The sequence below is a fragment of the Perissodus microlepis genome, chromosome 11 (genome assembly GCF_051167445.1).
Source record: "Perissodus microlepis isolate ML-2025 ecotype Zambia chromosome 11, ASM5116744v1, whole genome shotgun sequence".
NCBI classification, from domain to species: domain Eukaryota; kingdom Metazoa; phylum Chordata; class Actinopteri; order Cichliformes; family Cichlidae; genus Perissodus; species Perissodus microlepis.
Window position 1 is genome coordinate 18,091,183 of NC_140471.1, and position 108,340 is coordinate 18,199,522.

At 40.7% G+C, this 108,340-nt stretch overlaps 9 protein-coding genes across 13 annotated transcripts; 5 read left to right on the forward strand and 4 right to left on the reverse strand.

Moving 5' to 3' along the window:
- Positions 1–8,145: 8,145 nt before the first annotated feature.
- On the forward strand, positions 8,146–9,794 carry LOC146377532 (chemerin-like receptor 1). Its single transcript, XM_084942626.1, has 2 exons — positions 8,146–8,155; positions 8,256–9,794. The coding sequence occupies exons 1-2, from the start codon at positions 8,146–8,148 to the stop codon at positions 9,329–9,331; spliced, it is 1,086 nt and encodes a 361-aa protein (XP_084798752.1). The 3' UTR covers positions 9,332–9,794.
- A 25,253-nt stretch (positions 9,795–35,047) lies between these two features.
- LOC146377533 (C3a anaphylatoxin chemotactic receptor-like) lies at positions 35,048–36,177 on the forward strand. The gene has a single exon (XM_084944787.1). It carries the CDS (start codon positions 35,083–35,085, stop codon positions 36,175–36,177), a length of 1,095 nt encoding a protein of 364 aa, XP_084800913.1. The 5' UTR covers positions 35,048–35,082.
- A 5,039-nt stretch (positions 36,178–41,216) lies between these two features.
- lin37 (lin-37 DREAM MuvB core complex component) lies at positions 41,217–46,135 on the reverse strand. Of its 2 annotated transcripts, none has more exons than XM_084943694.1 (9): positions 45,718–46,135; positions 45,428–45,503; positions 45,290–45,340; positions 45,116–45,145; positions 44,808–44,893; positions 44,518–44,678; positions 43,121–43,252; positions 42,917–42,987; positions 41,217–41,543 (listed from the first exon to the last, which is right to left on the reverse strand). In XM_084943694.1, the coding sequence occupies exons 1-9, from the start codon at positions 45,749–45,751 to the stop codon at positions 41,456–41,458; spliced, it is 729 nt and encodes a 242-aa protein (XP_084799820.1). In that variant the 5' UTR covers positions 45,752–46,135; the 3' UTR covers positions 41,217–41,455. The 2 variants fall into 2 exon arrangements, with proteins under 2 accessions (XP_084799820.1, XP_084799819.1); XM_084943693.1 differs by having other exon boundaries at positions 45,290–45,343.
- Position 46,136: 1 nt separating this feature from the next.
- proser3 (proline and serine rich 3) lies at positions 46,137–50,825 on the forward strand. The gene is made up of 14 exons (XM_084943692.1): positions 46,137–46,325; positions 46,653–46,669; positions 46,746–46,854; positions 46,953–47,224; positions 47,395–47,543; positions 47,639–47,742; positions 48,216–48,301; positions 48,370–48,503; positions 48,601–48,830; positions 48,907–49,409; positions 49,509–49,653; positions 50,061–50,232; positions 50,483–50,564; positions 50,744–50,825. The coding sequence occupies exons 1-14, from the start codon at positions 46,206–46,208 to the stop codon at positions 50,793–50,795; spliced, it is 2,175 nt and encodes a 724-aa protein (XP_084799818.1). The 5' UTR covers positions 46,137–46,205; the 3' UTR covers positions 50,796–50,825.
- Positions 50,826–51,258: 433 nt separating this feature from the next.
- On the reverse strand, positions 51,259–54,097 carry hspb6 (heat shock protein family B (small) member 6). 2 transcript variants are annotated; one of them, XM_084943696.1, is made up of 4 exons: positions 52,654–54,097; positions 52,400–52,557; positions 51,500–51,622; positions 51,259–51,414 (listed from the first exon to the last, which is right to left on the reverse strand). In XM_084943696.1, exons 2-4 carry the CDS (start codon positions 52,553–52,555, stop codon positions 51,259–51,261), a joined length of 435 nt encoding a protein of 144 aa, XP_084799822.1. In that variant the 5' UTR covers positions 52,556–52,557; positions 52,654–54,097. The 2 variants fall into 2 exon arrangements, with proteins under 2 accessions (XP_084799822.1, XP_084799821.1); XM_084943695.1 differs by having other exon boundaries at positions 51,259–51,417.
- A 113-nt stretch (positions 54,098–54,210) lies between these two features.
- On the reverse strand, positions 54,211–56,369 carry psenen (presenilin enhancer, gamma-secretase subunit). Its single transcript, XM_084943698.1, has 4 exons — positions 56,251–56,369; positions 55,812–55,889; positions 55,506–55,610; positions 54,211–54,784 (listed from the first exon to the last, which is right to left on the reverse strand). Exons 2-4 carry the CDS (start codon positions 55,870–55,872, stop codon positions 54,645–54,647), a joined length of 306 nt encoding a protein of 101 aa, XP_084799824.1. The 5' UTR covers positions 55,873–55,889; positions 56,251–56,369; the 3' UTR covers positions 54,211–54,644.
- A 1,535-nt stretch (positions 56,370–57,904) lies between these two features.
- kmt2bb (lysine (K)-specific methyltransferase 2Bb) lies at positions 57,905–85,443 on the forward strand. 2 transcript variants are annotated; one of them, XM_084942848.1, is made up of 36 exons: positions 57,905–58,288; positions 59,668–59,746; positions 59,907–63,482; positions 63,586–63,767; positions 63,946–64,065; positions 64,255–64,441; positions 64,771–65,002; positions 65,098–65,165; positions 65,242–65,487; positions 65,656–65,762; positions 66,049–66,192; positions 66,728–66,841; positions 67,015–67,161; positions 67,239–67,331; positions 67,409–67,526; positions 67,613–67,726; positions 67,931–68,115; positions 69,127–69,228; positions 72,891–73,001; positions 73,134–73,210; positions 74,671–74,885; positions 74,971–75,074; positions 75,203–75,340; positions 75,485–75,643; positions 75,771–75,888; positions 75,995–76,073; positions 76,181–76,341; positions 76,449–76,607; positions 76,704–79,737; positions 80,519–80,619; positions 80,786–80,920; positions 81,024–81,276; positions 81,801–81,908; positions 82,135–82,218; positions 84,578–84,707; positions 84,826–85,443. In XM_084942848.1, the coding sequence occupies exons 1-36, from the start codon at positions 57,959–57,961 to the stop codon at positions 85,099–85,101; spliced, it is 11,586 nt and encodes a 3,861-aa protein (XP_084798974.1). In that variant the 5' UTR covers positions 57,905–57,958; the 3' UTR covers positions 85,102–85,443. The 2 variants fall into 2 exon arrangements, with proteins under 2 accessions (XP_084798974.1, XP_084798975.1); XM_084942849.1 differs by having other exon boundaries at positions 57,905–58,264.
- Positions 85,444–87,419: 1,976 nt separating this feature from the next.
- Positions 87,420–90,181, reverse strand: igflr1 (IGF-like family receptor 1). Its single transcript, XM_084942850.1, has 7 exons — positions 89,997–90,181; positions 89,703–89,907; positions 89,452–89,479; positions 88,917–88,992; positions 88,745–88,825; positions 88,407–88,499; positions 87,420–88,231 (listed from the first exon to the last, which is right to left on the reverse strand). Exons 1-7 carry the CDS (start codon positions 90,097–90,099, stop codon positions 87,906–87,908), a joined length of 912 nt encoding a protein of 303 aa, XP_084798976.1. The 5' UTR covers positions 90,100–90,181; the 3' UTR covers positions 87,420–87,905.
- A 947-nt stretch (positions 90,182–91,128) lies between these two features.
- kcnj20 (potassium inwardly rectifying channel subfamily J member 20) lies at positions 91,129–104,920 on the forward strand. Of its 2 annotated transcripts, XM_084944118.1 has the most exons (4): positions 94,808–95,088; positions 95,886–96,000; positions 97,701–98,937; positions 101,726–104,920. In XM_084944118.1, the coding sequence occupies exons 2-4, from the start codon at positions 95,980–95,982 to the stop codon at positions 102,088–102,090; spliced, it is 1,623 nt and encodes a 540-aa protein (XP_084800244.1). In that variant the 5' UTR covers positions 94,808–95,088; positions 95,886–95,979; the 3' UTR covers positions 102,091–104,920. The 2 variants fall into 2 exon arrangements, with proteins under 2 accessions (XP_084800243.1, XP_084800244.1); XM_084944117.1 differs by lacking the exons at positions 94,808–95,088; positions 95,886–96,000 and adding an exon at positions 91,129–91,865.
- Positions 104,921–108,340: the final 3,420 nt, after the last annotated feature.

Genomic DNA, 108,340 nt, shown 5'->3' on the forward strand with positions numbered 1-108,340 from the left:
GCGCTATCTCAGCGTGGCCATTGTCAAACAAAGTTTGCATAAAGTCTGTAAACTGACCTTTTACCTGAGGGCGTTTGTTCAGCATGTGGCGTACCGATGTAAGGCGTTGCATAGCCTGCCGCTTATTGTTCGGCAGGCGTGGCCTGGGTGAACGAAAAGGTAGTGGCGCGACCCAACTGTTAGCACTGTCCTGGTAGACTTCCTTATCCATTATCTGTAAAAAGGCCCTTTCCTCCTGTGAGTAGCCGAGGCTCACGTCCAAACTTGTTTGTTTGAAAACTGTTTCTCCAATCGAAGAGTGCTTTCTTCGCATTGGGGTGTTGACCTTGTTGTAGCCTTGCGAGTTGAAACTTTCCTTTACCTGAATGGCATTTTTGCATGGAAGGAAGTGACTTGGACGACCATTGTCTAAGATGTTCGTTTTGAAAATGTTAGCATGCACAGGTTTGTGAGCTCCACCCAGGCAAACGTTGCCAATGATCACCCATCCAAGAGCTAGCTTCTGTGCAAATGGCGCGTTTGGAGGTCCATTGCGCTGGTCGAGAACTTTGTGTGCTTGAATAACGTCCCTTCCAATGAGCAGCAGGATCTGAGCGCTCTGGTCGAGAGCCGGGATTTCAGTTGCGATTTCCTGAAGGTGGGTGTGGTTTCGAGCAGCTTCAGCTGTGGGAATCTCACTGCGATTGTCGGGTAGCATATCACACTCGATAAGTGTCTGGAGCTCAAGACGTGACGTGCAATCCGCCGATTCCACAATGAAGTTAAAAGCTCTCCTCCCTGTCACTTCCTCCAATCCAGCACAGGTTCTCAATTTATATGGAAAGGAGTTCCTGGTGACGCCAAATGTGTCAAAAACCGATGATTTTGCGAGTGACCTGTTGCTTTGGTCATCTAGGATGGCATAGGCCTTAAGTTTCTTTTCAGGTGAGTTCTTTGGGTAAATGAACACAAGGCAGATCTTGGCACATGAGTGACTTTCAAATTCACTTCCACAGACTTGTGTGCATGTCGCGATAGCTGTGGGCCGTGCCGCATTGCACTCCCCGCCGTCAACTGTTACGGGCTCTGCAATAGTAGCTGTCGCAGTAGTCGTTGGTGCCAGTCCCGGATGAAGAGCTGTAATGTGTAATTTTGAATCACATTCTGTACAATGTATTTCTGACTTACATGTCTTTGCCTGGTGGTTTGTAGAAGCACAGCATTTGAAGCATATCATGTTTTTCTTGAGATAGGCCTTTCGCTCCTCCAGTGGCATTTCCCTGAATGCTCTGCATTTTTTGAGAGCATGAGGTCTTTTGTGGATAGGACATTCCTTATTTAGGTCCTCAATGTTTGTAGGAGTTGATTTCGGCTCCGTACTGACAGCTTCAGTTCTGATGACTGAGATAGGTTCTCTTTTAGCGTGTTTTTTGTAAAGTTTATTCGTCTTTGAAAGGGCAGGAGGAGGCGGCACAGACTGCCTAAAGCTGGGGTCGTTGCGCATTTTTGCTTCTCTACTGATGAAGGCCACAAATGCAGAGAATGGTGGAAATGACACACAATGGTCCTCTTTGTATTTAGAACCATAGTTCATCCATTTTTCTTGCATAGCATAGGGGAGTTTTTCCACCACTGGATTAATGCCTCTCGCTGTATCGAGGTAGAGTAGACCTGGAATGTAACCTTCACTCTTTGCGGCATCTATCTCTAGGAGCAGGTCCTGTAGTTCTCTCAACAGTTGTGGATCTTTGTATGAGATTTTTGGGAAACGGTCCAATCTGTCGAGCAGTGCGTTCTCTATAGCTTCGGGGGAGCCGTAGCACTCATTTAATCTTTCCCACACCTTAGCAAGTCCTTCAGAGGGATTGTTAATATGCACAGCTCTTAAACGATATGCATATTGCACTGATTCTGTGCCGAGCCATTTAATCAGCAAATCCAGTTCCTCACTGGCCGTTAGGTTTAAGTCACAAATTGCATTCTCAAACGAAGATTTCCATCCCCAGTAATCTCCTGCCTTGTCACTGAACCTTCAGAGGCCACCGGTGAGTAAGTCGCGTCTTGCAAGAAACCTGGCTATGTCAGAAATGTTTCCTTGTTGCATGCTCACCTTATGTTCAAATCTCGGTGAAGTACCTGGTGACGTTTTCTGCATTAATTTCGGAGACTGGGAAACATTTTCTCCTTTGTCAGTACTCAGAGGTTGAAGGACATATTCCTTTAAGGTGTCCGACCTGGTTGGCTCTTGTTTTGGCGTGAGGAATGTGACATTTGGTGCAGGCATTGAATTATACTCGGTATGGCCAATTGGGCTTGTGCTGTCTTTGATGATGAGCTGGTCTTTCACATAGTTAAAGGTGCGTTCCAAAGTGTCAACCCTTTGAGGTACACGCACGTGTTCTTCTTCAAGATCATTGACTGCTGTTTCAAAAACTATTGCTTCGGCGTGTGCCGCTTCCGCATCACGTTCTTGTTGGAGGGCTTGTAATGTGGCCTCTAGACATGTTTCCTCTACTTTAAGCTCTGCTTTCTTAACTTGCATTTCGATTTCCTTTTTAGCATATTCAGCTCTTTTGCGTGCTGCTTCAGCTTTGGCTCGAGCGTTTAGGGCGGCCATACTGGCAGATGACCTACTTGTACCTTTTGACCCATATGATTTCTCTGAACGGACAGATGATGCTTTATCTTGTCTTGCTTCAGACATGGTTGATGTAGCTGAGTTGACGTAACATCCAAAGGTTGTCTTGTAGAAGGACGCTTTTTCACTATTCTGCCCTCACTGCTACACTGGATACAGTTATGCAGATAGATAAACTCCTCGACAACTGACAGGTGTATCGTCCCTTTTATTGACGCTGCCTTCAATTATCAACAGAGTGAAACTACAAACAGAAGAAATAAGCAATATTCAGTGTATATATTCACACGATAATGCAAATCAGTTGACTAAACTAGCTAACATTGGATAAGAAAGTAAATCTGAATACAGTACACCTTTAACCATAAAAGTCCAAAAATAATAGCAAATATAGTTGCATTAACTCTTGTTCAACTTAAATACTCACAAGCGATGCTTTCTGTAAAACAACGAAGAGGATGGATGCAGATGTTTATCCGAACAACATGCTGAGTCAGTCTTTTCTCAAAGTGTGCTGCATTACTAACTCTACAGCTAATAACAAACAAATCTTGGCATGAAAGAACTGTAGTGACTCTTGCTGGTGGGAAGAAGAACTACACCAGCACACTTTACATTTTATAACTATTTTACTGCACTATTTAATGTATGACCTTGTCAGGGGTACTTCTTCATATGCTAAAGTAGGCTGTCCTAATTTGTGGTAAGTAAACATTAGCTTTTGTGTTCTCATTCTGAAAGGATACTTTTTCACACTGACAGGTGACTGGTCAGTGTCCTCTCGGTCACTGCATTAAGTCTCAAGTTGGGGCGTGTGTTCTGTGTCTTTATTGTTCTCTTGTGTCTCTGTATCCTCTTCATGTTGGTTGCTCTAGTATCACTGTTCCACTCTCTGGATTGAACTCTGACGCCTCTGTCCACCATGGCTGTTTAAAATGTTCCCCCTGTTCTGTCGGAGGTCCTCTGATTCCTCTCTATTCATCCTCATCCTCTGAACTGTGCTCTTGCTTATGTTCCTGTTGTTTTTCTGTTTTTGCTTTCTCAGTTCTGCATGTCAGTTGAATTTTTCCACTGGCAAGAAGTCACACGACTGCAGGAGGTTCCTGTGGACAACCCTGATATGCCCCTTGACATTTTCTGGCTTGATTTCATATACTGGGCTATCCTTATGTTTCCTTTGTGTCACCCAAAACACCTAGCCCTCCCAGAATGATCTCAATTTCCCTGGTCCTCTATCTTCTCACTGAAATTTCAGACCAGTAATCTGCACTATGGGTATAGCTCCGTACCAAGCGTTTTGCTGCCATAGAAAATTTTCCCTGATCAACTTTCCTTATAGGCTGTTGCTGAGGCCAGTTTGTAACCATTCTTCATGCAAGCCTTCCACTTCTCAGTATAGTCTTGATGGGAAGGGCTTTGGGCTTTAGCTGTGAGACCAAAAACCATGTGAATGGGGAGTCTGGTGTTTCGCCAAAACAAGAGGAAGTAAGCAGTAACTTGTAAGCACCAACAGTAAGCAACCTGGCCTCGCTGCGCATACAGTTATAAGCATGGACCGCCTTTACCACGGATGCTTTCCAATCTGCTTTTGCTCCATCTGCGAGGTTGCAAAGCATGGCCAGCAGTATTCTACTAAATCTTTCTACCTGGCCATTTCCCCAGGGGTGGTATACTGTGGTTCTGGATCCCTTAACTCAACTGTATTCTTCCAGCTTGGCAAAGAGTTTGTTTACAAACTCTCTTTCCTGGTCCTGATGGAGCCGTATTGGAAACCAAAATTCAAGATGAAATCTCCAAATATTTTTTCTACAGCTGTTTTGGCACTTTTATTTCTGCAGGGGTTAGTCTGAGCAAATCACGTAAAGTGGTCCATTGCCACGAGGATATATTCATACCCTCCCTTACATTTCTCTAGATGCAATAAACAAATGGAGACCATCTCAAACACTGTACGTTGTAGTGATGTTGATCAGGGGAGTTCTGGTTGGCTTGTTGGGCCACTTGTTTTTTAAACAGCTACACACCTATGTTGTGTAGTGTTCCACGTGCTTCTGCATGTCAGGCCAATAAAAGCTCAAACACACTTGTGTTATGTAGCATTAGGACAACAAAACACACCAGCAAGCCCATCTGTGAATGGTTAAAAAAAAGAAAATGAAGGTTTTCGAGTGGCCTAGTCAATGTCTGGACTTAGATACGATCGAGATGTTTTGGCATAGTCAGTCATGCTCAGAAATACTTATAGTTCTTGGTGTCAAGGACTTCACAGCCAGTTATTACTTTTTTACACAGGACTAGGTTGGTTTATTTGGTTTATTTCCCCCTTAAAAATTAAAATCATAAAAAATGATTTCCTCACATTGTCTTTATGTAATATTAAAATTTGTTTAACGATCTGAAATATGTGTGGCAAATGTGCAAATGTTAAGACATCAAAAATACTTTTTAACAGCACTGAAGATAATCAATCACGGATCCTACTTAAGGTGTGGGTGGGCAGTCATTCATCGCTGGAACGTTGATTTACATAGTTAGTGAAACCCTGGCTCTTAAAGTCAGTTCTCTTCTCAGGTGTCCTCCGAGTAATCTCCCAGTAATCTTAGTCTTCCGTGTGTGCAGGTTGCGGCTCCCCTCATTGTCGCATCCTGGAGTGTAAGAGAGCGTGTAGGAGAGGAAGGTGCTGGGGAATAGAATTGTGACGTCATTGTTACACTTCTGGGAGTTGCAGTAGAGATCAATGTTTGTCAATGTTGTCAGTTTATTGGAGATTATGTATCGGAATTTCAGGAGCAGGACCACGCCTCCAAACACGCTCCTTCCGGCTGTCATCTATATAGGTTCCCCTAGTTCTGCAAGCTGATCATTCTCGTTTACGTGCCCCACCCTCCCTCCCTCATTGTTCTCTATTCTTTAACTTCTTCGCTTCTATTTAGTACATGGGGATCTGCCAGGCCTGGGAGCCATCGCAAGTCCCCTTCAAGGCCTTCCCCAAACTGCAGCTCAATTCATGTCAAAGCCATTCACCTTTACCTACTAAAACGCTGTCAAACCTAAAATGAGGACGTGGGCCCAGCTAGTGAATTGTAGTTTCGTAGTTAAGTGAAACATTTATTCTTTCAGGTTTAAAGTTGATCGTGAATTCGATGTTGTAAAGTACATTTCAAGTGTGCTGCAGAGGTTCACATGACGTTATGGACTTTGGTCACAAGGTGGCAGAATTCAGAAAGGTGATGGTTAAGCCAGAAAGATTTTGATACATTACATTGCCAAAAGTATTCTCTGTAAACCCCTAACTCGAGTGACATCACATTCTTCAAACTATAAGGTTTAATATGAAGCAGGTCCACCCTACAAATCTTCATGGAAAGCTATCCACAAGGTTTAGGAGTGTGTTTATGGGAAGTTTTGGCCATTCTTCCAGAAGCACATTTATTAGGATGAGAAATCCTGGCTCACACCAAACTTTACACTTGCTGCAATGCAATCAGACAAGTAGCATTTACCTGGGAACCACCAAACCCAGATTTGTCAGTGGAATTTCCAAATGGAGAGGTGTGATTGGTCACTCCAGAGAACAAGTTGTTACGGTCCCTGTGCCTCGCTGGTCGACTCTCCATTAGGCAACATAGTTGTTTCTGTTTTTTACTCTCTCCCTCCTTCCTCTCCCCCTCTCGCTCTCTGTCTTTCGCCGCAGCGATGCTCATTACGGGCTCCCGCTGCTGGCCCACACACCTGCTCTCATCACCACACCGGTCGCTGATCCCAGCTGATTGCTATTTAAGATAGCGGATCTGCGCTAGTCTTCGCTGAATCGTTGAGCTATCGGCGTCAGTCAAACCTGCGAATCTGCAAATCTGAACCTGTGTATCTGTGCGTGTTGTGACTATCCTGCTAACCGGACCTTTTGTGTGTGTAGATCTTTTCTGGAACCTGATTACGGACTACGAGAGGAGTGGCAGTGGAGAAGGAGTTGGAGTTTTGTACAGAAAGTGTGGAGCACCTCTTCCCAACCCCTGTATCCCCACGGACCCCTTTCCCCTGCACATCGTGTATATTCACTTGGTGTTGTGTTCACTGTAAATAAACGCACTATCTTTCGCCTAAGGAAAACCTGGCCTGTGTCTGAGTCCCTTTAAGAAACCTTATCACAAGTCTTCACTGCTTTAGAATCTAGTGCCAGCCTACTTTACCGCACTGCATCTAATGCTTTCCATTGTGCTTGGTGATCTAAGGCCTGGAAGCAGCTGCTCAGCCATGGAAATTCCATGAAGCTCTCTATGTGCTGTTTTTGAGCTCACCTGGAGCCCATGTGAAGTTTCAAGGTCTGCAGCAACTGATTCTGCAGAAAGTGACTTCTACACACCAATTGCCTGAGCATACACTGACCCCACTGTGTGATTTTCCGTTGCCTACAACTTTATGGCTGAGTTGCTGTTGTCGCTTAAACTTTATTATAATACTACAAACAGCTGACTCTGGAATGTTTAGTAATGAGGAAATTTCATGACTGAACTTGTTAGTAGTTTGTAGCATTCTAGTCTGGTACCACACTGGAATTCCCTGAGCTCCTGAAAGCTACGCTTTCTTTCACAAATGTTTGCTGAAGCAGTCTGCATGGCTACCTGCTTGATTATATACACTGTTGCCATGAAAGTGATCGAAACACCTAAATTCAATGATTTGGATGGGTGAGTGAACACTTTTAGAGAAATAGCATTGATGCATCTTGTCTGTTTCACTTCCACCTTTCTATGAAGCTGTTTGCATTTATCTTGGGTGAAGCTTGAGATGCATAGAGAATAATGATGTCATAATGCTGTGTAAAGTTCTTGGTAAATGTGTATTTGCTTAGGTGAACACTTTTAAGGAGTCACCCGTCCTATTATTTAATTATTGACCTGTTGGTGCTTTTGTCCTATACTTGCTTAGTGCCTATAGGCCACCATCAAAGGCAGGCAGATGCTTGGAGCCCAATGCCAGACTTTGACATTTAACAATAGTTATCTTAGCTAGTACCTTAGTGTGTCTTGCTAGGCACACCAGAGTCTGTTGTTACTGAGTCGGGTGCACCAAACTGGGGGTCAGAGTGGGAAAAGCAGCAGTTGACTGCACTGTCTTGACTTGTTAGTACACATGACTGTTTAAGTTGATCAGTCAGAGACTTCGCACGTTCACACTTCTAATTTCACACCTCTAGTTTCACACGTCTAAAAGGTGTTTCCAGCAAAAGGAAAACATTAATAAAATATATGTAACTACAAATAATTTCTCAGTGAAATATGATAATACTCTTAGTGAAATAAATACTGCTCTTCTAAGACTTGTTCAACCTTTCAGTTTAATCATGGAAATATTAAATAATATCCAGCAAATATATCACTCAGCCTTTCCTGCTGCATGAGCATATTCTGAGGTGTTTCTGTTCTCTTTTGCATAAACTGAGAGGGAGGAGTAATGGCAGCAAATAAAAGCAGCAAAAGACAGAGACGAGTGTAGATTAAAGACAGACTCTCTCAGCTAAAAGGAACATGGGGTCTGGTGAGAAACTTTCGACATACATTAGCATTTCTTTTAAACTATGTCGGCTAAAAGATAATATGAACTTTTGATAAACTGAATAAAGTGGTTTTTGTTTTAGGTAACATCAGTTCGGCTGCAAATCCATCACATGGAGTGGAATCAGCTTTGAGACACATACAAACAGCCTCTATTGTCATCTACTGTGTGATATTTATAGTTGGAACTCTGGGCAATGCTCTAGTTATCTATGTGACGGGCTTCAAAATGAAGAAAACAGTAGAAACAGTTTGGTTTCTCAACCTGGCCATAGCTGACTTCCTCTTCACAGCCTTCCTGATTTCCTCGATCATTTCTCTCTCTCAGACTCACCGATGGCCTTTTGGACAATTCATGTGCAAGCTCAACAGCTTTGTGAGCATAGTCAACATGTTTGCCAGCATTTTTACTCCGACAGCTATGAGTGCTGATCGTTGTTTGTCCATCTGGGTGGTGGTGTGGGCACACAACAAGCGCACAGTCTGCAAAGCTCGGCTCATATGTGTTGGTATCTGGGTGATTGCTGCGGTCTGCAGCACTCCTTATGCAACTTTTCGCACTGTTGTGGAATACAATGGGGCACATTACTGTGGTTATTCTATGACACATGAACAGCAATGGAGTCTCCACATTTTTCGCTTTCTTATGGGCTTTGTGATCCCATTCCTGGTCATATTTGTGTCTTATGTGGCCATAGGCATACGTGCAATGCGCATGTCAAGAACAAGGAGACGCAGATCTCGCCGAATCATTTTCTCAATCATTTTTGCATTCTTCATCTGCTGGTTGCCCTTCCATGTTTGCAGTTTTATAGAAATAAAGGCTGTGACTAACCCAGACCTCAGGAACATTGTTAGAATCATGGGTCCTCTGACTGTGAGTCTGGCTTTTCTGAACAGCTGCCTGAACCCCATCCTTTATGTTTTCATGTGTGACGAATTCATGAAGAAGCTTCGGCAGTCCGTATGTTTTGTACTTGAGAGTGCTCTGGCAGAGGACCACATGTCGTTCTTGTCCACTCGCTCCATGTCAACCTTTTCAAATACTGCCCAAAAGTCAGAAGCTGCTGCAACTTCAAACAGGACTGACACGGCCGATTTGAAATCCTTCACAGAAAGCAAAGTGATCGTCACTGAGGAGACACCGAGCACTGAATAAGATTTCAACATCAGGCAATTTCAACTGAAAAAAAAAATTTTTTAATTGTTCGTGTCAAATTGACTGACACAGTGCACTCATGCATAGATATTAAAAAGTGTGTGTTAAATTGTTACTTTGTTATAAATTGTTCTTACTGTTGCAGGGAGTATCTCGCTGTGCTCCCTCCAAGTGTAAGAAAGAAATGTTCCGACTTTTCTGATTAGTCACACTACAGAAACCCTTTGTGGCTTTGCTTCAGCTTAAAGTTGTGATTATTGATTTACTGATTAAAACAACCAATGTTACATGAAATGTGTTTTTTAAGGGTTTTCAAGATTACATTTGGTACGATTTCTATTTGTGTACATAACTTTTTCATCTTCGAGCTTGTTAAACCATGTTTATTAGTATCTGCATCTATTACACTGTCAGAGACTCAACATTTATTGGTCTCTATGTATTTTTAACCTGTGAATAAAAACATGCCGATTAAATGCTTTTGTCTGTCTTCATGACAAACCTGACACACACACTGCGTCACCGCTGATCTAACAGGATGTCACAGTGTTCTACATTTGACTTGGAACACACTATGTAAATAACTATGAAGTGCAGGAAATGAACCACAGATTCACTCAGCTAGTTCTAGGTATCTTGCTGCACGCATATACTGTTCAGGCCTTTCTCACTCTGGGACTCAATATCAGAGCAGTAGTAATTACACTATTCACTCTAAATGTTTTTGCTAAAAAAGTTGCTAAAAGTTTGCCTTTCATGAGGATAGATATTGAACTGTAAAAGCCATAGTAAATATCAGTAATGTTTGGTTTTCACTAAGGATCTCCAGAGGTAAGCAAGGTTATTTGCCAAGTCAGCATCATCAAAACTTTCTATGATTTATATCCAGTAGATTCTGCAGAACTGTAAAATTATACAATATATTGATATATATTATACTGATATATTTATCACTTTGCCTACACTACACTGCACTTAACATACATTTCTGAACTGGTCTTCATCATTTGTGTCCTTTCTTCTACTAGCTGCAATTCTAGCAGTATAAAAGGAAGTAAGAAGAAGGAGTGTAAAAACATTTTATACATGTTATAAATCACTCACATCAATCATACACACATTCCTGTGACAATGTAATGCACAGTTCTTCAGTGGTTTTAATGAGGTGTGGCTTTTGATGGATCTTTCAGTCCAGTCCTTGTGTAATTCAGCATTCCTCAGCTATTTTTCCCTGTTTCCCTACCTTAAAAGTGGCTTTTTGACAGCCACCTTTCCACAGAGACCGTTTCCGATGAGCCTTCATCATGAGCAATAGATGGATCAGCTGAAGGGCCAGATGCATGTCTAATGTTTTGTGTCAATTTTATGCTTGTTTTTTCTCCTAACTCTTAAGGACATGACTTTCAGATACTTTTTGTAGTACTGAAAGAGTGTGTTGTGGATAGGCGTAGCTTTGGGTCACGTGGTGTCGGTAATAGTAATAGTGATTGCTATATCACCTGTTCACGTCCCGAGGGAATTTTTGTGAATGAGTGGGTGATGGGGGAAGTCGACTTTTGCTGACCGCTCAAGCTTAGAATGTTTATTTGATCACTGTTTTTCTACGGATTTTAAGGATTTGATAACAAATAAAGGAGTTTTAACCTGGAACTTTGACTTACGTTTTAAACAGCGGGCGCGTCAACATTATTCCCCTATTCAGCTGCTCGGCGACTCAAAGGCTTGACAGTCGCCAATAGAGAGTACTACACTATTTGACTGCAAATAGTCTGTAGGCCTGCTACTTCTTCTTCTTTTCTACATTTGCCCGGTTCCTCATTTTTTAAGCACACAAAAATGCAATTTTATGAATGTCAAACTGTGTCATCATTGACATTTTTTCACAGAGCCAACAAAAGAAATGAAAACAAATTATGTTTTTGTGAGTCTGCTAATAACAAATTGCAAACTGAAAGGAACAATTTAAAATGAGTCCGTTGCTAAGTTGTCTGTTATGTGTTGACACAACACTCATTCATTCCTTGAGCTAGATGCATTTTTATACTTATCATATCTTACTTACTATCTTACTATCTTACTCATATGTCAGTGTTAAATGGCTTTAAAAAAATCCTCTGAAAATGATCAGCTACAAGGACTGAACTGAAAGTGAATGAAAAAGCAGCTGATGTCAAAAGAAAAACCTTCAGGAAGGCTGAAGAACTATTGCTCAAGATCCCTTGATCAACTGCAAAACATAGCAAAACATTACAAGAAAATCAGATTCCTTGGAAGAAAAATACAAGAAGCACTTCAAGAACACACCCTTCCGCCAACGCAGTTCACTCTCTGGGCAGCATTTACTTTTAAGGAAATAGTGCTGTAATTTTTAAATATTTGTTTTTGTTTTCTTTGTTCTTTTTAAACATAGCCTACTTTACAAAGTTTGTAGCGGAGTAAAAGAAAAGAATAGAAGTTTGATCTTAATTGACCTTGACAAAAAAGTCAAAAGTCCAGTAAAACGTGAGATTTAGTACCTTATCTCCATCTAAAACCAACAATTAGACTTTGTCCTCTGTCTGAGTCTGAGACCAGTACACCAAGCACCAATTATCTAATCTTTACAAGTCCTGCTATGATCAAGGAGACATCCTGGGCTTTCTATTGGTACTATGGAGGCATGTGACACACGACACAGGAGCTCTAGTTTTACACTCCAACTTTATTCACCTCCAAACATGAACTGAGCATATTGTGCCCAAACACAGCAGAACCCTTCCTCCCAGCTTGGGTGTGAGTGGAACCCTCTAGTGGGTTGTCACACATGCCCCCCTCCGAACACCCAAACAACAGTCCACTAGTCCAGGACCCGGGGCTTAATCGTCCAGAATGGCTGAAACGGGAAGTCCAAGAACTGGCTGTGGGTTCACCAGGCCGGGAAAGACAGGCCAAACCCTCCGCCGGCCACACGAGTGCCAGCGGGCACGGAGCAATCTAAGAAGGAGGGTCAGAGTCCAATGTTCCGGCAGCAGGTGGGTGGCCGCGGCGGGGGGCCCAGGCCGGCACCACAGGAGCATCCTGCAGAACGTGTGCAGGCTGAACACTGAAACTACCTCCTGCCAGCCCCCAAAATCCAAAAAAAAATAATTGGGACCTGGTGCAATAACCTGAAACGGGCCGTCATAAAGCGGACGCAAGGGGGGTTGATGGGGATCATGCCAAACAAAAACAAAAGGAGAAGATTCCAACAAAAACATCTGGTAGGCATTGGTGCACGAGACCAGGGACAGAAAAGGGGGCTCCAGGGGGGCGGAGTGCCGGCACCGAGACATCAAAACACGGGTGGGGGCTCTCAGGCAAAAATTCCCCGGGGACGCGGAGGGGTTGCCCAAGGACCAGTTCAGCGGGAGAAACCCCGAGGTCCTCCTTAACCGGGCTGCACAACCCCAACAAAACCCGAGGCAGACGGTCGACCCAGTTACCACTCGTTAAGGAAGCATAGAGTGCGACCTTGAGCGAACGGTGAAACCGCTCGCACATCCCGTTAGCCTGCGGGTGGTATACCATGCCATGGACCTTGACCCCCGGGCCGTCAGCCATGGCGGACCAAAGTTCCAACATGAACTGAGGGCCTCTGTCCGAGGTAATGTCAGCGGGGGGACCAAAACAGGAAACCCACGTGGACACGAACGCCCTGGCCACCACCTCAGCTGTTGTGGAAGCCAGGGGAACCGCCTCCGGCCACCTGGTGGTGCGATCCACCACAGTCAAAAGGTGTGTGAAACCCTGCGACTATGGGAGCAGTCCGACCAAATCGGCGTGCACATGTTCGAAACGCCTACCAGGAATGCGGAAAGGTTTCAGGGGCGCCTGAGTGTGCCTGTGGACCTTCGAGCATTGGCACGGAATGCATGCAGCAGCCCAACTCTTTACCGCTTTCCGCAGGCCCGGCCAAACAAACTTGTCGCTGACCAGCTTGACCGAAGCGCGGACGCCCGGGTGAGAGAGAGCATGGATGGAGTCGAAAACACGACAGCGCCACGAAAGGGGAACAATGGGGCGCAGGCGACCTGTAGACACATCGCACAGCATACGTGGACCACCATCCCACACTGGCATGTCTTCCAGCATGGGGACAGTCTGCGAGGACCGAAGGGCGAGGACGTCCCGGTCGGCACTCTGCTCTGCAACCATGGCGGCGTAGTCGACACCGACATACACTGGCGAGATCAGCGCGCGGGACAGGCAATCAGCGACCTGGTTGGATTTATCAGCCACGTGCTGAATGTCCATGGTAAACTCTGATATTGCCAAAAACTAGCGCTGCTGGCGCGCGCTCCAAGGATCAGAAACCTTGGACATGGCAAAAGTCAGAGGGTTATGGTCAACATATGTGGTAAAATTGTGGCCCTCGAGGAAAAATCGAAAATAATAATAATAATAATAATGGATTGGATTTATATAGCGCTTTTCAAGGCACCCAAAGCGCTTTACAATTCCACTATTCATTCACTCTCGCATTCACACACTGGCAGAGGCAAGCTACGGTTGTAGCCACAGCTGCCCTGGGGCAGACTGACAGAAGCGAGGCTGCCATATCGCGCCATCGGCCCCTCTGGCCAACACCAGTAGGCGGTAGGGTAAAGTGTCTTGCCCAAGGACACAACGACCAGGACAGAGAGCCCAGGGATCGAACCGGTGACCTTCCGGTTACAAATATGCTTCCCAACCCCCTGAGCCACGGTCACCCATACGAAAATGTCGCGTCACGAGATGCAGAGCCAGCAACTCTCTGTCAAAAACACTGTACTTGCGCTCCGCATCACGGAGCGTGCTACTGAAAAAGGCAAGGGGCTGCCAGACGCTGGAGACGCGTTGTTCCAACACGGCGCCCACTGCTACATCCGACGCATCGGTGGTCAATGCGATCTCCGCTGACAGGAACGGATGGGCAAGCAGAGCAGTGTCGGCCAACGCCAACTTTACCACGGAAAACACACGGAGGCAGTCAGGGGACCAGTCAACGGGGTCTTTTGCCGTTTTACCTTTTAAAGCAGCATAGAGCGGTTGTAACAGGTGAGCAGACCAGGGAAGGAAAAGATTATAAAAATTCACCATTCCAAGGAACTCCTGCAACGCTTTAACCGAGGCGAGATGCGGAAAAGCTGCGTCGGCCTGGACCCTGTCCGGCAACGGGACCACACCGTCAGCGGCGATGCGGTGCCCCAGGAAATCCAGGACCAAACTGGCACTTCGATGGGTTGATGATCAGGCCGTGCTCTGCGAAACGCTGGAAAACCTGGCGCAGATGAGATTCATGCTTGCCCACCGAGCTGCTGGCCACCAATATGTCGTCCAGGTAGACGAAAAGTAGCCCACGCAAAACAGTCCATAAGTCACTGAAAGGTCTGGGCGGCACTTTTCAACCCAAACAGCATGCACAGAAACTCAAAAAAAACCAAAGGGGGTGATGAGGGAGGTATTTGGAACATCCTCAGCACGCACCGGCACTAGGTGATATCCCCACACCAAATCGATTTTGGAAAAGATCGTGGTACCTGCGAGAAGGGCGGAAAAATCCTGGATGTGGGGAATCGGGTAACGCTCATTCTCTGTAATGTTATTTAAATCCCAAAAATCCCCACACGGTCGCCACCGCCCATCTGGCTTGGGAACCATGTGAAGTGGAGAGGCCCAGGCGCTGTTCGAGCGCTGCACAATGCCCAGGCGCTCCATGGCCGCGAACTCCTCCCGAACGACGGACAGTTGTCGAGGCGATGCGCATGGGCGAACACCGGGGGTCCAACCGTGGGGATATAATGCTCAACCCCGTTGTTTTGCTGCCGCACTGGAGAAATTAGGAGTTGACAGAGACGGAAACTCTAACAGCAAACGCTGAAACACATCTCCGGAGGCCACTAAATTGGCCTGGATGAGGGGGCCGGCGGCCCGGGAAAAACGACAGAGCATCAATCAAACATCTGTGGGTAACATCGACTAACAGCCCATGGGCACAAAGGAAATCGGCGCCTAAGATAGGCACAGAGCTGGTAGCAACAACAAAGTTCCACTGGAATTCCCTGCCGTGGAAACTAACAGTCACTAACCTTTCTCCATAAGTTGCAATAGGAGAACCGTTAGCCGCAATCAGCCGCGGGCTGTGGCCTGCCGCTAAATGGCGCTCTGGCGCCAAAACGCTGATGGTAGAAACAAAAATCTTTCCCGCGGTGCCGCGGCACAGCAGTTCTTGCCGTCACCATCAGCTTGTCTGCTCCAGAGAAGGCTGGTTGGGGTATCGCCGGATCTACGGCTGGGGCGTGCACTATAATGGACGGGAGCACTCGTCGTTTGTGTGTCTCCCTCCTCAGTCTGGCTCTCACCCCACTCTTCTTTAATCCCCTCCTGGTTACCTTGTTATTGTGAGTTTTTCGATTTCTGTGTCCATGGAGTATTATTTTGGGAAAGTAGTCCGTGGAAGCGGAGTAGGAAAGCCGGAGGCCGGGCTGCAGCTGCAGCCGCAGCTGGATGAGGGAGTCCCTGGTGTAGGTGAGCCTTGGGGTCATGTCGAGTGTCAAAACAAGTCAGATAAATCACAAAAATGAGGAAAAGGAAAAGAATACAAATATACTGAGTAGACAGCAAAAAACAACAATGAACAGAGCATTAAAGTTAGAAAAGAACACAAAACTGCTCAGCTGACTGGCCGGTCGACTGCACGAGCAGCGACCCGGAACCGGAAACCGTCGCACTGTCGCAGTCTGACAGTGAGGGCCTGAATGCTCCGGTACCTCTTGTCAGAAGGCAGTAGGGTTAAGACTGTGTGTGAAGGGTGTGTGGGGTCCTCCACAATGCTGGTGGCATTACTGATGCAGGATGCTGTGATAGGTGTCTGTGATGGAGGGAAGAGAGACTCCAATGATCTTCTGAGCTGTTCTGACTATCCGTTGTTGGGTAATAGGAGTAAAGATTAACGGCACCCTCTCAGATAGATTGCCTAAGCCCTTCTCTTTTTGTTCTGTTCACTAGGCCTTTAGCGCAAGAAGTCAGACAAAACAATGACCTTAAAGGAACTAGAATAGCACCACAAGAACATAAAACAGGATTATTCATTGATGATATCATCACATACATCCAAAATCTGGACTCAGCAGTTCCTAAATGTTTTACAGTCCTCGCTGAATTTGGTCAGAAGTATACTTAACATTACAACAACACAGGTACACGTCAATTACGCTCCAAACAGATCACTTGAACTAAAGTATAAACTAAAGTGGGATATAGAAACTATAAAATATTTAGGAGTCATGATTGCAAAAGACTTGAACAAGACTTGGCAAACTACTCCACTATTAACTCTTTAAAGCCGGTCAGAGCGGGCACGCTCCGTTTTGCGTAACTATTTTTAAATCCCTGTACAACCGGAACCACGTAAGCTAGCGCAATAAATTTTTTTGCACATGGAGGAGGAGGAGTTGTACTACATCTTATGCCATCAGCTTGTCCTAGGTCACGGTTTCCTTCCACATATAGCTTTGCAAAAATTGCATAAAAACCACTTGCAGGAACAAAAACATAATATTCCAGAAACACACTTTGCCGGTCTGATCAACTGTTCATAACACTTCCTACATTGAAATAGACATCAGCGCGAACAATCGCATGTCCGCCATTACCTGCCCAAAACCGGAAGTGATGTCATTTTCGCGGAAAATGTAGTTTTTTACTTGTAGGCCTTAAAAGCCTATACTGGTGTTTTTAAAAGTTATGTTTGACTTTATGCTTCTCTGAATAGTTGCTGGGATGCTTAGAACTCAAATTACACTGTTGGAAATAGTTTATTTTGATGCACATGCTGTTTTCTTTGCAAATTTGCATTATAGGATTGTTTTTCGTTTTTTCTGCAGTATATAAAAATTGGTGTATCTCAAAAATAAAACTATGAAGACACCCAAAATAAATTTCCTGTGGTGGGAAACTATTTTTTGCAACTTTTTTGTATTTAAAGTTTTGAGGGATAAACCTCTTAAATTTCTCTAATTAGAAATATATGTAAAAAAAACAAAAACAATTTTCAATTTTTCTGTAGTTTATTGCACTTTTTTGCAATTTATGTGGTTACTATGGATTTAATGCATAAATATTATTAAAATTTGGGCTATAACAGTTGTATTGATGTATAGCAACTTGAAATGCTCCCAAAAATGGCACTACAGCATGTAAAAATATAAAGTAAGCTCTGGCGAACTTGGTTCTATGGTAGGTCTTAAAGGGTTAACAGTAACTTAAATAGCGAGTTATCCAAGTGGTTGACAATAAATCTGGATTAGAGTTCAAGAATCGAAGTGATTAATATGATGTTACAACCTGATGTGAGTAGGAAGTGGGAGGCCACACACGGGTTTAAATGCTGTAAGATATTTTAATGAAATAACATAAAGAAACCCAAAAAAAGATTAAATGATACACAGACATGACTGCATGCACCATATTAGGATAAAACCCAAGGGAGCCTAACAAGACACAGAAGGAGTGCATACAGGTTGGGTCAGAATTTTATAATACACTGGGGACTGGCCTTCTCAGGTGTGCTGCATCTGAAATTGGGTCAGCTCCACCTACTACATACCTGAAAGAGACAGGCAATGAAAAAACAAGGCCAATCCACTGGCTATTACAATGAATCTATTTTTCTCTCTACCAATCCGAATCCCAGACTCATAGTTCATGGGCTGGGGCAGGCAAATATCAAGGTTCTTATGGGCAGGCAGGAGGCCAAGGGTCAAATTCAAATTACTGCAGTTAGAGAAGGAGGGGGGAGAATTTTCTCTACCGAGTTTAAAATAATATTTTTATCCTGCCCAAATGAGAAACACTGTGTGTTGGTGCTCTTCAGACAATGCTGCTAAATGGAAGGAGGTAGAGTTGACCCAGGGTAGAGTCCCACCTCAAGCCAGATTGAGAGAGAAACAGCTCAGAACCCAAGATGAGGATAACATCACCGTAGCAGAAACACTAGCAGTATGCATAGAGATATTAAGGAGATGGAAATTGGAGGAAGACCACCCTCTTCTGCTGTGGCCTTCAGGCATCAGCCTCTTCAGATCAGGATAAACTGACCAGACATTCACCAGGTGGACTGACAGAGGCCTAACAGCAAGAGGCATTTTGACCAACAGAAATAATTTTGAGACATTTGAAAAAGTTTAAAAAAAAAAGAAAAAAAAGAATTTAAAATAGAAAATAAAGACGTGTATTTTCAGTTAAGACACTTCACTGACACACAGGTGAAACCACAGTTATCAGCTGCCAGTAGTGTGGTAACTAGACAGATATCACCTAAAACTGTTCCTAAACTTTACTCTTTTCTACAAAAATGCAATGAGAACAATTCACACAGTATAAAACTCAAATGGGAAAGAAAAATGCAAAGGGAAATCCCAGAGAGTGGCATCAGATGTCGAAACACAGTTCAAACAGTGGGGAAGAGGGTGTGTGGCCTCCCACTAGCTTAAGAAACTGGAGAGGATTTGGATGGAAAACTCTAATACGAAACTTTACTACACCTTATATTAAAAGAAAACAATTTAGAACACAACATCCTTGCTGGAGAGATTAATGTCAATCGTCTACATGTCTTGTCGCCATTTGTTAAAATACAACCATTCTGGTTAGAAGTTAATGGAATCATTGAAGTACTTCTGAAATACAAAGTTCCCACTAATCTACAAACATTTAACCCATTCACTCAGTGAAGCAAAATGACAAATAAAAACAGGAAAACACAGAGGCCAATGTAAGTTGAAGACAAACTCTCTCAGCTAAAAGGAACATGGGGCCTTTTGAGATACCTTAAAACATCATGTTAAAGGTGATAGTATTTCTTAAAAGACTAAATAAAGTCATTTTGTTTTTAGGTTAACATCACTTCACCTGCAAATCCATCACCTGGACTGGAAGCAGTTTTGAGACACATACAAACAGCCTCCATTGTCATCTGCTGTGTGATATTAACAGACATGAGCAGTAACGTTATAAATTACAGTAACACGTAATCCGATTACTTTTTTCAAGTAATGAGTAAAGGGATTACTATTACAAAAAGGTAATTAGATTACTGTTACTTTCCTGTAAGCACGCAGTGTTACTGCGTTACTAAAACCGTGATTTTTTATGTGAGAGTGTCTCATGACAATGACGTAATCGAGTGCGATGTTCGTGGCGACAGCTGTGTGCAGATCAACAATGGATAATATATCGAGTACGGGAGAGAGTAAGAGCATGCAGCGTTTAAAGTGTGGAAGTACTGACCTTAATTTGAGTTTGATTCCGTAAAAAGGGACAAAAACATTAGCGTCCGCTGTACACTGCATGGGAAGAAAACTTTTTACAGCGAAAAAAAAACCCCTAAATTTCCAAGCAAGCACCGAGTACGCTACCACAGAATGGGAAATTCACAGAGAAACTCCAGGATCCTTCCAGTGACCGCTGTGGCAAACATCCGCCTGCCCCACTTCTGCTATACAGGTGAAAATAGAGCAACAGGACGGCTGAGTCTTTAATTTTATTTATTTTCTACTGTGTTTTACTTGCATCTATTTGAAAATAGGTTTAAATGTTAAACAAATTTCTTCCAGTCAGAGAATGTTGCATATAATTTAATTTTTGCTTGATGCATAAAGTTAAAAGATTAAAACTGATAAAACTAGTTTTATAAAGAGACTTTTTCATTTGATTACACTTTATATGATGGATCATGCAGAAAAAGTAGAATTGGGCTGAAAGATCTATTGCTTTATTACCTATACAGGTTGTAAATCATGTTTTTTAAAAGTAACTAAGTAATGGGATTACTTTTTGGGGGAAGTAATCAGTAATGAGTTAATGATTACTTTTTCATGTAACTTCACCAACACTGGATATTAAAATAGAAAATAAAGACTTGTTCTGCTATTTTCAGTTAAGACACTTCTATGACACACAGGTGAAACCACAGTTATCAGCTGCCAGTAGTGTGGTGGGGGAAATGATACTGACATCTATTAGACAGATACTACCTAAAACTGTTCGACACTGTTTTATGTTTTCCTACAAAAATGCAATGAGAACAATTTGCACTGTATAAAACTCAAATGGGAAAGAGAGATGCAAAGGAAAATCCCAGAGAGTGATTGGCATTTGATGTCCATAATACAGTAAAGCTCCACTAACTCAAGAAGCTGGAGAGGATTTGAATGGAAAACTGTAATACAAAACTTGACTACACCTTATATTGAAAGGAAAATAATTCAGAACACAAAAACCGTGGAGTCTGGACCCAGGATCAGGATCAACATCAGGCCTCATAAATGCGCTTCTGAAAGAATGATCAACAATTCCCATAAATACACTTCTAAACCTTGTGGATAGCTTTCCCAGAAAAGTTGAAGGGTGGGCCAACTTCATATTGGAGGTAAACAGGCAAATACTTTTGGCAATAAAGCGTATCAAAATCTTTGTGGCTTCACCATCAACTTTCTCAATTTTCAAGTCCATAACTTCATGTGAGCCTCTACAGCACAGTTGTAAAATATTTTACAACATCAAATTCACAACCAACTTTAAACCAAACATCATGAGAGAATAAATGTTTCACTTAACTGGGAAAGTACATTATAAAACAAAGTTGTGTTTTTGCCACATGGATTCATATGCATCTTCTTTAATACAGGATTGCAGTGGATTCCACTCCGTTTCCCAATTAACCAGTACAAGGTTGCCACTGCAGTGTGTCATAAGACACTTATAGTATGTCCTATAACAATACAAGAAATGTTCCATAAATCTTCTCTCGTTTGTTTTCTTCAGTCCATCATGCCTGTGAATTTATGTCCAAATTGTAAATTTGCATAAAAAATTGTTTAGTTTTGTTCACACCTCATCGTCGGTGTGATTTGTTTTAACCGTAACCCTATTTTATATGGTTTTATTTGTTAAAGATTAACAAACTATGAGCATTAACTTGGACATTACACTTCACTTTTTCTAATGTGCCATTAGACAACCCCTCACTACCTTCGATAGACTGTTCTGCCTCTATTCAGTCCTGATCCATGCATGTCAGCATGTACTACCTGCAAAATGGGATTAACCAAATTATCACTTATAGCTAATCTACAAACACATGCAGAATATGCAGCACATTCATGAGTACTTCCATACAGAATCAATATTTTACTGGATGTTACTATTTGTACTGACAGTTAATAGTGGCAGCCTCACAGAGTGCTGGGGTTTGGTACTTTGATAAACTGAGTTTATAATTAGCAAGTGCAGGTTTGTGGTTTTTCACGTCCATCTGATAAGTAAGCGAGTAGGAAAGTGTCTCTAAGGAGGTGTGAAGCCTGGGTACTTTCCAGCAGAAGAAAAATGTATTCAACAATAAATAATTGCTAAGGGAAATACATAACCTAAGTGGAACTACAATAAAGACTACTCCTCTAACACAGGAGATAATGGGACACATTACTGTGTATATTCACACATGAACAAAAATGGAGTCTCCACATTTTTCGCTTTCTTATGGGCTTTGTGATCCCATTCCTGGTCATATTTGTGTATTATGTGGCCATAGGCATACGTACAATGCACATGTCAAAAACAAGAAAACAGGGATCTCGGGATTCATTTTCTCCATCATTTTTGCATTCTTCATCTGCTGGTTGCCCTTCCATGTTGCAGTTTTATAGAAATAAAACCCTTTGTGGTTTTGCTTCAGCTTAAAGTTGTGATTATTGATTTACTGATTAAAACAACCAATGTTACATGAAATGTGTTTTTTAAGGGTTTTCAAGATTACATTTGGTAAGATTTCTATTTGTGTACATAACTTTTTCATCTTTGAGCTTGTTAAACCATGTTTATTAGTATCTGCATCTATTACACTGTCAGAGACTCAACATTTATTGATCTCTATGTATTTTTAACCTGTGAATAAAAACATGCCGATCAAATGCTTTTGCCTGTCTTCATGACAAACCTGACGTACACACTGCTTCACCGCTGATCTAAAAAGATGTCAGTGTTCTATATCTGACTTGGAACACACTAAGTAAATCAGACTACACACAAACTACAAAACATCTCTTTTAAAAGCAAATAGGAAAATAGATAACGGAAAAATCTCCTCAGCACATTGAAATGCAGCAAATGAACCACAGAGTCCCTCAGCTAGTTCTAGCTATCTTGCTGCAAACATATACTGTGCATGCCTTTCTAACTCTGGGACTTGTTGTTGTTTCAGTATCACAACAGCCAGCAGAGTACCTACTACACTATTCACCCTATAACGGAAAGCTAAAAAGATTTAAATATTTTTTGCTAAAAGCGTTTGCCTTTCATGAGGATGATATTAAGGACAGACATAGACAGAAGGACTAACTGCCTCACATGTCCATGCTTTAGGAATCCGAGAACAGAAAGAAAGCATCTTCCTACTGTCAGGGGATGATGTGGAGGAAGGACAGACATCAGAACATAAGATTTTAGGCATTATAATATCTGGAAGGCAAATTATTCAGACGAATTTACACACAAACACAGACATACATACACACACACACACACACTCGTCTGGTTTGCTATCCTTGTGGGGATATCCCATTAAAATAATGCTTCCCCTAGCCGCTTACTCTAACCCTAACCATCAAAAATTAATGGCTAACCCTTACCCCAAACCTAACCAGAACCCAACTGTAACCCTGACACTAAAACCACATTTTGACTGTCAAAAATGCCTTCAACTTCATGAGGACATGGATTTTGGTCCCCACGAGGGCTCTTGGTCCCACCAGTATAGTAAATTTCAGATTTTGGTCCCCATCAAGATAGTAAGAACCCGTACACACACACACACACACACCAGCTTAGAGTTTGATTTCATGTCAGAGCTTGTGTAGCCACTAGGTAGCAAAAGCTCAACACTGCCCCTAGCATCCTGGAGCACTTCTGTCATGTTTTGGAGTTTCTACGTGTTTTGGAGGTTTCACATGCTTCGAAGTTTGTACGTGTTTTGGAGTTTGTACATGCTTTGTCTCTAGGGGCCACCATAAATATACTTTTGTTTATTCACTCCACATAAAATGTAATAAATAAATCATATAATACAAAGACCAACTATTTACATTTCAACTTTTAAGTATTTAAATTTTCAGCGTTTTCTTTTTAAACAAATTTTAAGTGAAACAACACAAAGCACTGCAAACCACAACACAATTAAATCTAAATTAAAACATGCAAAACAAAAAGAAGATGCACATTCACTGTCATATGGGCCTGCATGAGTAAACTTTCTGAATCCTTTATCATCCGCAACTGAAAATAGTTGTGGATGATTACTATACCTTTCTAATGTGACGTTGTTGTCCCCAGCTCTCATTCTTTGTCTTTCCCTCCCGCTCTCTTCCTGTGCTACTGCGAGTGTAACTACCGCCCCTCCCCCCTCTGCCCATCGCAAGCACAAGGCTCGCATGCGGAGTGAAGCGGGAAAAAAGTGCACGAGAGAGGGTGAGAGAAAGAAAAAGCACGTTGTTCACTTCAAAGAGTCGGCTCTAACAGCCATTTTGTTCGCAATCGACACATCACTAACGAGTAGTCCTCTGATTACATGCAACAGAAAACAGGTTACCCGGTTTTACAAAATAAAAAAAATAAAAAAATCTGCACTACCCAGAGGGAGATGGTTATTTCTGAAGGTACCATTAAAACTGGTAACATTTTTCAATGAGAACTTTCCTAATCAGAATGTAACAAGGCTGCAAATCATTGATCTCTATGTCATTTTAGTAACTCTCCTGTCTTGATATGATCAGCCCTACAATTCAGAACCAATTCAGATCAGGGGCTGCTAGGCTTGATCTCTTTTCTTTTATGTTCTCAGCAACTTAATGCATTTTTGACACTTATATACACCATCAGTGTAATTTTTTTTAAAACCGTAAACATATGTTTTTGTTTGCTTAAGCCATCTTAAGCCTTAAGTTAACCGTGAGCCTTAACTTGCACAAAATGGCAGATGTAACAATGATACAAATTACTAAGCTGGTTTTTATTATGGTCTTTGGGTCCAGTGTTTTGAGTTTCGTCTGATTTCATCATTTCCTCGTTTGTTTCTTTATATTTATATTCCCAGATTTCGGTTTCCTATCCATCCTGTATTGTCCCTATGAATTCTTGTCTCCCTTATGTTCCCGTGTCTGGTCTGTTGCCATTTTTGTGTTGTATATAATATCCCTTTGTATCAAGTTAGTTGTAATTTCTCTGTGGTTATCCCTTTGTTCTTGATATCCTCATTTTTCACTCCATGTTTAGTGTTTATAAACTTAAAATAGTATTCCTAGTTTCAGTGATTCTGGGTTATGTACTAGTTTAAGTTGTTTGTATTCTGTCCCTTGTTTTAGTCATCGAGCTTTGCCTCTGTTCCCCAGGTGTTTCTTTTCCCCTCATTATCTTGTGACTATGTATTGTCTGAGTCTCCCTCTGTTCATTGTTTGCTCCTAACAAAGAAAAAAACATGATTATATATTTCCCACCTCTTCATCCATGAGTACTTCCATACAGCATTGATATTTATCAGATGTTTCTGTTTGTATTGACATTTCATTGTAGCAGCCTCACCGTGTACTGCTGACGAAGCCTCTAAAGAAAGTTAACTGGTAAGCAATTAGTGTTGATTTGTTGTTTTTCATGTATATCTTATAAGTCAGAGACTGACAAAGAGTCTCTGAGAAGGTGTGGAAGTGGGCACTTTCCAGGAAAAGAAAATGTACATAGACACGAGGGGCTATTCTAGGATCAGAGTTTTGGGGGTGCTGAGCACCCAGAGAGCTGCCCATCCAGGCAAGGTAAACTTTAGTCGTCATGATGAGACGTCTTTCCTGTCTCTGTCAGTCCCTGCATCCTTAAATGTCTCCAGTTGTCCCGAGTTCCCTCTGACTGTCTCCTTGGTGCATTTAAACCCCTGTTCCTCCCTGTCCTCATCGTCTGTTGTCTTCATCTCCATTATCACTCATCATAATTGTACCCTCTCTGTGCAAGTCTGCAAATTTCTTTATTAAATCATAAGATTCTTAAATTCACCAAGTCTCTCTGTCCCTGGGTCCTCGTCACAAAACATGACATCACTGTTTTGTACATTTTAACACAATTGAATCCCCACATTTGTGAAAGAAAAGCAAAACACTTTTTTGAAAAGTTTGTAACAAAACCATCAAATCTGATAAAGGTTATTTAAATGCTGCCAAAGAAGAATGGATTTGAATTTTAAAAAATACATATCCTAACCTTGATTACTGCGGGAGAATAATGAATGATGCTCACAGTGAGTAAAAAGTAAACTGAGTGCATTTTTTGGACAGAGATTCACTTTTAATGTGTATGTATAATATAATACAGATACATAAAAATACACTCCAAAAACAGAAGAGTCCTTGAAATGTACAAAATATTATTAAAAAATTAGAAAAATTGAGACACCTTGGCCTATGGTACAATGTATACAATGTACAATGGAGCTGACTCAAGACACTAAAAGACCTTTCACAGCTACAGCTGCTAGCTTTCAGTGTGGGGAAGATCTGATTATCCAGAAGATTGTACAATGTTAACATATCTGGAATGGCACCAGCCTCACTCTTGAGCTTCAAAAAGTTTTTGGCAACCGTGACTTCCTCTGACTGAAGCTCAATATGGTAATGCAGTGCCAGGGCTGACAACCCAGTTTGTTTTGCAGATTCTGTACAGCAGCTTTAATATAGGGAGAACACAACTTCCAGATTGTATGAGTAAAATTAGTTGGGTTTTTTCTTTTCCAGTTTAACAGTTTCTGTTTTGCCTGTGTCCCGAATTCGAAAATGTTGAGCAACAGAACAAACCAACAGAGGCCCAGGAGAGTGCAATCAGACAAGGAGTTTATTAAACACACGCAGGAGGAGAAGTATACAGCATCACACCAGCAAAACGTCAGCTAAATGAATTTCAGGCCTTTGGCCTGGCAGGTTTCTGGATTATATGTGTTTGTAAGCGTGTATGTGTCTATCCTTCTATGCTCCAAGTCACCCACAATATATCGACTGAGACATCGCGCTCATCGAAGCTTGAAACTTTCAATAGACTGAGACTGAGCATCAACTCTGAATAAAGCACAGACATGCAATGTGTGTATAAACTGACTAGGGCTGCACCTGTAAGAAAAAGGTTAATAGCAGTAAGTTTCATAAACATCTTTAATGCAATATCAATGCTGTAAGGTATATTATTAATGCAATGTTAATAATGCAGGTTATATTGTTGCAGTAAAATAATTTCTGTATCTCCACACCTGTTAGTACTCCCTGTCTGTTTTCTTACCTGGTTCTTCCTGATCTTGTACTTTCTCCTCATGTTCCCCTCTTTCCTCTCTCCCTCTTTGGACTGACAATCATACACAAATAGATTGTATTCAATTAGATTGAAAAATATATATATATTATTAAGAGCACTAATAAAAAAGTCCTCTCTCAGTGTACTTTCAACCAAAGGGCAAATAACCAAAGCACATGAACATCTAATAAAGGATATAAATATTGAAACACTGATCCAACATTATCCTTTATTGATGGATCATTTGATCTTACACTTTTACCTGAATGTGGCTCCTGTTTTTGAAAAAACTTCCTCATATCCAATATGAACCTGGCTGTCTCTCTGTACACACACACACACAACAGGAGTTATAAGGTTAATGCACATCCAGTCAGTTAGCTAGTTAGTGCCTTGGGTTCAATATGCACATATGATAAAATAACCAGTTTCTCTCATTACATTTCAAACATTACATTTCAAACAGGTAACAGCAGCAGGCTACGGATAATGTTAAGTTTTAGATTTTAAATAGGCTGTATAAATTTCAATGGGAGCAACAGGACGGTCAAATATCGCTGAATTTACTACAGAGTAGGACGGATTGTAGGGTAGCAAACATAGTCGGGAAACACGTTTTCAACACAGCAGGTTACCTGGTGTAATGTTTTTCAGCTAAAAACAAACATGGTCTGACTCCTACCTAAGTATATAAAGAGTAACTGAAGGTTAAATGCAGCTAATATGTCCTGTTTTAAGCCAGGCATAAGTGCCTGACTTAAAACTATACTTTTGTTGTTAAAATGTTCCATCTTAATTAAGTACTGTATGCTTTTTATATTTTTAGTAGTGTGTCACACAAACAGCAAATATTGTCAAAAAAAGTAAGAAATCTTTGGGGGTGCTTTGATTCTTTTTGGGGGTGCTGAAGCTGAAGCACCCCCAAAAATGGGCTAAAATCGCCCCTGATAAACACAAATAATATTCTTTATTTTTACTACTTTCTACATTGTAGATACATACTGAAGACTTCAAATATATGAGGCAAGATATATGAAATTATGTAGCAAAGAAAAAACAGATAAAGAGCTCTAAATATGTTTTATATTTTAGATTCCTCAAAGCAGCCTCCCTTTGCTTTGTTGACAGCGCTGCAAACCCTTGACTTTCACTCAATGAGCTTCATGATGTAGTCACCTGAAATGGTTTTCACTTCACAGGTGTATCTTGTCAGGTTTCATTTGTGGAATCTTTCGCCTTCTTAATGCAGTCGGGACCATCAGTTGTGAGAATAAAGAAAAGCAAGTAAATGAGAAGGTGTGTCCAAACTTTTGACTGGTAGTGTATAACATGTTTATTATCCCCAGCATCCATTTCACAGCCGAAGACTGAACATTTATTGATCTTTATGCATTTTTAAAGCTGTGAATAAAAACATGCCACATTTGTCCGTCTGCATTACACACCTGACTTACACCCTGTTGATCTAACAGAATATCACAACGCTATATACTATAGACTTGTTCCATTTGCACAATGGAACACACTATGTAAATCTGACTACATCACACATCACATCTCTTTGAAATTAAAAGCAAAAAGGAAAATAACTCCTTGAAAAATGTCCCTCACCACATTAACTCCTTAGCATTATTTGTAGGTTATTAAAGTATGGAGAGCAGGAAATGAACCACAGAGTCCCTCAGCTGGTTCTAGTTATCTTGCTTCTTGCTTCATATGCAGTAAGAAACATGGGTTTAAATAGCTCTAAATAACATTATCATCATATTTGCCTTCAGATCAATCTACTGATCTTAAGGTAGAGGTCAAGGATCAAATGTCATGTGATATATTGATAGATTTTCATTTCATCTCAGACAGTACTGTCACAAAGCTCCTTGCTTGTCAGTTATGTGCATGTAGCCTTTACATTACTGCCATCTTGTGGCTGACAGCTGCACTTTCAATCTGCAGCTCTCTTTTTTTAAGGCCGTGCCACAATGGCTGGAGCTGGGTGAACGGAGAGGACAGCAGCTTCTGGTAGTTTGTGCATGCACATTGTGGATAAACAGCTGACCCTTGATGGTAACTGACAGGCAAGCTGGCTCTGCTTTCACTGCTCTGAGACCAGCTGGAAATTGTGCTTCGTGTGGAAACACAGTTAGCATTAATAAGTAAAAAAAAAATGTAATTCATGTACCATTTAACAGATGAGTTTTCTCTTGCTAACCACGATTGCCAACATTTTAGATGTAGAGAAGATGGAGCGTGAAAAAGTTTCTAAAACTTCTACTACATTAACAAGGAAAGGGGTGATGATGATGAAGAGGGGTCGACAGCTTGGAGCATGTTCAGTCTGTTAAAACAGACACAGAGAAGACTCAGCAGAAGTTTCAGATTAGCCTGTTGAGCCTTTTATCGTTTTGTTATAATCATTTTTAATATGCTTTTTGAAAAATCATGATGTAGGCCTGTGTTTATGAGCTCATTAACCTTTTTTTCCAGAGGTAAGTGACCTTAAACAGAAAGGCCACTACAAGCATATGATTTATAAAGTATGCTTGATGTCAATCACAATATAAAGTATTTTTTACTTTTGATATTTTATGCACAGTTTTCCAGTACAACAGTTATTACTGCTTCTTGTTTTTTGGTTGGGTTTTTTTTGTTGTTTTTTTGAGGAATAGTTTGAAAAATGTATCCATCCCATTGTCAGTTTCAGCTAATACAAAATAATTTTTGGTAATATAGTTGATGTTTATTTAACTATAGAAGTCATAATATTTTACAAGTATTCAGCCAGGAATAAGTGCAGAATGGCGAAGAGGTCCATGTAGAATGCAGACAGGCAGCGTAAATGTTTTGTTTTTGCATATATAGACAATGTACACCACACTTGTAAGAGTCATAGTTTCTAAGTTATAGCACTTTTTTTGGTCAGTTTTTAACCAATAAATCATTAAACTGACGTTGAAGATCTTGGTGGCTGTAAGCCAATTTCAGTGGATTACATACTGACAGAATGATGGCATGCACGCAGCGCAGATTTGGCAGGTCCCGGTTCAGGTAGCCCAATTTAGTCTCACATTCAACGTGATGTTACTAAAGACAAAAACTACAATAACTCCTGGACCTGGGATATAGAGTATGTTTGGGGAGTGTGATTGTGTGTACAGTGTCTGTTTCTGTCTGTCTCCACGTCGGGTGAGTGCTGAATGTTTGCTTATGTGTATATGGGGGTGGGAATGCACGTTTGTGCCTGCGTGCGCCTGTTCGTCTGTGTCTATATGTCAGGTCGGGTCTTAGACTCCACCTCTCTGGGAACATCTCCGGCTCTCCGAGGTATGGAGACCTATCTCCCCTCACCACACTCCCTGCTGGTGGCTGATGCCCTCAGACGTCGGTGCGTTGGTGGTTCTTGGTGTCTGGGGCTGGGAGCTCATGTATGTACCGGCTCACTCCTGTTGGCGGCTTGGCGGGGCCTGGTGCCTGTGGCCCGGCTGGGCCCCTTCTGGGGGGTGGGGCACCCTCATGCCTCTGGGCCTGGGGCTCGGTCCTCTCTGGCATAGCTGGCTGCCAGCAGAGCCCACAGACATGTCACTGCAACCCCCTCTGGCCTCTGCTCCGTGGCTGCTGGGTGACCCCTCGTCTGGGGCTTTCCTCAGCTCTTCCCAGGAGGGTGGCACAATTGCCCCTTTGGTGGTCCTCCTTGGGTCCTCATACTCTGGGTCCTCTGGATGTCTGGGGTCTGGATCTCCCCCATACCTGCTTCATGCCCTGGGGGACGGGGCTATGGCTCCCCACACTCCCTAGCAGATTGTTACATGGAGAAACCTTTTGAATACAAGCGTGCTGATCCACACAGGTGTGCACACAGGTGTACACACAGGTGTTCACAGACACAAACTACACCTTTCTTGGCAAAGCACATTGTGCGCTCTCTATCTTGCGTGCTGCACAATAACATTTAATATTTAGTATCTATTGTTAAAAACAGGGCATAATGACTGGATTTCTTGCAGTAGTGTCGAAAAGGACACTAGTTTGTTTTACAATCACTTATATCATATTGATACACATGTGAGGACATGGCAGGCCTCTAGTACAAGTGTCAAATGCAGTGTATTAGCACCAGGAGCTAAAAAAAAATCTTGATAAATTATGCACTTTTCAGGAAACTAGGATATCAGGAAACTATAGAATAGAATAGAATAGAATAAACCTTTATTATCCCATGAATGAGAAATTTGGGTGTTACACAGCTCTTATAGCAAGAGGAATATAGACATAAAGTGGTCCTATAAACATAAGCAACCGAAGTTCTTTTGCCTAAATAAAATTGTACAGAGATATGTATAAAATTTATATTCATAAAGTTATATTCATATTTACCAGTTACTTTACACAGCAATCTTACTTCACCACCATCTGCAGCTTTACCCAAAGCAAACACAAGCTCTTATACTTATAGCAAACATGAAGTTAACATAGAGTGGTGTGCACATGTCAAAATCTTGGCAGAGTACCCACTCTCTTTTACAGTGCTGCCACCTTGTGAGCAAAGTCTAAAACTTCAGGTGAACTTCTACAGTACACTTGAAATGTACATTAAAACATCAAATTCAGTTCAGATCAAGTACATTTTCAGGGTAAACAACAATACAACACAAAGCTCTGTTTATCAGTAATGTCATTACCACAAATGATATACATTTATGTATCAGAGTACAGGACTGGTTTATGTGTGGTTTACCCTCAACTCCCATTCAGGCCATCTTTGATCCCTACTGCAACTCCCAGAAGTGTAACAGTGTCGTCATACTTCTAAAGCTGTCCTCCTCAGCACAGGTATACTGTGCTTCATCTGTTTGTCTACTCTTATCCAACAGCAGCATCCACTGAACCAAATGTGTGGTCACTGGCTGGAGCTGGACTGAACAAACCTGTGACTTTATTTCCAAAGTTAAATTTGCACAAATATTTGCACAGTTTTGCCTACACAAATGTAAAAAAAAAAACAACAACCCCAAAACCAAAAAAACCAACACTTCTACATAACCAGAATATCTCCCACAGAAAAATGGGGGGGTGGGGACATCATTTTCCATTAGGCTCATTAATTTTGCGTCCTAGCAAGCCCTCGCTATGTAAAACAAACTGATGCACCCCTGCTCAGTCCTGATCCATCATCAGTGTGTCCTACCTGCAACACTGGATTAACCACACTATTGCTTATAATGTGCAATGTGCAAACAAATACAAAGTCTCCAACACATGCATGCAAGAAGGAATACTGTGCTTTATGGCACAGCTAAGGAGGAGCCTAACAAAAACACGTGGTTACATATTTATCATCTCTCAATGTATGTTATATGTATGATAAACAGCACACTAAAACTAACAATCTATATACAGCTGTCTTGGTTTGTTGTTTTTCATATCCAGTGTCTGTGAGGATTTTTGAAAGTGGGCAAAGTGTACCACACTGTGCTGAAGCTTTGGGTTGTAATTATTGATTTCTTGACTACAACAATCAATGTGACAAATAATGTGATTTAAAAAAAAAAAAAAAACTTTTAGGTTTTTAGCCGATAATTTTTTTATTTGCAAATGTAACTTTTCATCCTCAAGCTTTTTAAACCATGTTTATTAGTACTGGAATCCACTACACTGCCTTTATACAGATTTTAACCTGTGAATAAAACATGCTGATTAAGTGCCCCTTGAGCTCACTGCAAGACCCCTCCCATGCAGCTGAGCCCGATGCTTTTCCCAGCAGTTGGTAGGTCACCAGGTAATTTTGCCTCTAGCCCTAAAAAAATTATAATTGTCTTTGAGTTTCTATCCTAGGGCTGCCTCAAGGGGGGGTCCGGGTTTCCCATTCCAAGTGACGTTACACAACTCCAATTTTCCATTTCATCATTTTAGTATGGTCACTGCTGGGACCAATTTGCAATTGGAACTCATACCAAAGCCTATTGCCCAAGGGAAATACAGCTCCTGTGGCTTACAACTAATGTGCAAACAAATCTGTAGCATCTGTACTACATCACAGCAAACGGGGATCCTAACATTGAAACAAAAATGCACAATTACCTTTGGGTTACTTTTGTCAAATGTGTTCATCTGAAGAACGCATTCTTCAGAACAACATGCATTCTGCTAATGCTGTACTTTAAAGTTTGTTAGCCCTGAAGTACCTGCCATCAGGCAAGGCAGTAAAATGCTGCCCTTGAGGACCTGCCTGGGGCTACAGACAGCTGTCAGGTCCTGGTGGACTGTCATTGCTGTGCTTTAAAGTTTGTCAGCCCTCAAGGACCTGTCAGTGGTCTGGTGCCCCAAGCATTTGCCTGCCTCGCCTGATGGTGAGCAGTGTGTCTGATGGCAGCCTCTAGCCCACACATCAAATATAGGCTATTAACATCAACAGCTCAAAGAGAAGAGTAATCAAGACATGCATCATCTTGTTATAATATGGAATGGTAACTTTAAATTGTGTACATGAGCAAATTTCAGCAAATTACATATACATTTAGTAACTACTACACAGCAACCATCCTCATTCTCCATTAATCTCTAGTTGGACACAAAGCAAACACAAAGCAAACACAAACCCAACCTACAACAAAGATAAAACTAAAACAATACCTGTCAACATCTTCGTGGAGTAATCACTGCCTTTTACAATTTTGCCACCTTCTGGTCAAAGTCCCTAACTTCAGGTGAACCCCTACAGCACTCTGGAAATGTACCTCACAACAACCAATTCACTGCCAACCTTAAAGCAAACAGAATAAATCTTTCACATTACTCAGAAATTAAACTATAAAATTATGTGTTTGCCCTCTGGATGCTTATGCATCTTCTTTATTGCAGGATGGCAGTTGATACAGACTATTGTAAGTCACTTATAGTGTCCCATAACAATACACCTTCTTTGTTTTCTTCAGTCCACTGTGGGATCCTGGAAGAATATGATCACCCCTACAATGAAGAGTCAATTCAGATAAAGTATATTTTCAGGTTTAGCAACAACACCAGACGAATTAAAGCTCTCTTAAAATGCGAGCCCTTGTCTGAATGTATTTACTACCCACCAGCTACCTGTCCACCTTCTTTATTGCAGAATGGGAGTATTTTATGTACGGTTTATTACCACATCTTTATTCAGGCCATGACTGTGTGTCACTTGTTTGCCTGCTGTCGTCTATCAGTATTTTCTCTGGTATTTCCTCATCAGTGGATGAGGCTAGACTAAACTGCAGGTACATTTACATGAACATTTGCACAGTTTTGCTTACACAAATGAAATGCTAAAAATAATCATAATAAAATAAATAAATGTAAAAAAAAACATAATATGCCATCAGACTCTTCCCACTTCATTCTTGGTCCTGTGATGGAATTTTCTGTTAATAAAGTCTGCAATGTGATCAGCTGTGGCCAAGCTTTTTGAATTATTGCATGCAGGAGAGCTGACACAAATCAAACATCACAGTTCTACAGTCACGACAGCTCTGTCTTTGGGACATTGCAGCTCGTCTTTTATACCTTCACACACACAACTCCTGTACCTTAGAGTTTCTTTCCCACCCGCGTTGCTGCTGGGCAGAGAGCCACTCCCACTATCTTTCTCCAAGAAGCACCTGGCGCTGGCCTCCCTGGGAATTTTCATATAGTCAGCAGATAACATAGTTGAGCATGCTACATCATGTCATATTGACCTTCAAATAAAGGCTATGCAAAACTCTACGGTGAATTTCAAACCACCTAAATCCGAATGTTAGAATAAACTAGAATTTTTTTTCATCACAGTCCCAGCAAGCTGATCCATGCTGATCCATAAGTGAGTCCTACCTGCAAAACTGGATAAACGAAACTACTGCTTATCACTAATGTGCAAACACATGTAAAATCTGCAGCAAATGCATGCAAGAAGGATTACTGTATTTTAGAGCACAGCTAATAGGGATCCTATAAAAGACAAAAACACATGATTACAAGTTTCCCACCTTCCACAGAGCATTGATATTTCACCTGATGCTTCTATCTGTTTTGATATCTCGTGTTGAAATCCTCAAAGAGTTACTAAATGAAAATGTAACATAGACACAATGCACTGCAATAAATGCTACTCTTTTAAGGTTTGGCCAACCTTTTTAGTGTAATTCGAAAAATGGGTAGAGGTGTGGTGGAGAAACATAAAGGTGTTTCTGTTCTCTGGTGCATAATCTGAGGGGGAGGAGTAACAAGAGCAAATAAAAGCAGCAAAAGATCGAGTTCAACATTGAATAAAGACAGACTCTCTCAGCTAAAAGGAACATGGGGAATGGTGAGATCGTTTAAACACATATTAGCATTTCTTTTAAATGTCATCAGGTGAAAGGTGATATGATTTCATGAACTTTTTTGTTTTGTTTTTAGGTAACATCAGTTCAGCTGCAAATCAATCCTCTGGGCTGGAAGCAGCTTCCAGACACATACAAACAGCCTCTATTGTCATCTACTGTGTGATATTTATAGTTGGCACTCTGGGCAATGGTTTGGTTATCTACGTGACGGGCTTCAAAATGCAGAAAACAGTCGAGACAGTTTGGTTTCTCAACCTGGCCATAGCTGACTTTCTCTTCACAGCCTTCCTGATTTTCTCGATCATTTCTCTCTCTCAGAGTCACCAGTGGCCTTTTGGACAATTCATGTGCAAGCTCAACACCTTTGTGAGTGTAGTCAACATGTTTGCCAGCATCTTTACTCTGATGGTGATGAGTTTGGATCGTTATTTGTCCATCTGGATGGTGGTGTGGGCACACAACAAGCGCACAGTCTGCAAAGCTCAGCTCATATGTGTTGGTATCTGGGTGATTGCTGCGGTCTGCAGCACTCCTTATGCCACTTTTCGCACTGTTTCAGAAAGCAATGGGAGTCATTATTGTCACTATAATTTTACAAGCAAGGAATCAACATGGAGTCTATATACTCTTCGCTTTCTTATGGGTTTTGTGATCCCATTCCTGGTAATACTTGTGTCTTATGTGGCCATAGGCATCCGTGCAATGCGCATACCGAGAACAAGGCGACAGAGATCTTGTCGAATCATTTTCGCCATCATTTTTACATTCTTCATCTGCTGGTTGCCCTTCCACGTTTTCAACTTTATAGATACATCTAACCCAGATCTCAGGAACATTGTTACAATCGTGGGTCCTCTGACTGTAAGTCTGGCTTTTCTGAACAGCTGCCTGAACCCCATCCTCTATGTTTTCATGTGTGAAGAATTCATGAAGAAGCTTCAGCAGTCAATATGTTTTGTACTTGAGAGTGCTCTGGCAGAGGACCACATATCATTTTTGTCCACTCACTCCATGTCATTAACCTTGTTAAAGACTTTCCAAAAGTCAGACGCTGCAGCAACTTCAAACAGGACGGACACGGCCGATTTGAAATCCTTCACAGAAAGCAAAGTGATCACAGAGGAGACACCGAACACTGAATAAGATTTCAACATCAGCCAATGTAAACTGAAATACATTATTTTTTAAGCAAATCAAACTGAGTTAAATAGTGCACTCATGCACAGAACTGTGTTAATGTGTTAATACGTTACTTCCTGTTAAAGCACAGATTTACTTTTAACTGCTCTTACTATTGCAGGGAGTACTCTCACTGTACTCTCTTCAAGTGTAAGAAAGAAAAGTTACTATCTTAGTATCAGAAAAACTATGTGGAAGTGCTGCAGCTTTGGGTTGTAATTATTAATTTATTGATTAAAAAACCAATGTGACTTTTACGTGAATTTTTTTAGACTTTCAAGATTACATTTAATAAGTTTTCTATTTGTGTACATAACTTTTTCATGTTTGAGCTTATTAGGCCATGTTTATTAGTATCAGCATCCATTACCAGTGTTGGGAAGGTTACTTTTAAAAATTTATTAAACTATTGATTACAGAATACATGCCCCAGAATGTAATTTGTAACGTATTCTGTTAAGTTACTCAATGAGACTATAACACATCCTGAATATTTTGGATTGCTTAATACATTATCATGCTTTTTACAACTACATGAATGCACTATTGCTGTGTGATTTATTAATATTACTGAAGGCTACTCGTCATACCAATACCAACTAGACTTTTAAATAATATAATATAATATAATATAATATAATATAATATAATATAATATAATAAACATATTAATTTATATAATTAATTAATATAAAATGAGCAACAGTAGGGTGGGCGTCAGGTAAGACTGCACTTCATGCAGTGATCTCATATAGAAAACTATTTCTGTATCAGATATGTTTTCTTTTTGTCTGCTTTCAGAACTGCACGAGATTATTTGCAGCTACCAGGTTGTTAAAGTTATCCATCAAGTCTAACAGTCTGCAGTCTATTATGAACTAAAGCCAACTAATAATGTTAGCTCGGTGCCGAGTAGCCTTCAGTAATAGTAATAAATCACACAGCAATACTACATCGAAGATACTGAGGTGGCTCATAACCAGGTGGCTACCACAACTAAAACAAGGTAGTTGCAGTAGACTAATGTTAGTTTTGTTTTTGTTTTTTTAAATAACTTGCTTCCAGATGTTTCTTTAAGTTGGAGTCTTTTGACCCTGAGAGCAGCTTGGTAGCTGGCAAACAGAGTTTGCATTGAACGGTCAGATTTCGCCCATCCCTTTCTTCTTTAAATGTAAAATTGTGTCAGAATTTCCTAGTAGGGAATGCATTCCTGCCCGTGCACTGCTGGCTTTGTTGTGCTGGCTCCGGGTCCATTGTGTTACGGACTCCAGCAACATTAACAGGACGCTTACATTAGAGCATCTTATTGCATGTTTGTTTGGGTTTCTAACAAAGCGTGAAATTACCAAAATTACAGAGGGGATAGGCTAACATATGAAACAAGAAAAGACCGCTGTGTAATCAATTTATTTCAACAAAGTAACTGTATTCTAATTATAATCTTATAATCTTTTTAAACGGTAACTGTAGCGGAATACAGTTACTCATATTTTTTTATTTAAATATGTAACGCTGGTACATGTATTCTGTTACTTCCCAACACTTTCCATTAAACTGTAATAATAGATTTATTAACACTTACTGCACTTTTTTAACACTGTAAATAAAAAGATACTCGTCAGTTTGATTACCACTCTAAGACTAAGAGATAAAAAACATTGAAATGTTTTTGCTAAAAAAAGAGTTTTAAAGAGCATTTGCCTAACACGAGAATCAATACTGAACTGTAACACACAGAGGCAGGGTACACCGTTGGTATATGGCCAGTCTTTCACAGGGCTAACACAAACAGCCAACCATTTGCACTCACATTCACACCTATGGGCAATTTAGAGCCACCAATTAACATAACCCTACTAATTGCATGTATTTTTACTTTGGGATGAACTTTTTCGGTCTGAGAACATAGATAGTTTTCTCCAATGTAAAAATATTCAAATTTGGAAGAATGGTGTACATCAGAGTTCTTTTGTCACTTAACCTGTTTTCAAATTAAATAAGTGTAAACTTTATTCATACTTTTGTATTTCCCTGTTTGTTTCTCACTTCCTGTTTATATTTATAGTTATTAGTCTCCTGCATTCTGAATTTAGCTGTACTTCCCTCCTCTCTGTTTCCTTGATTGTCCACAGCTGTGACTTCTTACCCTTACTTTTCCACATCCCTAGGTGCACTCCAATTGTCCATTTTGTTTCGGAAGGTTCCTAACTGAGAGACATGACCCAGAGGTATCTGTGTGGCGACTTCACTAAGAGCTGTTCCAAATACTCCAAATAGAAAGGAAAGGAGCTTCATCGCTCCCTTGATTGCTTCCTTTAGCATGGGATACACTGGACCATCCTTTAAGAAAGGAGAAGAATGTGTACAATATAATCCACAAGCATAAACTAAGCTTGACAAATGTGTGCAGTGATGTGTGTGTAACTTTTGAAGACTCACAAGCACATGATCCAGTCCACACACAAATATGAATAAATATATAATCCTTGTAGAACACCTGGTAGAACAGAACTTAGTGTGGAAGAAGTAGTTGATAAAGATGGAAAAAAAAATTTAAAAAGTGAAAAGGTATTGGTAAAAATGCAAACAAGAAAACAAAATTAGAAGTAGATGAAGAAAAATGTGTCCGATTATGCGAAGTTAACTGTTCGGGATGCACCAACAACAGTAGTACTAGAAGCCCTCACTGTCTTTTCATCAATCTAATTAAAATTGGAAAATTTTAATTTTAATCTATCAGAATCAGAGTACTTTATTAATCCCAGAGGAATCACTGGTCACAGTTGCTCCAAGTCAGTAAGAACAGTAACTAAAGTAAATTAAATAACACACTATATTACAAAGTTACAAAATACAATCATGATGGGCTGCCTAGACCAAAAATGCCCCAGCCCTGAATAGACCAATGTGCACATTCTAACTACTGTATTTCACAATGCTGCCACCTTGTGACCAAAGTCATAAGTGATCTCAAGAACCGACAATGCCCAGAGCCTTTAGCATCCCGAGAGGAATCTCAATCCAAACCTTGCACCTTGCCACTGGGGAGCTTCTCAGTAACCTCTGCCCTCTTCATAGAGGATATTTTGATTGGGAATTGGAGTTCCTCAAAGTTATCTTTCCACAGTCTTTGTCAGCAACTGTCCTTCCTGACCATACATGACCTTAATAAAGGTCATAATTTTTTCTTGTGGTATTAACCCAACAGTTTTTCAGAATCTCCTTGAGGTAAGCTGAAAGTCCTCCTGACCTACTCACACAAGTTTTTACTTCTGTTAATTCAGAAACCACAGCCCTTTTGGCCCTTCACTACCCATCTGCTGCTTCAGAAGATCCAAGGGTCAACCAGGCCTAGAAATCCTCCTTCTTTACCCTGACCAGTGTAAACCACTACCTAGCAGTACATCTCATCCTTAGGTTGCCAACACAACAGACACCAATAACTTTATAAATACAACCTCTGCTTGCTGGCTCTGTAATAGAGGTCTTAAACATGGAGTGAAAAACCCTATGGACTGGGGCATCTGCCAGACACGTCTAAATTTCCCCCATTTAGGTTTTCCAGGTCTGCCCAGACAGCCTTCACCATCATGTAATCCAGTTCACCATTGCTAGTCCCATTACCCAAGTATCCACAAGACAAGGCCTCAGATGACAGAACTATAAAGTCAATCATTGACCTTTGGCCTAAAGGGGCACTGACACCAAGCACACTTATAAGCAACCTTGTGCTTGAACCTGGTTAACTGGTTAACCTGCTTAACACATAATAATAAAGCACCAAACTGATTCAGAACAAACACGCTATTCTTCCCATTCACCCCTCTCAGGTGTCCCTGTAATTGTGCTTGTGAGTGCCAAAGTCTTGCAAAAGAACTGTAGCTGGCAAGATATTCTGAACTAAGATATTCTGAACTATAGATGTGAGATATAGATGTGATATTATTTGTCCTTAAAAGTAAAAATAAAAAATAATGAATTGGCAGGTGTAAATAGGCTATTTGCAGAAGATGAACAGTCATGTCTTTAAAAAACTGGTGGAAAACATCGAGCAAAGACCTGACACAGGACCTGAGAGATGTATTGGACCCTTCAGTTGATCCATCTACTGTTCACTGAAACTTCATCAGAAATGGTCTCAGTGTAAGGGTAGCTGTCAGAAGCCGTCCTTAAGGAAGGGAAGTAGGGATAAAAGGCAGAGGTATGCCAAATTAGACAAGAACTAGACTGAAAAGCAACAACAGTGACAACAGGTCTTACGAAGTAAAGAATCCAAATTTGAACATTTTATGTTCAAATGGTCGTCAATATTCATGGAGGGGGCCTAGAGTCTCACAACAGTGTTTCTAGCCACTCAGCATAGAAAACACAGTGGAGGCCCCGCCATGGTTTGGTGCTGCATTACCACCAGTAGCCGTGACGATCTTGTTAAAACTGAAACATGAACGCAGAAATGTGCCATGAAATTTTGACCCGCCTTGCAATATCACCTGGAAAGCATGCAATTCTCATAACTTTATTTTTCATCATGATAAAAGTATCAGTAAAAGTATACCTGGATAGAAAAAAAACTGTTGGCATTGGAACTGGCCTCACCAGAACTCAGATCTCAGCAATATTGAAGCAATGTGGGATCATCTTGACAGACAACAGATGAAAAAGACAGCTAACATCCCAAGTAGAGCTTTGAATGTTCTTCAAGAAGCCTGGAGAACTACACCTGGAGACTACTTAAAGAAATGACAAGAAAGCTTGCCTAAGAGAGTCCAAAATATAAAGATATAAAAAGTGGCTCAAGAATTTTGCACAGTTGTGTATTTTACTCTATACAAAATGACATGCAAATTTTAAGACATGAGCAGGTTTTGGTACTTCATCAATGACTATTATAAGTGTGACGTGAATACAAATTAAAGAATGAGTCATGACATATACCTCATTACCTGCAGGATGCTCGTTAACACATGCCAAGATTAAAGAAGTAAAATTAAAAGTGGAAGAGATTTATATTAAAGCACTTTAATACACATTTCATTAATCTTGAGATTTTACAAGTCATTGTGTCTGGAAAGTACTACTGATGAAACAGTTAGACGTATACACTAGATTTTTACAAATTAATAATTTAAAAAATGTACGCGCTTTTCTATGAGTCAGACTGTGTAGAAACAGGTGTATTCAAGCACTGACTGCTTCTTTCCAACAAAGTCCTCTCTGTACTGTAGAGCTACAGAGTAGCCAGTCAGTGATCATAGAGCTCCTTCATTTCCTTAAGGACCTTTATGCTCTCACTGTATCTTAATTGATTCTTGTTGGAGCACTCCTTCCATCTATGGAAAAAAAGAAAAGAAAAAAGAAATAGTTCAATTGTGCACCTTTTACCTTTTCCTTGAAATAAACTGAAATTATATTATTTTCCTTCTTAAAAGATTCATAAAAACTTTCATACATGATGCTTGCTACATAACAAAATCTGATTTTGAACATTTCTAACTGAAAATTCATACACAGTTTTCATCCAGCAATAACAATATTAGAAGGAGGAGGAATGGTAGTTCAGAGGTGGGCTAAATGTTCAATTTTTATGAGCCAGCCTTTTGAAGTAATTTTCATACAACTGCTCAACTGTGATCGCTCCTTTTGTCCAGCTGTTTCCAAATGAAACAGGCACATACTAAATTTTACTGTTTAGTCTCCCTTCTTAATTCAATAAAGTTATTAAACAGCAGGTGGCACTCATGGAGGATCAAACTTTGCAAAGCTATATTTTGGGTCCCATGACAAAGATTACTTCATACCCACAAGACGACAGCTCGTCAATCACCAAAGACACTGAACAGAGTAAACACTGGCAGATGAACTTTAAGTCTGAGCATTATTGAAGGTCATATTTTTTACATTTCAATATCCATGGCTCAGTTTATTGTAAAACCTGTGCCCTTGTTTTATCTTTTCTTTCTTTCTTTTGACTTTCTAGAGTCACTGAACATGCTGACTGGCTGACTTTGCACAAGCTGTGAAATCAAACTGTGAAAGGTGCAATGACTAACTTCACAAATCCACCTGTTTGAGCCCAAATCTGATCAGATAACATATAGGTGTCTTTCAGGAATACTTAAAATCCTTTATATTAAAAAAATGCATAGAATAACTACACCGTCTGTCATTGACAAATGTTGTTTTTGTGAGGCAGTTTTACTTCTCAGGCACATTGGTTGTGCCTGAGAAGTACACACACACAGCTCTGTGCTGAGCTGACACCTTGACATAACAAGGAAAAAATTGTTTTTTGTTTAAAAAAAATTCTATTTATGTTTATGTTTAGACGATTAAATATTAATTTATTATTTTAAACATGTATTACATCATCTTATAATTTGGATTTCAACAGTTAGTCAAAACAGCTCATAGCCTCATTTATTCATTTCTTTGTTAGCTCTATTCAGCCTGTTGCTGTCCTCTTGTGGTAAATCACACTGTAAAAACTTTTCATTATCCATTAAAAGATTTGACGTTTGCCTTCACTCATTTGTACCTGGTCATTAGTGTTACACCCCTTTCTCCCTAAAGAGTTGGTGAAATTAATAACATCTGAATAATTACGTCCAGAGGTGAAGCCTTGAACAAAGTTAGTTGTTTACAGTGTGTGACTAAATCATTTCAAACCAAGAACATATTATTTTTTGTCATAAGAAAAACGTACTTTTGCCTTATCTTTTTCCAACGCTCCATGTGGTCACATATGAGAGAACCTGACACAGCAACATCTGTCAACTATGAAAAGAGAGGTAGTTAAAATTCATGGTTTTGTCTTACTACCTGAAGACCTTCATGTATGAACAGATCTGTAAAATTAAACAATCACAATGCAATAACAACTTTGGTGAAAGGCATATTATACAAGAACCTTGGTAACAGTTGGTTTTTCAGTAGGTGGGATCCTGAGATTGATGGGTTCACCAGAGGAGTTGACTGGACAGGCGGCCGGAGGAGGAAGTCGGTACACATTCTGACCTTTACCGTTGATTGTGTCTGTAACCTAGGGCAAAAAAAAAAAAAAAAAAAAAAGATTACTGCTAAACGCGTATTTCCAATAACAATACTTATTGATAACATGCCATTTTGTTTTTGGGGAGGCATTGACTAAAACAAAAGTACGAGTACACAATCAGATTCAATCAGGTTTCAAATACATTTTATGCACCACTTCCTCTCACAAACAACCTCACTCAAAAATATTGTCACCGTAGGGATCATCCATTAAAAACAGTTTCATTATGTCTTATTCAGATAACGTTGATTAAAACGTGTAACAAGTCAGTTACATTTGCACTAAGGAAAACAAAAGGAGACAATAGTTTGGCACACAGCGTATTGCAGTTACTTTGAAAACAATTTAATTACATTAGACCTTGTGAAATATTAATAATAATCAAATTATGAGACTGCAAAAGAGATAAGACCCTTTAACAGTAGATGTGGCATGACCTGTGCTAACCGCTAACTAGAGCGAAGGACCCCAAATTTGTGTTGCACTGGTTGCTGCGCCCTGCTTGTGTGTCATCTTTTGCGGCCGCTCTACGTATACTAGATGCGTCTGCTCCTTTTCATTTCAAAACATGTATGTCTCTGACTTCATATCGTCTGCAAGATGTTTAATTAAAATTAAAAAAATGTGCTCATTCATAAAGAACAAAGCTTTGTAACTATCCTACTAGTGAAGAGTGTGTCGTTTCCTCAACACTGCTTTTTCTGCTTAGGCCCCCAGAGTCGTTGAAATGAATTACTTACTCAAAGGCTCTATAGATCCCTATATATGCACATAAACCTCTGCCAAAAAATTCACAGAACTCAGATACGCACAGAATGTTTCCCTTCATTATTTGGTTAAACTTAGAGCAGCTGTAGGCATCGTTTCTATTGGTCACGTGAAGGTAAGTCACAACACGCAGTGGTCAAAGTTCAACTTGTTTGAACTGTTTGAACCTCGCTGGCACGCTTGGGCTGTGCTTTGCTCAGCACTTTGGTTGGCACAGCGGTGCAACGTTAATGTGTGGCGCAAGCAATAGAAATGAATGGGGTTAAGAGCGCAGGGCTGCGCGTGCCACATCCTATGTGAAAGGGCCCTTAGACTCTACCCTGCAGAGTTCCACATTAGCAAAATTTAAAAGACCTCATTTTAAGTTACCGTAGATGTAAGAGATAAGTTTAAATTTAAATCAATGTGCCCCTGTGTTTTTTTGTGCATTTGTTGGTTGTACATTTGAATAAAACCTCCAGCATCTTAGCCATTTATGACCCCACCTCTTCCTCTACCATGCTCTGTGGGGAGCTGGGGGAAGCAGCTGGTTCTCGAACGGAAGGATTATTCCTCATCCATGCACGGCAGATAGGATACAGTGGGGTGGCGGTGTTGAACTGAGCCAGATCTACACTGCGGTCAAACAACTTAATAACATAAGCATCTAGTAAAGGGAGAAGAAGAGAAAAATTAATTAAAAGTAAGAAAATGGTCACAAGTGCAACAGACAAGATGGTTACACAGTAACCAAGGTACATCAAAGAAAAATTCCAATCATTTTTCATTCATTTACTTTGTTTATGCTGATTGCTTTCTGGAATGCTCTCATCCATCTCTTTTCGCTTCTTTCTCCGGTGCTGTGGAAATCGAGCTGACGGTCTGCAAAAGAAATGTTTTTTTAAGTAATATATTTTTGGAGCTTAAAAGAGATTCAAAGTAATTTCTCATGTCTAAATATGCCCTGTTTTGAATGCCCTGGTATTTCTTTGTGAAGCACTTTGTGATCTTTGTTTTGGAAGGTGCTATATAAATAAAATTTTACTTACTAAATAGAAAAAAAGTTACTGACAAGTCAAGTTTAATTAAAACATAAATACTTGCCTTTTTCCAGCCGATGTTGGCGATAAATCCCTAGAGACAACAGGTGGAATATGCATAAATTGCAATTAAAAAATAAATGTTTAAATAAAATCATTGAATCAGCACACCCAATTGTAAAATATTATATTAGCAGATCATTAAAAACTAAATAAAACCAAAATCACTGGTCCATACTTGTTCAAAGAGTCTGCTGACAATTTTCCTGGATCACCTTCATTTTGTTCCCTGCTGAAAACATCTTTATATTAGTTTTGTTATTAAGAATAAATCGATTCTGTAATAATTATATGCTAAACAATTAATTTTGATAACCTTTCATTTTCACTCTTCTCTACCAGTCCCTTTAAGACAGCATCTAATTTGCTGCGTGCACCAGCCCCGTCTAAGTCTGCAAAAGTAATAATGAAATAATTAATGACAACAACAATACTCACTTTAGGTGACACTCGCCACCTGTATTACTTAGCTTTTAAGAATCCTGTATAATCCGAACCACTCAAGCTTACAAGCGAATGTACTCCAAAACAATCACAAGAATGTATACCACACAAAAATTTGGAAAATCTGAAACGTTTTCAGGAAATATTGAGAGCTGCTGGTACCTGGCCTTTCCGTCTTGATCTTGACGTGTTGCATTGTGTCCGCCTTTCTATAAACACCCCGTGGGAACTGGCAGACTTTTAAAACCACACTTTTGCTGTTTCGATTCTTTAGATTTACAATAAATTATGTTTGATTCCTTGCTAACGGCGCCGTTAGCCAAACTAGCTGTGTAGTACCGTTTACAACCAGTTAGCTGCATTAGCCGTAACCACTGGTTAACAGTTAAGCTATATAACGTTATTTACGTTTAGCTATTAAAACCATTAAGGAAATAACGGTTATCCCTATCGACTTCCATATAGTTAATAGAAAGATACAGCACAATAGTCGTTTATGATTTATACCAAGGTTTGTGGAGTAATGGCCAAACTACTGTTGCTAACTTAGCTTATTTTTGACAAACGCATACCCTTACTAGACTTTCCTCTTCCGCGCGCTGCCAATTTCCTATTAGCTGATTGGTGCCTGTGCAAACCGGGCCGCCTATATGATTGGTCAAATGTTATATCAATCATTTTTAATTCGTTCCCTATTGGCTGTATGTCGTGTAGTAAATAACGTTCGGGATACACAACAAAAGCTCTCTTCCACTTTCATCGAGAATGTGGTGGGTTTGTAAAATAAACGCGAAGTTACTATGTTTTTAGTCAGAACGTTAAATTTGAATGATAAATAGATGTTCATAGAGCCTAACGGAGAAGCGTAATTTATATTCTTAAAGGGAATTTCTGGCATTTGAAGTAACTTTGTGTGTAGACAAGTAAACTCGGAAGAGTTTAGTAATGGGGGCATCGTCTTTTTGTTAGCTAAGTAACCCACTCAGATTAACACGTCAGTCCAGATATGATTTGGGGTTCACGAGGTAAACCAAGCCCACATTGAAACTGTGTGTGCTTTCTTGTGGTCGTTGTTGTCTCATCGGTCACCTCCAAAGGTTGCTATGAATTCCAGGTGAGGATCTAATGACACATTTTGTAGCACCCTAAACAGAAGAAGTTATAGTTAGTAATATGTGTTCTTCTTACAGTGGACCTGTGCTCACAAAGCAGAATCCCTTCCCACCAGCACCGAAAGTGAGGACGGCACACTACCACCCATCCAGCAACCAACCCCTTTCAAAGAAAGAGAAAAAAACTGTATGTTTTATTTTCAAAAACACTTAATATACTGCAAGAAAAACAGATTCTCATTGTGATATATATATATATATATATCCTTTTTGTTCTTCTTGCAGACACTAAGTCCTGTACGTTTAAACCAGCGATCCAGAACAAAGTTACATAATCTAAACCGAGAGAGCCAGCAGCTGTCTAAGAAGCATGACCGTTTTTCCTCCATTGATGGACAACCTGTTCTTAAAGAGTCCCAGGCCTCCACTGTCTTTGAATTCTCTTCTGATAGAAATACTGCCTCATCTGACATGGACGAACCCAAACAATCTGGAAAAATGGGGAATTCCAGTGTTTCCCAAGTTCAAGGATGCCAGGAGGATTCTTTGCTGGCAAAGTATGTTTTAATGCCTTCTGTAATTTTCTTAAACAGAACTAAAAAATAGTTTCACAGTGACAACGGGACAATTTTTCATGATTAGATGACAATGTCATAGTGACCTGGATTATTTTTATTTCATTTTGCATGTGACTTCTTGTAACTAAATCTGACCTTTGCTTTGTCAGATATGTAGAGCGTTTTCGCCATGGTCGGCCACAGAGTCGAGAGGAGCGCCATCAGGTGGCTTCTGCCAGTGGAGAAGAGCAGACACCTTTTTGGTGGATGTCACATTCATCTCTCAGCAGTTCAACACCAACTAAAACAACAGACGAAGGTGCACTATATTTACGGTCATTGGTGTATTTTATTCCCCATTACCAGCTGCTAAATTCTGTCGAATCTTTCTGTGTACTGCATTTCTCTGAAAAGATGTTATCCAACTTCTGAAAGAGGGCCAGGATGCTGCTCTTTATGATACATCTGCACAGCGTGACCATAACAGATCCCCTTCTCCCTACAGAGGATCCAATAGTGTGAGTTGTATTTATAAGCTAAGAAAAAATAAGCCATAATTTATCAATTTTTGTAGCAAATCTGCTTCTGTTTCTTGAAAAAAAAAGGCACCACCAGTTATTCAGTTTTTATTGTTTGTGTATGCCGTCACAGTGGATTATAGGGTTTACATTGTCCCTTGATTTACACCACACATGTCCAAAGTGCCTGGGATTCTGATTGTCTGCAGAAGCAACACTTTATTCCGACTAAGTTTGCATATAAACATTTCCATTTCAGCACCACACTCCATTTGGAAGTCTATGTGTTTATTAAATGCCTGGGAAGTCACCGTTTATGCAACCAGATTTGACACGTTGTTCAGCCTGCTAAGAACAAATGCATCACCCTTTTAATTAAAATCTTGCAAACGTGTTTATTTATTTATTTGGGAGGATTTATTTACACGGTATTGCAAGTCTTTATATGAAAAAACATGTTTTTTGTTTCCCAGCTTTTGTCCGACACATCCCACGGTGAATTTGATGACAGGGAGATCCTGCACCTTCAAGAAAAGGCCAGCAGACTTCTTCTGAGGGGGTATGAAAACTGTTGAGCAATATTAAAGATAAATGGCTTCAGTTGTAGTAACTTTTTTTTTCTAACAGTGAATGTTCTGTGAGTGATGGATCTGTCCCTGTCAGCTCAGAGGGGCTGGGATGCTCAGATTTCTCCTCTCCCATCAGTATAGATGAGCCAGTGAAGCAACCCTTGATTCCCAGTTTATTCAAAAATACTACTGGTAGGGGAAGAGTGTGGACTAGAATACCTTTTGTTATTTATAGACAGATTCTGTTTTGCGTGCTGCTGTGTTTTAAACTGTGTGTTAACATTTACAGCAAAGGCCAGCTCAGACTCAGCTCATGGTGTGTCCTTCCAAAAATCTGTCATGCCTTCTTTGGTGCCTCCTACCCGTCCAGAGGAAGACATATTGTTCCAGTGGCGTTTAAGGAGGAAAATGGAGCAAGCCAGAGAGAGGCCCCTGTCTTTGCAAGCCTCCAGTCCTCATGCATTTGGTTGGCAGTCCACGAGGTTAAGCTATCCCTCCATCAGTGAACAAGCTTACAAGGTTGGAATCAAACTGTTTGTTACATTATCCATATTCTTTGCACAAATTTACAGAATAACATTAATTTGCTCTTCAGGAACAGCAGGGTACCCAACCCCCTCAATTCTCACAAAGAGATACTCATTCACACATCACTGCTGCCCAGCCAGAAACCACTGAGGCCCAGAGGTTCTGTCCCCCAGCTCCAGGCCCTTCGCTATTCCCCACCATCAATGTTTCTGGTTCAGTCCCTCAGCCGCAGAGCATTGCCCATGTTCCTTCCCACATGCATTTTCTCTGTGACGTCTTGCCATGTCCCATCCAGTCATCTCATGCCAAAGTGCACCAGAGCATTTCACAAAGGTTAGACGAGTCACAAACCAAAGTTCTTCACAAAAAGACCCAAGTCCCTGAAAGCCTTGGAGAATTAACTCTTTGTGAACGCGTGTCACTCACTCTACCTGCGCCATCTGAGAGAGAGTGGCCTGATCACCAAAAAATGTCTGAGAAGAACAAGAAAAAGAAAATGGGGATGAAGCAATCAGAGGTAAATGGGAAGGAAGAAGCAGCACTCGCTAGACAGCAAAAGAAATCAGCAAGGTGAATTACTGAAACATAGGCACTGTTTAAAAGTCTTAGTGATAAAAAATATGTGTTTGATACCGTTAACATTTTGTGGGATTTATTCTTCACAAACAGGAATTCATTACATCAAAAGCTTCCCAAAAAGGTCACATCATGTAAAGAGCAGCAGCAACCAGAGAGAAGACAGGAGCTTCCCAGTGAAAGCTGTGCTGGTGATCATGAACCACCACCATCTCCTATCCGCAATGCATTAGGACAGGTAAACATGCAAATGTGCAGTTTTATTTCTTTATTTGAAGCCACAGAGGCTGTGTGCATATTTGGTCTTTTCTGTTTTTTCTCTTCTCCCACATTTGTGACATCTCTGCAGTATATTTGATAAAGTGAAAGAAAGCTGTATGTTTGTTCTCAGACTTTGGCAATTTATGATTGTTTACAAATCTTAATTAATCATTTTTAAAGGCCATCGACAGATCTGGTCTTTAGAAGTCTGCATGTGAAATATTTAAATAAAATAAACACAAGTTTTTATTGAATATAATTACAGGTCTACCTTCACTATGCATGTCCACACATCTTTTTTAGATGCCAAACTAGTCATAAGGTTCAGTGTGATCAAGGTAATTAATATGCATTAACTGGGGTGTTTTCATTTGACCTTAACAGGTAGTTTCAGAGGTACTGTTTCCTACGGTGGATTCCTCTTCTCCAAAAAAGATTCCTGTTTCATCTGATTCTCCTTCCTGCACCGTCTCTGCACCTTCACCACCGCCAATTCCTCCAAGCAATGCACTGAACTCTATGGAGGTCATTTCACAGCTGCTGCAAGAGGCCGAAGGTAAGCTTATGGTGGCAAAAGGCACCAGTCTTTAGCCCGTAAACAGCTGCGGTGATTACATAAATAGATGCTTTTTCCCATATTTTAACGTTTTAGTTCAAAAATCCTACAACTTTTTTTTGTTGGTGTATTTTTTTGTGTTATGGGAATTAACATAGAAAAAAACCTGTTATCTCAATCCTTTTTTTAAGCATAAGCTTATAATATTGTAGTATCTGTCCTCTCACTCAGATTAAACTTTTTGTTTTAGATTCGGATGAAAAAGAGTTTGGAGATGATCCTTTGTTACAAGTTCTTCGCAAACAGAGAAAATGGGTGAAGGAGCAGATCAGGTAAAACTGAATTAGATTATCACCATTACTGTAATGATTAGAATCCTTTCCTGTTTATATTTCTAGCATTAATTTTTTCTTATAATCTATTGGAATCAATTGACAGTCATGTAAATAGAGTCGATTGCCAGAAAAAGAATGATTTTTGTTGTTGTTGTTTTGTTTGTTTTTTTTGTTAGTGAGGTGGACTCCATCTTAAATGAATTCGTGGAAGAGCAACAAGTTACTTGAAGAACATCAAGAGACAGTTTGTGTAGTCACATTTATTTATTTTTTTATTTTATAAAGAAATAAAGTTAATTTATATTTTTGAGGACATTTTTCTACAATAAAGGTTGGAGATGTGTCTCGGTGGATTATTATTCACAACACTGTGCATGTACAAAAGTTGCACACAAAAAGCAGGAGTTGGAAATGCTAACAGAGAATATTTACAAAGTAGAGTGGTTACTTGAAACATTATGTAACATTGAGTACTAGCAGAGCAGTATATACAAACCTTGGAGTGCAGGGAACATTAGAACCGTGCCAGGAACAGAGCAGATGTGTGTTTTGGCACATACCAAGTTCTGCTGGGAGTGCAGGAGCTTGAAGTTATTGCCGTTTTTGTCAGTGTGACCATAAAGGCTTCCGCTGATTTATTTTTGTGTACGGTAAGGATGGCAGAGGTTTTAGTGTCATCTGTTAATGCAATTTAAGTAAGAGGTGTGTAGCTCTGAGTGTGCAGCATAGGTGCAGATATGATCAGGATCCCATCTGGAGAGACTGCCGACTCCAAAGCCATGGTGTCCACTCCTTTTGGAATGCGGTAGCGACGGTTAAACTGCCGTGTTGTAAATCCAGGACCGTCCTTCTAACATAAAAGAGATGAAAAGTGAGATGTGTAGCACAAAAATGGAGAAAAAATATATATCCATGTACCTCAGCATACCAACCTTTCTCTCTTCATGCTTTCCTTGCACTTCTACAAAGTCTCCTATGACTTTCACGATCAGGTCCTCTGGGTTGAAATGTTTCACATCTACTTGAACTGTAAATCCGCTGTCATCACAGGTCACCTAACAACAGGAGTCAACACTTCTGCATGATTAAACAAGACATAAAGTTCCTTACAGCAGCCTGCACTCAGTAGATATCCTTAACCATATTTCAGTGTGGGGAAACTGAAAACAGCTTTTCAATAAGATGTGGATCTGACTGAAAGCTCAGAAAAATGTAAAGGAGTCCTTTTTTTTCCCTTTTACTTTAAGCCAGGGGTTGTCAAACATGTGCAGGGGCCAGAATTGGCCTGACAAAGACTCCAGTCTGATCCGCTGAACTTCTTTTGAAAATGTGGAGGGGATACTTTTTTGTGTACTTTTACCTGTATTTTTGGTGGTTTAACAGCTTTTACTCCTGATAAATGCCTCCCCCATGGCCATTATTTCTGCACTAAAGTATTAAAAATAAATAAATCTATGAATAAGCAAAAAGTGTTACTATTACAGGACAGTCTGTGCAATGAGCAACCAGGACTCTTTCTGTAATTTTACACATTAAATTTTTACAATTTAAGAGCCTTGATGACAGATGTCTTACATTTACTACAGCAGGATTTCTTTATCAGATGTATTGTTTAAATTCTTTTTTTTTTTTTCTTATACTAAGATAAATCAGGGATATCTGCTGGTTAAACCTCTTTACATTGACAGAAAGGGGAGTTTCAAAGGTTTTACAACACAGCCTGACCTTAAGTGGGTATGTGGTTCACAGTGTAAAATGAGTTAAAATGAGAACCATGGACAATTTATACTAACATATGCTAGTATAAAATGTAAATAAATTAAGTGACCTACCTCTGCAGAGCTGGCATTATCAGTCTCTGGAATGATTAATTTTGGGGACCAATTATATTGTCCATAAGTCCCGTTGAGCCGTGGAATAAGAGGTGGTAAAACCTTCTCCCAGGGGATACCACCAGCTGGCATAGTGGGTGGCAGGATGAAGTCCATTTCTAGTAAGCACAAAGTTTGAAAAATCAAGAGCCGACTAAACAGCAGTTAAGCCTACAGCACCTGAGGCTACAAGACATAAAGCACTGAGCAGTTACCTTTGCTTAAATTCTCTGCACAACGAGTGGAAAGAAGAGCTCTAGTTACAGCGCTTGTGTTCTCTGTGCTTCTCTCCTCTCTCGCCTCTTGGCTCCTGGATGAGACTGACTTGTTGCGTGCTGCTTGTTTTATAGTGGAGTTGCATAATAAGTTGGGAATTCATCCTGGGACACCTTGCTTCTGTTATGTTCTGGACTGCGTACCCTTGGGTGTTCCGGCATGGTCACAGATAAATGTGTAGGCCTATTATTTTGAGAGTGACACAGCTGTTGCAGGCTTATTGTTAATTAACGTTGTTATTGGCCATTATCAAAGTTACAGCATGCAGCCTTTTTACACGGTCAGTGGCACCAACGCGGACTATTCATGTGTAATTATCAAAGCTGTTAAGAGCTGTATGCCTAAGGTTGGTTGTCAAGGAAGGTTTGTCCAAAAATAAATTCAAAAGACGACGTTAACCCTTGTTGGTTGACACCAGACGGACAGTGACAGCAGGGGCGTGCTAAACACATGCTACAGCACGTGTACTACCAGTAAACCACTGTCGTTCCCCATAGTTATGAGGTTTTTTAGACCTTTAGCAATGTAAACATCATAAAATACATTTAGATTGCATATTACTCAAGTTTTGGCTTATTTTTATTGACTGCCAGTAAAATTTTAGATTTCACTGTAAAATTTTAGTTTTAACTTAACTTTTAGCTCTACATAGTCAGTTCCCCAGTATATCTCTGACCTGTTGAAAGCTTGTTCTTCTTCCCAAACACTTAGGTCTTCAGGTCAGAGGTTGCTGTAGGTCACATGTACTAGTTTCAAAATTCGTGGTGATCGGGCTTTGCAGGCAGTGGCACAGAGGTTGTGGGATTCTCTTCCACCATCTGTACAGACTCCACTGACTCTTTTAAAAAGCAGCTGAAGACATTTCTATACAGACAATCTTTTAATGAACTTGTTGCTTTATGTTTTCATATTTTTTTTTTTTACATTATTATGTTATTTTTATTTCTGTTTTTTTAATGTGAAACAATTTTTATCTGTGAAAAGTGCTGAATAAATACATTTTACCTACTTACTAGTTCTTTTCAACCACTTCAGTCCTAATACATCTGATTTAATGAGTCAGTTTTATAAATGGACTGCCTGCTTTACTTAGTGTACCCTCTGTGTTAATGCTTTTTGTTTTTAGTGCAGTTCAGTGAAGCCAACTGTTATATATGGTTGCCACGTTTCCCCCTGTTAGCAGTGTCATTTAAGCTTGGACTGTGACTAAAATTGGCTCTCAATGTTATGACTCATAAAGGATGACAGGGAAGTGGAGACATTTGGAGGGCTTAACTTATTGGATTTCACAACAGGCGCCAGTGGTCGTCTGGGCTTTGGGAGATTTGGCATATGTAACAATGAGAGGTATATACATTCTATAAGGAGACAAAACAGTTCACTGATCACATATGACAAAAAAACAAAACGCAACTATACAGGTTTGTGCATTTAGTGGTATAACAATATTCTAACAACTTCCAAATTCAACTGAGTAAGATTGTAACTTGGCAGCATTGTGGACACTTTTTATTTATTCACACAGAAGTAAAAATAGTGCACAATCATACCATACCACAATAAACAGTTCAAAGACAAAAAAACAAAAACATTAGTGAGTTGTTCATTATCTTATCATTACAAAATTTCCATGATCATAAACATTGCCTATTTCAAAAGATGAATTACCCTTCTCTAAAGCCAAATAACTTACTCAAATGTCTTGGTGAGCACAGAAATGGTTTTGGGTCCTACACTGTTTATCTTGTGAAGATAGGTAACATTTATTCTTCCATTTAGTTGGATTTAGTTGACCAGAAACCAGGAAAACAACTGCCAAAAATCATTCACTGTTGTTCAGGGAGAAAATTTTTTTGGCCCATTACAGTGGATCATTAGTTTTACTGAAAAGACTAATCAGTTGAAATGAGAAAAAAAAAAAAAAACAACCTCAAGGGATACCTAGGGGAATGGTAAAGGAGAGGTAATCTCCCACCTCCCCCCACTCTGCTCTGAAGTGCTGGTATATGGTGATCCACGTGGTGAGCACTGCTACCCATAACAGTAACCCTAGCGCCGAACGCTTCACATCTAGACGGACAGACAGAAAAACAAGCAATAAAATTAGTTACTGTCCAACAGTGGTCAAAACAACACAGTACAGTATCAGGTTGGCTGCTTAAAGCATTGCTTTAAAAACAAACAATACGTACATGGTTATAGGGCAGTGTTTTTTAAAAAAAAAGTGGATAAAATCTTTCTCAAGTTCTTATCAGAAAATTAAAATTTAAGCCCAAATTATTCTATACAAGGCCACATTATCATAAGAATTATATTTGTATAATTTCCCCTCGTGGGACTAATAAAGGTATATCAATTCAATTCAATATAGCAAAAGTACTTACTATATTATTAAAAACTAATTTCTTTTTAAAATCCTTTTTTCCCCTTTTAGGTAAAAGATCATGTATATTGATGAATATAACTTCTGTAAAAAAAACAACCAGATCTAAAAAGTTACTTGGTCAACTTTTCCTACAAAAACAAACTATTTCATTTTCTCAAGCATTATGAAAAGTGCAGTATTACCCAAAAGTCTTTAAATAGGATGAAGACACACTTTGTAATGTGCAAGCATGTAAAATGAACATGGAATTCACACTGACAACCTTTGTCAATATCATATGTCATGACTGAATGTTTATTGAGGAAACAAATTGAATCCTACAAGAGTGACATCCAAAGAACAGCTACTGAGAAAAAACTACAAGACTGAATACTGAATACATTTTTAAAAGGTTCTGAAACTCACATGCTTTTATCTGTAGCTGTTCAGTGTAGGCTGGCTTTAAGAAGGCCTCCCGAAAAAACCAAACAACATTGACAAGCCACAGGAAGGGGAGAAACGCAAAGCCACCTGGAGAAATAAATAAAAATATTAGACAGAAATAATAATTTACTAACCACTGAAATATTTTTAGGCGAATTAGTTCAAAATTTTGCCTTAACTGAAAAAAAAGACTCACAGCCAGTGGAACTATCCTAGAATAAACAAAACAGGAATAGGAGGTACAACTGTATAAAAAAGGAACATGAGGATTAATATTAATACTCTCACCTAGATAATATTTTCGGCAAAGGCTGAGCTTCTCCTCATTGGGCAGTCGCTCCAGGTTCATAGTGATATTGTACGTTCCTGCACACAGAAAGAAAACAAAACAGATTACAGTGCTGGACTAGCTCTGTCCAGCATCCTTTATTTTGACAAATAAAGCGATGCTTGTTATACAGACATTTAAAACACGCTCTTCCGCTGATTCTGAGACGATAATAAATCCGCTTTTTATTGCTTGACCGCTGAGCTAGTTCCTCAGATGACTGAAAAATTCACCTCAGGCTAAAGTTAGCAATCGTTAGCTTAGCAACGTAACATAAAGGCGTCACAAAATCGCTTGCTGTAAGTGTCCAGACTAACTCTCCAGATTGGGTAAATGTCGTTATATAGTGTTTCCAAAATAATGAATATCGTACATTAAGGTAATAATGTAATATCTTACCTTGTCGTTTCACAGCCAAAAGTTAAAGAAAAACAAAACAATCAACACTTCCTCCTCCTTCTTCTTCAGAAGCGCTAGCTTCTTCTTCTTCGAAGGCTAACGCCAAGACTGAGGTGTTTCAGCGCCACCTACTAGGCTGTGCATCAGATTGCAGATTCTACAATCACAGAATTTGAGACTGCTCCCATCCCACAAAGAACCTGTAGACCGTAAAAAAACATTTTCTACGGTCACTGGTACCGATAGAAACACCTTCCATTATTATTATTATTATTAATATTTCTCTACATTTTGTTTACTAGTCCCGTGTCCCTTTAAAAAAAAAATCAACAACTCAGAGTACTGCAGTGCCACTATTAGTACCCCTTGCAGTAAACTGGGAAATGAACAGGCGCTCAATTCAAGAGTATCTGTTCCAGTGTATCCTTCTCTTGACATTTTCCAATTTGCCCTGCATTATGTTTTCTTTATTCTGAGCACTGTTGGTGCTTTTGCTCCCATTTTAAAAAGTGCCACCTCTACACTGTCCTGTTTAAGTGACTAGTTTAGCCCCAGTGTCTGCCATTTCAGAAAAATAACACTGACAATCCTTTTCTTCAAAATATAAGTATAAAATTGAAATAGAAAAAGGGAGAAAGTATAAGATATTAAGAAGAGAAAATAGATACTCAAATACAAATTTATCACAGAAACAAAATTGGGCTGATGTCAAAATAAGTAAAAAATGATCAAATAATGCAATTCATTTTACAGCCTTCTTATCATTTGCAAGTTTTAACAACTTACTCAAGAGTTTAATTTCATTCAGCTCTCTGTTTGTGCATGGGTTGGATGTAAAATACCTACTTTTGGGAATAGTAATACAAAATAAAAAACAAAAAATATAGCCCTGATAACGGAACTAACCAACCTTTAACCTTTTTTAAAACTCTGATGTTACCTGAATATTTGCATAATATATATTATTATTATTATATTATTATATCATATTCCTTACCCTGATCAACCAGGTCCTCTTATATATGGCATGATCTGCAACTCCGTTAATTAATTCCTAATTAACAATAAATAAACTAAGTGAATGAAGGTTTAAACACCTTCATCGTTAGCCTTTCATTATCGCAATAAGGATTCATACTGCCACCTAGTGTTTGACTATGTGTATAGTCAAGAATACTGGTAGATGTAACGCATTTAATTATCAAAACATTCATTTGAGTTATGCAGCCTTAACGCAGTTCTCCTTCAATTAAATTTCATTTCAGTGCTACCTTTGTCAATACTGTTAAATGAAGCGATTAAAAAAGACGGTCACTGCTCTAATAAATGAACACGAAACTCACAATATTGTGCTAAGTTGCCATCTCTGCTTTGAAGATGATCTTGAACGCTGTTAGGTTCCATTTAATTATCCCAATTGTCTTGAAACGCAAAAAGACACAACATTTGACCATTTTTTGAGATTTAATTATTTTTTATGTTTTAATAGTATATACAGCTAAGCAACCTTTAAATTTTAAACCATAGCCAGTTGTGTCAAATAACAATTTGACGTACAACCGCACATGTACACGTCACTTTCCCCTCGCTAAGTGGGAAAATAAACTCAATTTCCCGTGCAGCACTGCGGCTCCCCCCTCCCATCTCGCGCCTTCCCTCTTGTCTCTCCTCGAGCTGCTAGCCGTCGGTGTGTGTTGTTGTTGAAGCAATGATGGCGGCAGCGGGATGCGGATCAGCAACCGCGGCTGCCGTAGGAGGCCAAGGTGGAACCGCTACGGCCAGAGGTCGTTTTCCCGGTCGGCCTTGGTCATCACGCAGTCGTTTGCGCTCTGAGAAGCGTTGGCAACTCGGGCGATCGGGCTTAGAAGCTGATGATGTGACTAACGGAGGGCCAAGGCCCGCAAACCTGGTTCTATCGTTAAACGAAGACCAGTCTCACTTGCGCTTGCTTGGAATACAGGAAAGCCACAAGATCCTTGGCCAGGCTGGATACAGCTCTAGTGGGAGTGAAGAGGTGAGGTCCCACACCCACCCAGGAGTTAGTATCTTTATTTCATCTTCTCACATTTTGTGTGATCGTTAATGCACCAGAAAGAGAGCAAGGCACAACAGTGTGACTGCTTAGTACCATGGAGAAATGTCAACATCCTTCAGGCTAGCGTTAACTTTAGCTTCAAGCTTGCTAAGCTAAAACTGTATGCTAAGTGTTAGCACAGTGGAGCTCTCCATTACATTTAATGAACAGTCGTAACACAAAATAAGCACTTCAGCCAAAGCAGCAAAGCTGTTCAAGTCACCGCAGCACTGTTGCTTAATTTGCTCCTAGACATTTTAAATATTTAAAGGGTCATAGCATGCATAACTGCAAGAGTTTTAATTGTTAAAAAACACATTATGCGGGAACGCGAGTTTGTAATCAGGAGTCTCAGTTATTTCATGTATGGCCCACTCGTTATAGGGCCAGAGTAGCAGCTAGCTAGCTAATAGTGAACACAAAGAAGGGGAAGGATAGCGCCTCCGTACCCCGCACAGTGGCTAACTGCTAACACGCTGCATAGACTCGGGCAGAGTAGTCTGCTTAGCTAACGTTACTTTAAATAAGACCGCACATACGTCGGAGCTTATTTGTACCACATAGATAACTTTCACAAATTAGGTTGAATGCTTTATGGAGGGCTGGGTTTGCTAACCGCTAGCTAATGTCACCAAACACGTCAGGTTTAAATGGTGGTGCAGAAGTGTGCCAAAGTCAAATGCAACCTTGTTGGAATCGAAAGCGTTCAAACTCACCTCATAAAGTTTAAGTAAAATGCCAGCTCATAAGAGTGGCGCTGTTTTATGAGTTAAGATCCCAGTTGTGGGTATGGGGATGTACAGTTCAAACAGAATAGTAATTATAGCAAGATTTACCAGCAGTTTTTTTTTTTCGTAGCTGCTCATTTGACATTTATATTAAACCTGTTGACGTATCTTGTTGCATTAGGTAGTAAACGGTCTATATTATGTAATAACATTATAGGAAGTTTTCCTACTCAGCCACATGTTTTTTTTCTTTTTGTTGTTGCTGTTACTAATGCACAACGTATTTATGATATCTGTATAACAACCCATGATGAATGACAGTAGTTGGTTTCAACCTTTACTTAGAAAGAGCAAAACAGTCATGTACTATTGATGAGTTTCATTTTAAAAAGTCAGACTTGTTTGCTATATTGTTAGAATAGCCCTTGTTCAGATATGCTATGATCCACATATATTGATTTGTTAATGTGTTACGTGTTAAAAGCATGTGCATGCAAAGGATTTTTTTTCTGCACTGAGACCTAAAACTTTAGTTATTGTTTATCCTGATGGTTTAACAGTTTCCAGAAAAGTGCAAAGTGGCTTCAAGTGTTAATAACGGTTTTATTTTTCAAGGGGGATGATTTCAAAGGATTTGAAGCTGAGACAAAAGGTTCCAAGGGACCCATACTGTCTCAACAAAATTCTTCCAAAGGTAAAGAGCAAGCTGTTATTTAATCTCATGAAATATTTGGTGTTATTTGTAAATGACCCACAAGTTAGGAAATGAATTAAGCACGAAATGCAATATAATATATTTTTTCTATATAGTTTTGTCAGACGATTTTATACCATTTAATACCTTTGTTTTGCAGGTGATGCTGCCAACACAAAATCGAAACGTCAAAGTGAGAAGCTACCGCTTAAAACGCCAGCAGTGAAGGCAGCTGCACCACCTGACCCGATAAAAAATGTAAAGTCTTCGGAGCAAATGCACGACGTGTCCCTCGAAGCAAAACCAGCAAAAGATAGCAAGAAAGGTTCGAAAGGAAAAAGCACCCTGGATCGACAGCCTGCCAAGAGCAGAGCTTCATCAGCAGCACCGAGGATTACTATAAAGTTGGTGGCCAAAAAGAAAATCAAAACTGTAAAGGAGCCTCAGAAAAAATCTGCAAAGAAGTTTAAGATGAAAGGAGATCAGGATGAGCCTAAAACCAAGGACATTGAGGGTGACCAGATTTTAAGTGCTCATGTCAAATTAAAAGCTGAACCACAAGAGGATGAACATGGCACAGAAGATAAAGGAGGGGGGACGGTACCTGTGAGAAGGCGTGGGAGATCTGCTTTAAAAACAACAGAGCCTGTATGCCAGACTAGCGCCAAAGTTGTGGTTAGTGACCAAAAATCAAAAGAGAAAGAATCTGTTGATCAACCTGATTCTGTAAAAGAGAGCGGGACTGTAGAGCCAAAATCACATGCAAAGAAATTAAAGCATAAGGAAACTGCTGCTGGCCAGGGTCCTGATGTTAATCAACTAGTGACTCGTAGGAGCAATAGAGTCACAAACCCACTGTCTAAAAGAGCCACGGTGAGCGCACCTGCAGCAGAAAGTTTGAGTACAAGTGATGCTGTTGTAGCAGCGTCCAAGTCAGAAGCTTCGCGGACAGCAGAGGCCAAACCATTAGCGGGAAGTAACAGACGAAGGCAAAGCAGGAGGCTGAATAAAAACGATACAGTGCCAGAAAACCAAGGTCTGTCATTGTCAGAGACTGATAACTCAGCTGTGCAACCCAGTGACAGTTTGCCTTTGAAAAATGAGGACACGAGGGTCCCAAGCTTAAAGTTAATAAAGATCAGAAACCCTAAATATGATGCACAGTCTGCGGGGAAGAATACGTCTCGAAAGAAAAAACGAAGAAAATTTATCTGGACTTTGACGTTAGTAAAGGGAGGAAGTCAGACGCCACGCGCTGAAAACACTTTCACAGTAACACCTAATGTTGTAAGTGAGGTTGATCAGCCCGCTCTTTGTGATACCAGTGTCAGAGAAAATTTAAAGGGAATTGATGATGAATCCAAACTTGATGACACAGTTCCACAGGAGAGCGAAAGCACTGAGAAAAATGAGAGTAATCAGAAGGATTCCCAAAACAACACCGAGGAGCCGTTGGAGGAAAAGACCTCTTTACAAGTTGAAGTTGCAGTGGAACACACGGCTGAAGCATCTCCACAAGAAATCACTAAAACGGACTGTGGGAAAGTTGTCCCCCCTCTTCAAATTAAAAAGGTCTCCTCTCCTGGCAAACATAAAAGTTCAAAGCCTTCTTTTTTAATTCAGCAGGTCAGCCCTGTGGCTGAAAAGATGTTGGAAAGAGAGGAGAAAGAGGATGTTTTAATAGATCAGAATGAAACTAATGAGGATAAATCAGCATGTCTGGATGTTGATGTCACACCAACAAGGAGGCTAAGGAGGAGAACATCAAGCCTTGATTCGTCACCAACAAAGTCTGTCAGTCAGAAGCCGGTGAACACTCCAAAACGAAAGCTTAGAGCAAGTGTTCAGGATGAAGATGCCCCACAGGTTCATGTTGAAGATTCTTCTCAGGTTTCAACTGAAGATTCCAGTTCACAAGTTCTTCCCGAAAACCCTTGTCTCGATTTGACTGAGGAGCCATCGCAAACGACCTTTGTAAACTCCTCTGAAATTGTTGACAAGGATACCTCAAATATTGCTGAAGACCCCTCACAGTTGCCAGGTGACGCTTCCCCACCAAAGGTGGAGAATGAGGTAGAACCACAGATTAATGAGGCCGAACCACAGTTTAGTGAGGCCAAACCATTGCCTGTGCCTTCCAAGCCTAGAAGATGTAGGAATAACAAACTAGGGAAAAAGAAGTCTGTTCCCAGGAAGAAGGCTGTCGTTTCCTCTGAAACTGCTGTCAACACAGAGCCTGTTACAGTTGACACTACTAACACAGAGCCTGTTCAAGAGGAAGACACTCAGCCTTTAGTAACAGAGGTAAGCCAGCCGGAAACAAAAGATTGCCCTCCGCCAGAGACCAAACAGGACCCTGTGTCAGTGGAGGAAGAGCAGATACAGCCATCAGTAAAGGAAGAAATGGACATTCAGTCAATTGAAAGTCAGCAATCTTTGTCACTGGAATGTCAAACGAGTGATCTAAATGCATCAATGGCATCTCAGAAAAAAGGAAAAAAGAAACGTAAAAACTTGATTGGTCAGCGCCAGAAACACAGACACAGGAGCAAAGATGGAAAATTTGCCCCACTCAAATTACCTGAAAGTGAACAAACTGAAGAGGGAGATGGTGACATTTCTACCCCACTGGCAGCTAACGCACCATCCCCAAGCTCCAAACTTATTGGGGTACATAAAAAATACAAAAAGAAGCAGTCAAGTCTTCAGTTTATTGGCTCTAAGAGACCAAAACCTAAAGTCATTTCCAAGCTGATAGAGACAGGACTTGACAAAGATAGTTTGAAGCAGGAGGAAACAGACACATTAGTTGATGGGGGGCAGGCAGATGTTGCAGAGGCTCAGCGCAGTAAGTCAAAGTTCATAAAAAACATTAAGCACTTCATAATGCCTGTGGTAAGTGCCAGATCCTCTCGGGTGATCAAGACCCCGCAGAGGTTTATGGATGATGCAGGAATGTCTGTACTGCCTCGGAGAAACTCCCCAAAAAAGGGTTTACAACTGGGCTTGCAAATACGTCCAGGAAAGAGGCGAGATGACGGGGCAGACAGAGCAATATCTCCAATCCTGCCTATTGACGAGGAGGACATATTGAGTGAAGCTCAACTGGACGTCGATCTGTTTTCAGCTCAGGACCTTGATGAAAGTATTGATCTCGCCGATAGCCTGTTTTCTGAGAGAAAAAGTGTCAAAAATGATAAGAACAGGTCCCTTCTAAAGAACTCTAGTTTTAAGTGGCATCTTCCAGAAAAGTCAGGCAAGGAAGTGAATACACTGGACAAAACTCCAGAAAACAAAGGTGAGGATCTGTTTTCACTGACACCAGTTGATAAGCCTACAGAACTATCTACTGACCTCCTTGATGTTCAGAAAAAGAAAAGCTGCCCTAAGTTCACTAAGCAAACGACTCACCTCAAGATATATCAGAGGCTGAAGAAGCCACAACTGGGACTTAAAAGCAAAAACCCAACAGAGCCCGATGGTGCGAGCAAACCACTCCAGCCTCCTGTTGATTTAGCAGAAGGACTTGATGATGAAGCCATGAGCATTAGTCTTAGGCAACGGGATACGAGCTTAGAGAAAGACAAGTCCAAGCTTAAGATCGAAGACCTAGATACGCCTGGAGTAGTGAGAAAAGTTTCTGTCTGTGTTAGGACTACTAACCCAAAGTCACTCACATTGCAACATGGCCAAGTGGAAGATATAGTTTCAAAAGACACTGCCCAGCCTCACTCAGGTAACACCATACTAATGTTAAGCAACTTTCGATTCATCACTTACACAATCGTGCAAACAAGACTATACCATAGACCTGAAAATGGCTTGTATTGCTTCCACAGGAGAGTTGCAGTCAGTACAGAACTCAGGCAGATGTGGGGGCATTTTTCTTGGGTCTGTGGAGAAGGGAGTACCACAAAGAGCACGACTCACTGGTGCAAATAAAAGAATGTTCAATCTCCTCAGGAAAGCCAAGGTTCAGCTTATTAAAATTGACCAGCAGAAACAGCTTAAGTCGTCTGGGGTAAGGTCACCGTCACCACAAGCGTGTTTTCAATTCATTGTATACATTGACTGTTTGTTAGTAGCTTAACCTGGCTTAATAACATATCATAGAGGAAGAACACATCATATAAAGACAGTAGTTTTGAGTGATACGTTATGTATCAGTGTTTTTTTTTCTTTTCAAATTAACCTTGCAGCTGTTATCTGGCCCGGCTGGAGCCAGGTCTCAAGATATGACCTCTAAAAGACAAAGGAGGAAGCAGAGGGTGCAGCTTCATTCTAACGTTCCAGTCAAGACAGAACCGCCTCAAGTACAAGTAAGCGTGGAAATCAATAGGCTCGAGGGGAGCGAGCATTGATCTCACTAAAAATCTTGTTTCTGTCTGTGGTTGTACCAAGCGGATAAAAAAAACCCTTGTGTTGAGCTGAAATTGAACAATAATATAAACGGGGAAGCTCATCCCGTGTAAACTAAAGCCTCATGACATTTTTATTTCCTTCCTCAGCCGCAGGTCATCTCCCCACTGTGCCAGGAGTTCCGTAGAGCAGGAGGTCCACGTATCAAGCACGTGTGCCGTGCTGCATCCGTGGTCCTCGGGCAGCCACGTGCCATGGTACCAGATGATATTCCCAGACTTAGTGCCTTGCCACTGCATGAAAGATCTGGCATTTCCCCATCAGCGGTCACTAAAGGTAGATATGACCAATGACATTACACTGCTTGTCTGAACAGTTCCTATAAACAAATTTGTTTCCTAACTCAAACATAAGTAACGCTATCTAACTTCCAGCAATCAGTTGTACAACTGATTCGTTTTTATTTGATATTCACTGTAACCAGACTTTTCTTGATCATTTATATATTTAGTGCCTCATCATTGCATCTTTACTATTTTTATCTATACCGCTGCTGTTTGATGTGGCTGAGAATGCATTTGGGAAAGAGAACAAGAGCTGCTGTTCAGATAATCGTGCATGAAAGGCATTATTTTCTCATTCTTATTGCATTTTTGTTCTTGCAGATGTTGGTTCTCCATCTGAATCTGACAGTCCTGGGCTGTCAGATCCAAAGGTCACCAAGGTCAAGAAACCATCAAATTTTGTAAAGCGGAAAGGACTTGGACCGTTTGGGTACCGATCTAGAAGGTGTGGCGTATGCAAAGGCTGCAATCACGAAGATGATTGTGGCAAGTGCATTAACTGCCTGGACAAACCCAAGTTCGGTGGTCCCAATACCAAGCGGCAGTGTTGTGTGTAAGTTACGTTTGGTAGTTTTTGTGGCGCGTAGGACAATGTGGTGAATTCTGATTTATTCTAAAAATTCGTATTTATTTTATTTTAATCACAAGGTATAAGAGATGTGACCAAATTGAGGAGAGGAAAGCACGCAGATTAAGTGGGAGAACAGCACCCAAAGGTAATTTTTCTCCTTCTGTGCACACTTCATGTTGCAGTAGTTCTTACATATCAGTGTCACCACTGTTTTCTTTTAGGTTCCTCTAAGCGAAGGCGATCCTCTCTCAGTGGGGGTCATTCAAGTAACGACGAAGGGAATGACTCACCGTCTGGTCTCCAGAGTGACGGCCACAGTCCATCATTGAGAAAGCAGCCAAAGCGTGTTGTTAAACCCCGTGTCTATTTTGACCTGGTGGATTACGACTCAGATCTAGATGATAAAGCTCTCTCGAGCTCTGCCTCACCAGCAAGGAGAAGAGGTGTCGGACCCCGTTTCAGTCAAGGTAAATTAATACTCAGCGACTGCTTGACACAGTCTAGTTGCTTTATCTTTTTTTTTGTTTTTTAAGAATAGCAAGTAGCTGTGTAGTCATTTAAGTTTGGATATTGTGTACTATTACGATTACAAAGCCTGTAATAAAGTTAATTGTTTTTTCCATGATGTTCTCAAGACTTTGTGTCGCTGGAAGGATTCTTGGGAGACATATCAGATGATGAGGTCAGGCATCGAAAGTCCAGTTCTCACCGTGTGCCGTCAGCTCGACGTAAACCTGAGAAGGTGGGTACTTCTGGATTTAATTGGTGCTTAAACTGTACTTAACTTATATAATGGAAATTTGTGGCAATTGTATAGAAGTATATTGATGTTTGGCCAACAAGGACAAAAAATGTCCAGCTCTGGCACGCTGTGCTTAACATCACACTCGTTACTGTTACTCACCAAACAAACCAGACGTTTCTGCACAAACTGTCTCAGGATTTTCTTACATTTCCTTTCTTTTGCTAATGTAATGCAGTGAATTTTAGCAATCAGCAATTTAATTAGCTATTATGCATGTCTGTAGGTTGCGGTGGTCTCTCAGGGTCTCCAGTCTCAGGGTCCTTTGGAGCAGACTCCTCCCAGTGTCCTGGCTGCATTGGCCCATGGATTTGAGCAGCGAACTGTTGAATCTTCTAAACCTACTCACAAAATCAGGGTTGATTTTAAGGTAGGGTTTTTTTGTTTGTTTTGTCTTTGTTTCATATATTCCTAAATTCCAGAGTTGTATTCCCTGTCGGAAAGTAATAACTAGAGTTATGTATTTGGAGACATACTTGGTTTCTTATTTGCCTTCCTCAAATATTATTTACTCCACATAAGATGTACACACAGCTAACACCTGTAATAATTTAAAATGCATTTCATGTTTTCACGTTAGTATAATGTTTTGCCCAGCAGAGGTCGGTGTTAATCTAAATTCCCACATGTGCAGTGTTCCATACATCATTCATTAGAGTTTTGTTCCTTCTGATCTGTCGAATTATGTTTTTAATCTATGAATGAAAGTTTTACATGTGTGAAAATGCAAATTACAACTTGCATTAAATTTAATACACAAAGTTAATCCACAGTTCAATCAACAACATAGTGTAAATATCTATATGGGCATCGATTAATGGAAAGAGTAGGGTAATAATAACTACTGTGAAAATCTTTAATTTTTTTAATTTATTTATCTTTTTAAATTTTTGTCTCATTTTCAGGAGGACTGTGCTTTGGAGAATGTCTGGAATATGGGTGGATTAAGTATACTGACCTCTGCGCCTCCCATGCCACCCTATGTCTGCTTCCTTTGTGCCAGTAAAGGGCAACACGAGGTAACTGATGATTTCTACTCAATTTTAATTTAAATATTCAGTCTCCTGCTTACCACCTTGTATTTTCAAAAAGTTTAGATAAACATTAAACACTACATGATTCAGATATCAAAGTGTCCTTTTTTGTTATTTACATGTTCTCTTTTTTTCTTCCTCTGACCCTCATTTTACAGATGCTGTATTGCCAAGTGTGCTGTGAACCTTTCCACAAGTTTTGCCTTGAGCCAGCGGAGCGCCCCTCAGAGGAGAACAAAGAAAACTGGTGCTGCAGACGCTGCAAGTTTTGCCATGTGTGCGGAAGGAAAAACAGGCTCTCAAAGGTTAAAACATTTTATTTGTCTTGTTTAGCTTTCTTATTGGTATGTACTTAATCTGTTTGCTTCCATGTCTTCCTCAGCCTTTATTAGAGTGTGAACGATGCCAGAACTGCTATCATGCCTCCTGTTTGGGACCAAACTACCCAAAACAAAACAAGAAGAGGAAAGCCTGGGTAGGTTACTCAAAAAAACACAATTGTAGGGATATTTACTACAACCTGCCGATTTCTCATAGTAATATTTTGTGCAGGTGTGTATGACATGCACTAGGTGCAAAAGTTGTGGCGTCACACCAGGGAAGAGTTGGGACACTGAGTGGAACCATGACAAAGGACTATGTCCAGATTGTTCAAAACTCTATGACCAGGGTGAGGTGACAGTTTAACCTTAACAATAAGTTTATCATTTGGTGAATTTTCAGCTTCTTTAACTTGTCTGAATGTCTCTTTTTTAGGTAACTACTGTCCAATCTGCTTCAAGTGTTATGAGGACAATGACTATGATAGTCAGATGATGCAGTGTGGCACCTGCAACCATTGGGTTCATGCCAAGTGTGAGGATCTAACAGGTGATTTTTATTATTGACTCTGTAAACATTGATGGTATACAGTTTTGAAGCTTCTTAATACTGGAACAGCATTATCAAACTTAAATGTTATCTGCTACTGTCAGCTGAGCATGAATATTTTTCTTAGATTGCATTTGTGAATTTTGATTATGAGTGGATTTCTCTGCCTCCATCCAAAATATCTCTCCTGTAAAATAATTTCAGATGAGCTGTATGAGATCCTGTCCAGCCTGCCAGAGAGTGTAGTGTATTCATGTCGACCATGTAGTGTGACCCAACCCAGTGCCTGGAGAGAGCTTCTCTACATTGAGCTCAGGGCTGGGGTGGAGAAGGTGCTAGCATGCTTGCTTTCGTCCACCCTCACCCAGCACCTTGTTACCTGCTCACAGGTAGGAGACTTTGCTTCTATTTTTATTAGTGATGCACTGATTGACTTGCCGGGGACTGGAATCGGATGATTTTCAGTGTTCTCAACACCAACCGGTGACCAGCCGTTCAGCCTGATATATGTGCAGTTATGAGCTGGTCCATTTCATGCATGCACAACATGCACAAGTACTCATGCACCCACTCACAGCCATATGTTAACATGTTGTGAGTGAAGTTTGCTAAAGTAACCTGCAAGGGAAAGCACTACGAAAACTTTTGCCGAAAACTTAATCAGATGCTTAACTCAAACTTATCCAGCTGAACATGGACATTTTTACAGAAGCTAACAAAAGAAAAGTGGTAAAGATAACCAAAGCTTAAAGAAGCCTTGGCATGAGCAAAAAAGCAAAAACGCAAAAATCAAAGCAGTTACAGGAAAACTTATGGAGACAAGTGAAAAAGAAAAAAGAATCAATGTCCTGTTATCTGTTGAAGTTCTACACATACTGGAAAATGATGCAAGTCCCTGACTCGTTTTTTTTGTTTTGTTTTTTTGTTATATGAATCTGCTGCACTTGCTTTTGTTTGCTAAAGGTAAGGTGAAATATGTCAGTTAAAGGTGGGTGCACAGCAACACGTTTTCATGTATGTGTTCCTCTTTACAGCAGTAGAGCACTTTATTTTCAGTTGTTAAAGTGAGAGAAGTTCCTGTAACTTACTGCATCTTGGGATAAATTGTGAAGTTTAATAAGTTTATTTTTTATTATGAACATAAAATACATGATTCTTGTTTGTATATGCTGTCAATTGTAGTTCTTAGAAAGAAAATCATAACCAGGAAAAATTGGTATAGGCTGGTCACACATTGCAGTCGGTTCATCTCTAATTTTTATGACTCAAATGTTGGTTTTTATGCTAGATATCATTGAATATAGCTAACAAAATGTTTCCGTTTACTGTATTATTATTATTTTATTTTAGTAAACCACTCAAATTGCATGATGTTTAATTTTCTTCGACTTCTGTTGTAGTGTGAAAGATCGGTCGACCCTGACAGTGGCATAGAAGGAAAGCCAGCCTGTGACCTCCGAGCTGTAGGAAAGAAGTTTGACAAAGGCCTTTATACTACACTGGTGAGTACATGGCCCCTTATTTAATGTCACATAATCAGTTCAAGTAGATTAACTGGTATAAAACTTTGTGCTCCCATTTAAACATTAGGTCTGTACCATCATAGTAAAAATGATGATCATGATCGTTCAGTTTTTATTGCAAATTGTAAACCGAACATTGCTTTCACATTTTCATATATGTACGAAAATATAAGTCAAAATAAAATCGGTCTTACTTATTCTCCTTATGTTTTTCACTCCCTTCTTTATACCTGTATGATGTATGCAAATAAAACAGTGCAGGTTTTGCCACTTTTGATAAAGAATTGCTCGAGCTCGACCTGTGTTTGTCTAATATGTTGACCATTTTCATGAAGCCTTCGTTACTCGCCTCATCTGGTTTGCACATAACTTTTTCCAAATAGAATCCGATTGGCTGGTGATTTCAGTGCACCCCTGTGAGCTACATGAACTGACTCCCTGTACAGGCGTATTTTTCTGGACGTGCGAGTTGATGCTAGACGATTCACATTAGCAACCATTGCATTTTTTAGCCTTCATGTATTCAAACAGCAGCTTGTGAGTTTGTGGTGTATTCTCAGGCGGTTGAATAAATTAGTTGTGTTTTTCTTTACAGTGCAGATGCACTGCACTCTGATTTCTTCATGGTTAACATAACTTATGCTAAGTCTTTCCCTGCTGCTGTGCATAGTTCAGTATTTCGAGTCATTGTTATATCTGTCTTTGAGTGTAGTTTCACATGGTCAGACTAGCACAGGAAACTTCAAACTTGGTGGGGGAAACAGCTGTGTTTGGCACATGGTCACGTGCTGATTTAAGAAACGCTTCATTTCTTAGGTGACGGTTTCCTCGTGGCTGCGTGCAGCGGGGCTAAGGGAAGGTCTGTGCTGACGGACGTGGGTTACTGACCTGGTAGCCTGGGTGGGTCTGGGACGGGCGTGGGGTTCTGGGGGTGCTCCGTCTCTGGGCTGGGCCCCTGGCTGGGCCTTGGGGGCTTGGGTCCTGGTTGGTGTGTTGCCGGGGTTGTGGGTGTAAGGGGGCACAGCCCTGGCGCAGGGTGCCGCCAGTGCATCGAGCCACCTGGGGGGCTCTTCAACTGTTCGGGGAGGCTGTTACATCTTGCAGGAGGTCTCCTCTCTTCAGGAACTCACTCTGCAGGAGGGGGAGATACAGGAGAGGTGGAGGAAGATCTATGCCTGGGCGTCTATTGTCTTGTGTAGTCTGGAAGATGAGTGGATGACGGGGTGGGTGCCAGTTTCTTTGTGGTGGGGTCGGGTGGGCTGTCCCGGTCTCTTTGGGGCCAGGCGGCGCTGCCGAACTGGGCCCCGGTCCAGATGGGCCTGGGCCCCCTTTCCCTGGCGGGTTGCAGAGTATGGGGGTGCCTACTGGGGTCAGCGGGGGAGCTGGCCCCAGGGAGGGGTCACTTGCCCCTCCCTTCCTTCCCTCCCCATCTCCAGCTGCCTCCCTCTTCCCGCTCCACCACAATCACCCACACATGCAGGGCCTTGGGGTAAAGGTGTGTCACCAGGGTGCAGGGGAGGCATCCCCCCCCCCCCTCTGTCCCCTTCTGGCTGCCTGTGCCTCAATTTTATCCCACAACTTAGACATTCACATTACTCACACTCTCATAACACATACATATAGGATCTTGGGGGTGGGCACGCTACATGGAATCCAAAGGACCATCAGGGTGTACACCTCACCCCTGGCGTCGTTGCCCACCTCTCAATTTTAAATACATGTAGACATTGAGGGCTATCAGGAGGGGCTATGCGCTTACCTGGTGCTCTCTGGCAGGTAGCTCCATGCCCTCCTGGGTTTTAAATGCACCTTAGAACACACATGCATCAACACTACATATGAGCGGGCGGAGGGAGGTTCAGAGTCTTCACACACCCCCGTTCTCTGGAGCCTGCTGGAGCGGGGGGGGGCTAGGAGGAGGAGTTGGCCGTCCGACTGGGGTCTGGAATGTGGGGCCTCCCTGCTGCTGCCGAGTCGTGGCGGTCTGCTTCTCTCCACCCCAGGGAAAAGGGTAACACCACCTGGGTCTGGGTGCAGTTCCCCCCTCCAGGGGCAAGGGTACCTAGACTCGGTTCGTAGAGTACGCTTGGGGAGTGTGATTGTGTGTACAGTGTCTCTTTGTGTCTGTCTCCACGTTGGGTGAGTGTTGAGTAATTGCATACGAGAGCATGAGGGTGGGAATGGATGTTTGTATCTGTGTGTGCCTGTATGTCTGTGTCTATATGTCAGGTTGGGTATCAGACGCCACCTCTCTGGGGACATCTCAGGCCCTCCAAGGTATGGAGGCCTATCTCCCCCCACCACTCCCCCTGCCAGTGGCAGACGCCCTCAGACATCGGTGCGTTGGTGGTTCTTTGTGTCCGGGGGTGGGCGTCCAGGTACACACCGGCTCACTCCTTGGTGGCTGCTTGTCGGGGTCTGGAGCCTGGGGCTCGCTCGGGCCCCTTCGGGGGTGGGGTGCTCTCGGCCTGGGGCTCGGTCACTCTGGCACAGCTGGCTGCCGGCGGAGCTCACGGGCACGTCACTGCAACCCCCCCTGGCTTCTGCTCCGCGGGGCTCTCCTCAGCTCTTTCTGGGATAGTGGAGCGGCTGCCCCTCTGTTGGTCTTCCTTGGTCTCTTGTGTTCTGAGGGCCTCTGGATGTCTGGAGTTTTGATCTCCTCCATACCTGCTTCATGCCCTTGAGGACGGGGCTGTGGCTCCCCACACCCTCTAGCAGATCATTACATGAAGGAACCTTTTAATACAAGCGCGTTCATGCTCACAGGTGTACACACGGGTGCTCACACACACAAACTACACCCTTTTTGGCTCCTATCTCAAAGCACACTGTGCGCTGTCGATCTTACGTGCTGCACAATAATGTTTAATATTTAGTATTTACTGTTATATTCCCATATATCATCGTGATGTTGTTTATTATGTTGCTCTTTTTTTTCTTCTGCTTGTTTTCTCTTTTTTCTTTCTCAACATGTGATCCAGGTGATTGATATATGTATTTTTTGTCTGCTTATTTTGTTGGTTTTTGCTTTTTGCCCTTTATCCCCGTCCCTCTTCCCCGCTGTTTTTCTTTCCCTCTTTCTTTCTCCCCTTTCTTTTCCCCAGTCAAATCTGTCCCGTATTTAGCAAGTGAAAATAAAATAAAAGAAACAATAAAAGGTGAATCAAATAGATTATTACGGCAAGGCTGGGATGGTCCATTTGGTAAAGTAAATCTGTTGGGCATCTTTCTTCGCCTTTAGACAATAATTCTGATGGCAAAAGAGCCAAACGGGACAGGCAAAAAAAAAAAAGAAGTTTTATTCTGTAATACTGGACTTATTTTTCTACGAAGGATTGAACTTTGAGGGTGTTTAAACAAGAGAGATAAGTGTAAAATGTTCAAGCCTGTCAGAGAAAAGTGTATAAAGTGTGTAGTCACGGCGTTTAAAGCCATAAAACATCTGTAATAATTGTAAAAAATAAAGTTGACTACTTTGTGGATTTCACATATCGGTTATGGTTATTTTTAGAACGTAACTACCGCGATAAACGAGGGACCACTGTAGTTACGTTCTTTGTGTTGGAAATGCAGCTGACCTATCAGCACAAGATTGAACATCTCAAGGACACCAAAATATTTTTCTTTCTTTTTTTAAATAGAAAATGTTCCATGAGGATGTGGTCCAGGTGGTGCGAAAGAGGCTAGAGCAAGAGGAAGATCTTCCAGAGGAGCGGAGACCTACTGCCTTGGCACGATCCTACTACTTAAAGGTGCTGTATGGCTGAAAACACATAAAGTCTCCTGAAGTTATGCAGAATTGGCTTTAAGCATGATTTATCTTTTTGTTTGTTTGTTTTCAGTTTTATAACATTTATAATTATTGAGTGATTTTTCTCTTTTAGCTGCTCGAGGAGGTATTTAATTGGTTCAACAGCCAAGACCCAAAGGTGTGGGATCCTTGTACCAAAGACTTGCCAGTGTGAGTATTACATTTTTAACATTTTATAAGTTTAAGAAATACTCCATTAAAGTTATGTACCTAGATAGTGTTGAAGTACGCCGATTTCACTGATTATTTTAATGGTAGTGATCAGGCGGAGACTCTTACTTCCAAAATCAGATGTCTTTTTATTTGCGCTTTACAATAAAATACAGATGCATCCGGAGACCTAGCCTACTTCCGCTACGTCTAGCGAGGTCTGGCTCACAACTGGAAATCAACACAATCTTATGGGTTCGGTGTCCCGCCCATTGTACCGTCCCCTTCAGCTGTCCTGCCTCCGGTCTTCCCCACCTCAGCACTACAAACAAAATCCTAAATTTACACGTAGCTCTCTAGTCTTCTCTACCTACAGTGAAAATATAAAAACACGAGTCCATAATCACATTTCCCTCAAGCACCCCTTTTCACAGTAGATACAACAGAAATGAGCACATCTGTGTAAAACATCACCTAACTATAAAATTAGCTAAAGTCATGTCTCCTTACAGTAAAATAAAAAACAAACATTTTAGATTTACTATTAGAAGTGAAGCCTGTATTAGAAGTACAGGCTTCACTGTAGATTAGATATTATTAATCCCTCGGATGGGTTCCTCCGGGAAATTCAGTTTCCGGTAGCACTGCACCAACAGAAGTTGCAGAATATGAGCAGAAATATACCATATATACACATATAAATACAGAGACATATATAAATACAGAGTATATAATAGGGATAAATAGGAATAGGAATACCAGGGAATTGCACATTTCAACTATTGTGAATAGGAATGTCGGAATATCCTACAACCACTGAGGGTTTTTTTAACCAAGATTGAAATCTTTAATTTATTTTTTAATCAATATGTCCACCTTTCTTTGATGGCATACTTTGTCAGCATCTTCACTGCTAGTGTTGCACAGCAGAAAGACAATCTGTCTTTGGTCAGAAAATATGTCTCTTAGGTTCTCTTGGCTAGAGATGGTGCATTTTTCTTTCTTTCTTCATAAAATGATCCAAAGGTCTTCTATTAGATTCATGTCAAGTGATCGGATCATAGTCTTTCAGTTCTTTTACATGTATGTCCAACCCTGTGAAATGTCTGGTGTTCATTTAATAACTGTCTGGAAATCACAGGTCTGCTTAATTTTGTTTCAATGACAATAGGTTTTCTAACTTCATCGCCAGAGTATTTGCTTTAGTTTCTAATTTTGAGGCTTTATTATTAGTTTAAGCCTGCAGTTATTGAGATACAAGACATTATATAGAACTGTAAATATTTTAAGTGTTAAATATTATATAGAACTGTAAATATTTTAAGTGTTAAATATTTTTATCAAGTAGGTAAATTTATGTGGGTTTCTTCACTTCTGATGTGTGCTGTATAATGAAAAGGGAAAGCACCATTCTGTTTTTGTGCTGCTTCAATTTTTGAACTTCTGAACTCTCTCTTCAGGGGGATGTTGTCCCAGGCTGTTCATCCTCCTACAACAGAGCATGTTTATGCTCAGTGGCAGGAGAGAGAGGATCTTTCATCTAGAACTCCACTGGGACTCCTGCAGGAAGACAATGGACAAAGCTTGGATATAAAGGAAGAAGAGGCTCTTTCTCCAATGTCTAGGGAATCATCAAGCCTGAACCATTTTAAAAGCAGCAGACTCAAATTCAAAGGTGACGTATTTAGTTTATGAGAAAATGTTCTTTTTTTTCTGTTTTTTCTCTTCCACTAAATATTTACTTTTGTGTGTTTACTTAGGAAAAAGAGGTCGGCTTTCAAAAGCTGATCTAGACACTGGATGGTCTAAAGATGATGAGAGACAGTGCTCTTTGTGTCAAAAATATGGAGACCTCAAATCGAATGTAAATAATTCCCAAAACATTAAAATTGAGTGGTTCACAGAAGAATGCAAACCCAATTCACTTATTTTTGTAAATTCTCCCTTCTCTTTGATTAATTTCATGTTGGATTGTGTTGTTTCCTTTCTCAGGAAGCAGGCAGGTTACTGTATTTGGGCCAGAATGAATGGGCTCATGTCAACTGCTGCCTGTGGTCTGCAGAAGTTTTTGAAGAGGACAATGGCTCTCTGCTGCATGTACACAGCGCTGTCACAAGGGGGCGTTTGATGGTTAGTTGTTATCACCCTGATAAACTGAAAATTGCTTAAAATCTGTAGAGTTGAACCAGATCAGTCTTTGTCTTTTTATTGTAATTACGTTAACCCAAACTTTATTCTTCACTCTTCACTGTCATTAACCCCAATCGTCTTCAGCGATGTGAACGTTGCAATCAGTCGGGTGCCACTGTGGGCTGCTGTCTGACATCTTGTCAAAGCAACTACCACTTCATGTGCGCCCGCTCCCGTCAGTGTGTCTTCCAGGATGATAAAAAGGTCTACTGCTATAAACACCGACATCTCATCAGTGGCAGGGTAAATTCTCCTCTCCCACCTCGCCTCTTTCAGGATTTAAACAAGTTTGAAGTACATTTAAAAAAATAAAAAGAATATTTTTATGAATTTAAACCCTAGTTTTAGTTATGTACCTTTTGTTTTACAGATGATAACTGGTCAGGAATTTGAAGTAAACCGCAGAGTGTATGTTGATTTTGAGGGGATCAGTCTCCGCAGAAAGTTCTTGACTGGGTTGGAGCCAGACCTTATCAACGTGATGATCGGTAAGCTGTTTTGTTTTAGTTGATTGCTTGTTTGGGCCCTTAAAGGCGTTCATTAGAATCGGCTTTTGTTAAACTCAGAATTGGTCTCCACATTGTTACGGCACAGGTTCCCTGCAGATTGAAAATCTAGGTGTGCTGACAGAACTTTCAGCGAACAAAGGAAAATTGTTTCCTGTTGGTTTTCAGTGAGTTGTATATTCTGCTTTTAACATGAATTATACTTGATAACACTTGATTATATAAAGAAATTATATTTGCAACATTTGAATGAATTTCCCTCTTCCATAATAAGGTGTTCTCGGTGGTATTGGAGTACGGTTAACCCATTGCGGCGGTGCAAATACACATGTACAGTCCGAGAGGTCCGGCCAATTGTCCCAGAGAAGCCAGTTGAGGAGATGCCAAACCAGGGAGATAATCACACCATTGCTCACAGCCCCCGTCCAATACCTGGTGTGTTGATTTGTTTGTTTGTTTTGGGGGTTTTCTTTACTTCTGAAAACTAGATTGCCTTAACAAGTGATTCGCTGTATTCATAAATCATTTCTATCACTCTTCAGTATCAAAAGCTCAAGACACTTATATATCAGAGTGCCACCCCACAATGGAGGAAACCTCGATTCCAGGTATCCACCCAAAGTCAGATCACGGTGCAAGGCCAAAGATTCCCCAACCCAGGAGACCAGCTGGAGGAATGTCAAGACCTCTGCCTTCCCCAGGTATGATAGAAATTGTAACCTGTTCTTATTTAGAAACATAATAAATAAGCCATCACAGAATGTAAATATAACTGATTATTTCTGTTTTCCTCTTAGGAGTAGCCCAGCCCCACCACATACTGACCATTAGTGATCTAGAAGAGACTCGAGGAGTTCGTCGCCACGGCCCACACTCACAGACAACAGGTCTGCGCAGTCACAGGTCCCCCCCTCCTCTGGGTCCTGTAACTGGACCAGTCACTCTCCGCACTGGAAAAAATTCCCTCCCTACCTCCCCCTTGTTCCCACTTGGTGCAACAGACAGCCTGATAAATTCTACGTCATCCCGCCCAGTTGGAAGTAGAGGTTCTTCCTCTGTACGATCCTCTGGGAATACAGCCCACTGTAACTCGTTATTCTTTCCCCAGTCTCCCTGGCAGGAAGGTGCTGGAAATTTTCCCTCTCAAAGTCTACCCTTCTCTTCACCTGTACAACATTTACCCAGAAGTCGACTGTCGTTTGATCTAAGCCAGTCGGACTCAGTCGAGGTGCCACACAACTTCTTAGCTTCACCAGAGCCAGAGGATGTCTCTCCAGCAAATGGTACATCACCCCAGGAGGACTTGGACCAACAGAAAGATGAAGAAGAGTTTCCCTACAGTTCATTCCACAAGGACCCCAACTTGAGTCTGGGCCAAGAGATGCGGACAGAACTTGAAATTGAAGAAACCCTCTTAAATGAGGGGGTGGCAATGAATTGTGGGGAGCAAATAGTGGTGGAAGGTGATGATCAAGAGGAATTTTGGGGAGCAGCCCAAGAAGTACAGAAGAAGAAGACCCTTGTTGCCAGTTTGCCACGGTCTGCAGCCTCAGCCAGGGATGACCTGGGTAACACATCCTCAGATGAAGATATGGAGCACTATTTTGACTTCTCTCGCACAATAGTTAGCTGCCCAGGATCAAAAGATCACTCGAAGTCTCCATCCTCGCCTTCCTCTCGACCTATGGCTCAACTGGATGGGGTAGATGACGGCACAGAGAGTGATGCAAGTATAGCAACCAGTGATGATGCTCAAAAAGTTAACAGTCAAACTCAGATACAAGCCAAAAAACTAAATGATAAAAATCTTCCTGACTTTGAAACCGCTAGCAGCACACAACCTTCCAAAGCATCATCTGATGATAAGCGAACGGATTCTTCTCCAGTCACGATTTCAGAAGCCACGAAAGATCCCACTGATGGTTCAACCCAAGATGCACCTAAATCTTTTGATACCAGTCAAAGCTCCGAAACCCCTTTAGTAAACCAAGAGCCCATGCTTTCTTCTCCAGTTGATAATATTCTGCCTAACCTAACTACAAATGTGCCTGAAATTCCATATTCAGAGGGGTTATTGACAGGTTCCAGTTCAGGGTTGTCCTCTGAAACACCTCTTCTTCTTGAGAGATGTGACACTAACCCACAGTTCACCGAAATGCTTCCCGTGCTGCAAGACACACCACTTGAGACCCCCGAACCTTGTAAAGCCCTGAACTCATCACCTGACTGCAGCAGGTTTATATCACCAGCTGAGGGGGCTAGTGTGTTGATGAATGACTTAACATCTACTGCAACAGAGGCCCCAGTAGCAGGTTCTGCTGATAACAGTCAATGCTCTCTGTTGGGTCTTCTTCAGCCTTCCCCTTTAATGTCAACAGATGTACCAAACCCATCTCAAGGACTAGTAGACCCTCTCCAGATGTATTCTTTGCCTACTTTCAGTCAGCCTCCCTTAACAAGTATTACATTGCAACCAGTGACCGCTGTACAAGAGTCAACAACTTTACCGTCCCTGGAACCTGCTAAACTGACAACTCTTAGTCCCGTTGGAGATATGACACAGACACTACTAAATGTCGTGCCTCAGAATGATCCAAGCTTATCAGCTACTGTTTCTCTACCAGTGTATGCCACACAAACACAGCCACTAGGCTCTACAGCTGTCAGCATTGTTTCCTCCTCTGCAGCAATATCGCCTCTGTCTGGACTGTCAACACACTGTTCAGCTGCTCCCACACAGGTACAAACCACCTCAGCTCCGATGATCCTAAATGGTTACAGTTCTTCTGTCCAGAAGGAAGCTACAGCTGGTCATACAATCTCCATCAATTTCGCTACACCCAGGCCAACTATCGAACCTCAGCAACCAGTGGTACCCCAGGCATTACCAGGTCATGCCATTCTTACTGTGAAGGAGGTGGGAGGTCCAAATGTAGACCCTACACCACATGTACTACTGGTGAACCGCCTTGGGCAGATCTTTGTGAAAAACCCTGAAAGCAACACTTTCCAGCTGCCTACTCCCAACTCCCCATCCTACAACTGTGTCACTCAGATTGCTAGCCTTTTGCAGAGCAACGCCCTGTCAGCCACACTAGCTGCAGCTGGTAATATGACTGCACCACCATCTGTGGCCAATGTGACGACAGTACCTCCTCCACTAGTCACGCCTGCAGTTCAGAATCCATCTGCTGTCACACAGCTGCTCACACACAAAAACAATGACACAATGGTAATGTCCAATGTGAAGAAATCAAGAAAAACTTCAAAAACACCAAAAGATGAAACTGCTCCAGATTCAAGAAAACCAAAGAAGAAGAAGGATTCCAACGCGTCAAAGAAATCTAAGTCCTCCAAGGCCTCAGGGCAGCCTGCTCTGCCATCCGAGAATCCTCCCATGAGTCCTGCTGAAAGTGCCCAAGCAATTATTAATCAAGCAATGGCGAGTAACTACACCCCCAAGTGGAGTGGGCTTCGAACAATGAGCCCTTCCTCACTAGTTTTGCCACCCGGCCTGTTAATTGAACCAGATCCTCCAGAGTCACCCCGCTCTCCATCACCACAACCTAAACCAGTTCCCCCACCCCGCCCTCGCACCCATGTCCGCATGAAAAGAGTGTCTTCACTTTCAGACCGCATCGTCACAAAGAAATCTAAGGTTGACTTCCTGCAACCGGAGCCCGTCATCGAGGATGAGGAGCGTCGCAAACCAGCTTTTCCAAGCATCTCCAGCAGGGCCTCAGGAGTCCGAATCAAGACCCCCACAGTGAAAGGAGTACTGAACTTGGATGAGTTAAAAGAGGAGCATCTAAGTGATTCTGATAGCTCAGGGTAAGTTTTTACCTATCTGAAGTCATTTTTTTAGCTGCCCTGCTGGTTATTGTGTCAGTGATCATTTAGGCTGACAAAAGAAAGAAAAATTCACGTAGTCAAGCAATTGGTGGCTAATGGCTATTGGTGGTATTTTGCTATGTTTCCATTATTCAACGAATTGATGTCTTTTGATTTTTAAATACAGTCCACTTCAAAGAAGTTGGAACATTGTGTAAAATGTAAATAAAGCATTTCAGTGACTTTTAAATTATTTATTTCAGTCCATTGCTTAACTGAAAAAAGTACAAAGGAGTCATGAAATGTTCATTGTTTTACACAGGCTCATTCTGAATTCTTTGCCACCAGCATGTTTGAAATATCTGGGACAGCAGTGAGTTTATCACTGTGCCGCGTCACCTGTTCTTTGAAGTAGCGTTTGGAAACTGAGACCACATTGCTGTAGTTTTGAAAGTGAAATGTTTTCACAATCTTGCTTGATACCGTATTTCAGCAGCCCAAAGACAAAATCTACAAATCCTGTATACCTTATGCAGTATTTTATTCAGCTTTAAAGGGTGCCTTCGTAGATGTGCAATTTAACCACGCAGTTAGTACTAATGAGGCCTTGTACTATCTCAAATTATGGCTTTCATGGAGTTTGTGGATAATAGGTCTGATGATTGTTCTTCTCTTTCATAGAAAAACAATGATTTTGCATCAGAGAGCCTGAGAAACAAATATTTACGTATATGAAGTCATTTTTAAAAACAAAATAATTGTTTCCACTTGCTTTTCCCAGATCAGAGCCTTGGAGTTTCATGTCTGTGAGTGAACAAGGCAAACAGCAGGCCTGGGAACCAGTGGGACACAGCACACTGACTGACTGGAAGAAATATTCTGGTATTCTTGAGTTAAAACTGTATAATTTCACGAGTTTAAAAATACCAGCCACATTTAATATATCACTGATTAATGAATGGTACCTTTTCGCTTCTGCGTCCTTTAAATGTGTTGAATTGTTTAAGAACAATGTGAAAAAGGAGCTGTACGGATTGTGTTTTGTTAGGCGCTGCTTCTGCCTCAGATGACGAACCACCTCCATGTGATGATGAGGGATGTCCAACGAATAGAGACCAGCCACACTTACGATTCGAGATAACCAGCGATGACGGCTTTAGTGTAGAGGCAGACACCATTGAAGGTAAGGCCAGTGTTACATTTTAAAAAATTAGCATCATAATGTTCTCGCTCTTTATGCTCATTGCTTTGAGCTAATCCCATCTAATTGTCAACTCTTCCTTCAGTGGCTTGGAAAGCCGTCACAGATGGGGTGCAGGAGGCTCGAGCGATTGCAAGGTTGAGGCCACTGACGTTTCAGTGGCTCAGCGGTCCCCGTATGCTGGGTCTGGTCCATGACGCATTAGTGTTCTTGCTGGAGCAGCTTGAAGGAGCTCACCGTTGCCAGCGCCATAGTTTCCGTTTTTTCAAACAGTTCAGCCAGGAGGATGATCTACCCGTCAACCCCAGTGGCTGTGCCCGTTCGGAGCTTTACCTTAGGTATGTTTGCCCTTTAGCCTTTTTTCCATTAGTACCTGCTTGTGACTTGAGGCAGTACAACTCTGCTTGACTCATTTTCCATTACAGTTGAGCAGCACCAATGTGCGTGGGGTTGTTATAGCGACACGCCCGGCCCTCCTGTGGCGTCATTTGTATGCAACACAAACGCTACAACAAAGATGGACATCAAGGCGATGTAATTCCTGCTGCTCAGCCTGTGGCTTTTAATTAGACCACCATGGTGTTGTTTCTGTGCCATTTCCCTCATCGCCGGGTTTCAAAAATGGCGGTTTTGATTTTTGGAAGAAGAATCCAAATTCAGGGTACCAGTACTATCAATTAGGTGGGTGACAGTACCAGGTACTGGTACTGTCACCTCAATTGACAGTACTGGTACTGTCACCTCATGTAAAGCCACCCAGAGTAGGTACTAATGGAAAAGGGCTGTTGGATTCCTCCTGGAGAGAGTGAGTCAGAAAGATATAACTCTTCTAGAACTAACAGCAGTTTATTTGCTCCAACAGGAAGTCTACATTTGATATGTTCAACTTCCTGGCTTCTCAGCACAGACAGCTTCCTGACATTGGGCCTTACGATGATGAGGAAGACGAGGTTCTTTTGAAGTCCACGAGGTCAGGCTTTAGTTTATATTTCCTGGATTGTAATGCCATTTTAGGACTTTCAAACTGCTTTTCTCTGAAATATGTTGTGCAGCTTCATATTGAAACTGCACACCACTTTTTTTCAAAACTAAAATATACTTTTTCATAAATATATTGACTATTGTCATTATTTTAGTATGTTGCAAAACAGTGGTGTTGAAGTTTTGGGTCAATTAATTTCTGCTCCCTTTATCAGACGAGCCACCAGTTTGGAGTTGCCCATGGCCATGCGCTTCAGACATCTGAAAAAGACATCCAAGGAGGCAGTAGGAGTGTACAGGCGAGTTATATTTGCAATTCATCATTGCTACATGAAATAGTAAAATGCATTGCTATACGATGCTTAAAATACTCAGTTGACAACATCAAAGTTTTAAGGCTTTTAAAGTTCATAGCCTTAGCTGCAAAAGCCACAAATATTAAAAAAAAAAAACACCTCAGAATTGGTTTCACTTCTTAATCTTAATGCCAGCATGGCATTTAAGTTCCTGTTGCATGTAATGAACTCAGAGCTCTAACTGTGTCATCTTCCATCTCTTTAAAACCAACACAGGATATGACTTGTCTCTCTTTGGAATCTTTTATCATTTTCACACTTTGGTTTGATTCCAAAGAATTGCCTATTTATAAGATTAACAGAGAAAACCAAAGCATTCCCTGTCAAGAGCAGCGTGAGGATTCAAAACTGAAAAAAGCATCCTTCAGTGATGTTCAATGAATATTCAGCATTGAAGTCCAGTTTGTTTTATTTTGTTCCAGTATGGATGACTCTTTAAAAAATTTTCTGTTCAGTTTACCTGTCTAAGTTTAATATGTGTGACTATTTTTACAGTGTAGTATAGAATTGTATCTGTGATCATGTTAATGGAAAAGCAAGTTGGAGAAAACACTTTAGCGTTTAGCTCTACCAGAGGTTTCTGTATATTAAAAAGGAGTTTTTCTTTCCCCCTGTCAGCAAGTGGGGTTTCCTCTCTATTATTGTAGGGTCTTTTCCTTACAATATAAAGCTCTTACCATCCTGTGGTGATGAGAACCACATGACTTAAATGGCATTAGCTTTCATAAAACAAGGGTGATACATAGATAGTCATTTGAATGCAAATAACAGCTCTTTGGCAGTAATGTGTCATTATTGCTAGCCAGACAACAGAGTCACACCAAACCATTATTCCACACAAATGAATCATAGCTAGCATACATGCACAACAATTCTGCTTTTGCTAACAGCTGTTCAAACATCTGTTTCATGTTAATCCTAGTGAGGCTGAAGAAAAAGCAGCCGTTGGGAAATGAAACAGTGCCTTGGCCAGACATTATGGAGACAGCCTGTTCAACGAGAGCTTTTTAAAAAAACTACAAAAACATTCCCACTCTTTGTTTATACTTTGGCCGCATTTAACACTTTTTGCAAGTTCTTCTGCAAGACATTGGCTGCGCTGTGACCTCACTCAATTTCTAAGAAAGAAGGTCTTGTTAAACAGAAAACTTTTTTTACACTGCACAATACAGCTTTGTCACTCTGTAATGTCACTGCTACCCAGGAAGCACAAAAGGAGAAGTGGTGGGGGTGGGGGCAATCCTGAGAAAAGTGTCAAAATCTAGTGACAAAGAGCATGTAGGGTAGAGCAGGGCGATATGACCAAAAATATTTATCACGATATACATTAGAAAATTTGCGATAACGATAACATATTCTCAGCATAACCATGTATAATATCCACAAAACATAAAAAGAGGTTATACACACACAATACGGTAATATTATGTTAAAGCACAGTACGTATCACTCCACGAGGCTCCTGACTATGATAGCCGTAATGCTCCGACAATCCATCAAGCGGTGCGGATTCGTAGCTCAGCAAAGTCGTACTAAAACATTTGATAGATTTTCAAGTGTCGTGTAGCACATAAAATCATTTCGAGGTCAGTAAACACAACCAGAATTCATACATAAGGCACACGGGATTATAAGGGGCACTGTTGATTTTTAGAAAGATCAAAGGATTGATTTTAAGTGTGCCGTATTTTCCAAAAATATGGGATTTTTTTGGGAATCAAACGAAGTGTGGAAATGATAAGATTCCAAAGAGAGACAAGTCATATCCTGTGTTGGTTTTAAAGAGACACACGATGAAACTATTAGATGTCTGAGTTCATCACATGCAACAGGAACTTGCCTCCGGTGTATTCACTGGAGTTTGAATTTGTGTGAATGTTAGATAGAAAGTACTTAAGTAGACAAAGCATAGAGAAAAGTGCTTGTAAGAATGTATGTGAATTGGTGAATGAGGCATATAATGTGCTTTGAGTGCTTGAGTAGCAAAAGCTATATAAGAGCTGGTCCATTTACCATTTATATTAAAATAAGACAAAAAAAAAAACCCAATAAAATGAAAAAAGATCAAAGTGGCTGAATTTGGGTATATATTTTGGGTATAGCCCTAGCTCCTGTGTTTACCATGTTAGTGCTTGTGTGCCAACATTCATGCAAAGGTAAAAGATTGTAAACTAAAAAAGTGGACACATTAAAGTTTGGCCTGTATCAGCAATATAATATACAAATGTGTTATTGTATAGATTTTTTAAATATCTTCCTATTGCTTTACAATCAGTTTTCATCTTGATAACACTTCCTGTAGGTCTGCTATCCACGGCCGTGGTCTTTTCTGCAAGAGGAACATTGAAGCAGGAGAGATGGTTATCGAATATGCGGGCATCGTCATTCGCTCCGTGCTCACTGATAAAAGGGAGAAGTACTACGATGGGAAGGTTTGTGCATCTTCATCATTGTCATTCTAGTTTTGGTCAGGTATTTCATAGCAACTGGCGGTTCATGCTGAGAGATTTCATGAAAAACACCAACAGGTTTCATTTCTGCTCCCTGCAGGGTATCGGTTGTTACATGTTCCGCATCGATGACTTCGACGTAGTGGATGCGACTATGCATGGCAACGCGGCGAGGTTTATCAACCACTCGTGTGAACCTAACTGCTACTCTCGAGTGATCAACGTGGAAGGTCGGAAGCACATCGTCATCTTCGCTCTTAGGAAAATCTACAGGGGGGAGGAGCTCACCTACGACTACAAGTTCCCCATCGAAGACGCCAGCAACAAACTCAACTGTAACTGTGGGGCCCGGAGATGTCGTCGTTTCCTCAACTAAGAAATCTCTTGGATACAAAAAGGGGGAGGATCCTGTTTACTAGTAAGCCTTAAATTGTGGTGACACTGGATTGGGGCTTGAGGAGGCTGCGGTCAGTCTGCCCAGCAGGGGGATTAAGCCACTATGAGACTGGCCAGAAACATGGCTAGTGAGAAGTGAGGACATTTTTTGTTTTTTTGGGTTTGTTTGTTTTTTGGGGTTTTTTGTTTTTTTTTTGGGGGGGAGGGGTCAAGCGGAAGAGGATGAGAACCAGCACAAAAAACAAACTTTGCAGAGTTTCTTGCCTCGCAGTGTACTAAAAGGTATGGCTCCCCGAATAATGTAATTGCAGCTGTAATTAAATCAGAGGAAGTAGTTTTGGGTGTTCGTGACAACTGGAGATTTCAAAGTGTGGGGAGTTTCTGGATTTGAGCAGATAACCTCAGATCAAGCCTTATCTGTCACATTACATTACAGCTCCATCCCTGTAGTTGTGAAGTCAGTCCTCAAGCCATACATCACCCAGACCTTTATTTGTACGATTCAGTACTTCTTATGTTAACTCTTTTCCTTTTTTTTTTCTTTTTTCTGTCTTTTTTGTGAATAACAGAAAATCAAAACAAAAACATGGTGCTAAGCTTTTTAAAAGCTTTGTCTTTAGTTGGACTAAGATGTCTTGCGAATCAGGAATTGTTTAGCCCTTTCTTTACCCTGCTGAGATCTTAAATTTATGCACTCTTATAAGTCCTCCTGTTGTTATCTGTAAAATCTCACATTCAAAACCTGCTATTCGTCACCCACTTTCTTCCTGTCTTGAGTGTAAAATTAGTGTCTGGTTTCAGAGCAGAAAAACAGTGTCATAGAAACGTCCTCTTGGTATTTTTTTTTTCTGTCTTTGGTTGTTTTTTTCATGTAAAGTGTATGTAGCAAAACACTACCCAAGCCAAAATTGAAGATTTCCTTCCTTTTTCTTTCTTGCTTTCTTTTTTTTAAATATATATATTTTAATACTCTCATGGCAGATGCTCATCGTTACCTATTGCAATAAGACTTTGCTGCCCTGCAGTTGCACATAATTACCCATCAAACATCCAAATTATCTTCATCTTCGTGAAATCTTCTGCAGTTTCTCTTAATCAGGGAGGGCACTGGTGTAAGGCATTGCTACTGAGCATGTACATTGAGCTCCTACACTGCGATGGTCGAGAAGACGGTGTAGGTGCGGGACTTTTCTAGGTATTGCTGCCTTTAAAATAATGATTGTTGTAAGTGGATGTTCAGTGGTGTCATTGGTGAGGCTAATTGAATTCACACACTGTTCAAATTGGTAGTTATATTTATTCATGTTTTGATTTCTATTTTAAATGGTTAAAGGTTGTGCTTTGTACAAATTGGTGGCGGTCTAGTGAACCCCCCCCCCTTCCCCTTTCCCCTTTCCCATATGTATGCTTTGTTTACACATCATGTCTTTTGTTTCACTAACTTACTTGAATTTTTTTTCTCTCTTTGGGGCAGTTGTGGTGTGCGATTAAGCCTTTATGACAGATTGTTCTAAAGCAGGTATTTTTAAAGAATCTTTATTTTATTTTATTTTACTTTTATTTTTTTTATGTAGATTACTGATGGTCTTAGAATCAGCCACAGGAGTAAAGTGAGCACTGTTTGCCTACTCAAGCCCATAATTATGTTTTCCAAAATTATGTCATGTTTTGTCTTTTATCACCCACCCACCCACCCCTCCCCCCCACCTTGCATGTCCAATCACTGGGATGGAGCCCAGATTAACTTGTGTCAATCACCTAGCTGATAACAAGAGCAGAGTCACTCCCAACTCCTTGCAAGGATTCTACCTCAGCTGTTTAGACAGATGTTTGGGAATACTGATGCAAAAAGAGAGGATGATGATTTAAAAAACATAGCTTGGTTTTAATATCCAGGTGTGTGTGTGTGTGTGTGTGTGTGTGTGTGTGTGTGTGTGTGTATTTGGAAATGTTTGTCATTTCTATATATGTGTGCGTGCCATGAAGGATGCAAGGCACTAGTCAAAACCTGAAGTTATCATGACCATCTCGCCCAGAATCTGTTAAGAAAGCTGTATGTTCTATATACACATATATATAAATATACATATAAATATATATATAGTAGGGTTATTTTAACGTAAGTGTAAAAGACATCAAAATGAGAAAATATGTGCTCTTTAAATTTACGTCTTTGTTACCATGTACAAATAAACCCTGAGTTTGTAAATATTTGTATACATATTTCTAAACCTGTTTAATTTTTCTATGCACTTTTTTTATTTATAATGTTATTTGCTTAATAAAGATGTTAAGATGTTTGATGAAATGACTGATTGAATGATTTTATTTGTATAGGTCAATAGTATTATAAAGGCAACAACAATGGGAAACAGATTAACATTTGACAAGAATACTGTCGCGGTAAATATGATGGTGGGGAAAAACAGGAACTGTGGAATGTTGGTTGAGTTCACTGGAGGAAAAGGCATCTCGTTAGCTGGATGGGTAAAGATAAAGCCTGGCTAAAATTCTGATTCTGAGCTTTGTCCTTCATGCACGTGTTAAGCAGTTTATATGGGATACAGCAGTTGAGGTTAAATGTTTTCCAGGAGGTAGGTAATAATACATTAATTATTCAAACGTAATAACAAATGAAGCTGCAAATATGGAAGAAGCTATTTAATTTTTTATGGAATGCTTGACTTCCCCCGTCATCAACTTGGACGCATAATGCATGCCTTTTATCGCTCTGCTTCTCTCCGTGCTCTTAGCAGCCTTTTTGGGAGTCGGGCTAAACAGTCGCTACACTTCAGTCTTATTTGTTTTAAGTTTTGCAAGAGCAGCTATGGCGTCATTACGCTCCATGTGTTTGAGCAGTTTAGCTAGGTGCCCTACAGTCCAGTCGGGGTTCTTGCAGGTCACCCCCTCCAGCACAGCTTTTAGGGGGCTTTTGCTGTCCTTCATAGAGTAGGTGTAAGTAATCCAGGTGGAGGGGAAGGCGCAGTGCGACGCCAGATGTTTTGTGCTCTTTCTTACGTGGCTCTCTGGATCCAGCAAAATCACCAGCTCTTCCAAAACATCCAAGTTGTCCAGCACGGTCTGTAGAGGTGCAGACAGGATGTCTGCACCTGAATTTTGAAAGGGGAAAAAGAGCATCAATGAATGATGTCAGTAGGTTAATGAAACAGACTTTCATTCGTCAACAGGAACACAAAATGGCAGTTTCCGCCCACTTTTATCCCTCACTAGACAGTGGTTTGGATAGGCGTTGTACATTTTGAGATAACATTAAGTTCGACTCACAAAGTATGTCCTCTACGTCACTGCCATTAGATGAACCTGTCAGGGGGGCGAATCCGTCATTTATATATGAGGGCTGCCTGCAAAAAGCCTTTGCTGTTTACATAAGGCAGAGGAGAGAGAGTATCAGAATCATATTCACCAGCTTGAAGCTAGAGGGTATTTTAAAGTTATTTTAAAATAACCCTACTATATTGGTTGTAAAATTACATTCTGTAACATTTTATGGCAACTTCTCTTTATAAACCCAGTGGTCAGCTTTTATGTCGTTTCTTAAGTTCCTAAGACCTTGATGTGTGCACATTTGTTTATCTTCGATCGTCTAGTTTCGGTATACATACCTCTTTTCCGTTTGAGACCAAACACACAAGCAGACAAGGCAGCGAGCACAATGGAAATTAAAATGGCTAATGGTACTGCCCCTGCAGACACAGGAAAAAGTCAAGGTTACATTTAAGTGTAACTGTCAAGAAAGGTGTCTCAGGCGTACAGTGAAGTGCACGCGTAACTTACAGGCTGCCCATGACACATTGTGAGGACGTGATGGTGGTGGGGTTTGTGTCAAGTTAGGTCCTTGATATGCCAGAGTCTGGAATGAAAACAGAACGGATGTTTTGGCTGTTGCTGATGAGGAAGAAACTCCTTCTTAACCAGCTCTCCACAAATATCTTCTGTTGCTTCTTTCTGTTGTGTTTTATATTTTTAGTACCACTACTGCCACAGACAGGCAACCCATTTATTTATTACTGGTAAAATAAATAAATAAATAAATAAACCCAACTATTTTATAAGGATTAAAAAACATTTTAATCTGATTAATTCTTAGATTTGATGAAGTTTTACGAGTCGGTTCATTTCTTTTTTCTAAAAATAAAGAAGAATGAGAAGAAGAAGCGCACAGGCTTCATTTGTAATCGATGAATTTATCATTCATTTAATATTTATAATTTACCGTTGATCCACTGCTTTCTGTGAAGTGAAAAAGAAGTTGAGGTAGTAATGGCCATTTGAATATCCAATTTACACTAAATGCAAAAAGCCTACTCACTGTGACAGGAAAATCTGTTGTCGGGATTCTGCAGAAAAACAGAAAAGGGGGTGGGGAGGAATGAAAGTCTGTAGAAAAAACAGCGAGAGTTTAAAGAGGAAAGCGCTCTTATTGTGCCTGCTTATTAAGCCGTAAAAGAGATAGTGAAACACACACGCACACTTTGATGAAAATCCCCTGCGGTTAAGAGAGACCATCACATCCCCTCAGCTGTTTACCTGTTTCTCACGGTGATGTGCTTGTTGTCTTACCTTTGCGTAACAGGCACCTTGCCGCAAACGGTGTCAGCTGTTGTGTTGCAAGGTCTCTCAGTCTGAAACCGAAGCGGACACGGGCTACAGGGTTTGCAGTGGAAGCTGCTGCCATTGTTAAAAGTGTTTGTCTTGCACGGTTTTATTGTTGCCTCGTGTCGCCCTCCGTCATCATCACGCCCACAGTTGGGGGTAATTTCATGACCTACATGAATAATATAATATAATATAATATAATATAATATAATATAATATAATATAATATAATATAATATAATATAATATTTGACCTACCTGGCTTTATAGGGGTATTCGAACACGGGATGCATTTTCGTTGCGCCCGATCCCAGTAGGTTGTTAGATCTTGGCATCTTACTGAGTGTGGAGTGTTACTCATCGTTACTGAACTGAGCTTTAGAGCAAAGATTCTGTCTCTATAACAGCCCCATAGCACCACCCCTTCTTCTACATAAGTGCGGTTAGAGTTCCGTAGTACATGTCATCGTTTCTTCTTTCTCGCTGACCCAAATGTTCTGATATGCTTTTGTTTGTTTGTTTGTTCTTTTAATGAAAGCTGGTCAAATGTTAGACCAGTTTAATATGCAAGCAAGGGACAAATCATACAAACTATTTCGGAGCGAAATCGAAATATTTAAACTCACTCCGTTATTGGGCTATAAAGTGACGGTGTAGAGTTTAAAATGCCCTTACTCTTTACTGAGGCAAAGTAAAGGTAGGGGAGTTGTTTTCTTAGGGGGTCGCCTGTCTGCGTGTTTGCTTTGGAACCGATATCATGGATGCGCCTCCCTTCCTCCCTTTGTGAGACAAAGCAGGTGGTGTACTAATCTGACTGGAGTACCCTGGCCAGGGATGAGTCAGTGGGGAAAAAAAGACTGACTTTTCAAAAAAAAAAAAAAAAAAAAAAAATTTAAGGAATTTTTTATACAAGGTCAGATGACTTTCACAACTGCTGACAGCCAAATGACTACCTTTGTGTGTTGCAATGGTAAGTGACTTGTCACGGGCGTGAAGTGTAACTCACTTGTGTGAGTAAAGGCTGGAGTGTGAGAAAAAGTAGAATAGAAAGGATGTATAGAATTTGCACGTTTTTTGGTTATCCATTTTTAAAAGATAAACTTCACTTATCACGTCAACATTTACCTATAGCAACCACCTACTAATGGGCTAACATGACATATTTATAGTGTTTATGCACCACTGATGCCCTTTAAAAAGCATAATATCGTTTTAACTTCATTTCACATACGGGATAAAAAAAAAAAGATCCTCTGTAAGGATTACGTAGATATTACCATCACTTTTTTTTCACCTGGTAACTTAATATATATATTAAGTTATATATAAAGGAGGTCATATAGGCCTATATGACCTCCGGCACATTTCCAAAGTTTCTGTCGCGTTAGTCATTTTTAGATTTTTAGCCTTTTTAGGATTATTTGAACTATGCCTCGGGTCACATAACCTTAGTACTCTGTCCTTTCTATATAAGACAGTAGCTGAGTCCACTCTACCCTACTCTGCAGAAGGCTGAGACAGCATGATTAGGCTTAGTCCAGCTTACCTAGCTAATGCTTTCTGTTTGAGTGTGTTTTGCTCGTCAGTGTCCCTTTTTGTTCTTTAGAAACATTGCTTTAAAGGGAAATGCTTTGAATCTGGCCGCCACAGAGCGACTCAGAGAAGTCATTCTGGAAGTAAGCACTGGATTAATTTACTCTGTGAGTCATCCAGAAATACCTCGGAATTTTATTGCCAGTCACGATGGTGCTAGCAAGAATAATAGTGTTAACTCTATTATTGCATGTTTAAAAGTTCAAACCCTGTTGAAAATCTGGTCTTTTGTTCTAGTATTTACAATCAATGGGAAGACTTTGCACTCGATCACAATTCTCTGCTGCAAGTGTTTTTTGCTTTTGGATTTCTTTGATGTGATCTACTGGAAGAAAAGACTATAATCTGAAGAGGACATGCTGTCCTGGCTCCAAGTTAACATAAATTAGTAGGGTAGCCATGGGACCTCCCACAACCACCCAGGATGAGACGAGGGGACGGCGAACATCTATGCCCTGTCAACCGAAATCTGTCATGGTTGTCCATTCCACACCTTCGGGGGACGAGGTTAGGTGCAAGAGTTATTCAATAAATGTAAGACAGTGAGTTTTGTTTTCCAAACTTTTTCCCCCCCAAATGTCTTTGTAAAGTCAAACCTGAAAGTTTTGTGATAAAACAAATCTTACAAGTTGGTCACACACAGTCTTTTCCAGTCTGCCCTATTATGAATGTGACATTTTTCAGAGCACTTTGATGAATTTTAGTATGACGATGTTTCCAGTTTATTTCTGAAGAACAAAATAGTCTTTGACCAATCAACCGTATTCTTATTTTGTCCTGATGTGGCCTTTCCAATGATGTCTCATGTGTTTGAGTGGTCTCTTTTAGCCCCAGTGAGGCAGGGAATCACAAAAGTTAGTTAAACTGAAAGTTTTTTCTCAGTTCTCAGGAGACCATATTTACATTATCCCTGTACTTGTGGGCTGTATTACGAAGTACTGATTTAATACACTCAAAAAACAGATTCAGGTCCTTCTTTCAAAGAACACATACAAATTTTGTTAGTTGTTCATAAATGTAATTAAAAAATACCAAATTAATTTGATTTTCTTTGTGTAAACCTAAAATTATTCTAAACCAGCAGAGGCTGATTCTGAACACAAAATGAATGAGTTTGTTGGGGCACTGGGGGTAGGAGGAGTACATTTTTGCACTTAAGTATTTGTAAACTCAAAGAAATAAATTCAAGCCCCTCTTTAAGCTTAAACATTTTTTTTAATTTCACTCAACGCAAATGTAGCACTCCAGCGTTACTGCAATTATTATTCGTGTGGTGAACCTAAATTATTTTCTCTCAAAGCAGTCTTTGTTACAAGAACACAAAGTTATTGAGTTACACAACGGTACGCCTTCTTTGAAAATTTTGCGCTCTTTCAGGATCACCTAAATGAATGCAGCTGCTCTTGGCCTCTCTGTACTTTTTGGATAAAACTACACCTTCAGGTAAGGTAACATATTATTTTTTCATATATCCAATTGTGTATTTCTTTATCAGCTAAATCTATGGCAATGCTATTTATCATAGACGCTTGTAACAGTTGTTTTTTGAACTTTTGGTGGTGCTACCATTCTCTTCTCTGCTTGAATACTATTTTTTTTGACAATATAGCCAGGTCTTTTCAAAAGTGCCTTGTTTTAGAGGAGAAATTGTGTAGCTGCCAACTTTTAAGTACTCGTGTGCTAGCTTATTAGCAGCTAGCCAGCCATTGTGCTCAATGAAAGATGATGTCCTATAGCTAACTTCTTTCTTACCGTTTTCTTTTTATAATCTAATAATGTGGTATTCTGTGTTTATTATTATATAATGCCATTTTCTAGTAGAAAGTATCGTTTTGAGGTGTCTTTAAAAGCACTGCATAGTTTACTGAGGGTGCTACCAAAAGCGAACCATGTGGCCGAAAGAGTAACTGCAGTCAGCACAATGCGCACTCCCGTGACGTTCAAACCTATTTATTATTATAAAAGATTTCGGCTACGTCCACACTTACACAGGTATTTTTGAAAACGGAGACTTTCCGTTTTCGTTTTAAAAAATAATCCCGTCCACAGGTAAATGCAAAAATGAAGGAAAACGCTGCTAGGAACATGCCAAAGCAACAGGTGGCGATATATTCCTAAACTCAGCTACAAACAGTTTAGGTCTTGACAAATTTTTTTTCTTTTTTTTCTTTTTTTTTTTTAATGAACTTTATTTAGAACAATAACAATGACAATCTCAAAGAGACAAGCGACATATTAAATCAATCAGAACAATTCAATTCAATTCAATTTTATTTATATAGCGCCAAATCACAACAAAAGTCGCCTCAAGGCGCTTCATAGATACAGAGAAAAACCCAACAATCATATGACCCCCTATGAGCAAGCACTTTGGCGACAGTGGGAAGGAAAAACTCCCTTTTAACAGGAAGAAACCTCCGGCAGAACCAGGCTCAGGGAGGGGTGGCCATCTGCTGCGACCGGTTGGGGTGAGAGAAGGAAGACAGGATAAAAGACATGCTGTGGAAGAGAGACAGAGGTTAATAACAGATATGATTCAATGCAGAGAGGTCTATTAATACATAGTGAGTGAGAAAGGTGACTGGAAAGGAAAAACTCAATGCATCATGGGAATCCCCCGGCAGCCTACGTCTATTGCAGCATAACTAAGGGAGGATTCAGCGTCACCTGGTCCAGCCCTAACTATATGCTTTAGCAAAAAGGAAAGTTTTAAGCCTAATCTTAAAAGTAGAGATAGTTTCTGTCTCCCGAATCCAAACTGGAAGCTGGTTCCACAGAAGAGGGGCCTGAAAACTGAAGGCTCTGCCTCCCATTCTACTTTTAAATACTCTAGGAACAACAAGTAGGCCTGCAGAGCGAGAGCGAAGTGCTCTAATAGGGTGATATGGTACTACAAGGTCATTAAGATAAGATGGGGCCTGATTATTTAAGACCTTGTATGTGAGGAGCAGGATTTTGAATTCAATTCTGGACTTAACAGGAAGCCAATGAAGGGAAGCCAAAACAGGAGAAATATGCTCTCTCTTTCTAGTCCCTGTCAGGACTCTTGCTGCAGCATTTTGGATTAGCTGAAGGCTTTTCAGTGAGTTTTTTGGACATCCTGATAATAATGAATTACAGTAGTCCAGCCTGGAAGTAATAAATGCATGAACTAGTTTTTCAGCATCACTCTGAGACAGGATATTTCTAATTTTAGAGATGTTGCGCAAATGGAAGAAAGCAGTCTTACATATTTGTTTAATATGTGCACAGAATCACATCTCCTGTACACCACAATGAAATCGACAATAACTGAAAGTAAACATACATACAAGGTCTTGACAAACTTCACTGATGGTTCAAATGTTTAGCAACTTTCAGTGTGTTGATTCAGCAGTCTGTATTTAAACTTCTAGTTTACTATATTTATGTATGTTTTATTTCCAGGTGAATGCAGTTCCTGCAGATCACTACAAAACCCCTGCAGGCGAAGTTCTTGGCTCAGCTGGACAATTTAACAGACAAGCTGATGCAAATTTTTGAGGGGAGCAAAGGAGCAAAGGGCCAAAAGATCAAGGATATCATGGCGATCAGTAGTTTGGTCAGTACTAATGATAAACCCATCAATTAAATGCAATCAATCAATTACATTTTTTTCACCCTTTTTTTTTCACCCTTGCATTAGTGTGATGACATCGACATAAAGAGGGAGCATACTCTTAAAAGCCTGGTGATCTACTTTAATGAAGATCCAGACCTACTGTTCAAGGAGTATCTGGTACGCTTATCACACTTTATTTTCTAGCTTCAATTTGAGTTAGGTTCATCGCACGCAAAATGCTCATATATTCAAATAAGACAATATAATTGTGAAATATGTATTATTCTTAATAGTCATTGTTGAAACTTGTACTGGAGAGCACCTTTTAAGGGGATAGATTCAGTAAAAATTCAATTGTTCATTTTTTTGGGGCTGCCATGTAGGTATCTGCTGCCTCTATAAACACGGTAAATGTGAAGAAAACATTCATCCACTTTCTGTCAGTGTTTAAATTCAGTTTATTTATATAGCGGTATATCACAACAACAGTCATCTCAAGGCACTTCATAAAGTAAACACTCCAATGAAGTTCAGTTAATTATGCCAATTAGTAAAAAGTCTTCTATATAAGGAACCCAGCAGATTGCATCGAGACACTGACTAGTGTCACTGGCGTTACAGCGATCTTCTGGTTTCCGGAATAATGTGCCTAAAACAAGCTGTTTCAAAAGGTCCCTAATTGTCATGAAATAAGGGAAATTGACCCAGCCCACACACACACACACACACACCTACACCTATAGACACTTGAGGAGCTGCTCCTCTATTTCAAGCCCCTCCCAAAGGGAGGTACATAATACCTAAACCCAAACTATTGATAGAAAACAGATTGATGGGTTTTATTCATGTTTGGAGTGTTTATAGAGGCAGTAGAGACCCATGTTTCAGCATAAAAGGATACAAAGCTGAGTTTTGCATAATATTTCCCCTTCCAAGTGACAGAGCCCTTAAACCTGAAACATCCTGTTTTTCAGACCTCCTCCACTGAGGATGAACGGTTGAGATCCACTGCAGCAACTGTCATGGGTATTTACACCATCAGAAGAGAAGGCGTTCAGGAGCCAGAGGATGTTGCAGTTGTCATTGAAGGTACTACAGTTATGAACAACCTCGGTAGTGTCATCATGGCATTCATCGTTCTCTTTGGACTGATGTATGCACTTGATCTGAGCTATCCAAATGACCTCAAGTACACTTTCGAGTTTTGTCAGAAGATTTTAATGAATCTGGATGGACAAAGGCTCAGTACAAAGATGCAGCAAATGAAATTGAAGATGTTTGCTTAGGCAAACAAGACCCCAGCACAAAATTTGATTTTGGCCTTTTTATCTCTTTTGTTCAAACTGTGACCTTTCTTTTCCTTTTTTTTGAAAAATAGAAGTTGTCTATTTTTGTCTGCTGTTCTGTTGTGAGTGATGTAACCTTTAATCTATACTACTATAGATGGATAAAAGGACTGTGGGAATTTAGCTCAAAAAAAGTTTAATGGTTGTAACCAGCATCTTCCTTTTAATTGCTTTTGGGATTTTCGAAGAGACAAAACAAATGTTGACAAGTTTGGTGTCTTCCAGTGTTTTAAAGTTGGTGTTCCCGTTCTTATAAGTTTGTAAAAGTTTGAATTAGAGAAGTAAAGGTTTTTTTTTATTAAAATACCTCCCCTTTGGTAACACAAAATGTTCTTAATGAAAATCTTTTATATATATATACATTATATATTTGTATTTAAGTATTTTTGGGTTGTTTAAAATGTTCAGTGACTGGCATAATATGGTGTGAATTGCAATGTTTAGTAGGTTATCATTGTGAATTTGCTGAAAACCTACCTGCAAGTGTCACTATAAATATATATACAATGATTCTTACGTGAAATCGGATTTTACAAATTCCAGTTTGTTTTCAGTCTTGCCTAGTAATACAAAGGTGTGTGCTTTTCAGATTTGATATTCATTTCAAATGTAAGGCACTTTTTTGTGAGCACTTTGATTTTGTTAAGGTTAATTTGACCATGTGACATGTATGTTTATTCACAAAATATTCTGTTTCTGCTTTTAATTCAAGTGAATAAAACTGCGTTGAAAAAACAAATTTATTTTGTCATTATTTTAATAATTAAATTAGTTTTCTGGTAATTAAAATTATGATTTAGTTGAACTTAAAATAATCATTTCAATTCGAAAGAAAATCTAGCTCAAATGAATGACATTGTATTGAGTTGAACCAACCAAAACCTTTCACATCTTATTAATGTAATTTTTTTCCTTTTAAATGTGTTTAAAAAATTGTGTTCTACTGACTCAATTTAATTAAATTGTCATGATGTATGTAGATTTGGTTGAACCAAAATAAATGTATTACGTGGAAAACCTGCCATCAATCAAATTGAGTTCATCCAATGACTAATTTTTATGAGTGTAGGGTGATTCATATTTTGATTTCCAAAAAAAAGGACACTTGGCCCAGTCATGAAGAACTTTAATAATACTGTTTGCTTAAAGAAAACGTTAACATATTTAAACAATGCCTTCTCTGTGCGGTTAATGAATGGTGAAATAAAAAATGTCATGTAAGCTTTTAGTCAACAAAAGTCACTAAAAGCTAAGTCAACAAGTTCAAAAAAATGTTTGGTCCCCCAAGATTTACCATGTAGCTGCTTTTCCTCCTGCATTTTTCCCACCATTCAGCCATGACCTAATTTAGCCTCAGTGAAGCTGGAGTCTATCCCAGTGAACTGAAATGACCTTCATGAATTTGCAAGCACACTAAAAATGCACTTTTCTTTCCCCTTCCAGCCAGATACAGACATGACGCTTCCTCTCCCAGACATCATGCCAGGGACTTTTTCTGACCTTACAACAGCAAGGCAACGCCACAAAAGCACAACAGACTTTCCTCACCAATGCAACATTTCTTTGCTTCCCTCTTATACTCATTGTCTTATAGATAGAGAACAAGACCTCTTGCGTCGTTGCTCACTCAGGGAGACCAAGAGTCTTTCACGCTACCCTCGCCATGCCCTCAGCGTGCCTGAAATCGGCTGCATTAGTCCCCTTCATGTCATTACCCACAGTCCGCTCCACAGCACGCCGCTCTCACCGGCAAAAAGCAACATATCCAGCCCTGCTAGAGAGATGGAGAAGCTTGCAAAGGCCAGGAGTAAACTTCTAGAGAGTGAAACTAACCAAACCCCTACCATCGCTCCAGAAACAAGAGAACAACTTCGCTATGTCGCCAAAGATGGAAAGTGCCGAGTCAACCTTTGTCATATTTCAGAAAGGGGCCGTTTCCTGTCTGATATCTTTACTTCTTTTGTGGACCTCCAGTACAGATGGTTCTTATTTGTCTTCATGATGTGCTACATTGTCACCTGGTTTTTCTTTGCTGTGCTCTACTTCTTGAATGCTTTCTTTAGAGGTGACCTAGAAAAGGAGAAGCCACTCACCACCCCTGAAGAAAACCTCATAGACCGCGCACCCTGCTATTTGGGTGTAGATGATTTTATCTCTGCTCTTCTTTTCTCAGTGGAGACACAGCGCACCATTGGTTATGGATCACGCACAGTGTCTCCCAGCTGCCATGAGGGTGTGGTGCTGGTCATGACGCAATGCATTGTTGGGTCCATGATAGATGCTCTCATGGTAGGCTGCATGTTTGTTAAAATATCCCGACCCAAGAAGCGAGCGGAGACACTTCTTTTCAGTCGCACTTGTGTCATTGCTAACCGGGATGACCAGCTCTGCTTGATGTTCCGCCTGGGAGACCTCAGAGAAAGTCACATGGTGGACGCAAAGGTTCGTGCAAAGTTAATCAAGTCCCGGCAAACAGCAGAGGGAGAGTTCTTGCCTCTCGAGCAGACAGAGATTAACCTTGGTTATGAAACTGGCTCAGACCGACTTTTCCTGGTGGAGCCTCAAGTCATTCAGCACAATATTGACTGCGACAGTCCGCTGTGGGAGCTGGGTCCAGAGCAACTCAGAAGACAGCAGTTTGAGATCATCGTTATTTTAGAAGGAATTGTTGAGGCCACAGGTGAGTAATTGACAATAGCAGCAATCAAAAATAAACACATCCAGTTTATTAATAAAAACAAACAACAAAAAAACTACTTGTACCTCCAAAAGTCTCATTTTAATATAAAACAACTGCAAAAATTTTTACTTTGACTTTTTTTTTTGAGAATAAGATGGGTTTTTTTGCAAGAATGTCATAGGAGGTGAGAGAAAGCATGTTCAGTGAGAGGAAGCATGGGATTTCCACATAAAAGCTGTGCAAGTACAGAGAAATGATCAAAACTCCATCCAGAGCAACCCTCTCAAGCTGAGGCTGCAGTGCTAACCATTTGCCCCTGCACTGCCAGTTAGTAGCCTCATTAATAATAGTTTTCAGGAATTAGGAAACTGGGATGCAGTATTCTCTCAGTCATTGATTTTTTTCCCCTTCACTGTAGGGCTACAGAAGGATTTTTTTTTGTGGGCCAGACATTTAATGATTGCCAAAAAACAACACCTGAAAAAATCCCACCCACCACTTTTTCTGGAAGAGGGCTTGGTAAAATTCTGTAATACTTGAACTTGACTATAACTAAGGTTTATGCTAATTATTTACAGCTGTTGACTACACTCAACCCCATGGTTCTCATGCAGTCATTACAGTTCAGTTTTACCCTGCTCTTTTGCTGTGTATTCACATACTGTGTGCACTCTATGACACACAGAAACCTTGGATACCCCTGCGATTTTGCAGACACAGCTTAGAATGTTGCTGCAGAAACTTCAGGGGCCCGTGTAGGGGTTATTTGCGATAGTGTTCGTTTCATCCTCCTCTGGAAGTTAAACACTTGCAGATGTTTCTTATTCTTTGTTTACTGTTTCTCCACAAAAATGTCCTTGGTGCTGGCTGCACAGTTGTTATTGAATGTGGATAATCAGGTCAAGTAGATAAATGTTGTAATGTTTAAAGAACTCTTCATTCGGGTCATGGTTTGCTGTGTATAAATAGTTAAGAGTTAGTAAGTATTAAGAAGGTTTATTTATAGGTTAAAAGGTTTTTAAAAAAGCAATTTCCACTGAAACAGCAACAACAAGCTTTCCCTTATTTAATTTCCAGCCTTCTGAGCTGTAAAAGCACACCGAGGTTGAGTGTCACAAAAGATAACAGACTTTGATGAAGCATCTGATGAGTAAACTGTGCAATTCCCTAAAACTATGATTGTTTATCAAGAGAAAGTCTGTCTGCCAAGTTCTAAATCTTGGAATATTTATATTTATGAGAAGGCCAACAAGTCATTCAGTTTCCTGGGTAAATGATGGGAAAACTGTCTTTCCACAATGCAGTCAGAATGTAAATATTTAACAGCTTATTTGGCATCTTTTTGGTATGGAAAGCAGGAAAGTAAACCTTGCAGAAGGTTTTTTTAAGAAAAAAAAAATCACATATCTACATCTGAGTTTCCTTTCCCATGTAGTGCTCAAGCTCAACTGCATCATTCTGAAACTATTAGAGTGGTGACAATATCTGGTATTGTCACCACAGATGTTTTTTAGGCTTTTTAAAAAACAAAAAACAAAAAAAGTTTTATTTCTGTTGTTTTTTTTTGAAACCCTTTTTTTTCTTCTTAATTTTAGACTTTGTCCACCGTTGTGGAAAAAAGTGCAAAATAACACACCAAAAACCCAAACTTCTGATACTGCTTTTTTTTTTGACGTGGTTCCTAAAGATTCTAGATAGTTTTCTTGCAGCAAATTATGACCTTGTGGTTTGTTTCATACATTCTTCAGCAACTGTGAAAAATAAAGTGCACGCTCTTTTTACATGCTAGTCCATAATAAAAATCAATCAATTAAGACGAATAACAACAGACACATATCACATGGTATCATGCTGTGTCATTGTTTATTTAACAAAAACTGAAGCAAAATCTAGAAGCAGTGTGTGAAAAATTGAAGCTAGGACTGCAGGTACGTGTTTAAACACAGCTCTTGCAGAGCTCAAGCACAACATTTCAAACATGTTAAGGTCCAGACAAAATAAGTTGTATAGTGAAGGGCCACTGCAATACTGTGGTTTTTTTTTTTTCTATTCTGTTTCAGATTTGGCTGCTGGGCTTAACATCCTGATCCTCTTGCATTACCTAATATGGGTGAAGCTTTAGCTGTCAGACAGCTGGTACTATATTTTTCACCCACTGCTTCTGCATTTTGGCTCATTTTTTGTCACATAAATAATGACACACTGCAATAAATCATCATATTTTCCTTTATTCTGGAAGGAATAGACCATTTTTCTTATTATAATGTGTCAAACCTCAGACTTGAAAGAAAGTGTGCTTTCTTTTTCACATGACTGTACAGTAGGTATCTTTGCAAGATAGCATCAAGTTCAAATAGAAACTGTTCTTCCAGCTAAAGTGTTTCCAATCTCAGTTTAAAAGAAAATATAATTTCTTATGGTGAAACTCTTTAGGAACAACAAACAAACTAAATAATTTGTACATAGATATTTCTAGTAAAATCAAAACCTTCCTTTTTCCCCCAATACTTTTGCTGTTGAAATTGTCAATGTCAAAATAAAGCTCAAGAATTAAAAAAAAAATGACTGCAAAAAAAATTAAAAAAAATCAGTATCGCTCATCTAAATTTGGCCAGTTGATACTTTTAATGACAAGTTCCTACTTTCTTATTTTGGTAAGTCCGAATGTGTGTGGATTCAAACACACCAGAGACATCTTGTGGCAAATGATGCGTACTTCAGTTTAAGACGGTGATTTCACTTCACTTCAAAACTAACAGGCACTTCCATGTCATTATTTTAAACACAGGGATGATGTGCCAGGCCAAAACATCCTATATTGAAACAGAGATTGAGTGGGGCGCTCGCTTTGAACCATGCATGACGCTGGAGAAGGGCTCATTCAGAGTGGACCTGCGTCGGTTCCACACCACCTACAAGGTACCACTACCTAACTGCAGTGCGAGCCAGGCACACCAGCTAATTGCTCTGGCTGACTGCAAAGTCCAAAACCACAGAACCAGCCAAAACTGGGAAAGCTGGGCAGAGGGAATGACCGAAGAAGACAAAGACAAGCAACCATCCCATGGAGGATTCACTATTGCTAACATTCAGGAGGAGAGAGCATCAGAAGGCAATGAAAGTGAAGAGGGTACCGAAGAAAGCACGCCATAAGACATTTTAACCTTTTTAAAGCTGAATTGGTCATAAACAGTTTCTCAGTATGAAGCTTTTTTTTTTTTAAAGATGATACCAGCATTTCACTGTAGAAGAAGGGCAGGTGTAAATATACATAATAAATATTTTGAATTGACTATTTGCTAAACTTTGTCCCAAAGTATTGTTGGCACTCAGGTCCAGCTTTAAACTATAGCAATACACATAGAATTTTACAGCATAAATGCTTGCAGATTTACTATTCTTAGTAAAGTTGAAGCACCAGCAGATTCTTGATTTTAGTTGTTACCGAAATGTCTTTTTTCCTCGTCTATGGCATGTCTAAAACAAACCTGCGTTTAATCTCATGCAACTAAATAAATACCAGCACTGTATTTCAGCATTGCAATGTTGTGTTTATCACTCCCTGTGGTTTCAGAGGAAAGGGCAAGAGCAGACCAATGTTCCCTCTAATTTTTCATGTGTCTGAGCAAACACACAAACTCCCTTGGACCACTGTGAGCAAAATTAGACGTGTTCACTGTGGTCACGCCAGCATCGAATCCATCCAAGTTACAGGGTTTATTAAAATAATCAACTTACAGCATTTACATTTATGTTAGACTACTTTTAATTAACTGCTTTAGCCCAATTACAATGAAAATTTAAAAAAAAAAACAACTTGTTCATGACCTGTGTAGTATGTTAACACTATTGGAAGTAAAAATAACTTGAACTCCAATTTTGAAAACACAACTTTCTTTCTTTTTTTTTTCTTTTTTTTTAATAAAGCTCTGACTTGTATTATGAGTCTGAGTCTGTGGTCTGGGAGAGAGTCCTGTAACTCTCTGTCTGCAAAATACAGTATATAATGAGCAATGCTGGGCAATTAATTATATAGTTACTTCTTCAAAAAAGTAACTGAGTTATGCAAACAACAAAGTTTTTTGCAGCTGTTTACCTAAAAATGCAGCAAAGGCATTTTTTTAAATAAACATTTCAAACTATTTACAGAACAATCAGCTGTTCTGCATCAAATTTGATGCCACACAAATTATTTGTGCCACTCCAAAAAATAATTTCTGTCCACTATGAGATAAAGGAGAACAACAGCCTGATACCTGCAGGCCTGACAACAGGAGATGTATCACTCCTGTAACATTTAGTCACCTCATTGTTCTGACGCACACAACAAAACTATTGACTACACTACACACTAACTACACAAGATTTGCACTAAACGTCATAAATCTCTCACATCTCAAAACACCGCCGTCACTCCTAAAACTTCCCCCTTCCTAAACAACTAATGCCATGTTGCCATATCATTTTTTGATTGGTCGACATGGTACATTTTTCCACCAATAGGAAAGGGTGGGGGGTTTATTTGGTTTGTTTTTGCTCACAGGCAGGGCTGGACGTGGACAAAAAATCAGCCCGGGCATTTTGACTAGAGACTGGCCCACCAGGTATTATAGGAAAAACCATAAAGCCTTTGAATGAAAACAAATGTCGTTGTGACAGTGATGTACACTGTCTTGTTGGTACATATGTATCAATCTAATAAACTTAAACCTACACCATCCTCCCTATTCTGGTATTCTAAACACTTAGCTGAAACCCAAAGACTGCTTGGTTGAGTTAACCTCCTGAACTATCTACAACATATGGTGGAAACCTGAAATTAAGACAGAGAAGACTAGAGGTGAGACATGATCATTACTGAATATTAAAAATAATAAATGACAGATTTAGTGACATTTTCATAAACTATTTATTTACCACATCAATAAACAGCATGGCGGGCAAAACATTTTTTCTAACATGGGAACCTTTAAAAAGTGAAAGGAGACAGAAAAACAGGTGAGAAAGAATAAAACTTAACTGACTTTTTGATGGCATTTTACACAAAGTATTGGTACAGTATCTAGAAAATGAGGGAAAATACTGGCATCATGTACAGTACTTACTTCTGAAGAAATTATGTTGGGACCCTGAAAAAAACTTACTATGTACAATAATGGATTTCTATACATTTGACATCAGATGGAAACTTTGGTTGTAAGATTCGGATAATTATTTGTTAAAAGCTAGAAATTTTAAATGAGAAAAAGAAAGAAAAGTATTTCTTTGTGCCCCCCTTTCCCTGTTAATGCCCTACCTGCCCCTGGCAAAACTTTGCTAGACCCGCCCCTGCACAGTTACCAGCTGTCAGCTACATAGAAAAGGATCCTGGTGTTATTTGTCTCTCAGAAACAGTTCATAACTTTCCTTCAACCCATTCATGTCACCTAAAAGGTAAACCTGTTTCTCCATCACCTGTTCAGCTCTGATGATTCAGTAAGGACATCTCCTGGTTTCATCTTCATGTTTCCCTCTCACCAGATAACCAAACCGATATCATGACCAGCAGCTTTTACGGCAGTGGCTCTAACAAACATCAGCCGATCCTAGAAAGTAATATTAAATAAATTCTAACAACAGCTTATCAAGTTTAAAGGCGCTTCTGCTGTTTAACGCGACCTCCGCTAATTTCCTCTTTCTGGCGCAAAGTGGGAGATAAACAAACAAGAGAGACGGGACTTGCGGCAGAAACGCCGATCAGCTGATCATTGATCAGTTTCTTTTTTCTTTTTTTTTTTTTGCCTGTCCCATTTGGTTCTTTAGCCGTCAGAATTGTTGTCTGAAGACCAACAAGGATACCCAATGGATTTATTTTGCCAAATGGATCATCATGGCATTGCCGTATTGGTCCATTTGATCGACCTTTGTTTTTATTATTTATTTTATTTTATTTTCAGTTGTTACAGACGGGACAGACATGAGTGAGGGATAGGAAAGGGAGAAAGAAAGAGGAAGGAAAAGAAAAACAGAAGGGGAGAGGGACAGTGAGAAAGGGAAAAAAAATCTCCTGGATCACCTGTTGAGAGAGAAAGAATAGAAAACAAGTAAAAAAAACCAAAGCAACATACTAAACACAACACCATCGCATTAATCTAGCTAAGTGTAAACAGCAGTAAATACTAAATATTCAATGTTGTTGTGCAGCACGCAGGACAGACAGCGCACAATGTGCTTTGAAGTAGCAGCCAAGAAAGGTGTAATTTAAGTCTACGAACAGTGAACACCCGTGTGCACACCTGTGTGGATCAGCGCGCTTGTATTCAAATGGTTTCCACATGTAATGGTCTGCAAGAGGATGTAGAGAGCCATAGCCCTGTCCCCCAGGGCATGAAGCAGGCATGGAGGAGATCCAGGCCCCAGACATCCAGAGGCCCCAGAGTGCGAGAGCCCAAGGAGGACCACCGGAGGGGCATCCGTGCCACCCTCATGGGAAGGGCTGAGGATCCCCAGACGAGGGGTCACCCAGTAGCCACCGAGCAGAAGCTAGAGGGCGCTGCACCGGCGTGCCCGCCGGCTCTGCCGGCAGCCAGCTGTGCCAGAGTGAACCGAGCCGCAGGCCCAGAGGCCCGAGGGCCCCCCGCGCCCCGGAAGAGGCCTGACCGAGCAACAGGCGCCAGGCCCCACCAAGTAGCCACCGGGAGTGAGCTGGTACATACCTGAGCGCCCAGCCCCGGACACCAAGAACCACCAATGCACCGACCCCTGAGGGCATCAGTCACCGGCAGCGAGTGTGGTGAGGGGAGATAGGCCTCCACACTTTGGAGGGTCTGGGAGTTCCCAGAGAGGTGGAGTCTAAGACCCGACCTGACATATAGACACAGACAAACAGGCACACACAGACACAAACATGCATTCCCACTCTCATGCACACATATACAAACACTCAGCACTCACCCAACGTAAGGATTGACATAAATGGACATGTACACACAATCACACTCCCCAAACATACTCTATACCCCGGGTCCAGGTACCCTCGCCCCCAGAGGGGGAAACAGCACCCACACCCAAGAGATGTTACCCTTCCCCCCGGGGTGGAGGCAAGCAGACCGTCCCAGGCTCCGCAGCAGCAGGGAGGCCAATCGGACAGCCAACATCTCCTCCCAGCCCCCCCGCCCCGATGGCTAGTAGAGAACGGGGGTGTGTGAAGACCCCATACCTCCCTCCTCCCGCTCATGTGTAGTGTTGCTGCGTGCATTTAAAACAAGGGAGAGCATGGTGCTGCTGCCAGAGAGCAGCAGGTGTTAGCACGGCCCCTCCCGAGAACCCTCAATGTCTACATGGATTTAAAATTGAGAGGTGGGCACCGGCGCCAGAGGTAGGTTTGAGTACACAGACCGTCCACTGGACGCCGTTAACGTGCCCACCCTCAAGGCCCTATATATATGTGTGTGTTATGAGAGTGTAAGTAATGTGGATGTCTAAGTTGTGAGATAAAATTGAGGCACAGGTGGCCAGAAGGGGACAGAGGGGGGGGGATGTCTCCCCTGCACCCTGGTGACACACCCGCACCCCAAGGCCCTACCTGTGTGGGTGGGTGTGGTGGAGCGGGAAGAGGGGGGTAGCCGGGGATGGGGAGGAAAAGAAGGGAGGGGAGGATGCCCCTCCCTAGGGCCAGCTCCCCCGCTGACCCCAGTAGGCACCCCCGTCCTCTGGTACCCACCAAGGCAAGGGAGCCCAGGCCCATCCAGACTGGGGCCTACGGCAGCAGCACTGCCAAGCCCCACAGGACCCGGGGCAGCCCACCCTACCCCACCGCAGAGGAAACTATACCCACCCCAACATTCAATCATCTCCCAGACTACACAAGACAACAGACACCCAGGTTAAGTTTATTCTCCACCTCTCCTATGTCTCTCCCCCACCTGCAGAGTGGACTCCTGCAAGGATGGAACAACCTCCCTGCCAGTTGAAGAGCCCCCCAGTTAGGCCGATGCACAAGAGGCCCCCTGCGCCAGGGCTGAGCCCCCGTGCACCCACCCGCCCACAACCTCGGCGACACACCGACGAGGACCGAAGCCCCCAAGGCCCAGCCAGAGCCCCGGCACGGAGGCGAAGCACCCCCGAACCCTAAACTCCCACCCACGCCTGCCCCGGATCCACTCAGGGGCAGACAGGCCACCAGGCCAGTAACCTACGTCCGCCAGCACAGACCATCCTCCAGCCCCGCTGCACGCAGCCACAAGGAGAACAACCTCTAAGAGTGACCAGAGCCACTAACCAGGTTATGAACACAACCCCCGGGTTAAGCCCTCCAGGGACAACGTCTCTAGGGGTCCTCCAGGCGCCCTAAGCCCGTCCCAACTCCACATCAACCACAATAGCTAAGGCGGGACCAAACCACGACCCCCTACCCCCGCTAGGTGTGATAGAGCCAATCAAAGGAGCCCAGAGGGATTGATCTAATGTGGTGGCAGAGGCTATATCGAGACTAATGTGATCTATTAGATGGTTTCTATTCTATTGTATATTCTATTCTATTGGCTAGAATTAAGATTATTTTTATTTTTCCAGTTCATGAGGACCGTTTTCTTGGCAATGCATAGGGCAGTAAAAACCATGTGGACTGTATTAGTTTCTGTAGTGACAATATCCAATTTTCCCAACAAGCATACTAAAGGGGAGGTTGGAATTTTACATTTCAGACACTTTGATAAGTCTTCACATATCTCGTGCCAAAACTTCTGCACTGATGGACAGAACCAAAGAGCGTGGATGTAATTGTCTGGTGTATTGCCTTGACAGTGTGAGCAGTTGTTGGAAGATGTAAAGCCCATCTTGAACATCCGATGACCTGTATAGTGCACTCTGTGTAGTATTTTGTATTGTATTAATTGCAGACCGGAATTTTTAATCAATTTAAAGGTTTTTAAGCATACCTGAGACCAGAAGTTTTGGTCTAAGCTGACTGATAAATCTGCTTCCCACTTTGCAATAGGAAGGGATATTGATTCATCTATTTTAGAAAGTGTTCTGTATATTTTAGATAATAATTTGGGGGATTTAAGAGTAAGAAAATGTACCGCGCTTGGTGGTGTTTGTAATTCAACTTGACTGAGGTTAAATTTCTTTTTTACTATGGATTTAATTTGTTGATATTCTAAAAATCTTTTCTTGTTGATCCCATATTGTGTAACTAGTCTGTCAAATGGAATAAATTCTGTTCCCTCTAATATATGTTCTAAGTATTTAATTCCTTTACAACTCCATTCTGGGATTATTGAAGACTCCGTTATTTTTAGAAACTCCCACCATGCTGTCAGAGAAAAGCTGATGTTGATGCTTTTAAAGCATTCATGTCTTTTGATGTTTGAGCTAATAAATGGTAGGTCTGAAATCTCTAGATCATTGCATAGTGCCTGTT

Bases quoted from the DNA above. Each gene is read 5' to 3' on its own strand.
- psenen (XM_084943698.1), bottom strand. From the start codon at position 55,872: ATGAACCTGGAGCGACTGCCCAATGAGGAGAAGCTCAGCCTTTGCCGA. The intron at 55,611-55,811 runs GTGAGAGTATTA...TTATTTCTCCAG, and splicing joins TTGCCGAAAATATTATCTAG to GTGGCTTTGCGTTTCTCCCC. The intron at 54,785-55,505 runs GTGAGTTTCAGA...CTGTCCGTCTAG, and splicing joins ACAGCTACAGATAAAAGCAT to ATGTGAAGCGTTCGGCGCTA.
- kmt2bb (XM_084942848.1), top strand. From the start codon at position 57,959: ATGATGGCGGCAGCGGGATGCGGATCAGCAACCGCGGCTGCCGTAGGA. The intron at 64,066-64,254 runs GTAAGCGTGGAA...TTCCTTCCTCAG, and splicing joins CAGAACCGCCTCAAGTACAA to CCGCAGGTCATCTCCCCACT. The intron at 67,727-67,930 runs GTGATTTTTATT...AAATAATTTCAG, and splicing joins CAAGTGTGAGGATCTAACAG to ATGAGCTGTATGAGATCCTG.
- hspb6 (XM_084943695.1), bottom strand. From the start codon at position 52,555: ATGGACTTCATCCTGCCACCCACTATGCCAGCTGGTGGTATCCCCTGG. The intron at 51,623-52,399 runs GTAGGTCACTTA...TCCTGTTGTTAG, and splicing joins ATAATGCCAGCTCTGCAGAG to GTGACCTGTGATGACAGCGG. The intron at 51,418-51,499 runs GTTGGTATGCTG...CTTTTATGTTAG, and splicing joins GAAAGCATGAAGAGAGAAAG to AAGGACGGTCCTGGATTTAC.
- lin37 (XM_084943693.1), bottom strand. From the start codon at position 45,751: ATGCAACACGTCAAGATCAAGACGGAAAGGCCAG. The intron at 45,344-45,427 runs GTTATCAAAATT...AGATGTTTTCAG, and splicing joins GAGAAGAGTGAAAATGAAAG to CAGGGAACAAAATGAAGGTG. The intron at 44,679-44,807 runs GTAAATGAATGA...TCCCTTTACTAG, and splicing joins AAGCAATCAGCATAAACAAA to ATGCTTATGTTATTAAGTTG.
- igflr1 (XM_084942850.1), bottom strand. From the start codon at position 90,099: ATGAGTAACACTCCACACTCAGTAAGATGCCAAGATCTAACAACCTAC. The intron at 89,908-89,996 runs GTAGGTCAAATA...TTATTCATGTAG, and splicing joins GAATACCCCTATAAAGCCAG to GTCATGAAATTACCCCCAAC. The intron at 89,480-89,702 runs GTAAGACAACAA...GTTTTTCTGCAG, and splicing joins AAGGTGCCTGTTACGCAAAG to AATCCCGACAACAGATTTTC.
- proser3 (XM_084943692.1), top strand. From the start codon at position 46,206: ATGATTGGTCAAATGTTATATCAATCATTTTTAATTCGTTCCCTATTG. The intron at 47,225-47,394 runs GTATGTTTTAAT...TTGCTTTGTCAG, and splicing joins GAGGATTCTTTGCTGGCAAA to ATATGTAGAGCGTTTTCGCC. The intron at 48,831-48,906 runs GTTGGAATCAAA...TTTGCTCTTCAG, and splicing joins TCAGTGAACAAGCTTACAAG to GAACAGCAGGGTACCCAACC.
- kcnj20 (XM_084944117.1), top strand. From the start codon at position 91,731: ATGGGACCTCCCACAACCACCCAGGATGAGACGAGGGGACGGCGAACA. The intron at 91,866-97,700 runs GTAAGACAGTGA...TTCCCCTTCCAG, and splicing joins GCAAGAGTTATTCAATAAAT to CCAGATACAGACATGACGCT. The intron at 98,938-101,725 runs GTGAGTAATTGA...TTTTAAACACAG, and splicing joins AGGAATTGTTGAGGCCACAG to GGATGATGTGCCAGGCCAAA.
- LOC146377533 (XM_084944787.1), top strand. From the start codon at position 35,083: ATGAACTTTTTTGTTTTGTTTTTAGGTAACATCAGTTCAGCTGCAAAT.